Consider the following 140,783-nt stretch of genomic DNA (forward strand, 5'->3'; position numbering starts at 1 on the left):
AATTGTGAGTTTTGCTATCAATTTTTCCTATATTCAATTTTTAATATTGTTTATAAGGAAATTTTCTAAAACTTATAAATTATATTAATATTTACTTTATTTATCGTGTACTGCATCATCTAATTCTTTATAGTCATGATCTAGACGTTTTGAATATTATGAGTTGTTAATTAATTATTTTGTATTTATAGTGTTTCAGTATTGTACTGTGAGGTTATTGTCTTATTAGTTTTCTGAAGTATTATACTGACAAATGATAAAACTGATGGAGGTGTGAGAGAGTATATATAGTTGAATCCAATTCCTCCAATTCCATAAAATTTAATACTACATTTGTATAAGCCTTATATTTAAGCCAAGAAATGAGGCAAGTTGAAAAGGAATAGTATTATTCATTGAATCAGGAGAATAGTATTTCCCTTTAGATAACCATGTAGTAACATACCTAAATCTTGGCTTGTATATATGGTCAAATATCTAATACTCCATTCATTGTTACATATGTATATTGGATTTAATTACCAGAAAATATATGTCTTTTTAACATTTTTGTTCAACCACTGGTAGTGATGAATTGCTGCACACTAATTTGGCAATGCTAACATATGTAGTATATTCTCAATCTCGGCATAAGTGCTTTTTAAAAAAAATGATTATTGATTTGATTTTGGTAAGTCTTCATATGTGATAAGCATCTATTTTATATTCCATTTTCCATTAACATGCAACTGCTATTAGCCTTGCACTATACTCCGAATAAGAATAATAAACATAAGTAGTTTTCAAGAGACCTCTCTTTCAACTACTACCTCCCAATTTAATTTCATAATTGAGACACATCCATTTCGTTTGCATTCATAAAACTCTCTCTTCCATTGTTTGTGCCTTGAGTGACCGTTACCATATTCTCCATCACCAATTAATATTTTCATATATCTCAATAGAGCTCGGCCCGGCCCGGCCCGGCCCGAAATTTACCTTACGGCATACTACATCTTTAAGTCGGGACCACCAATATTTTTGGCCCAGCCCAAAACATTTACTAGGTCGGGTCACTTTTGACAGTTCTAATTGTCTAGTCTTTTTCTTGTCAAGATTACGCAACGCCATGCTTGATATGATTCAAATTGTTCACCCGGTGATTGTGAAAGACACTTAAATTAACTTGTAGGCAGCTCAAATTCTTGGAATTTTGGGATACAAATATCAAAAGAATTTGACTAGGAGTTGATGGTTGTGAGGTTTTGATTTGTGCCCACAATCCCACATTGGAAAATTGATAATGATATTGAGATTGAGAGCAATGTGGATGTGGGGAATGTAGCAATAAATCCCCACTCATTAAGATGCCTTTGGTCCATGAGTTTGTCCTTGGCCTTTTTGGTTAATCATGATTCTCCTTCACTCTTTGGGTGAAGTTTTTGGGTGAAACTTTATTTCATTTGTGTGCATATTTGCCTATATTTGCACAACCCATCATCTATTATCCACACCATGTTACTTGAATAAAAATAGGCATCTCATTATACCTTTATCCACTTGATACATCATGTATATGTGATTTACATGACATTGTTCTGAAATTAAGTAACATATCATATATATTCAACCGAACAACATTCGTAAGGTTCAATTTTATCTCATCGAACTTAATAGGGCATTGCATAAGGTAACACTAAAATAAGTAACATCACAAGATATAGGTATGATTTGGAAAAACATAATCCAAACTACTTAGGAAATGACACTACGCTTTTGCTCTTTTTTTTTGGTCAACTGAAGAACTGTGCAGCACTAAACCACTTTCAATGAAGTAGGTTTGCTTCCATCTTAAAAATCTCCCATTTATAGAAATCATGTGTTGATATCAAAAAGAAGTTGCGCCTTTTGCCTTCCTCTCCTACTATTCAATTTTTATATGTTGAATCTTTTGATTTAACACAGTGTTTCAAATTTTATTGAGTAATTTGAAAACACAAATATGAGGTGAGAATTAATTCAGCTAACAGTCTGAGATCATAATACCAATTTCTCATACCATAAATTTTTACATAACAATTATTTAAGACAACTTTATGTAACAACCTCCTACTAAAACATTAGTAATGAACTCCTTTAATTCAAGAAATTCTTTACTGAAGACTTATACTTAACGATCGATAGTAATACTTATTGTTGATGTATAAGTATGATATAGAGAAATACTACTATCGATGTCTACTAAAGAATCATGCGATTGAACAACAACCTTCTTGAATCTAGAAGTTTCATCTCATACCATATAATTGTGCGTTGAGCATATAGCGAACTATTCCATCGCTTTTTACTAAGGAATATTGTGTGTTCATCGTCATTCAAGGGGGATACACTCGTCACACTATGATCTATTTATCATACTAGTAATACTTATTATATGCGACAACACTTCACAGAAAGTAATCATATAAAGCTTGATGTTAAATCTGGTCTCCATGAAATAATGATAGATAAATTTTGCATGTATGTTCTTGAGTAATATCAACCTCAATTTGGAGTCTAGCAAAATGTATATATAGTATACAATTTTTATAATGGCAAGAGAGTGTCTCCCTAGATCGACAGAATTAAGCACCTAATGTTAAATAGGTTCTGCCAAAAAAATGTTACAGCCTCACCACAATCTGCATTTTTTTTGGGAGAACAAGGAAGACATCGAACAAAATCGTTTTGAGTTACTTTTATATGTAAAATTGCAATTTTACTTCTCTTTAAAGTAAAAATTCATAATTACCTCGTCGATTACTTATATTGATTCCACTCCTTCCAAATTTGTATCCATTTTCACCAGTCACACCACACAACCATTTTTCTTAGAACGATTAAAAGTGATCGAATATATTGTATCCTAAAAAATGATATAGACAGTGAAAAGATTTCTTTTAAATATGATATATATAGACGATAAAAAATATAGTAGTATTCTTTTTGGACAACACACGCACATCAGGAATTCATAAAATTTTTAAACTGAGAAGAAAACATATTGTACATTGGGTTGTGCTTTTTCATCGTACAAATCGAAAGAAAATATTTCTAAATCCGGTAAATTTATTCGCGATTGAGATATTCAAAATTTAGGTAGATTGCTTAAAAAACACTACCTCAATTCAATCGAGGAACATGCTAGTTCACTGCTACTGTCAGTGTGTGTATGTTATTTTCAAAAAAAAAATTGCTGTTTAAATTAAATAGAAACTCAATTTTATTATGATTAGAGAAATATACAAACTCGAAGACTTCACAAGAGAAGTGTGCGTCAAGTCAACGAAGGTCCAGAAAAAGTGTGGGCCCGACAACAATGTGAACGCGTTCGGTAGGCAGGACTCCTCACAACTGTAGGTGGGCCCATCTTTCAGCAAGTCAAATTAGTGGGACCACTTCCACATAGAGTGCCACAAAATCACCTTTTTTTTACACTTGGCGCTATCTTAAAATTAAAATAAAATGAAAACACAAATCAATAAATAATGAACACATTATTTTTGAAGGTCTTGTTAAAAATACTATTCAACCGAAGGGTCTCTATTAAAAATACTATTCAACCGTAGGGTCTCTAATAAGATAGAGATTATCTTCTTCTTTTTCTTTGATAAGATGGGGATTTTTAACTTGTATGGAATAAAAGGTTTCAAATAATAACCCTGTTATTTCTTCAATATTTTATTAATGTGAAAAATTTCTCAAATTTTGAAGGAAAACAGAAAATTAAATCTCAAAATCAAATTTCGCTTCTTCTTCCAAATTATATTGTCACTGCACTTGCAAGTGTTTCTTCTATTTCAATTAATGTGAGTAATGGAACTGTTTCAGTGAGAGTTATAATGATAGGAACTTTTATGTAATAAATTCAGTCCTTCAGAGCATTCACGAGTTCATTAATTATTGATGAATACTTCTCATTTCTTCCACCTATCTTTAATTTAATTACATAGAGCTGAGCTGAGCTGAACCTTCACTGTCCCCAGCATTTTCATTAAAACTGATATTCACAATTCAGTGTAAAAAAAATGTTTTACCATTAATAATATACTACTAAATTGGGCTCTCCTATATGTTTCTATGAAATTGTCATGTGTTGTGTACACTTCCATTTTGAGGAATTATGAACACAATTGGGATAGTATCACACTTAATAATTCTCTATTAAATTCATGAATTCAAAAATTTACATTTCAGTAGTGAAAGAGCTCGGAATTTAAGGAGGAAAGTAATTAATTTCGATTACATCGCATTCAGTCAAATACTAATTTGATGAGTGGAAAAAATCAGTTGAATTGAACCAAATTCCAAAGATAGAGATTCAAAAAGAGCAAAGCGATGAGCAATATGTGAGGTTCAAACCAGCCACGGTATGAACACATGCTCAACACACGAATTCAGACGTCAGTACTAACTCCGTCTGGTAATCACCGAAGATCTCCCCTTCCCAACTTAACGGCGTCAAAAAAACAAACAGTTTGCTTGTGGACAACACGGAGCGAAAATCCGACGTGGCAGCTCCCCATTGGGTCCCACGAAGATTCCACGGATACTGCTGATGTGGCTAACGTACGAAAGTGTGTCGGAATCAAGACAGCACGTGACACTCTCACGCTTCAAAAGTAGCAGACCTTCCGCCACTACCATTAATAGCTTATTACGCCACGTGTTGTTTACTCTTTTCTTAATTTAATTAGGGGCTATTATTAATTTATGAATGATCAACGAAGAAATTGACTAACACTTTATTTCTCACATCCACGAAAAAACAGTGACATGAAATAGACTATGGCATGTCGAGATCGCATGTATACGTACACGCACGTATGTGTGACATGTATAATTGAAAGAGTTGTTTTTCCAATCCTAAATTACTATGATTAATTTTGTTCAATTCTAAAATTGCTAACCAGTGATTTTCTTCTTTAATAGTGGGAGATTGGCATTTATTATAAGAATTTGCTTAGATTTCAATTAAAACTTTATTACTATAATTTGTGTTATATCATCAATGAGGATATCAGGGTACTAACCACTAACAGTGATTTTTTTCTTCACAAAATGGTAAATATATCTAATTTAATGTAGGCAAATAGCGTCTAAGTATAAAATACTAATCAATATTTGCGGCAAACTGACGGATTCCAAAAATAATTATAGCTTTGAATTGTCATAAAATACTAGATAGGTCGTGAGTTATCCTAAAATAGAATAATTCAAAATCCAAGTCACGGCTAGTTTTTCGATATAGCTTTGTTTACATATAAGAGTAATTCACAGTAATGAATTATGACTTCGTCATCTATGTATCAAAGTTCACAATCAAGTCACCGAAAAAAGACTCTGAATTTGCTCCAAAACTAAAATAGTAAGAACGACTAATTTTATCTTTAATATCTTAAAATAACTAGTATTTTAATTGTACTAAAGAATTCAAATAGAATTCAATAATCATTAAAATTATTCTGATTAATCTTCTTATCTCTACTTTTTTTTTAACCAGACACAACACGTGACAATATGTCTTCTTTCCTCGATTCCAAATTCCTTTACGATTCTGACAGCCTTGATTTTACCAGTAATAAGTAATAAAGCTATCGGCACCCCATTGATTTTCCACATCCAATCAATTGCATACTAAAAAAATCAGTGTAGAAATTTCAAATTAAGGATTCCATCACCAAAAACCATTTTTTTTAAAAAAATAAAAAATAAAAGGCCCAAAATCCTTTATATATGCAACGAGACACTGACAGAGCAGAGCTAACAACAATCATCACAAAGCAACAAAAAACCTCCAAAACCCCATCCCTCAATGGTGACCGATTCCGCCACGAAACCCTCCGGCGACGAGGCCGAGCGGTGCCCCGTGGAGGAGGTGGCGCTGGTGGTGCCGGAGACCGACGACCCGACCCTCCCCGTCATGACATTCCGCGCCTGGGTCCTCGGCATCTCCTCCTGCGTCCTCCTCATGTTCCTCAACACCTTCTTCATCTACCGCACTCAGCCCCTCTCCATCTCCGCCATCCTCATGCAGATCGCCGTCCTCCCCGTCGGCAAGTTCATGGCCGCCGCGCTCCCGGAAAAGGAGTACTCCCTCTTCGGCCGGTGGCGATTCAGCCTCAACCCGGGGCCCTTCAACATCAAGGAGCACGTCATCATCACTGTCATGGCCAATTGCGGCGTCTCCACCGGCGGCGGTGACGCCTACTCCATCGGCGCGATTACTGTCATGAAGGGCTATTACAAGCAGACGCTCAATTTCGTCTGCGCTCTCTTGATTGTGTTGACTACTCAGGTGAAAAAGTTGTTCAATTTCTGATTTGGGGCTAAAATTGAAGTCTTTAACCTAGAATTGCATTTCATTAACTGATTGCAGCTGGTGGGATATGGATGGGCTGGGATGTTGAGGAAGTACTTGGTTGATCCAGTTGAGATGTGGTGGCCTTCCAATGTTGCTCAAGTTTCCTTGTTTAGGTAAAACAAAATAAAAAAATGTTTCTTTATGTTCATTTCTTCATTTTACATCGTCCCATTTCTTGTTTTAGCATCTGGTTTTCATAAAAATACCACCTTTAAAGATTTTGTGAACCAAGGGTGTAGTCGAGTGGCAACCTTAAATCCTTGTCTCACCCTTCAAGGTGCCTACAAATCAGCACGTGGAATAGTCACTGGGTTCTCGCCGGTGGATACCTTAGTCTAACAACCATTTCTTGTGTTCTTCATTCTTCATCATTTCATTTCTTGTTTTAGCATCTGGTATTCTGGTTTTCATAAATTAGCACATTTAAAGGTAGAGATTTTGTTCGAGTTCCTTGAATTTGGATAGCATAAAAAGAAACTTTTCCTCTCTACTTGTTGGTTGTGGTTTGAAATTCCCATGGTGTAAGATGCTGAAAAAGAACAAGTAGAATAAAGATTGCTTTTCCACTAGTCCACTTTGGAAGACTGTGATCCATAAAAAGAGCTGAATAATTGGAGAATTTTTGTCCTTTTTCTCCATGTTGTGTGTCTTGTCTCCTAAGCGTGACTCTCGTGTACCTTTTGTGACAGGGCCCTTCACGAGAGAGAGTCTAAGTCGATGGGGATGACAAGGATGCGGTTTTTCCTCATCTGCATGGCGGGAAGCTTCATCTACTACTTGTTCCCCGGATACCTGTTTCAGATCCTGACCTTCTTCTCTTGGGTGTGTTGGGTGTGGCCTCGCAGCATCACTGCTCAGCAGATTGGCTCGGGTTACCATGGGCTTGGTGTGGGTGCATTCACCCTCGACTGGGCTGGGATTTCAGCCTACCATGGCAGCCCTTTGGTGACACCGTTTTCCTCTATCCTTAATGTCATGGTCGGGTTCATCATGTTCATATACATCATTGTCCCCGTGTGTTACTGGAAGTTCAACACCTTTGATGCGCGGAAATTCCCTATATTTTCAAACCAGCTGTTTACCTCCAGCGGGCATAAATATGATACTACTAAGATCTTGACACCACAATTTGATCTTAATATATCTGCCTATGAAAAGTATAGCAAGCTCTACCTTAGCCCTCTCTTTGCCCTCTCAATTGGCTCGGGATTTGCGAGATTCACAGCAACGCTCACCCATGTAGCGCTGTTTCATGGCAGGTTTGGCAGAAGAAGCTCATTGATGCATGAATTAACGTCGTTTTGTGATGATTTTATAACTCTGAGATGTTTGGGCAGTGATATCTGGAAGCAGAGTCGAGCTGCAGTGCAGAACGCTAAAGCGGACGTCCACACAAAGCTGATGAGGAGTTACAAGCAGGTGCCTCAATGGTGGTTCCTGGTTCTACTAGTGGGCAGCATTGTGTTGTCCCTATTAATGTCGTTTGTCTGGAAAGACGACGTGCAGCTACCCTGGTGGGGGTTGCTCTTCGCCTTCGCATTGGCTTGGATCGTCACGCTCCCAATTGGAGTCATTCAAGCCACTACTAATCAGGTAAAGAAAGGTTTAATCAAAACATTGTGAAATGCATCAACTAACTGTGTTTGATCAAATGAATGCAGCAACCAGGATATGACATAATCGCGCAGTTCATCATCGGCTACATCCTCCCGGGGAAACCCATTGCGAATCTGCTCTTCAAGATATACGGACGAATCAGCACGATCCATGCTCTCTCGTTTCTTGCGGATCTCAAGCTCGGCCACTACATGAAGATCCCACCACGGAGCATGTTCTTGGCTCAGCTCGTTGGAACACTAGTTTCCGGGACAGTGAACCTGGGAGTTGCGTGGTGGATGCTGGAAAACATCGAAAACATCTGCGACATCGAGTCATTGCACCCTGAGAGTCCCTGGACATGCCCCAAGTTCCGTGTCACCTTTGACGCGTCCGTGATATGGGGCCTGATCGGGCCGGAGAGGTTGTTCGGAGCAGGAGGGTTGTACCGGAACTTGGTGTGGTTGTTCCTGGTCGGAGCCGTGTTGCCGGTTCCTGTATGGCTGTTGAGCAAAATGTTCCCAAACAACAAGTGGATACCCCTCATCAACATTCCGGTCATTTCCTACGGTTTTGCCGGAATGCCTCCGGCCACGCCCACCAACATCGCCAGCTGGATCGCTACGGGCACCATATTCAACTACTTCGTGTTTAAATATAGAAGGACGTGGTGGCAACGATACAACTACGTTCTGTCGGCTGCACTGGATGCTGGGACGGCTTTCATGGGAGTCCTCCTGTTTTTCGCTCTGCAGAACGAGGGCAAGAATGTCAAGTGGTGGGGGTCGGAGCCCGATCACTGCCCACTCGCAACCTGCCCGACCGCACCCGGGATTATCATTCCGGGTTGCCCTGTTTTCCGCTGAAGTATATAGCAAGCTTGGTACAATTTTGAGTATCCAACAGATATAGTACTTAATTGTGTTGGGGTGTTGTAAATCACAAGAATGGTAGGGCAAATAAGGAAAACTGTTGCAAATCAAAGAATGTGAGTAAGCACCACTCACTTGTCAATGTGGATGATAATATCCTATTTCTTCCATTAATTTACAAATTGATGCTGGCTTTTTTAGGAAGCTGAATTGGGAAATATGATATTCAGTTATTTGAATTTGAGTTTTTCATTTCTCACTATAGGTATCCTTTTCAAATTTTCTTGTGAATTAGAATCATGACAGAGACTTTTCATCTCCCTCAAAGTGAGAATAAAAGTGAAGTTTGTAATCTGTGAAAAATCAAGAAACAACATTGAAATATTGGATCACATTTTTACTTTTTAGCAAACTCCACAGAAATATCAAGTAAAGAAAAGAAGAGAAGAAAATAAATGGACAGGAAGTGAGAAACAATAGCACAAGTAATTGCATGAAAACAGATTTTTTAAATATTCATTGTATGGCTATTTCTGAATCCAACATAAGCAATTTACCTGACATGTATCTCTGATTGTTATCAAATACATTGAGAAATCAAGGCTAAATTCATAGCACCATCTTTACCTCTGTATGGACTTGTAAAGCACCACCGTCACGTATTTGGAGAGGAAGCGGTTGGTAGAACCGAGTGCCACAACGGATGGGCGGTTCCTATCTCTGTGCATGTAAAGATGGTTTAGCACTACATGTTGCGGTCTTGAGTATGGAGGCGGGATCTCCATCTGGGGTGAAGGTGCATTCAGTAATGTCAAATTTAGATGTGGTGGAACCATTGGTGGCTCCTTCCCAAAATCCTCTTGACCGAGTAGAGTATTGTTGTAGCTGGAGTCAGGTGATTGAGGCGGTTCGAAACCAGAAATGCTATCGATATCTTCTGGAACATAATCCTGCAGCACATGTTAGTCTTGTCAATAAGCATTGCAGCATTCTAATCAATCGATGTCATATTTACAGATATCCGGGGTGAGGGTCTTGGGGCGGTCTTTCATTCTTCGATGTGTCTCAAGTTTTTATAGGCAGACAACAGTTTCTATGCATATATACAGCAACAACAAACCATAACTGACAGTCCAAATTAATAGTCATAATCAACAAGTTGTTCTATATCAAAACCCTCTCACAGTTGAAAAGCAGTTAGGAATTACATCATACATTCTTACTTTAAGAAACTAGATGTTAACCTGCATACCAATAGTCAATAGGAACGATCAAATGCATATCTGGTATATGGAATTTAGTTTCTCCAAAGAAGCATATGCCCAATTGCCCATCAAATATCAAATTTGAATCTTTTCGATATAACGTATTCCATAATCCAACCACCATCACATAAGTAGCTTGTGGGAAAAATCAATTACATCGGCAGTTAGAAAGTAAGGAAACTTGTCAATATGATCGACTGTAGAAGTAATAGAGTATATAATTTACTTTTACGCATGACAACGATGCGGTTTTACACATTCATCAATTACCAGGACAAAGATCAAATAGATGTCAATATCATTGTGCCCATGAACTTATAATTTATAACCATCGTGCATGACCCCAGAACTACTGTACTCAAGAACCACAAATAGTAGTACAAAACAATGCTCTGATTCCACATTCATCTAATCACATTGAAGAGAGTGACTACAGGAACTCAACATCTAGAAGATAGTCCTGAACTGAAAACGAAAGGGGCATGGAAATAAATATACCACTGGTATCACATGCTTTCAATGGTTGGGCTCCCTAGCTACTGAAAAGCCAAATGGAAAACCAAGTGGCAAGGACATCGACATTTGAAAACTATCAGCACCATAATTTCATCAAAAGTTGATGCTATGAAAAGAGACAATGATGGTTCAAGAAAATACATAAAATGTGGCTCATTTACAATTAAATTCAAACCTGTTAGTTTTAGTAATTTATTCATTAAATAATTGTTTTGCAAGTCAACACAAATCAATAATCTGTAGAAATTGAACTTAACAGTATGCATTATTTGGATATCACATGAATTTAAGATGAGTACTTAGACATAAAATCATGCTATGACTTGCAACATTCAAAACTCATGGATGAAAACAAAAAAAGTTGTTGGTGTCTTGGTACTTGCGACCAACCCTTCAGGAATCCAACATTCAACAGGAAACCAGAAACAAGAAATGCCAACAAATAACAGATGAGAAACAATTAGGTGTGCATTAATTACGTAGAATTTATTTTTAGTGGGTTCCTGTGTGAGGCTGATGCTCCATAACTAAAGATTCAGAGAAAGCATAGTTCTTGACACTCTCTTGACTTTTCCACGGGATATTATAGGTACATTAAATATAGCTGGTCTCCATGGACCAATTGCAATCATCAGTATCCTGCTTTAGTGAATATTGGCTTATTACACAAGTGGGCGAAAAGCTTTGATTGGTATATTTCATATAGTTCAGTGCTGAAAATCTTTGATAGGTAGTCTTAATACATCAGTATTACTTTTTCTTGAGCATACCTCATTTGTGCGTAGCAAAAACTTTCATTTGTAATTTTGTATCACTAAAAAACCTCATAGATAGAGTAAGAAATTGGTGTTCCTCCCAATTTCTAAGCACCCTTCTTAAATAAGACTACTTGGCAGGACAAATAGTGAAACCAATTATTATTAGTAGGGGGTGGTCAATATACTCAAAATGGAATATAAATGCTTGGCATTATTGACCATCCATTATTTCAAACGTTTTGGCCTTAATCCAAGTGGGACCTAACATTTCTATGGTATCCATAGACAAACCTCTCATAAGGATGTCAGTGTGAATTATGGAGTATATATTTCCTGAGATAAGAAACACGACCAACATGCAATACAAATACTTGCAGTAACCTTGTCAGAATATATGAGGAGAAAAACAAGGTATCAAGCTTCAGAAACCAAAAAAATAGCAAAGAAAGAGAAAACCATCCAAGAGTCTTAAGCATTTTAGCCTGCTCAAAGTAGAAAGTAACAACAAATCAGGTAGACTAACATCGAATCTGAGATACCATATCTACATACTCTAGCCTGAGTTTATGTACTTCATTGTTATTCTAAAAAAAAATACAGACGTGAAAGCAACATGTCAGATTTTAAAGGATTAAAAAATGTTACCTACAAATCTAAAACGTTATAAGCATTTCCTGAATGTTACCTGCAAATCTAAAACGTTATAAGCATTTCCTGAATCATCCTGCTCCCAGGGAAGATCGGGGGAATGCCTCCATTGTCCATCTACGAGGAACCTGTACTGGTAAACTCCTGAAGGAAGTACCTTCATGATGGTGAAGTCTTTCCCTGATCTCTGCAAGGGCTTCCTGTGGAAGATGATCTAAAATGTGCTCATGATCTATAATAACTAAACACGTGATGGATTCAGGAACTAAACAGTTAAGGAATAACCTTGACTTCCAGCCATCCCATGAACCCTCCACGGAGACTTCCTTGCCTCCATAGCCCCATGTGATCATAGTAGGAATGCCTTGCTCATTATACACATCCTCATAACCTGAGCTAGTCTGCATCCATGAAGGGCTAGGGATGTTCAACTCGTCCGGTCTTTGTAGAGGAACCACTGGCATCTGAATTGAAAACAAGGAAATTTTTCTCAATCCATAGCATAGGCTAACCCAAGGTGACCAGATACCGTAAGGTATTGCCCCATCATAGCTGCGTTATTACAAACTAATGACATCCCCCCACACAATGAATATGAAAATTTAAAGCAGAGTTTTCCTCATGTAAAAAAAAGACCCCAATATGAGAAACTTAAACTGGCAAAAGCTGCAATATCTATCTTTGTAAATTTCCAACCAGAAAATTTTACAAGATTAAGAAGAGGATAAGCAGTAATGCATTCAGAAAATAAGATATTTGTAGCAACAACTCTTTCATACCATGAAATTCAATGTGACAAACTGTACCCCTACTGAATTAACAAAAAATAAGGCAAATGACAAACATTATTTCAGCACACCAATTCATAGAAGCAAAATTCTTTATCACCATGTACAAACCAAGCATCAATGTCTTTGGATCTACTGTAGCTAGCTCAGAACGCAACAATCACCCACGCATATATCATACAATACAGCTTAGAACAATCCCAATAGCACCTGAATATAAAAATCCAATCTTTCCAGGATCTAATGAAATAAAGAAGAAATCCCCAAAGCCTAAAATGAAAAGAAGTGAAGAGACCTGAGGTCTGAACATAAGAGGCGACTGAGAAGTCCTAGGACTAGAAGGGGGGGAGTGGCCCCCCATGTATTCGGGGGGTTGCTGATCGGCCATGGCAACCTGAGCGGCGGCGGAGTCCTCGGCGACCGATTGGGTGTCGCTGCCGCCGTCCTCCCTCCCATTGGCATTCCCCATAATCAAAAGCCCTCGAAGTGGAGCTGCGGAATTGTGTTCAATGGAGAGTTGGGAGCATGGAAGAAGGGCGGTGGATTGGTGAATTGAGCAATTGGGGAGAGTGGAAGTGTAGAGTGGGTATAGAATTGAGGGAATTGATGTGTTGATTTGAGTTTGGAAGTATGGTGGTAATGGGGAATGGGCATGAGGGGTTTAATATGGGGAATAATGTGGTGTGTTTGCGTGTACTTAGTTGAGATGGTGTTGGTGGTGGGGATAACCAGCCAGGGCCTCTATATCTAGTCTAACCCCTGTGATTCAATCCCAAATCATCGGGCTATTATTGGATTTCAACTCATTAATTTTGTGTGTGTTCGTCTATTGTCTTCATGTCATGTCAAAAATTGTCCTACCATTTTATTACTATGGTACGATACGATACGATTTAGCATGACACAGCACGATGACGACCTGAACACTAAATTACATAATTGAAACCTGATCATACATGATTGAAACCTAATAATATTTTAACATGACTAATTTAAATCTAAATAATAAAACTAAAGTGTAATATTTTTTAAAATACTAAAAATAATTAAAATAATAATTTTATTTCTTAGGAGTAAACCCAAACTTACGAACCCAACCTAAGGGTTTTATTGGGTCGACACGATGAGGACCCAAACGCATTAACTTCGCACATGTTTGTGTTAGGTTTTTGTTTCGGTTCAAAATTTTCAGTCTTATCTTGGAGTTCTCTAACCTAAAATGACATAAATATGTGTTTTCATACTTTATCTTATCTATCTTCCCTATCAATTACTATGACAGTCTCATTAAATTAGTGTCCTTATTTTCATTTTGGTTCATCCCACAAAATTAAACTCTTTTTATACTCCCTCCGTCTCATAAAAATATGTGCACTTTTAATTTTCGTCCGTCCCACAAAAATATGTACATTCTATTTTTGGAAAGTTATATCAATTTAATAATAGAGATCTCACTATCCATTAACACTACTTTATCATACATTTCACCTCCTCTCTTTTATTTTACCAATTTTGTCTTAATTCTTGTGTTATACCCATTGTCCATATTTTTATGGGATGGAGGGAGTATTTGGTAAGCTTCTATTTCTATCTATCTCCTACTTTTTAAAATTTTGCATTAAAATTCACATCATCCTCAAAGTCCCTATTTTTAATGAGACAGAGGTAATAGGAGAGATGAGATCATTTTATGTAGGTCATTTCTTACGGAAAGATCATGTTAATCTAGCTTCTTTTTATTGTTACAAATTAATCAAATGTATCCGAAGAGACTTGTTCGAAGAGATGGGAAACACCAAGCTTGCGTTTATTATGGGTCTATCTCATCCACCGGCGGATCTAGGGGGCAGGAGAGGGCCGTCGCCACCTCCATATAACTAGCTTCCTCTTATCTGGACGTAAAATTAACATGTTCGTCACCTTCGTTTGCGAATCCTGGATCCGCCACATGGCCGTCTAAAACAATATCAATTATCGACATTGGGCTAAGTCTCGAGGCTCACAAAACCTGGTGGCTTCCGACTTCATTTTATTTCATGGGCCGAGTTTAAAACAAAAACTTATATGTATATTCAACGATATCACACGTCCAAATCACCCATTTCCAAATAAATCTGCCATAATTTCAATTTCTATATTCAAATGTAAAACTTGGCTAGTGAGGTCACGAAATAGGAGATCAAAAGTTTCAAATTGCAAATTGACTATCTTATTATAATTTCCTTTTTTTATTACTACAATTTATTGAGAATAGGACTTTATTCACAAGCCTATAGCAATAATAAGATGAAAGGATAGGTTGAGAATTTGTTTAAAATAGAGTAGATGGTGAGCTGTAATCAATTATGAGCCTAGGAAAAAAAGAACATACGGAGGTCATAATAAATATTGAGGAATAGAAACTTGATGTTGAAAAGGTTGTTATATGTCATTTTCATGATATAAAAACTACTTAAAAAATTGTATGAAATGAATAAATAATCATAGAAAATGGTAAATTGAAAGAGGAGGAAGTGTGGTAGTGGCCAACACCATAGCCAATTACGAAAAGGGCAAAAGTTGGGTCCTCGATTTCATGATGAGATGGGAATTGGTAATTACGCTAGTGTAAAATGTTGATGAATCAATAATGATCATTATTCCACTTTTTAACCTTTCTTTTGCTTCTTTTTTTGGGTCGAGTGATTGAGGTCGGGAGATTGTTAGTAAGGAAAATAGGTAAGTAAGGAAAATAGGTAAGCAAGGAAAAAAAAATAATTAGGGAATGAGTATTATGGCAAATCTTGCCAATTTTATGTAACCCTTGGCCTATTTAAAGGAGACATACCTATTGTAATTCTCTGAACAAGTTGAATGAATAATACTCATATCTTTCAACATGGTATCAGAGCAAAGGCTCATAACAAAATCATCATAGCCTAATACCTTTCCCGACCAAGAAGGCGGTTATTTTCAACCTGCAACATGTCAGACGATGAAGAGAAACCAAATATGGAGGAGACACGATTAAAGATGAGTAAGAATGTTACTCTAGCCGTTAAACTCAACGGGATGAATTATCCCCTATGGAAACGGCTGATGAGAGTAGCCATCGTGGGAAGACGAGCAAACAGGTATATCACCGGTACACCGCAGCCGCCGGAACCTGGAATGAAGGGGTACACAGAATGGGAGGAAGCCGATATGACAGTGTTCTCATGGATAATTGACAACGTCGAAACAGAAATTGTTGTCGACTTTGCACATCACCAAACCGCGCAAGCTCTGTGGGAGAGCCTACAAACTACATTCGAAAGTACTGCAGATCCATATCTGTTGTACGATCTAGATGAAAAGGCAGGCCGAATCGTGCAAGGGGAACATGGGCTAGAAACATATTTGCGACATCTTCACGGAATCTGGGTCGAAATTGACCGATGCCAACATCAACCTGTGGATTGCTGCGACAAGGGGATTAGCCAACTTCGAACGTATGTAGCAACAAGACGGCTGTTCAAATTCCTAACAGGCTTGAATGCAAGATATGACGGGATCCGAAAGGGGATATTCTCAAGGAAACCCCGTTGCCCTCAGCCGAGACCGCATACGGTCTGGTAAAACGAGAAGTTACGCGGTTGAAAATCATGCCGGCAGCAGACATCGATCTCCAGACCGGCGCAATCAACGATGGATCATCATCGGGCCAAGTCGGACACGGGTTCGCCGTCAGAAACCAGCCACCACCGCGACCAAAACAGCCACCACCACGAACTGCCGCGCAACAGCCCAATCGCCAAGGCGGTTTCAAACCCGACAAATCAAAATTTTGGTGCTCTCATTGCGGAAAACAAAGACATACTCGAGATACATGTTTCCTCCTCGTTGGATTTCCGGAATGGTGGGATGAAAATCAAAAGGCTAAAGCTCGATTAGCCATCGGAGTCGAAGATGGAGGCGGATTATTTCTGCAAGGAGCAGGGAATAGGGAGATGACTAACACCCGTGGGAGAGCAGGAGATACTGGTCCTCAACCGGGTGGAGGCGGCAGGCCCGGCGAGGCAGCCTTCGCGGAGAAGAAAGAAGGCGGGTCATATGGAGGTAACGGATTGGGGTTGAGAAACCCCGATCCCCAATTTGATTTTCAGAATAAACCCCAAAGCATGAGTAATTTAATTTCTGGTCCTTATAGTTCAGAATATATGCAATATGACCCGCAAAAATTACAGTTAGGACCCCAGAAAAACTATATTCCACGTTTGACCCCAAAATTGTCTGAAAGTTCCGTCTTAAGCCCAAATCGTTTTGCACCCTTGGAAAATATACCTATTGCATGCATTGCCCAAAGTAAAATTGACCCTAAGGAGAGTGAGTGGATTTTTTATTGTGGGGCAACTGATACTATGACCTACGATCTGAAAGATATTTGTGAATTTAATGGGGCAACTAAAAGCCAAATTCAAACTGCCGATGGAGAGTTGACCGCTGTGGGTGGGAGTGGAACCATTGAAATATCCCCAACCCTGAAGCTTACAAATTGCCTCTATGTGCCCAAATTATCTCATAAACTTATGTCTATCAGCCACGTGACGAAAGAATTAAACTGTACGTTACTAATGCATCCAAATTTCTGTGTATTACAGGATATCAGGACGAGGAGGATAATTGGGCGTGGCACTGAGCGTCAAGGTCTTTATTATGTGGATGAGATTACTCAACAAGGTGGCACCGCGATGCTTGCTCACGGATCTGCAAATCGGGAAGCTTGGTTGTGGCACCGCAGATTGGGGCATCCATTCTCGGGGTATTTAAAATTGCTTTTTCCAAAGTTTTCCCATTTTAAGGATATTACTTGCGAATCTTGTGTTTTGGCAAAAAACCACAGACAATCCTTTAGATCAAGTGATACTCGTGTTAAGACTATTTTTTCTCTAGTGCATGCCGATGTTTGGGGTCCAGCTCCTATTGTTGGTGATCATGGTTTTAAATATTTTCTCATTTTTGTGGATGACTGCACTAGATTGACTTGGGTATATTTTTTGAAGCATAAATCTGACGTTTTTGAAAAATTTACCCGTTTATTTACAATGATCCAGACACAATTCCAAACCACGATCAAAATTCTTAGATCCGATAATGGTAGGGAATTTGTTAACAAAGACATGACTGATTTTTTTAAAGAAAGGGGGTTAGTTCATCAAACTACTTAGTTCATCAAACTACTTGTCCTTACACTCCTGAACAAAATGGTGTAGCTGAACGAAAGAATAGGATAATCCTAGAGGTCACGAGAGCCCTGTTTTTTTACTCAAATGTTCCTAAATTTTTATGGCCCGAAGCTGTTGCCACTGCTGTCTACCTGATTAATCGTTTGCCTACAAAAATTTTGGGTATGAAAACTCCTTTGCAGACTCTCGCATCCCTAACTGATATTCCCATACCTCTCATACTTCCGCTCAAAATCTTTGGTTGTTCCGTTTATGTGCATGTACCGAAACACGAAAGAGGAAAATTTTCTGCATGTGCAATAAAATGTATTTTTTTTGGGTATGGGGTAAATCAGAAGGGCTATCGATGCTATCACCCGGGGTCTAGGAAGGTTATAACAACCATGAATTGTAATTTTCTAGAAAGTGAATACTTCTATCACACCCAACCTCGGGGTCAGGGGAGGAGTGCTGTTCAGGGGGAGTGTGATAAAATTGGACCCCTCAGTTTTCCGATGCCACATCCAAGTATCTCAAACGTGGAACCAACAAAACAAGCTAGTGTCACTGCCGAGTCAGTCACATCTACTGTAGAGCCTCCTCAACCGCCTACGCCTGAATCGAGTCCTCCTCCAGTGATATCCGAGGTAATTCCTGAAACTAGCTCAGATAACACAGTTATTACTCCTGACACTTTTGGTGTAGACGAGAATGAGAATGCAGCAATTGATGGTGATACCGGCCGCTATATACTCCCCAACAGAACTACTCGTGGGGTCCCGGCTAAGAGATACAGTCTTGAGAGGATTAGTAGAAGCCGATATTCTATGGCGAATCTGGCTAAAGCAAATCTAACAGAGATGGCTAGGTCGTTTGAAGCAGCACTTTACGAAGAAGAAGAAATCCCATATACGGACGATGAGGCTATGAAAATTGCTCAATGGCGAGAAGCAATGCTAGTAGAAATGCGGGCTCTGATGAAGAACAATACATGGGAAGTATGTCTTAAACCTGATGGAGTTCGAACTGTGGGATGCAGATGGGTCTTCACTATCAAACGGAGGCCAGATGGGTCGATTGAAAGGTATAAGGCGAGACTTGTGGCCAAAGGATACACTCAGACTTATGGAGTTGATTATGCTGAAACATTCTCACCGGTAGCAAAAATGAGTACTATTCGAGTGCTCTTCTCAATAGCGGCAGTCAGGGAATGGCCACTACATCAGTTCGACGTGACAAACGCATTCTTACATGGGGAACTGAAGAAGCCCATTTACATGGAGCCACCACCTGGATTTGTTGGAGATTTCGAAGGAGGAAAGATTTGCAAACTAAAACGAACACTATATGGGCTAAAGCAGTCACCTAGAGCTTGGTTTGGGAGATTCTCTGAGGCAATGAAGAAGTATGGGTATGAACAAAGCAACTCTGATCATACATTATTCTTGAAGAAAAGAGAAGGAAAGATTACATGCCTCATCATCTATGTAGATGACATGATTCTCACGGGAGATGATGAAGAGAAAATAAGCAAGCTAAGGAAGAATTTGTTTGCAGAGTTTGAAATGAAGGACTTGGGATTACTAAAGTACTTTCTGGGTATAGAAGTGCTAAGGTCAAAGAAAGGGATCTTCATCAGTCAGAGGAAATATGTACTTGAATTGTTAACCGAGACAGGACTACTGGACTGTAAGCCAGCAGATACTCCTATGGTTCAGAATCATGGTCTGTGGATAGTTGAAGGAGCTGAAGCCACTCACCGCACGAGATATCAACGTTTAGTTGGGAAATTGATATACCTATCCCACACTAGACCCGACATAGCTTATGCAGTTGGAGTAGTTAGTCAGTTTATGCATGCACCTCAAGTAGCTCACTGGGAAGCAACACTGAGGATTGTTCGATATCTGAAAGGGACAGCGAACCATGGGATTCTATTCGAGAATCATGGACATTTAGAGATTCATGGATTCACGGATGCTGATTGGGCAGGGAACCCAAATGACAGAAAATCAACTGCTGGATATTTTACCTTTGTGGGAGGAAATCTTGTCACGTGGAGAAGCAAAAAACAGAAAGTGGTAGCCTTGTCAAGTGCAGAAGCTGAATTTCGAGGGATTAAGAGTGGGTTGACTGAGATTCTGTGGCTGAGGAAATTGATGACTGAGTTGAACTTAAACTCACAGAAGTCATGTAAGTTGTTCTGTGATAATAAGGCGGCAATCAGTATATCTGAAAATCCAGTTCAGCATGATCGGACAAAACATGTCGAGGTGGATCGACATTTCATAAAGGACAATATAGAGGCCAAGACGGTATGACTTCCTTTTGTGAGATCTGAAGATCAGTTGGCGGATATACTCACGAAAGCTGTCGATGCAAGAAGCTTCCATGAGGTATTGGGCAAGTTAAGTATCGGTAATCCCATTACTTAACTTGAGGGGGAGTGTTAGAAAGGAAAATATGTAAGTAAGGAAAATAGGTAAGCAAGGAAAAAAATTAATTAGGGAATGAGTATTATGGCAAATCTTGCCAATTTTATGTAACCCTTGGCCTATTTAAAGGAGGCATACCTATTGTAATTCTCTGAACAAGTTGAATGAATAATACTCATATCTTTCAACAGAGATAAGTCACAATATGGATAATTACTTCTTTTTTTTATATACCAAAAGTTGTTTATAATTTGAAGCAATTTTTTGCCAATGGACAAAAAATCCAAACTACATGTAATTAACTTCCCCATCCCAACCCTTTAAATGAATTATCAGAGTTTTAATGATACGTGGAAATGCCTTAATATTGGGAGTTGCTACATTTTGATTGCATAATTTGGTGCATGTTATGGGCTCCGATTGGCAAAAGCTTGAGGCTTTTGGGGGCAAGAAGTGGAGAGTGATAGCTTGAATAGGTTATCTATAATTATGGGACTTTTGATGTTTATATTAATGGTAGACGATAGTTCAAGATTTAGAAATATTAGCCCAAAACTTAGAAATATAGCCCTAAAAGTTGGATTTCGAGGAGACGAAAGCCCATTCCTACAAAACACGACATTTTACGCACAATATTAAATATTCCGTACTTGATTTAACCATACAAAAATATTAAGTGAATTAGAATATTAATTCTAGGTCAATTTCATAAAAAATATAATTTCAATTCCATTATATCAAACACATCCTTATATTATTAACTTTAGGGTGTTATGGTGATAAAATTGTAAATTCCATATGATTTTGATTTAATCAATTGATTTAGGAGCTATAACAATCTGTCTTTGAATGTGTAATTTAAAAGATCACACATGGAATTGAAGTTACATTACTACCAATCAAGAAGCTAGTAGGTATATATATACACATTCTCAAAAAACATATACATCATCACTATGTATAATTAACAAACATCTCTCACTCTCCACACAAACCATCTCTCTCTTATGGTGATAGATATAGATATGGTGGTTGGGAGGCATAAAGTTGTAGTAGTTGTATTAGTATGTTTTTAGGTGCGGCTGAGATGTATGTCGTGGGTGGTGTAGGTGCGGATGCCTTGATCGACCGAGCTCAACGCTATGGGTTTGTTATGCTTCGCGGCGCAAGCTTTGGTGCACGGAGAACTCAACGGGATATATACCACTCTCACATGGCATACTTTTTCCAAGTTCGGGATCGCATGGAGGTGCGTAGGCAGATCTATCGCGAACCTTCCCGAAACATCTGTCCTTCCTTTCGCGGTCGACCCCTTCTTTGCCTTCCTGTTTGTACCACACACTACACTCACTTTTGCGCCTGCATATCGCATTTAAAGTGATTCGCTTTTTAGGAACATCCAACTTAAATTAAACTAACATGTTTTCAAATTGAAAATATCAAAACATCTTTGCTTTATTTCTATTCATTTTAATATTTAAAATAACACTTCAAAAAATTTTATGCTGAAAAAGAAACGTTTCGCTTCAATAGTGCTTCAATAGTGACAAAGGGAGTTATAATTAAAAATTTAAAAGCAAGGAGGATTGATTATGAAATTACAGCAAAGGGAGTTGGAGAAAACGCACTTTGTAGTGTATATGATCACCAAACCATGAAATTAGTTGCAGCTGCATAATTATATTATACTCCCTCAGTCCCAGAAAGATTGTCCCACTTTATTTTTTGCACTCGTTTTGCAAAAATAATAATAAATAGGTAAAGTTGAAAGAGAGTAAAATAAGAGAAAGAATAATGTAGGTAAGACTATTCTCTACATTATTCTCTCTTTTACTTTACTCTTTCTCTACTTTAACTATTTATTACTCCCTCCGTCCCACATAATTTGACCCATTTCACTTTTACCATTTTTGGTAGTGGACCTCACATTCCACTAACTCATTCCTACTCACATTTAATTATAAAACTAATATATAAAAGTGGGACCCACATTCCACTAACTTTTTCAACTAACTTTTCATTACATTTCTTAAAATCCGTTCCCGGTCAAAGTGTCCCAAATTATGTGGGACGGGGGAGTATTATTTTTGCAAAACGATTGTGAAAAAGGAAATGAGACAATCTTTCTGGGGCGGGGAGAGTATTATAATATATTATACTAGTATTATTTATATATCAACAAGCAAAACCTTTTTTCTTCAGTAGTGCTTAATTACAAATTATGTTTGCGCAATAAATAAACCTCTTTTCAAATTAATAAGTGCAATATTCAGATTTGAATGTATGTATTTCACATTACACTCGTTAAAAAAAAATAGTCATCTCGTATGTTTTTATATTTCTGAGTCATCCACCAAAATTACTTTGTATCTATTTCTAGTAAGTTTTTCTCTTAATGAGTAAAGTCGGTCAATTTCCACTAAAAACACTTTCTCTTTTATCTTATCAAATATGCATTAAAATCTGTATCATTAATAATCAAGACTATTTTTTATGAACGAGTATAGTATTAAAATTGAGCGAAGTTGATTACCTGAGACGGGATGGGGATTGATGGAAGGAATCAGGCTTGGCTCACCGGTGTTGCAGAGAATCGTGCCGGCGATAACGACAGTGGAGAGCTTCTCTTCTCCATAGCCAGCCCACTGCACCGAATCGTCCCTGCCCAACAAATCCGAACTCCCAAGTGTGGGAATGGCGAGGAAGAAGACGATGACGACCAAGAAAACCATATTCGGAATTAGTAATCGGAGAAAATAGGCAATGGAGTATTTACTATCGGAGTATAAACTTTGTTGCAAAGCAAGAAGAGGATGAAGCGATAATGAGGGGGAAGCAACCACACCACCACCTTTGGGTTTTATATGCATGCTTCACATCCCCTTTTCGTGGATTTCATATCACAATTCACCAAACTCATTTCCCCAACTTCTATTAATTAATCACTTACCAAAATATCATTGCATCTTTGTACCATAATTTTTTTTGTTTTAATGGATCATTTATACTTTTATTTTCAAGAAGTAATTCATGTTTCAATCATTGATTAACTTTCTAATAATGAGTCAAGAAATTGAAGTAATTTCAATCGCTTGAACACAAAATAGACGTAATTAAATCATTGATATTAATAGCTTTTAAATTTTGCTTATTCAAACGCAATCAAGGTGGAAGTTAATTTGGTTACTTCAAAAGAGGTGCACTAGTCAATCCAATATTGGTCTGAGGTAAAAAGGTGTTGTCAACTTAAATATATAAATTAGAATACTTTTTCCCCCTTTTGTAGTGGATTTGTGTTTGAGGAGTGAACAAGGTTTGGAAGTTAGAAAATGGAGGCCTAACTGTTTAGGGTAGGTAGCCTAATCTTACCTCATATGAATTACTTATAATAATATAGTCTCATTTTGAAGATTGGACTCATCCACGTCTCTGACCTTCGGTAAACTAGCAATACAAATTTAGTCAATTTGTCAAACCATCCCCAACTATATTTATTGATAAAATCCATACGAAATCTTGGCTAATTCTCTCATTCTAAATTTTAGTACTATATTTTTGTTATTAAAATAACATTAATCAATTGTATTGATGCGTCATGTTATAAGCCTACGGTGTTGGATGATAGAGTTAGTGAGCTACTCCTATTCCATTTGAGTGACTCTGTTTAGTTTTGTCTCCTTAATGATATGAACCCAACACACAATCACTGAGAAACAATTTTATGGAAAAGCACAGAATTTAAAATGTGTATATAAAATTGCACTAAGCTGGGTCAAATTTTGACAATTTCTAGGCATCTAAAAAGACAATATTGTATTTAAATTCTATAAAAAAACTCTATGTGGACTATTAGTAGTATATATATAGTATAGTATGTAGTGTAAAAAATTATAAACAGTCCACAAATATAAATAATATGTATAATAAAATAATCTAAAGCCCATTATACTAGCCAACCACTATAATTATGGGTTTGTTATTTGCTCCCCATATCCTAGTGTCTGTATTGATATTTGTTATCAATCAAAAACTTAAGTATATTGTTGCATCTCGCCATTTATATGGAGTAATTTTTACTAGTAATTGTATTAATAAAATTAGTTCATTATGTCTTTTTGGGATGTACCACGTTATAGTTTACTTTCTTTATGCGAATTATCATAAACACTTTTTTTACTAAAATTACTTCATTAATGTTTGTGAAAAGGGTACCCGGTAAAAGGAGTTGCATATAAATCACATTTTCTTAAGAACAATAAATATATTCTTAATATCTGTGAGAATTAGACATGAACTATATGTATACACAAGACGAAGAGAGAATATACTTTTATATATGCATAGTTGGTAGATTGTGATGCAATACCAACCATTTTTGCAATCATTTATGTCACATAGCTTGACATATGAGTTGTTGAGAAAAGATCACACGAAATCAGGAATCAGGAATCAGGAATGTAATATGTGTAGTTGATATGGAATCAAATCATACCATAGATAGAATGCAATTAAATGTTAATTAGGTTTACTATGTATAGATATAACCTAGCCTATATAAGGTCTCTAGTCTAGTACATTATTTGAATATAAGAGATTGAATATTTCTACCGATTTCTACATGGTATCAGAGCAGAAAAACGATCCTAGGCTCATAAAAGCTTCATCATAGCCCAAAAATACCAATTCTCGACCTTTTTTCAGCCAAAACCAAATCCAGAAATCGAACCCTACAGCAAAAAACATGTCAGATTCAGAGGAAGAAACCAAACCCAATCCAGATCAGACAAAGAGTTTGAGAAACAGTAAGAGTATCACAGTACCGTTCAAGCTGAACGGCAAAAACTACCCCTTATGGTCAAGACTGATCAAAGTGAAGATAGGAGGCCGGGGGGCCTATGCCTACATCAGAAACGAACCTCCGAGCCCCAGGAGCAAGGGCTTTGAGGAATGGGAGGAGAATGATCTCATAGTGTTCTCCTGGATCATGGATAACATTGACGACGACATCATCTCCGATTTTGCACACCACCAAACATCAAAGGCGTTGTGGGATAGCCTCGCCGTGACATACGAAAACAAGGCAGATAAGTATTTGATTTACGATCTAGAGGAAAAAGTAATTGCAATCAGACAGGGAAATCTGGATTTAGAGACATATTACCTGAGGATCCACGGGACAAAGGGATCAACCAATACAGAGCACATTCGAACGAGAAACGCTTGGTGAAGTTCTTAACATGGTTGAATCAGGAGTATGATTCAATCAGATGAGAAATCTTGAAGGAAGATCCTTACCCATCAGTGGAGGCTGCCTACGGGTGGGTGAAGACGGAGGCGGCTAGACGTCGAATCATGCCACCGACATCCGCCGTACCCACCGTAGATGCCAACGGCGACAAAGCCGATTCATCACCTGGGGGAATCGGACACGGACTAGCTGCACAGAGCAACCTCCCACCGTACCGGAACGGGCCACCGCAATGCCCCGCAGCCACCACAGCCACCGACCGACCAGGAAACAACCGCCCCGACACTTCGAAATTATGGTGTTCTCATTGTGGAAAACAAAAACACACATGGGAAACCTGCTTCAAACGATTGGGGTATCCGGAGTGGTGGGAGGAGCGACAGAAGGCAAGGGGTGCACCGGCTCAGGCGAAATTCACTGCGGGAATGAGGGACGGCGAGGGTCAGTCACGACCAGGCGATGTCGGAAATCAGAGGGAAATAGCAGGTGGCAGCGGTGTACGAGGTGCCGGAAACCTCACCGAGCGGACAGGATTTGGAAATGGCAAAAAACGGGCGACGACGCATCAACAAGGAGGTAACCAAACCCTAATAACTCCAGTATTTTATATTTTAAACCACATAAGTTTGATATATTAGAAAAGGGACCCCATTATGTGAAAAATCGCCCCCCTGATTTGCTGAAATATAAAAATGACCCCAAACATTGGCAGAAAATCCGAATGAACCTCAATACATGTAATTATGTGTCAGAAAACCCCTTTGCACCCTTACAAAAAATTTCCGCTGCATTCCATGTTGAAAATATGACTGATACGCATATGAGGGGGTGGATTTTTGATTGTGGGGGGACTGATACTATGACTCCGGAAAAGGATGATTTTGTTGATTTTAATGATGAAGTTACTAAGACATTTATTCGGACTCCTAGTGGCGAATTAATTACTGTTGAAGGCTCCGGGACTATTGAGATATCTCCTACACTTTGTCTTAGGAATTGTCTATGTGTCCCAACATTATCTCAACGACTGATGTCTATTAGTCATGTAACCAAGGAATTGAATTGTACTCTTCTGATTCATCCAGATTTCTGTATCTTGCAGGATATTCAGACGAGGAGGATTATTGGGCGTGGCACTGAGAAGCATGGACTCTACTACGTGGACGAGATAGCTCAAACTGGTAGTGCGATGCTGGCTCACGGATCCACGAAACAAGAGACTTGGCTCTCGCACCGAAGACTAGGACACCCCTCCACTGGTTATTTTAAACTTCTTTATCCGAACATTTCTATTCCTACTAACTTTGCTTGTGAAACTTGTGTTTTGGCCAAGAGCCACAGACAGTCGTTTAAACCTACAAATACTAGAATGAATTCCATGTTTTCTTTAGTACATTCTGATGTGTGGGGGCCTGCCCCAATTATTGGTGGAAATGGGTTTAGATATTTTGTGATATTTGTTGATGATTGTACTATGATGACATGGGTTTATTTTATGAAATATAAGTCTGAAGTATTCGATAGATTTGTCTCATTTCTCAAACTTATCCAAACACAGTTTCATACTACCATTCAAACCCTTAGGTCCGACCATGGGAGGAAATTTATTAACAGTGCCATGACCCAAGTCTGCAAAGACAAGAGAATAATCCACCATGAATTGCAATTTTTTAGAAACCGAATTCTTTTACCACCAATCCCACCTTAGTAGTCAGGGGGAGAGTGATCCAGGTAGTACAGTGGACTATCTAAGTTGAGTTATGCCAGTTCCAAACTCTTCGATTGAGGATCCACCAGAACCCGCTGTCACTACCGCCGAGCAGGTCTCACCACAAGAGTTAGCTCATCCACCTCATAATTCTCCTCTGACGATATCCGAGGTAATTCCTGAGCCCGATCCCAATTCTATATCGGTTTCCACTGACTCGGTTGACACAGAACCTCGAGAGGAGGACAATGTTGTTGATGGAGACACAGGACGGTATACACTTCCCTATCGGAGTACAAGGGGAGTACCACCAAAACGATATTCCCCAGAAAAGATTGGCAAGAAGAGTCGCTATGGAGTGGCAAACTTTGTGGAAGGAAATCTAACCAAAATGGCCCGAGCATTTGAGGCTGCATTGTATGAAGAGGAAGAGGTTCCATAGTCAGCCGAGGAAGCTATGAAAATTAAGCACTGGAGAGAAGCAATGTTTACTGAAATGAAGGCATTAATGAAGAATAATACGTGGGTGAAAGGAAAGCTACCCGAAGGAGTGAGGACTGTTAGGTGCAGATGGGTGTTTACTATTAAAAGAAGGCCAGATGGCAGATAGAAAGATACAAAGCCCGACTTGTGGCAAAGGGGTACACCCAGACGTACAACATAGACTATGATGAAACCTCTCCCCAGTGGCAAAGATCAACACCGTAAGAGTTCTGTTCTCGATTGCCGCAAATAAGGATTGGCCACTTCATCAGTTTGATGTGACCAATGTCTTCCTTCATGGAGAGTTGCCAAAGCTAGTATATATGGAACCTCCACCTGGGTTCACGGAAGAATTCCAAGATGGAGTGATCTGCTACCTAAAGAAGACATTGTATGGGCTGAAACAGTCTCCACGTGCATGGTTCGTAAGATTCACCGAAGTGATGAAGAAATATGAGTACAAACAAAGCATCTCCGACCACACTCTGTTCCTAAAGAAGAACGATGGTAAGATTACATGCCTCATTATATATGTCGATGATATGATCATTACAGGTGATGATACAGAGGAGATAGTCGAGCTAAAGAAAAACTTGTTTCAAGAATTTGAGATGAAAGACTTGGGCCTTTTGAAGTATTTTTTGGGAATAGAAGTCCTACGATCAAAGAAGGGGATATTTTTAAATCAGATGAAATATGTATTGGACTTGCTAGCCGAGATTGGGATACTAGACTGCAAGCCAGCAGACACTCCGATGATCCAGAATCATGGACTACAGATGAAGGAAGGAGCCAAACCAACAGATAGAGGGAGATATCAGAGACTAGTTGGGAAGCTGATCTATCTTTCCCACACAAGGCCGGACATCGCCTATGCTGTAGGAGTTGTGAGTCAGTTTATGCATGCTCCTCAAGAAGAACACTGGGAGGCAGTTTTGAGAATGGTTCGATACTTGAAGGGGACGACTGAGCACATGCTCATATTTGAGAAACACGGGCACATGGAGATACATGGATTCACTGATGCAGATTGGGCAGGGAATCCGAACGACAGAAAGTCAACCGCGGGATATTTTACCTTTGTTGGAGGTAACCTGGTTACATGGAGAAGCAAGAAGCAAAAAGTTGTGTCACTCTCCAGTGCATAGGCAGAGTTTCGAGGAATTAGAAGTGGGTTGACAGAGGTATTGTGGCTAAGGAAACTCATGAACGAATTGGACATGTGCCCAGTCCAACCGTGTAAACTCTTTTGTGACAACAAGGCGGCAATTAGCATTTCGGAGAATCCGGTGCAGCATGATCGAACCAAACATGTTGAAGTAGATAGGCACTTCATAAAGGAGAACATCGAAGCAAAAATAGTTGAGATGCCATACGTCAAGTCCGAAGATCAACTGGCTGATATCCTGACGAAGGTGGTGAACTCGAAATCATTTCAGGAAGTACTAGGCAAGTTGAGTATCGGAGATCCCGTTACTAAACTTGAGGGGAGTGTTGAGAAAAGATCACACGAAATCAGGAATGTAATATGTGTGATTGATATGGAATCAAATCATACCATAGATAAAATGCTATTAAATGTTAATTAGGTTTACCATGTATAGATATAACCTAGCCTATATAAGATCTCTAGTCTAGTACATTAATATAAGAGATTGAATATTTCTACCGATTTCTACATGAGTCACTTAGTATATAAGATTATTTAACTAATTTAGTAAAAATATTAGTATGGTTTTTACAGCTTAATAGGCCTATGAATGAATCAAGGATTGAATATTACAATTATGTACAATTATAATTTACACAAGGGTTCTTGTATTTTTGCCGTTTTCGTTAGAAGGTTGATAATCTAATGTGTCTACGGTCTGTCAATCAAATTTGCCAACGTGATAATATTAGTTAGTAGTAACTAGTAGTAACACATATTTGGGTGAGTTTCATACATAATCTCTTATTTTCTTTTCGTTTAAGGAATAATAATACAGATTTTCTGAAAAAAAAAACACTAAATTAAAAACATATACTCCTACCTTCCATATAGTCACAAATGAAATTATAATAAAATAATCATAATTTTATCTCCCTATCCCTCTTAACATTCAAATTGGCTTTTCCCTCCTTTACTTTTTTTTCTAATTTTTTTTTCTTTTCTTTAATTACTTTCTTTCAAGTATCAAGACAAGAAGAGATGTGGCCATCAACGACTGCAGCAACTGCTTCCTGCTAGTTTTGGTTTTTCTTCACATCTCAACTTTATTCACCTCAAACCCTTCTTCAAATTATACCCATCATGCCTTCATTATATTTTCTCATTGATTTATCATAATACTCCATATACATCAGCAAGTTTCTATTTTAATATACCTGATTTCATCAGATATATAGACCACAACAACACAAATTCATCAACTGAAAGTGCACCAATGAATATATTTACTATTTAGATTTTTATGGTGAATGTTGCACTCTATATTTAGATCTGATCAGATAACTTAGTTATAGAATTCAAGTAAAAGCAATTTTGCAGTTTCATAAAAGATGCAAGCCACATCTTTTTTTGTTTATAAACAAACTAGTAGTTGATGAATTCTTCTTTTATATATATATTGGATTTTTTTTGTATGGGTAAAAAAAGGGGAAAATTATTCACGGTTCATTCATAAGCATATTAATGAATTGAGTATTTATTTGGACAAATATGACAAAAATGGAAGTAAGGTGCATCATACATTTCAGACAAAATAGCAAAACTATACACACGAGAATGGTGAAGAGAAAGAGGGGAATTGTTGGTGGTGCAGATATAATAACTGAAAGTGTATTATAGCGAAGATAAGACACAATATTTCACCAAAACCCTATTCGTTTTCAGAGAAGAGCATTGAATTGGAACTCTAAAACAACACTGATGATGAATTAAAAAGCAAAGATAAAAGAGAGAGAGAGAGAGGAAGATGGAACTCGGTGGTAACAATGGAGGCTTCCACGGCTGGCTACCGCACCCTCCCAACAACTAGCTCCGGTGAGCTCTTCAATTAGGGTTTCTACTTTTCCCCCTTTTTCATTTTTTTGTTTTGTTTTGAGCAGGAGTGGTATTTTGCTAAGTCGAAATCTTACATTTTAAAAGCATTATCTATGTGTAGTCTACTCCCATGTAACCTTCACTAAATTAAATCCAAGCTTTCTTAATTTCTCAGAACCATACATTACAAAATAAGGATAAAACAGTAGTTGATCTTTAATGTGTGAAATCATCATTGAGGTGTGATGGTTTCTTGATTGATTTTCCGTTTAAGGAAATGATGAGAAATGTAACTGATTTTTTAGAACAATAGAAGCATTCTGTAAAAGGTGACAAATTACAGAAAACAAGTGGCGAACATGTACACGTGTCACTCATGCATTCACAGACTACTCTAACTCAAGAGGATTTCTTTATTCAGTACTCCACCATTTTAATCACTAGGCCGGCCCCATTTCACATTTTCAGATAATAGTAAATAAATCACTCATTTCTTGTTAATTCCCATTATTTTATTACTCTTTTTTGGGTGGTGGCATTGAAATTATTCTTGTTAATTCCCATTATTTTATTACTCTTTTTTGGGTGGTGGCATTGAAATTAAAGATTTTTTTAATCAACGCTTTGTTATGTTTCAAAGCTACTGATTGTGGTATTATATATGTACATGAAATGGAAATTGGAAAAAAATAAAAAATAGTTACGATTTGAAGGTGCATATATTTAGCTTTGTTGGCTTTTATTGCCATTCCCCGTCTTTTAAAAATAACAACTTTTGAGCAGCAGACACGAACATGCCCCCAACTAAGCAGCGTCCACGGCAGACGAGCCAGAATGCATAGTCCGGGAGCAGGACCGGTTCATGCCGATAGCGAACGTGATCCTGATCATGCGCAAGATCCTGCCTCCGCACGCCAAAATATCCGACGACGCCAAGGAGACCATCCAGGAGTGCGTGTCCGAGTACAATAGCTTCATCACCAGCGAGGCAACGCGCGGTGCCAGCGAGAGCAGCGCAAGACCATCACCGCCGAGGACGTGCTCTGGGCCATGAGCAAGCTCGGCTTCGACGACTACATCGAGCCCCTCACCGTCTACCTCCACCGCTACCGCGAGTTTGATGGCGGGGAGCGCGACTCCTTGCGAGGGGAACCGATCAAGCAGGCCTCCATGGGCTTGCACGGGTTCCCCCCACTCGCGTTCCACCACATTCCCCAGCACCATGCCTTCTTCGGAGTTGCTCCGGTGAATTTCTTCAAGGACTCGCCTAATGCTGGTCCATCCGCAGCCTGCATTGACCCATTCCCCCACCATAAGGAACAATTGTAGGCTTGCACTGCCAATTTTTCAAAAAATTGCTGCTGATTTTGTGCTTCTTTTCTGATTAATTTTGAAATTGATTACCTTCAATTGTGACTGCCTCTGCAATGCTATGCTAATAGAAATAATCAGTTCACCAAAATTTGGCACCAAAATTTTTTTATTCACTAAAAAAAAGGGCTAAGGATATTTTTTAGTGCTATTAAAGACGCTAATTTGTGTGTCTAATTATACCACCAAGGCTTCATAAAATGTTCTTAGTGTCCCAACTACAATTAAGGGACACAAATAGAAACGACCTAAAAGTCAAAAGATTAAAATAATTTTTCTTCAACTTAGAGATGCTTTCTTTTGCGTCATAAATTGTGATTATTTTTTAAAATTTCAAACGCTAGTTATTATGTTTCAATTTTGTGTCCTATTTTTAAAATTCACACACTACTCACACACATAATATATTAGGGGTGGATGTTGAAAAAATTGCTAGTCAGGACTATACTGTATGTATTACTCTCTCCGTCCACTATAGGAGTCACATTTGGTGTGAGTACGAGTTTTAAGAAATGTAATGAATAGTGAGTTAGAAAAGTTACTGTAATATGAGGTCCACTTTTTTTTGTGTATGGGTTTAAAAATAGAATGTGAGTAGAGTGAGTTAGTGAAATGTGAGACCTACTTACTATTTATGATAACAGTGAAATGTGACTCTTATTATGAGACAGATATGACAAAATATAAACATGACTCTTATTGTGAGACGGAGGGGGTAATATAATGTGATAGTACTTACTTATTAAGAAGAAATGAGAATGAAATAGAATGATCATTTTATGTGAAATGAATGACTATTTTTATGTGGAATAAAAATGGGATTCCTAAGAAAAAAATATACCAAGCAAAACTAAAATAGAAAAAATACTATTCCATTTCATCATACTAAGAAAGGCTTAAAATTTAGTTTATATAAATAAATATTTAGTGAGTTAATGAACTTTAATTAATATAGTTTTAAAAAGAGGTACATAGTTATTTCGATATTGCACAATAGTCCGATATGAGAGCACGCTGCAATTGTACTAAACTAGGAGACCCATGGATGCAAATTACCCAAAGCATAAATCTGGTGGGCAAAGCCCCGCTCCTGTTTTTTTACCTGTTTTTATTTCTAACAAAGCTCGAATCATATTTCAAAACAACAAGGAAAATCCAAATAGAAATTCAAAAAATCCCCAAATTCACTATACTCACAACACACATACACTCAGCGGCACGCACATTCAAACCTCGCTGAGCCTGGCGCCTTCTTTCATATGAGAATTCAACTTCAATTTTGAAGTTGGCTGAAATTCCATCAAATTCAGTTACAATGGCGCAGAAGCTGCAGCAGCAGCTCAAGGAGCTGGGATCGAAGCTGAAGGCGCCTCCGTCTTCCAAAGACGCTCTCATTAAACTCTTGAAGGTGAGCCTGCGCGTTTTGTTTGCATGCGAATTTTATTTTGAGAAATTGTTTGGCCTCTGTAAATTGAATTCTGTCGGTTGGAAGCTCCGTCTGTTGATGCATGCTTTTAGTCTGTGGAAGTTGAGCTGGAATTACAATTGGAGTTGGATTAGGGCTTGTTTTAGGTGCGGTTCGTGTTTGTTTATTTTTCTGACCAATTTGAATCCCGTGACTTATCGTGTTGAGATTGTAAGGTTTTCTGAGTTGTGATATAGAAAATATGGCTGAGATTGAGTTCAATTACAAGTGCATGTGTCTGCATTGCGGATTCCTTAGCTTTGCGATTGTTGGGTTGGGAGTCAATTAGGGTTCGTTTTAGGCTCTTGGATCTTTGTGAAGGCTCTCTGATTTTTTTTATGGATAAAGTTGTTGCCTTTAGGGTTGGGCACAGGTCCTTTCTGCTTTTCTTAGTGTATTAGTAGTAATTAATGTATAAGGAAACTTGTTCTGCCCGTAATTGCTTTTACGCTAAAGAAATTTTTTGAAGCAAAACTTCAACAGAAACAAAAATGTTGTCTAATTATATGGCAGGGATCATGCTTCTGCATTGTTGGTTGAAGCTTTCTTTCGAGGTTATCAATGAAAAATGCTATTTGAAGTTACCCAATGGAGTTTGGAGTAGCTATAGGAATGAGATTATGAAACTTTCCTGCTTACTTGATATGAGGTTACATGGATGCTTAAGTAGTTGGTTCATAGTAAATTGATCTCTCCCTCCTCTTGCAGCATGGCGTGACATGCCTAACTGAATTAGATCAGTCACCACCCAAAACAATGTTGGACTCCATGCAGTCTTTCTTGAAAGCTATTGTGAAGCCAGGGCTATTAAAACATCATGACCGAGAAGTAAATCTTTTCGTTGCTGCATGTATTTGTGAAATAACTCGAATCACCGCACCCGAGGCTCCTTATGAAGATGATGTTATGAAGGTGCGTTTGTCTTTTGAAGAAGAAATAGCGAATCAAGATGACATCTCAAGTTTGTGCTTGGTTTTTAAACATGAATATCTATGCTTAGATTCTGATAGTCACTATCTGATCTTTGACAGGACATTTTTCAGTTGACTGTGAGTACTTTTAGTGGCTTAAGTGATATAAATAGCCCATCATTTGGAAGGATACTTGTTATTCTTGAAACCCTGGCAAGATACAGATCATGTGTTGTTATGTTGGATCTTGAATGTGATGATCTCATAAGGGATATGTTCAGTACCTTTTTCACTGTTGCCAGGTATGGCTCTTTTAACTGCACCTAATTTCATCAATTGAGAACCAAGTTTATGCTTGTATTGATGCCAGCTATGTTTGCCACAACTTTTATACTAGAAAGTCAAAGTGCATTAAGCTGTTTAGCTTCTAAATGATTGTGTCAAATATTTTGCCACTCCTTTATTTGTCTAATTTTAGCTGTTTCCTAGATGTTCTAACTAAACCATTATTTTATATAGGATACATCTGGAAGTCCCTTCAAATGAATTTTGGTTACCCTCTTTGCTTTTCTTCTCCCTTTGGCAATTACTGTTAGTTGTTACTAATTTAAACTCTTCCAGTTTGGCATGCCAATTAGGGTCCTTTCAATTCCCTTTCCTTGAAAGGCAGAGAAGTGGTGGGAAAGGTGATGGTTTTGTGATTGCTAGAACATTTTAGATTATGAGTCTTATGACTCAGTTTGGTGACATTTTTTTTTTGTATATGGGTATGTTCCACAAATATTTATCTTGACTACCATTCTTAACCTTTCCCCATGGTGGCAAGTTTCTATTAATTTGTTTCAGTTTCAATATTTTTTGGGAGGGGAGGGGAGGGGAGGGGTGTTGTGGAGGGATTGAGTAGTTATGTAACTTGTGTTTTAACTTTTAATGAAGTCAAGGTGTCTATTCTATGCGAAGTTTGTTGAGATATGGTGAAAGGAGAACGAAATGCAAAGATACATCAATATGTTATTGTAGGTACCATGCATTATCTGTTGAACCTCCTTGTAAACCAAAATTATAGTATAAAATATTTTTGGAATTCCTATAATGTAAAAGAGTAAAGAAGCTAAGGTGATGCATCTAAATTCATGGCGTAACATCAAGATTGCTTTGGAATAAGTTTGTTCTATTATGTGCTTAAGATAGACTTGTGTAGCACTGATGTGAAATATCCGATCCTTGCTAACCCTGTTTCTACCTTTACTACTGCTTGCTTGCTCATTAAACTTAGAGAAACAAACTCTTTCAAACTTGTGAGGATGTTCGTCCTATAAGCTGGCAGTTGATGACTGATCTAGAAAGATAAATGCCTGTACTGGGGTAACTTGATGCTAACTGTACTGATGTCTTGAATTATATTTCACCTTCAGAGATGATCATCCTGAGAATGTGTTCACTTCAATGCAAACAATCATGGAGGTTCTCTTAGAAGAAAGTGAGGATGTACCTGAGAACCTGTTACTTACATTGTTGTCTGTTTTAGGAGGTGAAAATGAGGTGATGTCTCGTTCCTTGCTCCCCCATATCTGGATTTGATGACTTTTCAAATAGGAATGAACTTTGAAGTCTCTGTTTCCAGGATGTCACCATGGCTGCAAGGAGGCTAGCTATGAATGTGGTAGAACGCTGTGCTGAAAAACTGGAACCTGGCATAAAGCAGTTTTTTGTGTCCTCAATGTCAGGAGACAGCAGGTCCCTGAAACCTGAGATGAATTACAAGGGTGTACTCTATAATATCTATCGATCTGCTCCTCAAATCTTATCAGGAGTTGTTCCTTACCTTACTGGAGAGCTACTGGTAATCATACCCATGTGCTTTTAGATATTCATCTCTATATTTTACATCAGTTATAGCATACCTAACCATGCCTTCTCCATTGGGATGAAGATCTGAGGTCATATGCATCTAATTCACCTTCTTTATCTCCTTTTTTATCTGACAAGTTCTTCAAATGAAAGTGGTTTTGGTAATTCCAATATTGTGGTATTGGCTATGCTGATCTCATTGTCAGCGTTTAAAATCTTGACATAAACAGAGTGATCAATTGGAGGTTCGTTTGAAAGCTGTGGGGTTGGTTGGTGAACTCTTTTCTCTGCCCGAGTCTGCTATTTCTGGAGCTTTCCAGCCCGTCTTTTCAGAGTTTTTGAAAAGACTGACTGATAGAGTGGCAGAGGTCAGAATGTCTGTACTTGAACATGTCAAGAGCTGCCTTTTGGTGAATCCTTTTAGACCGGAAGCTCCTCAAATAATCTGTAAGAAATCCTACTCTTGTTTCTCCTATATTATGGACTCTAAGATATTTAATAGTACTAATTATTTTAATCGATTCTTCCAGCTGCTCTTTGTGATCGGTTATTGGACTATGAGGAAAGTGTCCGTAAAAAAGTTGTTTCAGTTGTTTGTGATGTGGTATGTCATACCATTACATCCATACCAGATGAAACTATTAAACTGGTATCTGAGCGCCTTAAAGACAAATCCGTATGTATACCTGTCTCATCGTTTTTCATCATTCATTCTTGCCATCTCCATGCTATTCCATAACAGTTTTTGTGGCTTCTAGCTTCTTGTCAAAAGGTATACAATGGAGAGGTTAGCTGACATATACAAAGCATCTTGCACGAAGAAGTCTAGTGGCATGACAGAGAATGGAGAATTTGATTGGATTGTGGGGAAGATATTGAGATGTTTCTATGATAAAGATTTCAGGTAAGTCATTGAAGTCCTATTTATGTGCTTTGCAAAAATATGACCAATAAATATGAGAATAAGTATAGTGATTAACGCTCTGTGAAGGCAGTTTATTTTGTTTGAAACTAACACCACCGCTAATAAGCTCATGAAGTGAATCTACAATTAATGTTAGTAGGGAGAAGTAGGAGCACTGACCACAACTGGTTTCTAGCTATGATATTTTAACATCCATGCTTTTTGTGTTCTAATATATTTGGCACTGTTATCTCTCTACACAGATCAGATACAATTGAGCCCATCCTATCTTTGAACTTGTTCCCAACCAATTTTCCTGTCAAAGATAAGGTGAAAAAGTGGGTTTCTATCTTCTCTGGGCTTGACAAAGTTGAGGTTAAGGCTCTTGAGAAGATACTTGAACAGAAACAAAGGTATGTGAAACATATAACACTATCCTCAATGAGACTTGGGGTTAGATTGGGGTGGGGGATGGTGGTGCATGCGTTTGGGTATACATCAACACTACTGATGCCTAAATACGTTTAAGATAGTCTCATTGAGAGAAAATATGCAGGCTACAGCAGGAGATGAATAAATACCTTTCCCTCAAACAGTTGTCTGAGGTAATAACAATTGGTTCTGCATTCTATCTCTCTGACTATCTAAAGAATCTTGGCAGTTCTTTTGATGAAATTATTGTTCCTTTGCCTATCTATATTTACAGGAAGGTGATAGGGTGGAGAGCCAAAAGAAAATATCATTTTGCTTCCGTGCTATGTCTCGTTATTTTACTAATCCAGCAGAAGCTGAGGAGAACTTTCAGAATCTTGACCAATTAAAGGATTCTGATATATGGAAACTTGTATCTCGACTTCTAGATCCAAACACTAGCTCAATTCATGCCAATAGCTCACGGGTGAGGCTTTAATCTCATGATGATACCATTCTGGTGTCTTTTCTTTTGTTATCTCCCTTTTTTTCTTGCAATAAATTAAACTTAAAAATGCCTCCGTAATCAAATGAGGGGTCCCCAATCTTTCTTGATATTGTACAGGATGATGTGCTGAAACTCCTTGGGGATGAGGATAGACTCTATGAGTTCCTGAGCACTCTTTCTTTGAAATGCTCTTATCTACTTTTTAATAAGGACCATGTCAAAGAAATTGTTCTTGAGGCTGGCCTACACAAATCTTCTGGAAACAACGACTTGATTTTATCCTGCATGACTATTCTTGTGGTATGACATCTACTATTTGTTCTGTTTATGTTCAGACAACTGCTGATGTAATGACATCTTGACTCTGTGGATGGCTGTTCAGTGTTTTCTTATGGAAACCAAGAAGCTTATATGCATTTTGAAACCTGAAATTGCTGAGATGTATTCATATCACAGAGTTTATGGCCTAAAAATGTCAGGAGATGTGGATATCTTTCGAGTACATATTTTGGTTTGGTTGAAATCAAATTCTTCAGATATGCAAACTCTTGTTTGAATTGTGAGGCAAATACAATTTGCAAAACTTCACAATTATTTGATTCTTCCATAAAGCACGTGGTACATGCTATATTGATCTCCTATGATGGTTTACCATGTATACTTGTAGATTAGAAGATGAAAATTAAGGGTGTGCTTGGCTATGTGAAAGGGGAACTGGAATGAGGGTTGGGTTTGATTATAAAGGAGAATTCGATTCCATTCCCCCCTCCCCCAAAGCTTAGAAGGATGGGGGATTCCTCTCATGTGGGGTATCAAAACACTCTTTTACGGATCATTTCTGATTTCCAAACCTGCACTTGCCATTCCTTTCCCATTCTCTTCCGACCAATTAGCCATGCGCCCTCTAGAGAGTACTACTATTGCACTAGCATTGCTTGTTCCATTGAAACAATTCAGGTTGATTATCATGTCAGATCTCTTTTGTCACTGCAGAATAGTTATGGTTAATGATTGCATGCTTGATCTTCTTAAAGGACTCCTTATATTTCAGGGGAGTTGGTACTTGACAACCTAAACATTTGTAAATCCTTTCTGATGGATGTTTACTACCTGTAGATTCTTGCTCGATTTTGTCCTCTGCTGCTACATGGAATTGAAGAGGACTTGGTACATTTTCTTGAGGACGACAACGAAATAATAAAGGAAGGTACTCTGCATATCCTTGCAAAGGCTGGGGGAACTATCCGAGAACAACTGGGTGTTTCATCAAGGTTAGACTATATAATATATGTTCTAAATTAATTTGATGCCGTTTTTTGTTTATCTTCTTTGGCTGAAACTTTCACTTTCCTTGTAGATCATTAGACCTTATACTTGAGCGTATATGCTTCGAGGGTAACCGAAGGCAGGCCAAGTATGCTGTTCATGCACTGGCGTCCATCACAAAAGATGATGGGCTTATGTCCCTTTCTGTTCTTTATAAGGTTTTATTTGCCTTCTTCTTCTTCTTCTTCTTCTTCTTCTTCTTCTTCTTCTTCTTCTTCTATTTGTCATCATATTGAATTCTCTATTACTTTTGTTTTATTTTCTCGGCTTTCTATGATGCTAAAAGCTCACGACTGTTCTCTCTCCCTATCTATCCCCTGGGTTCTAAATAACTAGAGGCTAGTTGATATGCTTGAAGAGAAGGCACACATGCCAGCTGTACTACAATCTCTTGGGTGTATTGCACAAGCTGCTATGCCAGTCTTTGAAACAAGAGAAAGTGAGATTGTAAAGTTCATCAGAGAAAACATACTGGAGATTGGACATGGACATGTATGACATATTATATTCATGAGAATTTGTGTTCCTTTCTCTTGGTTATTGCAGTTGTTATGCTATACACTTCACTTGCAGATATCAGAAGATAAAGCACCTGATTCTTGGGATGATAGAAGTGAACTTTGTTCCTTAAAGGTTTTTCTGCTACTCTGTTAGATCTTCTCTGAATAGTACGTGTATTGTGAACCTTTGGAGCTAAATGAGAATCAACTTGTACATGCAGATATATGGGGTCAAAGCTCTGGTCAAGAGCTATTTACCTGTCAAGGATGCCCACCTTCGTTCTGGAATTGATGACCTGATTGGTATCCTAAAAAACATTCTAACTTTTGGTGATATCTCTAGCAAGATTAGATCGAGGTATCTTGGCTGTTTATATCTCAAATTTTCTTTTAGGGTGTTGGAGTCATAGATGTCTTCTTCATTTGCCCGAGTAGTGCTAAATGTTTCTGGCATTGATGTCATTTCTCTCTTCGTGTTCCAGTTCAGTTGATAGGGCTCATTTAAAGCTTGCTGCAGCTAAAGCTGTTCTTCGATTATCAAATTACTGGGAGCACAAAATTCCAGTTGATGTGTTTTACCTTACACTGAGAACCTCAGAGGTAGATTGCATTTGGTTAGGAGTATGTAGATGTTTACAGAATAAATTTCCTAATTCTTAATACCTTAAATAGAGTATTATTTTTTTAATACCCTCCCACCCAAATGAATTTGTAGGATAAATTCCCTGAGGTAAAGAAACTACTGCTCGACAAGATTCATCAATATGTAAAGGACAAGGCTCTGGATCCTAAGTATGCTTGTGCATTCCTGCTTGACAATACAACTCAACAGGCAGATATTGAGGAGGTAAAGGCCACTCCAGTTTCTTAACTGACGATGGAATTTAATGCATGGACAGTACATAAATTAATTATATTTTGGAAACTATATTCTAATATTGGTGGCAGATAAGACAACTATCATAGTGTTGATCCTTATTTGAGAATCGATATAACTTAGTGAATGCAGTGTATTAATAATATAATAATTAGTTACACGGCTTTGGTGGGAAAGTGTTATTATTGTGATTTTTCAACATGATTAAATGCTCTTGAAATCAAACCAGATATCCCTGGAGTCTGAACCTTGAAACACATTAGCCCATACACAGTCCTAAACAGTTCTTCTGAAATACCCATTACAAATCCTAACTCACCTATCTTTTATTGTATCTTAACATATTGCTATTGATTAATCTACATCTTGGAAGTTTGACATATATATTGCATAATGTTAACTTTTGACAGAACAAATGCAATTTGAATGACATCATTCAGATGTGTCGACAAGGTAGGGGAAGGCAGGCTTCCTCTCAGACTGATACAGATTCTCCCCCACACAGTCCAGAATACTTCCTCCCATATGTGGTGCATTCTCTTGCTCATCATCCCTCATTTCCTAGTATTGACGAGTCCAGAGATGTCAAAACATTTGAAGAAATGTACAGGTATCTTAGACTGGCAATTATAATTGCTAAATTGAAGTTTAAAGAGCTTAAGTTAATAACATGCAGCTGTAACGTTATTGTAGAACATCCTAATTGTAATTTATTTTCTCTTAGCATGGCAGTAGTTCATAGCTCTATCACTTTAGGTTGTCTTGGTCTTGGACTCTTGGTAAAACAATATACTTCTATCATGGCTATGCAGTTGCTTCTATATTTCCTTAGGCAATCTCGTTTGTCTGAACTCTGAACTTACTACACCTTTTGAGTTTAGTTGGAGAGTATCCATGCAAATGGGTGCTATATTGCAATTTCAGCTCTCAACAACGTTGATACGGTCTTGTGGAGCTGAAATGTAATCTATTCAATTGGCTTTTAGGATTCTTGCAGCTTGCATAATCCCGATACGCCATTAAATAATATGATCCTGAAGAATCACCAAAGCAACCTGACTCAATAATTTAAATGGGTTATAATATGATCATTTGCATGATTCTGATGCACCTCTGGCCTTGGTGGCCATCGGAACTCAAAGCAAACAAGTGCTATGGAATATGAATCTCCAAGCTGAACTTTTTGGAATTATTATTTCCTCTAAACATTTTTGAAAATTAAAAAAGATTATTCTTGTGTAGGAGTGGCAATACTATAGTACGAAGGACACAAATATCATCCTTTGACCCAAACAAAAATAAAAACCAAAACATGTAATATGGTGACTTGTCCTAGAAAAGTTTTGGTTGTTACTCCCTTCACCCAAGGTAAATGAATTGTATACCTTTTTGGGATGTCCCAAGGTAAGTAACACATTTCCTCTTTTGGCAAAAATTAACCCTTTTAATCTCTCATACTTTATTTTCTCTCCTATTTTATTCGCTCCTCCCAAGGTAAGTAACACATTTCCTCTTTTGGCAAAAATTAAGCCTTTTAATCTCTCCTACTTTATTTTCCCTCCTCTCCTCACTTATTTACTTTATTCTCTATCATACTTTATTCTATCTCTACTTAACTCACTAAACATCGCTTCTTAATTCCCGTGCCCAAATTTCTAAGGAGGAATTTCAGTAACATCACATTTTGAATAAGTTGGTCTCATTAACATGTGATTGTCATCAAGTCTAAGCTTTATAAATTCTGCCATTTTTAAAAATTTCGATGTTATAAAATTTATCATCTAAGCCCAACAAAGAATGATTTTGCTACATTTATGGTCATTTTCCATGTATAGTTAAACTTTGTTTGTAGTCGTGATATCTCATTATCTCTTAAAAGATTGTTATTTAATGCCTCAGTGGACAGTTGGCAAGCTTTATGTTGTCTGTCTATATTTCGACTCCATTTAACTTACATACCAATAAGTCTATATTCTTGGTTATATGTAGATCACTTTTCACTTTTCACAAGCTGAAAAATAACTCCCATTACCTACATTCTACACATTTTAAAAAAATTATTCAGTGATTAAATTAGTGGTGAAATTTAAATATACATAATATAATATAATTCAGAAATATCTTAATGCATCTATAACTGAGTGTACTTGTAACTAGAATAGACGTGCGGCATTTAACTGTGCACCTTTTTTCATGTGTGCGCTCGAACATAAGAGGTCTTTTTTTGTTGCGTCGTGAGAACCATTACTTATCAACCTCCAGATTGCTTTTTGATGTCATCACATGCTCTATTACATGGTTTAATTTTCTTATTTTTCTTATTGTTTTGAGAATAAATTCTCTGTTTTCTTGGCTGACACTTAGCTCAAATGATTCATACAAACTTGGAAGATTGCATTTGTTGAGATAATTTTGTGATGGGAAAATGCCAAATGGGATTAAGAGCACATATGTTATCCATGTTATATTATATACTACTTGTTTGTTACATTGATTGGACCTGTAGATGGTTATCATAGAATTTTTATGTAGCGACTTCTTAAAGCACAACTACGTTAATGTTACGATTAATATGTGTGACATGTGGTTACTCCAGAAAGGTATGTCAAGTCAAAATGATTTATTACAGCATAACGAAGTTAATTTTCCTTACCTAGGAAAGAAGAGCATTTAAAGAAAATTGTTTTGCGTTTCGAGGTTGCATTTATTGCTAAGTTATAAAATTATTATTCCCGTAAAAGATTTCTGCTTTTGGCAAAAATGAACTGATTAGGTCCACATCTTTAGTACATCTGTCGTGCCTGGGACAATGCTTACAACTTATGAGAACGTTTGTACTGATTGTATGAAGTGACTGCAACATATTGGGTATACTTGTAAAGATACTGCTACTGTGTGGCATTTCTCGTTCTCCATTTAATATACGTGAATCTGCTTCAGGAAGTCTTATCTTTTCCTATCAATGCTGGTGCATGGAGATGGAGATGGAAAATCTGATGTTAGCATTAGCAAGGACAAGGAGACTCTTTCATTGCTTACTTCTATTTTTCTATGTATCAAGCGCTCCACAGATGCTTTTGATACGACTAAGTCCCAGGTTTGATATTTAAATACTACTAGATTTTTCTTTCATTTTCTAAAGTACTTTTTTTCTCTTGACTACAAAAAATATCTTTCCTCTAGGAAAAGATATACTATAACCTACTTTAGAATGCTTCGAGATTAATTTTTCCTAAGGTGGAATAATTCCAAATTATATATTACAGAATTCGTATGCTCTGTGCGACCTTGGTATTTCAATTGTGAAGCGGTTATCTCCAAATCATGAGGATCTTCATGACTCCAGTGTATCTGTGACCCTACCTGCTCGGCTTTACAAACAACATGCAAAGAAAGATGAAGATGCCTCGCCGGTATGTATGCCATCTTTTATATAAAAATATACATACTTACATAAGCCTTTGTATCTCTCTTGATAAGATGATAACTAATGAGAGAATGGAATTCTTGTCACTATATTTCTCCACATCTGATTGTAGTAAGAAGCAGTTAATGTTTAAGTGAAAACAATTTTTTATTGTTAAGTTTCTGTAAGGGATAGCGGGTGGTCATTTATATTCTATGCTATACACCAGCACCAGCCTTGGCTGGCTCTGATGAATGTCAAACCTAATGACTCGTGTTTTTTTTTTGTGCACAGAAGCTGTTTTCCCCTATTATGCTCATTTATGCTTGGCTAAATGCAGTTCTCTGGATATACTGCATGCTTTGATAATTTGTATCTCTCAACATTCTGTTGGTATTAAGCATTGCCCCAACATAATCCTTTAACACAGTCTATACCTAGATGGCTAAATCATTGGAAATCCAAATTTTTCTATCATTCAGTCATCTGCCATGACATTTTCTCTGTGTGCAGTTTTTTTATCTTTGCCTGCTGCATTTTACTTTTCCATGAAAATATCACTAAAAGCTTTGATGGTGCTCAAACATTGTTGAATTATTATTATTATTATTATTATTATTATTATTATTATTATTATTATTATTATTATTATTATTATTGTTATTATTATTATTATTTTGACTTTGCCTTCTGTGCCTTTATCTTTTTACTTTTTGGGGCAATTGAGTGGGTGACTGAGCTCTGGTCTTGTTGTTGACCCTGCAAGATTATTTTATCTCAAGGCCAAACATATCATCTAACATTTATGAGCTCTTTTTGCTCCAACCATTTATCTGATTGAATATGTTTCTTGTTTCTTATGAACTAGGTTGGTGAAGAGAAGACTTGGCTGGCAGAAGATGGTGTTTTGGCCCACTTTGAATCACTTAAATTGGAAACTAATGAAATTGTAAGTATTAAAACATGTGCTACTGGTATCATATATCTTAGTTTTGGCCTTGTGTGGTAATATAGTCATTTGGTTTCATTTGTCACTTTCAGGTTAATTCCGTACATGCAGAGGATGATATCGTAAAGGACAGTGAAACAGAGGGCAGTGAGATACCGTTAGGAAAGTTAATGAAACGGCTAAAAGCTAAAGCAGCAAAGGCAAGAAAAGAGGCAAAGAATCAGTCTGCACCAACTGGGATCTCCCAAGAAAACGATTTTGATATTTTGAAAATGGTGAAGGAAATAAATACTGATAACCTGGGAACATCTGGCAAGATTGGATCTAGTAACAATGATGAGCATGTTGGGAAAAAGAGGAGAAACATCCACCAGCTAGAGAAGAGGAAAACATTGTTGGATGAATCCAAGGATGTTCCTGTCCCAAAACGTAGGAGAACATCTTCTTCTCAAGCTCACAAATCTCTCCAGACAACTCCTGCAAAGGGTTCTAAAAGGTCTAGTAAAGTAAATCAGGAAGATACTACTGATGTTTCTGACAAAATGGATGAAGATCTTCAATCTTCTTCAGAAGATAACTCAGCACAAGAAAAAATGGCTGAATCTGACTTGTTACTTAGCCGTATGGGCAAGAAATCCAGTGCCGCCTCTAAGCAGAAAGCTAAACGACCTGGCAGAGATAATGCTGAGTCCCTTGATCACTCCCCTGATGCTAAGGTTTGCTTCTAAGTTATGTAATAAGTTGAAGGCCTACAGTTCATGATATGAATTTCATTCTGACTAACTAACAAACAAACTTACTCTTTTATGTGCAGAGGCCTAAGAAAGTCAAAGAAACTGAGGAGGCACCCTCATTCAGTTTTTCAAAGTCGGCGTCACTGAAGAAGAAGAAAAAGAAAAGTGTCTCTGGATTAGCCAAGGTCAGCGCATCAGTTGTGCAATTTATCTAATGAAAGGAGATTATGCATATACATGGTCTTAATGACTGTATATGGACACTAATGATGCCTTTTCCGTATTAAAACGCCAAAGAAGCATATTATCGTCATATGCATCCCAATTTTAGAAGTGATAAGTATAGTAAAGAAACAAACTACATGGGTGATTAATTTGGATCATTGAGCTGTGTTAGTGTTGAGACTAATCTGGTTCACTTTCTTGAATTCATTACATCCGAAATTGAGATGCTGATCTGTTCCATCGAGCTATGAGATGCAGTTTTTAATATTACTGGTTCCATTTTCTTCTATCATGAAAGTGAATGATCCGAAGTTTTTCTCTCCCTACACTTTCCAACATTGTTTCCACTTTGTTTCATTTTTAGTGCACAGCCAAGGACAGTGGAAGCCGCAGTAGCGACTTAATCGGTTCAAGAATAAAAGTTTGGTGGCCAATGGATAAGGAGTAAGTGTTGTTCAATTTGTGTGTTATAAAATATCTTAAGGTGTGTGGAGAAGCAACATTGCAGAATGGAGATGTAGGCATTAAATACTTCAAACCATTGCCCATTAAGCACACTTGATTTTCCTATGCAGCTCTCCTTTTGATCTGAATTAATATGATGCCTGATTTATACCTCTCTTCTCATATATGAGAACATGAGAATCTAGAAAATAGAAAAGAATAAAACAGAAAATTAATAAGGGGATGGACTATGAATTTATCCCTTTTTTTTGCATGATTACATCCACAATCATTTGACTTTCTTTAGCTATAGGTATCTTTTCCCCCTTCATTTGGATTATCAAAGACCTCAGTACTGTTGTTAATGATTTCTGCATACAGTCATCATCAGCTTATTTTTACGTTTTGTTTCAAGTGGCAGACTTTCATGGCAATACTGTTAAATTTTATGTAAATTGTGAGCGATTCATGGCATTAATACTTCTCTGGTATTACACAGATTTTACGAAGGTGTAATAAAGTCGTTTGATACCCATAAAAAGAAACATGTGGTAAGAGACATTTAATACTGTAGAATTAGTTGACTGTGTCTTCTTATAATTCTCTCATCCAGAGTTTATTTTCTTGCCCATTGTTATCAAATATATATCTTTTGATTGGACTCCCAGATAGTATATGATGATGGAGATGTGGAAGTTCTGCAATTAGATAGGGAGCGCTGGGAGCTAGTTGAGAATAATCACAAATCAAAGGTGAATTACAAATATCACTTTATTTTTCTCGTAGAAATGTTTCACTGGTTTAGCATTAGATCTGACAGTGTATATACTCCATTTGCAGCAGCTTGGCTCATCAAAGGGCTCTCGTCCCAAAGGAGGGTGAGTGCTTCCTTCAATAAACTAGGGCACACTATTGTTCATTTTAATCTACATATTCTCTGAAAAATAAATAATTTTATTCGTGCAAATTATATTGCATTTTGTGGATTCATTAGCAAATAAAGTGGATTAAAGATTTATTATAAATAATGATAGTATAAAGTATAAGTTGTATAAAGTGAATAATTTTATATGTTCAAGCTAACTCAAGAAATGAGCTTGCTCAATGGCTAACGAGCCAAATATTTCCATGCTCACGCCTAACTTGCTTAGCTTATGAGCTCCACTAAACAGGCTTGAAAGAGTTTTTACTGAGTTTAGATTTCAGTAGCTTGACTCATTTACAGCACTAGTTACGTCAAGTCAGAGTGCTGGTGTTTCTGTCTCCTATGGAATCTGTAATTATAGTTTTAATCCTACTATATGTCATTGTTTGTATTTTATTTATACACATTATTCAAGTAAATCCATATTTTGGAATATATAGTTTGCATACCCCCTCCGTCCCCTAAAAATAGAAACTTCCTATTTTAGGAATTTCTCTCTCTAATGAGGTGAGACCCATTTTCCACTAACACTTTTCTTTCTTTCTCTCTCTTACTTTACCAATTTTGCATTAAACCCGTGCCCTTTCAAATGTTCCTATTTTTAGGGGACGAAGGGATTATATATTTATCTAAAATCTAAAAATATACAAGTATAGATTTTATTAGTGACTATACCTGATCAATTAATAAAGAACAAAAAATTAATAAAATACGATATTAAGCTATAGTATTACATATTCTTTTGGTGCAAGTTTCGTGCAAATTTTGTGCAAGCCATTGGAGATGGAATTTTGTATTTGGCCAAAATTTTGGTGCAAATTTTGTGCATGCCATTGGAGTAAAGAATTATGGGTCGCCCAAATTCCGCAAGAGATTGATGGGAACATTCACCAGAACATAACATTCCTTTTTGTGCAAATTTTGTGTAATCCATTGGAGATGGAACTGTGGTTTGCCGAAACTTTGCAAAACTTGCACCAAAACAGGGAAAACTGTTGGTGTTTCTGATAGGAAATTGCTACACTTGGGGTCTGTACATTCATCCCAATTTTGGAGTGAGGTGCTGCTTAACTTTATCTCTTTGTGGCATTTTACCTTATGGACACAACAGGATTTTATGTTTGACTATTGCCTTTTTTGGTGTGTTATTTTAATAAATTTCCTGTCTCCATGTGTTTCATCTTTGCAGTTGAATGCGGCTATACTTAGGTCTCATTTCATTTAATTCACTGCAGGTTGTCTGGGCAGAGAAAGAAGTCGACTGGAGGCTCAGGACAAGATGAAAAGTGAGTTTTTAAGAATTGGATAGATGGTTGCTTTTTAAGTTGACAATTACATCTTTTGTATTAACTTACTTAATTATCTGCCTCACATGTGCGTATCTCCCATTATTTCTCTGACAATTTTTTTAACCGAGTTATTTTATTCTGATGTCCTCATTATTGGACCTGCAGATCATCTGGGCAGAAAAAGAAAATGGTGGGAGGTTCTGAACATGTTGAAAAGTTGGGCATGAAGTAAGTTGCTTTTCCTCTATAAACAGGCGCTGAGATGCTCATCTCTTTTCTTTGCAATTAGCTTATGTAAAACTGACTGGCAGATCTCCGCCGTCTCAAGTAAGAGGGAAGAGGACTCCACGAAAAAGTCCTAAAGAGGGTCGAAAAGGTCCAGTGAAGATTACTTTCACTGTGGAAAGGAGAGAAAAACCAGTGGTTGCAGAACCTCAGTCTTCGACAAAGTCCCCGGTTGATCAGTCAGACTCAGGTGATAGATCAATTATTAGTACTTCAATATATAACGGCTAACCGAGTTTATACTTTTCAATGACGGTATTCTTGGAGTTCTCTTCAAAGTTTTTAGTGTTTTTTTGTCATAACTATGATGTTTTACCCACCATACTTCGTCACACACAGTGGCGCATACATATTTGTTGTCAATATTGCGCATTAGGAGAGTTTTTGCACTCAACTTTTTCCGTTTGTATTCCGACAATCCAGAGAAGGAAAAAAATGAGAGGAGTCATAAGAGTGTGTCTGATGAGGAGCTGTCTGATAATGACAAGAAACATGAGGAGGATGCTGAATCAGAAGAGCACAAAGAGGGTGAAGACGACTCTGAAAACACTCATAGTGACCATGTTGGTGGCTCTCCACATGATGCTAGTGAACTGGAGGATGAGGCTGTTTCTGCTTCGGATGGGAAGCAATTAGACAATGACAAAGAAGAATCTGTAGGGGAGTCTGAGGAAGCAGATAACACGGACAGGGACAGCCAACCTGCAGCATCGGATAAGCCTGATAAGAACACTTCTGATTCTGGCTCTGCAGATGCTGAGCCGTCTGATGACGAGCTTCTGGTACTCCAAACTTCATCCATATGCACTTTTACTACTCATGCAAGGGTTTTAAGATTCGAGTAATCTGACTATGATTGGTGTTTCGAAATGCAGAGCACGTGGAGACAACGGGCAGGAAAGAAATAGGGAGACTACCGACATTTATGGTGGTGCTGCGCTTTGATGATTGTAATCCCGATAGCAAAATTAGCAGGACGAGATCTGTGGACCTGAATATGAATAAATTCGTGTAGGTTTAGCACCACAGTAGTGTAGCATAAACCATTGGTTCGTATAGTTGCCGATGCTATGGATTACAGTAATCGGCTGTAGTTCGTATTTTTGAGATTTGTGTGTACAGCTATTAGGTGTATTAACATCTACTAGTTCGTTTTTTGTAGCTCAGTAATCATGATTTGTATGTATGCTTCTAAACTGTATTTTGATTATTGCGTTCAAACGCTCATAGCTATGTTGTGCCTGACGGATTCTTAAATGCAGTCATCTTTTGTTAAGTATTTTTTTTCATTTAAAACATAGTACTATGCCATAAATCAACACATAATTTGTGAAGCACGCAATAATCTTGCTCTTGAAGATGAAATATTAAATAAAGAAGTTTCAAGTTTTCTTAATTGTTACATTCATGCACAAAACTTGTCTTTTGAAGATGTTCAAACAACTTTATTTTAGTAAATTAAGTACATTTTTTTATTTCATATCATTTCTTATTTTAATGAGACAAATATCACCACAAATAAGTGTTTTTGTGCATTATCGCATGAGTCACCACCCAATCGATTTTCGATTAGCACTAATTTGAAACTTTGGATTCACATTTATGAAATCAGAAATAATATCATTACATCAAATTCTAAAATTACATACGTATACAATAAATAATACCTCCGTCCCATAAAAATATGTGTGGATGAAATGACACGGAAATTAAAATAAAATTGGTAAAGTAAGAGAGATAAGGAGAATGATATAATTATAATAAGAGGGAAGAGAAGAATAATAGTTAAAGTAAAGTCAGTGCATATTGAGATCTACATTATTAAATTGATATAACTTTTTAAAACCTCACTTTCTTCAAAGAAAAATTAAGGTTTAGATTTTAGCTAAGAATGCTACCAAATGTCATATGGAGTATTTATTATACAAAAAAGAATAATTATGAGACTCTTCCAAAGCTCACTTTCTCCACGTAGGATAAGAGTAAAAGATATATTTTTTAAAGTTCACAATATCAAAACCTATAAAAAGATGATTATGTAGAACCCAAAACCAGATATAATTGTGGAAATGCAAGAACACTTTTTTTTGTACTCCACTATTATAGTCTTCAGTGTTGGCATAAATGTCATTAATAATAATATTATGTTATTTCATTTTATACATGATTAATCTTCTACGAAAATGTAGAGCCATATTAAGAACTAATAACTGCTGTATTTCTTAGTAAATACATTAATTTAATATTTATAAATTATAATATACTCCATATTAAGTTTTTTTTTTTACATTTTAATGGTATTTATGTAATCACTGTCAAAATTCTCTATATAAATCTCATTCATAACCCAGCACCGATCACAACTTCACTCTCGCAAAATGTCTGGCAATCTCTTGAAGTTGATATCTAAACACCATCCTATTGAAGATCCTCACCCGAATTCGGAAAATTCAACAGCAGAGAAACCTAAGAAGGTGCTGCAGCTGGATTTAGGTAACGGAAGTCAGGTTCTACAGATTCCGCGATTCATCTCATACCAACAATCCTGCAACTATTTCGAATTTCTCGATCAAAACATCCCTTGGACCCGACCTACCATCCGCGATTTTGCCCGCTCACATGTCCAGGTTCGATTGCTTCCCTCCTTATGACGAATCACGATTTAAGAAATTTCATATTACGAATGCTATATCGGTATTTTAGGGAATGTGGTTTAATTTTATCTGAATTTCGACAGCCGAGGGATACGTGCTATGTCGCAGTTGAAGGATTGTCGCAGCTAGTTTATAGCGGATATCATCCTCATGCTTGTTAATGTGATGAATTTCCACCACTCAAGGAAATTTTGGATATGGTGAGATTTTCTTCTTCTTCTTCTTCACACACTATACTGGGGTTTTTTCTTCTTTAGTTCTAGACTAAAGATATCATTCCCCGTTTGTACTGCATTTTTTTTTTGTTCCGGATTTGGGAGAGACGCATGACCCTCATGCGTCACCCATTAATGAAACGCATGACCGTGATGCGTCTATGGGTAAGACGCACGAGGGTCATGCGTTTTTCATTTTTATTTTATTTTATTTGAAAGACGCATGAGGGTCATGCGTCTTAGGGTAAAACGCATGACACTCATGCGTCTCTCTTGTAAGCATAAATTGGCTCCGTAGCTTAGTGGTATGATTTCTGTGTTGCCATTGCGGAGACCCGGGTTCGAATCCCAAAGCCCACGCTACAATTTTTTTGATTAATTCGAATCCCAAAGGCCACACTACAATTTTTTTGATTAATTTCTAGTTTATAATTATTTAAAAGTTAATTAAAAGGAGTATTTTATGCAATTTCTAGTACATAATTATTTAACATTTTTATGTTAATTAAAAGTTCCAATAATTTATTTGATAACCGTTTTGAATTGTAACTAATTATAATTTTTAAATAGTATTTTGTACTAGTAATTACAATTTTTTTGATTAATGTCTAGTACATAATTATTTAAAAGTTAATTAAAAGGAGTATTTTATGCAATTTCTAGTACATAATTATTTAACATATTTATGTTAATTAAAAGTTGATTAATTTCTAGTACATAATTATTTAAAAGTTAATTAAAATGAGTATTTTATGTCAATTTGTAGTACATAATTATTTAAGATATTTATGTTAATTAAAAGTTCCAATAATTTATTTAATAACTGTTTTGAATTGTTACTCATTACAATTTTTAAATAGTATTTCGTACTAGTAATAAAAAAAATTGCAATATGGCGCTGGGATTCGAACCCGGGTCTCCACAGAGACAAACATAATTCTTACCACTAAGCTACGGAGCCAATTTATGTTTACAAGAGAGACGCATGAGTGTCATGCGTTTTACCCTAAGACGCATGACCCTCATGCGTCTTTCAAATAAAATAAAAATAAAATGAAAAACGCATGACCCTCATGCGTCTTACCCATAGACGCATCACGGTCATGCGTTTCATTAATGGGTGACGCATGAGGGTCATGCGTCTCTCCCAAAGCCGGAATTAAAAAAAAACCTAGTACACTTAAGGAAGGTAAAAATCACTCTAGAACAAAAGAAGAATTATCCCCACTATACTGAGTAACGTTATTGGTGTTTTACTGAAAGAGAAATGCTTCAATGTTGCAAACCTAGGTTCATAAAGCTCTTCCTGGAAGCAGTTTCAATAGCTTATTGCTAAATAGGTACAAAGGAGGCAATGATTATGTTGGTTGGCATGCTGACGACGAGAAGCTTTATGGACCAACTCCTCAAATTGCTTCGGTTTCATTTGGATGTGAGTGTGATTTTCTCTTGAAGAGGAAACCAAGGTGCTTCAGGTGACCATCTCCTGGTTCACGCTTTTTTTTTGTTTTCCTCTGATTGACTGTAGGTTTAGAAGATGCATAAGTCATGTATAAGATTGTTTTGACATTTATGTTGCAGTTGCTGCTTACTACATGATTACTTGCTAGAAATGAAATGGTGTATTTCATGCTATAATCTTTCTTTACTGACAAAGTAGAAGCATTTAACTTAGCAACTTATGATCTATAATCTTGCTTTTCTCAACGTTTGGACTGACCATCAGGTTCTGAAAAGGACATCTAATTTTTCTTACAGATGTTGCTTGTCCAAAATTTTAAATGGAAAATGTCTGAGAAAAATTAGAAAGCAGACCATGATTAGCTTTACTTCAAGTGATATCAATTAAATAAGGGTAATGTTTGAAAGAAGGGGAATAAGTTTGAATGCGTTTACTTTAATTTAAACCAATCAACCCATAGTGAAGGAATTATAATTTATCTAGCTAATTTGACAACTAACAAGGTATTGCTGGCTGTATTTGTTTTAAGTTGACACTGATTTTATTTTCTCGCAGTTAAGTCCGCTGAAAGATGTGAGGGGGAACCCACTAGTAAGAGAGCAAAGAAGCTCAATAACAGTGACCAGCATGCTTTCACATTAAAGCATGGGTCTCTTCTCGTAATGAGTGGCTTCACGCAAAGGGAGTGGCTCCACTCAGTGCCCAAACGTGTGAAAGCAGATTCCACACGGATTAATCTCACCTTCAGACACATTGTATGACAGCATTGCATAGCTATCAGAGGTCTTTGGAGGACGCTAGTTGATCTTGTCATCTTGATCTGATGTGGAAATAATTGCTGTTTCAACTCCTTAATTTCCTGTTATGACTAGTAACTAACTTAACTCACCAGTCACCACTTTGCATATGCTGAGGAAGTTTTTTGGTTCAGTATCATGGCAAAATGTTTATCTGTTGGCCTCTTTTTGAGTTTTAGGGGAATCTTGGTTTTTTAAGCCCGGTGCCATGCTTTACGTTGCTATGGAATCTGATATGATGCTCATCAGGCACTTTGCTTATGAGTGATTTTTCTTTTTATGAGAATGTATGATGTATCCAAGACACAGAGGCCTAGGAAGTTGCATGCAGGAGCATGGATGGTGAAGAAACTACTGGTTGCTTTGCAGTGGAAGCCAGTGGCTTTTTACATGTGATGTTGGTGAGTGACTAGTGACTAGTGAGCCAGAGCTGCTTTCACCGTCAGATCAATGCTAAAAAATTCCCGTGGATCTGAATACACTATAAATTCATCAAGGGCCGATGTTTCTTTGTCAATAGAACATAGTGTTGCTGTTTGTCCTAGTATTTTTGTACTTATATTCTTTCTTGCATAGTATCATCGGATGTGATAGCACGCACTGTGTGTTTTTAATCCTTCGGTTGGGTTTATAGTTTATATTTGTTCTTGGTTAACTTGTATTGTTCTACAGGCATTTTTAATGAGGTAGAATCTTAAATTAGTTATGTATCCCATTCTCTCTCTCTCTCTCTCTCACACACACACACACACACACACAAAATTGAAAAATGATGGTGTTTCCGAGTTGGGGTGTTGGAGAAGATCTGTGATCATAACCGGAGAACCTAGGTGGGTACCGATAAGGATGAAGATGGTCCATTGCTCGACTCCACTTCCTAGACTGTTAGTAATAATTCCTCTTGTGTTTTTTCTTATATGGAGATTATCTTGCAGATAATGAACTAGTTTGTTATTTATGCGTGCAATGTCCTGTAGCGGATATCTGTTTAATTGAAATTGGTACCTTGCCTGCACATGCCGAATATGCTGAAAGAACAATTGATGTAAGATACAAAAGTTGACCCATGTGTACAACAAGAGAATGATTATGAGTGCTCTTATTATTGTTCAGCTAAAAATACTGATATGGATCACTGTTGAGACCATTTAACTGTAAATCAAATTTGGAAGCTTAACTAAAAAAAAGTGCTTCACTTGGTTGGCACATATTTTTCTCTTCATTTTTCTTGTGAATTACATTATACATTTATACAAGTTGCAGATCTATGATGATATCTGTCACAATATGGACATCCCGTGTTTGTCTTTTTGCATTTCTGTGCTGTTTATTTGATTCTCATGGTACTGGTGGTCCTTGTTTATTGTATTCTTTCTCTCGAAACATGAATGGTAATGCATTAATGTCGGCAAGTACATGCAATGACTAGATGTTTTGCTAGTTTCTTCACATGCTAGAAGTATATAATCTATCTTAACATATAAGCTAACGCAGCTAAGATAATTGATTGGCATGTGACAGAAGCGGGCATACAACCCTGATCCTTTCGAAGGAATAGGGCTTCAAACAAGGGTAAGTTGATTATTATCACTACCCCATTCAAAAGAATCTGTAATGCACAAGAATCCAAATCTATGGCTGGCTTCTTGATAATGATGCTTCTGGCAATAGAGATTGATGTAAGGAGATTGAACAGCGCAATTGTTGCTAAAATGATGAACATTGATGAAGCTGTGCCGAATTCCATCATCTCTTGCTCAAATCTTTTAGAAACATCATCGTCCACATTTTTCCCTGTGATTACAAAATTCAACTCTGCGAAGCCCAAGTACCTCATGATTATTTGACAGAACCCAAAAAGATAACTGGTAACTCTCTTGTACAGCCACATTCTCTGATCATTATACCATCCCTTTAGTGTGCCTCCACAGCTGAGAAACTCTCCCAGACTGTAAGTGTATTTTGCTACGAGAATATATGCATATGGTAGAATCCAGTTGCTTGAAAACTGTGGCAAAAATCAGTGCATTTTCTCGAAGGATAAAAAGTGATTGTTCTGAAAATATCTAAATGTTGATGCATACCTGTGGAAACAAATTGATTCCCTTCAGGAGACAAAAGGTTGGCACAGTTACATAGTATAACGTAGCCAAACAGTTTGCTCCCCACAGGTTGTAGCAGATATATGATATTTGAAGTTGTATTGGGATCTTTCCATGGCCATATATTAAAGAACAATATTTTGACAGGAATATCTGTAAGAAACCTTCTGACCATCGAGTTTGCTGAATTAGTGAACTTAACAGCGTCACAGGAGCTACTCCCAAGAAGCCTTTCCTCCCTGGGTTAAAGTAGACAGATCTCCATCCCTTGCATTGTATTGATAATCCAGTAACCACATCTTCAGAAGGACATCCATACTTCAACCCCATCTGTAAGTAACTATCTTTGTATCAGATTTGCTAGAGATTGTGGTCACGTCCTTAACGACTCCCGTGTATACTTTCATAAAATTTGGCTGTTCTTAGCCATATAATATACGAAAAAAAATTTACATGATATGTATGGTGTGTATGTGTGTGTGTGCACGTGCACAAAAAGATAGTGGGAGAGAACCTCCGTGCCCCAGGATGAGTTCTCTTCATAGCTACAGTTTGCTAACTTGGTTGTTTCCTCTAGTAGATTTTCTATTTCTGGTTCCTGTATCTCATTCACTAGTTTCCAGTTGATGTGAGACCCCTTCTCGTACTTCTTCCCAGTTAGAGCGTCTCTTTGGTGGAAACAGCAACTACCAATGTATAGTGGCCCTCCATGTGCATCCAAGGCTAGAAGCTCTACCTTCAGTTATCAGTAAACCATTATGGTAAGTTCTCCTTCTATCAATCTATACGAGTATGAATCTAAGTAACTTGCAGCGTTATTAACTCTTACTCCATTGGGCACTCTCAAATAACTTCCATAAAGATCATTCTTTGTTATGTTATCGAAATGCTGAGGAAACTGCACATAGGCAATGTCATGACCCTGTTTGTCATCCATGAAGAAGCATAATGCATCTCTCACAGATTGTGAGTTGTTTGAGTAATGATCGCAATCTAGATTGAGAATTATTGGGCCGTTGCTTATCCTAGATGACACCCTTATCTGCTTAATTCCGTGAGAGTATATCCATTAAACATGAACTTATGCTAGATAGGTAAAAAGAAGAATGCTATAAGCTCATCGTACTTACTAAGGCATTCATTGCTCCAGCTTTGAAGTTATGGGGGTACCCAGGTCTCTTCTCACGTGCCAAATATACAAGCATTGGCAAAGGTTTCCCCTCTATGTCCACTTCTTTGTTACCCCTCCCGTCAATTAGCACCTGAAACGCCACAAAATGAAATCACGCTTAGAGACGTTCTGCTTAACTAACTCTGTGGAATGCTTTTATATGCAGATGAACTCTTTGTACGTACTTGAAGAATGGTGTGGTGGTTGGTTCTGCTTGCGCCCGATTCCCATTCACGAAGTCCTTTGTGGTGCTTCCTCAAATGATCAGGAACTCTCCCCAGCTTCATTATGTCAGTAATTCCCTCCTCCATTTCGTTATACAACCTCTGTCGATAAGGAAAACAAAAAAAACAAGATGAATCTGAATCAGATTTCAAGCTGATGTCAAGAATTGGGAGCATTACATACCTTGACTTCCCTCCATTCTTTGGCAAAAGTAGGGTCATCACTGGGTACTTGTTTAACAGCAGAGAAGTAAGCTTTAGGGGCCCGCAGCTCGACATTAAAGCTCTTACAAAATGGCAGCCATACTCTGGAAAACTTTGAAGCTTCATAAAGAGCGTAGAACACCAAGTCAGAGCACCCGTCATCAGAAAGATACACGCTCAGCTTCTCGGGAGGGTAATCATACGCCATCACTGACAGCACAGTGTCAGCCACCATCAGTGGCGGCTCCAGTTGAGGGTCTGCTGTGCTTACAAATATGTCTATGCGTGGAAGGTCGTCCCCGTGTCTGCATGAAAAGCTTTTCTGTCAGTTTTTGGTTTGATGGTTTGGTTTGGTTTGGTTTGGTTTGGTTTGGTTTGGTTTTGTACCTGCGGGAGAGCCTGTCTTTGAAGGTGTAGCGGGAGACAGCTCGATAGCGAACAAATTGAGCGATGATCCAGTAGATGATGAACCAGAGCTCTGCCATGGAAATGCCAATCCACGCCCATCTTGTCAGTCCAGTTTGCTGTGGGAAGTGCATCACTCTGTAGATGAATATGAATGATATGGAGACCGCCATAGAAATCGCGTAAAACCAGTAAACTCCGCGCCATTTGCCCGCCTTGCTCTCAAACAGTGGCATGTAATCATTTTTCTCCATATCCCTTTTCTCTGTATTTCTCTACTAATTGTGCTTGGAAATATGGTTTGATAATTTGTCTCCATTCCAATGTATTTTTATAAAAATAAATCCATGAGGAATGTCGTTTTGTGGAAGAGGTGTGCGGACTTTTCTCTCCAGTGTTGTATTTGTCGTGACATCTTTGGTAGTTGCGTCTTAAAATTGCTTCTTTTTCCATATTATTGGAATCCTGAATTTGAGTTTATTTAAATGTGTGGTGCAGTTGAATTATTCTATTTCAAGTGACGAAACTGAGACGAATTTCGTAGGATGCTGTTGATCTTGCTCTGATGTGGAAATTATTGGCCTTTCAACTCCTTAACTAACTTATCTTTACCAATTTGCATATATTGAGGATGCTTTTTTGGCTCAAAATGTGGATCTGTTGGCCTCTTTTTGAGTATGATTTTATGTAGTTACGCAGCCATTTTTAATGATGCAGTCTCTTAAATTAGCTTCTCTCTTTTTCTCTCATACACACAATTGAAAGATTATGGTATTTTTTTGAGTTGGGGTGTTGGAGATGATCTAGAGATCAAATCCGGAGAAGCTGATACAATTACACTTTCAATTGAGTTAATATTGAAAATTTTCTCAAAATTCAGATTAAAGTACTACAAAATTGGTCTCATATATTTGTCCAAAAAATCTTTTTGGTCTTACACGTCAAGTTTGTTAGCTTTTGATTTCAAACATTATATTTCAGTCCATATTTATCCCATGCATTTGCATAAAAAACTTGCTTTGATTCTAGATAACGTGTTTTGATCCATATTTAAACTCATAAACCAAGTTAAAACTAGTTGACCATTAAGTTTTAATGAAATTGTTTAATATGAATCAAAACATAAATCAAAAGTAACAAACTTAACGTGTATGACCAATTTTGTTTCAGGCAAATGTACAAAATCAATTTTGAACTTTAGTCTATATATTGAAAAAATATATAAGTTCAAGCTAAATGAAAAAGATATATAGTAATGTTGAACTGAAAATGTAAAAGAATTAGCTAATTAATATCCCGCACTTGTATGTACTCCCTCCGTCCCGGACTACTCGCACATTTCCTTTTCGGCACGGAGATTAAGGAATGAGTGTATAGGAAAGTCAACCATTGCGGCTGTAGGTAATAATTTTTACTAAAAATGGAAAGAGTGCAAATAACTTGGGACGCCCAGAAAGAAAATAAGTACAAGTAGTCCGGGACACGGAGGGAGTATAAAACAGGTGATTGAGCAAACTACAAGTGAGCAATTTCTTGGTACGTTTTCACTTCAATTTAATTGCCCTTGTTTTCGGCTCGTTTCGAGGTATTGTATCTTCGTTTTTGGTGTAAATTTATTGCTGTTTTCATCTACTTGTAGCAAAACACAATATTGATCACCAATTTATTTAATCTGTAATCTTCCTTAACACTTTTGGTATTTGGGGTTTTTCTTTAGTTTTGTGTGCCTCGGGTTTTATGTATGTAAGATCTCTTTGGACTGAATTTGGCTTTCCTGAATGCAGATTATCAAATTTATTTTCTGTTATATTTTATTGGCCAAGCTCCTGCTAGACAGGCTGCATTAGGTGGTCTGCTCCACCGTAAATAAAGTATGCGCATCAGGGATGAAAGGTTGGTCGGCATTTGCATAGTGATAGTGTTGTGCTTACTTTCTGATGATTTTCATTTATTAATTTTTTGAATGCAGCTCCAATGCTTGCTGCTCAAACAATATAACTGGGTGAGAATGATGTAGTAGTTGCTGGTGGTATGGAAAGCATGTCCAATGCACCTAAGTGTATACCTATGGGAAGGTGAGGAGTGAGGAAGGACTATGGTTGTTGAAAATATGCTTTTTACAGGTCATTGTTGGAAAATGATTTCTGAAGGTTGAGCTTTTTAATAATAAAGTTCACTAATGAACACTTATTGGTCCCTTGCTATTGAAATTATGCGTTTTACAGGTCTTTTTTTGGAAAATTGTATGTTCCCTCATTCTAGTTTCTATATATGTCTGCCTCTTGAACTGAAAAAAAAACATTTTCGTAGACAATGTAGGAGTATTAATATGTTTTATTTTATTTTATTTTATTTTATTTTATTCATTTCATCAAGTTTTTGTTTCTCTTGTGTATGCTGTCAGTTTGATGCATCGAGGTTAAGAAAGCTCCGGGCAAGTTTCAAGAAGGATGGAGTTCTGTAACAACTGGAAATGCTTCTAGTATAAGGTTTGGGTACTCCATGCCTTCCTCTTCTTATGAGCATCTCGTCCTGTTTCGTTTTCTCCCTCACCACCCTAGAAAGACCAACAGCCACTTTATTTGGCTGGCCATCTATGGGGTAGAAAGACACGAACTGATACTATTAGAGTAAAGAGAAAAAAACACCAAGTACCCGAAATCAAGAGGAATTATATTAAAAACCATTAAGAAAGGTAACAAACTGTCAGAACAAGACTCTCCCAAGTGATATTCGCCCAAAAAATTGTCTTTCAATAAGAACAAGACCACTTTTGATCACTAGGACATCTGAAGCCCAGCGAAGATGCCTGCAGACCAAACTAACAACCAGGAAAGTAACTAATGCCAAAATAACAATAATTAAATAATAAGTTAATATCAAGTTTTCCGTTGTATATTACATGTATATGCATGTACCTACATAATACCCTAATTATGCTACTTTCTGTCTATAGATTAGGCACCACATATGGAGCTAGGCATTGAACATATATGCCATTTACTTGACAATATCGATGAGTGAGATCCGTGTTATTCTTGTGCTCTTTAACTTGGTTCATTCACTTGAGTGGTGTTGGTCCTTGTTTTTGTATTCTTTCTGAAAACATAAATGATATTACATAAATGACAGCAAGTACATGCAATGACTAGATGTTTGCTGTTTCTTCACATGGTAGAAGTTTATGTTCTCAATATCCTAACATATAAGCTAACACAGCTAAGATAATTGACTGGCATGTAACAGAAGTGGGCATACAGCCTTGATCCTTCCGAAGGAAGAGGGCTTCAAACAAGGGTAAGTTGATTATTATCACTACCCCATTCAAAATAATCTGTAATGCACAAGAATCCAAATCTGTGGCTGGCTTCTTGATAATGATGCTTCTGGCAATTGAGATTGATGTAAGGAGATTGAACAGTGCAATTGTTGCTAAAATGGTGAACATTGATGAGGCTTCGCCAAATTCCATTATCTCTTGCTCAAATCTTTTAATTACATCACCGTCCACATTCTTCCCAGTGATTGCAAAATCCAACTTTGCGAAGCCCAAGTACCTCATGATTGTTTGGCAGAATCCAAAAAGATAACTGGTAACTCTATTGTACAGCCACATTCTCTGATCATTATACCATCCCTTTAACGTGCCTCCACAGCGGAGAAACTCTCCCAGGCTGTAAGTGTATTTTGCTAGGAGTACATATGCATATGGTAGAATCCAGTTGCTTGATAACTGTGACAAAAATCAGTGCATTCTCAGAAGATCAAAAGTGATTGTTCTGAAAAAATTTAATGTTGATGCATACCTGTGGAAACAAATTGATTCCCTTAAGGAGACAAAAGGTCGGTATAGTTACATAGTATAACGTAGCCAAACAGTTTGCTCCCCACAGGTTGTAGCAGAGATATGATATTTGAAGTTGTATTGGGATCTTTCCATGGCCATATATTAAAGGGCAGTATTTTGACAGGAATATCTGAAAGTTGCCTTCGGACCATCTAGTGTGCTGAATTAATGTACTTAACAGTGTCACAGGAGCTACTCCCATGAATCCTTTCCTCCCTGGGTTAAAGTGGACTGATCTCCATCCCTTGCACTTTATGGACAATCCAGTTACCACATCTTCAACAGGACATCCATACTTTAACCCCATCTGTAAGTTAACTATATTTGTATCAGACTTGTTGGAGATTGTAGTCATGTCATTAATGACACCCTTAGTATATTTTTGCTGTTCTTAGCCATATTAAATAAGGAAGAAATTTACATGATATGTATGGTATGTATTTGTGTGCGTGTGGGCGCAATAGAGAGAGTGAGAGAGAGAACCTCCTTGCCCCAGGATGAGTTCTCTTCATAGCTACAGTTTGCAAACTTGGCTATTTCCTCTAGAAGATTTTCTCTTTCTGGTTCCTGTATCTCATTCACTTGTTTCCAGTTGATGAGAGACCCCTTCTTATACTTCTTCCCAGTGAGAGCGTTTCGTCTGTGGAAACAGCAACTGCCAATGTATAGTGGCCCTCCATGTGCATCCAAGGCTAGAAGCTCTACCTTCAGTTATCAGTAAACCATTATGGTAAGTTCTCCTTCTATCAATCTATACGAGTATGAATTTATGTAACTTGCAGCGTTATTAACTCTTACTTCATTGGGCACTCTCAAAGAACTTCCATAAAGATCATTCCTTGTGATGTTATCGAAACACTGAGAATACTGCACGTAGGCAATGTCATGACCCTGTTCGTCATCCATGAAGAAGCATAAGGCCTCTCTCACAGATTGTGAGTTGTTTGAGTTGTGATCGCAATCTAGATTGAGAATTATTGGGCCGTTGCTTATCGTAGATGACACCCTTATCTGCTTCAGTCCATGAGAGTTATAATTTACATCCATTGAACTTAAACATTTGTTAAATAGGTAGAAAGAAGTATGCCATACGCTCATTAGACTTACCAAGGCATTCATGGATCCTGCTTTGAAGTTATGCGGGTACCCTGGTCTCTTCTCACGTGCCAAATATACGAGCATTGGCAATGGTTTTCCCTCTATGTCCACTTCCTTGGTGCCTCTCCTGTCAATTAGCACCTGAAACGCCACAAAATGAAATCTCGTGCTTAGAGATGTTCTGCTTAACTAACTCTGAAATGTTTTTATATGCAGATAAACTCTTCGCACTTGAAGAATGGTGTGGTGGTTGCTTCTGCTTACGCCCAACTCCCATTCACGGAGTCCTTTGTGGTGCTTCCTCAAATGATCAGGAACTCTCCCCAGCTTCATGATGTCGGTTATTTGCGCCTCCATTTCGTTATACAACTTCTGTTGAGAAGGAAAACAAAAAAAGATGAATATAAATCAGATTTCAAGCTGATGTCAAGAATTGGGAGCATTACATACCTTGACTTCCCTCCATTCTTTGGCAAAAGTAGGGTCATCACTGGGTACTTGTTTAACAGCAGAGAAGTAAGCTTTAGGGGCCCGCAGCTCGACATTAAAGCTCTTACAAAATGGCAGCCATACTCTGGAAAACTTTGAAGCTTCATAAAGAGCGTAGAACACCATGTCAGAGCACCCGTCATCAGAAAGATACACGCTGAGCTTCTCAGGAGGGTAATCATACGCCATCACTGACAGCACAGTGTCGGCCACCATTAGTGGCGGCTCCAGTTGAGGGTCAGCTGTGCATACAAATATGTCTACACGTGGAAGGTCATCCTCATATCTGCATGAAAAGCTTTTCTGTCAGTTACTGACATCTGTGGTTTGGTTTGGTTTGGTTTGTACCTGCGGGAGAGCCTATCTTTGAAGGTGTAACGGGAGACAGCTCGATATCGAACAAATTGAGTGATGATCCAGTAGATGATGAACCAGAGTTCTGCCATGGAAATGCCAATCCATGTCCATCTTGTCAGTCCATGTTGATGTGGGAAGTGTATCACTCTGTGAATACATATCAATGATATGGAGACAGCCATAGAAATTGCGTAAAAGCAGTAAACACCGCGCCATTTGGCTGCCTTGCTCTCAAACAGAGGAATGTAATCATTTTTCTCCATTCCCCTTCTCAATCTCTCTCTGGTAATTGAGCTTGGAAAGTATGGATAGGAGTTGCAAGTTTCCTAATTTATCACTAAGTTTTTTCAAAAAAAGTTAAGTGAGTAATGTCATTTTGTGTAAAAGGCGTGATGAGTTTTCTCTCTCACTCTGAAGTGCGTGACAGGTTGGTATTTGTCGTGATATTTTTGGTATTTGTCGTGATATTTTTGGAAAGTTATGTTTGTGTATTGACCTTTGCGGCTAGTTGCGTATTCTTTAATTGCTAATTAATAGGTTTAGAGCATCTCCAGTAAGACTGGACGTCAAATAGCCCTCATATAGCCTTCACACTGCCACATCATCAGCATTACAATTCTCCTGCCACATCAGCTTGCCACATCAACTGGAGATCAAATAGCTCTCACATAGCCTTCACACTACCTATCCACATCACTAATAACAATTATATAATTTAATTTACACTCGTATCAACATACGGAATTTAATTTACGAGATAAATACGGAAAATTCGAATAATAATATTAAAACTTAAAAAGTATATTAATTTTAAAAAAAAAGTACAAAAATTAAAAAGTGCATTAATTTAAAAAAGTAAAACAAAATCACTCCTCGCCGCCGTCCTCGTCTCCGTCGTCGCCCAGCGCTTCTTCACCGTCGTCGCCGCCGCCTCCGTCGCCACCTACGCCGCGGCTATTCCCGCCGGTGTCCCTCCTCATCGCCTCCAATTCTTCACGCTGGCTCTGGAGCAATACACGAAGAAAATCCTTCACCTCGGGGTCCACCGCCGCTTGGAAGTCGGCTAAGGTCTTCACCATTTGAGCGCGCGTTTGTTGGCGCGCGAAGAATTTGAGCTCCTCGGTAGACCTGCCGAGGGGGGATGTCGAATGGACCCCCTGGGAACTCGGGGTGCCCCCCCTCGCAACCTGTTGCGCCCGCCTTTGGCCAACCGGGCGAGGTCGGCGACCGAACGAACGAGGAGTCGGGACCTCCTGGGCCGTCTCGGGGAGGTCTATCGAACCACCGCTGCTGCCGCTATAATCTCCGGTATAGTTCAGTTTCTGCCTCTTCGGCCAGCCAGCGTCGACGCCTGCCCGGAATTTCTCTGACTCGTTGAGCACAACGTAGCAGTTCCAGTAGGTGAACTCATAGTACTTCTTCTGCGGATCGGGGTAGGCTCTCTCCGCAATCCTCCTGCAGTCTTCCTCTGTTTGGCCACTGGTCTGCATGCGGAGGGCATTGGCGTACAAACCCGAAAATTGAGAGACGCCAGACCTGATTCGGTCCCAGCACTTCCGGACCTCCTCCCCGGTGCACGGTCTCCCTTCAGGGCAAAATGCCCTGTAGGCTGCGGCTACCTTGGCCCACAAGTTGACAATCCTCTGGTTGTTCGAAACGAGAGGATCGTCGCAGACACTCACCCACGTCTTGGCAACCGCAACGTTCTCCGCGTCCGTCCACTAACTCCGGCTGCGACGACTCGCCGACCTTCTTGGCCTTGCCCTTCTTCTTACCCCGCCCTACTCCCTGGCTTTGAATGAGAGTTTCCGGAACCTCGTTCATATCAAAACCCAAGTCCGCTAAGGAGAAGGTCTCCGTATACTGTGCATCCGTTGGGGTAGATGTGTGCGAAGAACCGGTGGAAAAATCAAAAGTCGGCCGATAGGCGTTGTCCCCCCCGTGCGTCCCCTGTGCCGGGGGAATCATCTGCTGCGCCGGTGGCTGCATCCCGGGTGCCCACCCCGACATCATCTGCATAGGGGGCTGCATGCCGGGTGCCCACCCCGGCATCATCTGCTGCCACGGGTACATGTTGTAGTACCCGGTCATCGGAGGCCAACCACCTCCCCCAGGAGCCGGGGAAGTATGAGACCCTACCCCGGGAGTCGGGGCCGTCTGAGACCCTACACCGAGAGGCGGGGGAGTCTGAGACCATCCCCCGGGAGTCACTAGAGTACCTTCGTAGTTGTTCTCCATTGCTCGTTATTGATCTTGAACAGAAAGTAAGGTAGAGAGAGTACTCGTTAAAACAAGTGGTGCGAATGAAAATGACGTTCAAAGCGCGTATATATAGTGTTTTCAAAAGAAAAAAAAATAAAAAATAAAATCTGACGCCAGTTTGACGCCGATCCGGGACCCACAATGGCGCCGTGAGGATCGGCGTCGGAACCGGCGTCATCGCGCGAATCGGCATGGCCACGCCGATTTCGCCGACGCCGGTTCCAATGGTTCGGCGTCAGAACCGGCGTCGGCGAAAAATCGACGTCGCGATTTTGACGCCGTTACTGGAGATGCTCTTAATAACACACTTCGTACTTCATTTATATGAAAGATTGGCCTATGACCGGATTCATGAATGTGAAATTGTGAATTATGATATTTTTAGTGGCAAAATTGTGACGAATTTTGTCATAATTCTGCTTTTTCTGATGTTTTAGTGATTATGGTGGATACAAATACGCTCTCTTTATTATTGGATGTGTATTAGAGTTGACAATTCATACAACACGATCACACAACCATCAAATTGATGGGTTTGAGTTAAGTTTTATAGGATTTGTTTTTCTGAAGACGATCACACAACCATCAAATTGATGGGTTTGAGTTAAGTTTTATAGGATTTGTTTTCTTTTCAGATTGACTTGTTAGAAATTCGATAATTTTGATTTGGATTCGGGTGGATTTGGGTTAAGTTCGAGACCCATTAAAATAATAATAATAATAATAATTTAATTCTTTTTTATTATATACTTAGTTTTATTCTTTAGGTTTTGTAAATCAAGTTTAAATCGTCCAAATCAAATTTAATCGTGTTATGTCTGGTTTAGCGTCATTGTCGTGTTATTATTGTATTGTGCCAACTCATATTATATCATATCGTTAGCGTTGAGTGTGGGTCGTGTTTGAGTTTGAAGCTACGCACGTTCAGGTTGACTTGTCTTATTAGGTTGGGTCAATATCATATAGACCCAATAATGATCCAACATGCACAATTTGCCAACTCTAATGTATTAACGTTCCGGACCAAGCTTAGTAGAACTCCCTATGTTCTATAAGAGTATGTATTTTTGGTTGGACACGGATTTTAATGCATAATTGGTAAGTAAGTGAGCGATAGAAAGAAAAATTAATTAAAGTATTGCTAGTGGAGAATGAGTTTCACCTCAATAAAGAGAAAAAAAGTTTCCAAAATTAGAAAATGCATACTCTTATGGGACTCTTAGGCCATCCGCAATGGCGCCTAGCGCACCGCCAAGCCGAGCGCCGGCGCTAGGCGGTCCATTGCAACCGCCCAGCGGATTTCGGAATTAAAAACCGTCGAGCGCTCGGCGGTTTCGCGGCGCTAGGCGGTGCGCTGGGCGATCCGCTCGGCGCTATTGCAGCGCCCGGATCGCCTAGCGCACCGCCGAGGGGAATTTTTTTTTCTGAAACACTATATATACGCGGTTTGCACGTCATTTTCATTCGCATCACTTATTTTAACGAGTACTCTCTCTATCTTAATTTCTGTACAAGATCAACACCGAGAAATGAGTAACGCCGGTTGTAGTAGTGGTGGTAGTGGTGGGGATGCTGAGGAGTACGATCGTATAATGAACGAAGCACTAGAGGCCTATACGAACCGTGAGATTGATCGATGGATGCAGAGGGTCTTGCAGCCGGCGGTACCTCGACCTCGCCCAGTGGTCCACCGCCGAGAAATGATTGATCGTGATCACGTAGCTGCACATCAGCGCCTATACGAAGACTACTTCGCACAGGAGCCGCGGTTCAACGCCAACCATTTCAGGCGCCGTTTTAGGATGAGCAGAGCCCTGTTTATACGTATTGTTAACGCTTTGGAGCATCGATATCTGTATTTCCGCTTCAGGCACGATGCGGCTGGCAGACCCGGCCACACACCTATTCAAAAGTGCACTGCGGCAATCCGGCAGTTGGCCTACGGCGGCGCGGCAGACATGTGGGACGAGTACCTCCACATCGGTGAGACGACTGCCCTTGAATGTATGAAGTATTTTTGTCTGGGCGTGATTGAAATATTCAGTGATCAGTACCTTCGAAGCCATACACCTGAAGACTGCCAGGATCTTTTACGGATGCACGGGGAACAACATGGGTTCCCGGGGATGTTAGACAGCATAGATTGTATGCATTGGGAGTGGAAGAACTGTCCCGCTTCCTGGAAGGGGTTCTACACGGCCGGCTACAAGGGAAAGAATCCCACGATGATCCTTGAGGCCGTAGCTGATTACCGACTGCGGATTTAGCATGCGTATTTTGGGATAGCCGGTTCGAACAACGACCTCAACGTCCTCAACTCGTCGCCACTTTTCAACGAGCAGTGCCAGGGTGTCGGTCCGGCCATCAGTTTTGTCGCCAACGGCAACCGGCATGATATGTGCTACTACTTGGCGGATGGGATATACCCTAGGTGGCCCGTCTTTGTGAAGACGATCCGATGTGCATCAGATGAGAGGAAGGCCTACTTTGCGGCACGGCAGGAGTCGGCGCGCAAGGACGTGGAGCGCGCAGTTGGTGTGCTCAAGTCTCGATGGGCGGCAGTTAGGGGTCCAACGCGTTTGTGGCATGTCGACTGCATTGCTGATATAATGTACGCCTGTATTATCATGCACAACATGATTGTCGAAGATGAAGGTGTACAACTGACTAGTTGGACCAACTACGATAATGAAGCCGGTCCAAGCCACGACGTGGCCGCCTCCAAGCACATGCCGACATGCACCAAACGGAGGCTCATATTCGACTCCAAAAGGATTTAATTGAAGAGTTATGGGCGCGGAGGACTGCACAACGTTAGTTTTTTTTAATATCTAATTTTTTTAATTAATGTACTTTTTTTTAATTAATGTACTTTTTTTAATTATGTAATTTTTTTTAATTAATGTACTTTTTAAATTTTAATAATATTATTGAATTTTCTCGTATCTGTGTCGTAAATTTAATTCCGTATTTTGTGTGATTGTTAATTATTTGTTTTATATAATTTTGAGTGATGTGGCTAAGCTATGACTAGGTTATGACTGGGCTATTTGTTTGTTTTGATGATGTGGCAGGAGGATTTTTAGTGTTGATGATGTGACAGGAGGAGTTTGTGGCTAGGCTATGGCTGGGCTATTGCCGGGCTATTCCTATTGTAGATGGCCTTATGGGACGGACTAAATAGGAAAAAAATACATAGTCTTGTGAGACGAATGAAGTAGTAAATAGTAGCTGACCTGGTCTAGATTGTGTAGAAAATGATTTATTTTCATGTGTTGTTTTATTTCTCGTATATTTTTAAAAAATTATTAATATATTAAATAAAAATAGTTATATTTAGTGGATTAAATATTCATACGTTATTTATTTTTTCATTTATAGTTTATATATTTATTCTTGGTTTTCGAGTTACATGAAAAATATTAAAGTACGTTATTTTTATTAAAATACATATGCACATTCAAGTTTATCGTATTCCAATTATTTTTTTAGAAAGTTCAAATATAAGGAGGAATGTAAAAAATATAAACTAATATAAATATTCAAGATAAACTTAATTAAAAGGATGAATAGCACAAAATTTTATCAATTTATGATCAATCCACAACTTTAAAAATGACCAAATATAGTAGTAATATTTTTTCAATCGACTTCTCTAATGGAATTGGCTATCAAGTATCACCCACATAGGTGAAAGAAAATGGTATTTTTTAGGGCTGACAATTTTTGATCCGACACGTTAATCCGACACGAATTCGCACGAAAATAATGGATTTGGGTCAAGCCTTATTGTGTTCGTGTTCTTATTGGATTGACCCGTTAAGAACCCGGAAAATTTGGGTTGGGTTGGGTTCGGGTTGGGTGCGGGTTGGATGCGGGTAACCCATTAAGAAATAATATTATTATTTTTATTATTTATAAAAAAAACAATACTACTTTACAAATTTCTTGTAAATCAAGATTAAATCGTGCAAAATGATTTTTTATCATATAAATCAAGTTTAAAATTAGGTTAAATCGTGTAATATCAGGTTTTAATCGTATAATATCGGGTTCGTATCGTGTCGTGTCAACCCATATTATATAGTGTCGTTAACGGGTTCGTGTCGGGTTCGGATCGTGTTCGGGTATGAGGGTAGCAGGTCGGGTTCGTGTTCGGATTGACAGTTTCCTTAACAGGTTGGATTCAGGTTAGACCTTATTGGATTGGGTCATTATCAGGTTGACCCGATAACGACCCAATCCGCACGATTTGTCATCCCTAGTATTTTTCGTGCTGGAGATGATCTGGAGATTATATCTCCAATTACAATTTCAAAATTTAGCTATATGACATAAATTAAATTGATAAACATATAAAAGCTGAAGCTAAAAAAAATATGGAAGTTGATTCCATGAACTGGAAGGTAAATATTTTAGCTGTAAACTAAAATAATCATAATACTATCACACACTTCAATGCACGAAATAGGTGTATTTATTTTTATTTATCATTTCCTAATTGAGCAAACTACAAGTAAGCAATTTTCAAGGCGCGCTCTCTCTCTCTCTCTTCGATTTCTGGTACGTCTTCACTTCAATTTAGTTTCCCTTTGATTTCGGCGGTATGAAATCGTTTCGAGCTGTTGTGATCAGTGTCTGACTCTCAATCGAATCTTGAGTTCTATCTTCTTTTTTGCTGTAAATTCTTGCTGTTTTCGTCTACTTTTAGCAAAAGATCACCAGTTTATTTAATCTGTTATCTTCCTTAAAAATTTGGTATTTAGGCCTTTTCTTTGCTTTTGTATATCTTAGTAGTACCTCTTGTTTTCGTTTTCTAATAAGTATGTTTCGACTTTTAGAACTGCGAGTGCTGGTGGAACGATTTCCTTATTAAGTTTGTATGCTAGAGTTTGATCTTTGGCATGATTTTTATTTTTAATTTTCATAATTCTACCTATTTCTTGCAGGTTTTAATGGCTTCTGTTGATGATGCTTCCATTATGCCTCAAGGTGATATTATTTTTCTCAACCATGATATTGTAGTTGCAGATAATTATTAAGCTCCTTTACGGCGTCTTGATATTATTCAATTTCGAAACACGAAAATGAGGCTTATGAATTGATCGCAGATGTTTGCATTGTCGGTGTTGCAAGAACTCCAATTGGCGGCTTCCTTGGTTCGCTTTCATCTTTGCCTGCTACGAAGCTTGGTTCTATAGCTATTGCATGTAAGATCACTTTGGCCTGAATTTGGATTTTCTGAATGCGGTTTTCAAAATTTCTTTTGTTGGCTCACTAAAATCCTGTTATATTTTTGTAGGTGCTCTTAAGAGGGCAGGTGTGGATCCATCTATGGTGCAGGAAGTATTCTTTGGGAATGTACTTAGTGCTAATTTAGGCCAAGCTCCTGCTAGACAGGCTGCATTAGGTGCAGGTATACCTAATTCTGTGGTCTGCACCACTGTAAATAAAGTGTGCGCATCAGGGATGAAAGCTACAATGCTCGCTGCTCAAACAATTAAACTGGGTGAGAATGATGTAGTAGTTGCTGGTGGTATGGAAAGCATGTCCAATGCACCCAAGTATATCCCTACAGGAAGGTGAGGACTATGGTTGTTGAATATATGCTTTTTACTGGTCATGTTAGGAAAATGATTCCGTAGGTCGAGCCTTTTGATATCAAATTCACTGAAGAACACATATTATTCCCTTGCTGTAGTATCTTGACACTACATATTCATGGTGTTGGTTTGAGTTTTATCCTTCTACTATTGTAATGCCATGCTTTCTTTAACAGGACAGGCTCACGGCTGGGGCATGATACTATTGTTGATGGCATGCTCAAAGATGGTCTTTGGGATGTCTACAATGATTTCGGAATGGGTGTTTGTGCAGAGCTGTGTGCTGATCAACACAATATAACAAGAGAACAACAGGTGATTGGGTGTTGTTACATTTTCTAGTTGTCTTCCGCTAGGAACCTTTTACTGGGCTGGATGGATATTTGTTTATCTGCATTATGAACATAATCGCTGTATGGTCTCAACTAATTGCAATTGTCTTCATACTCTTATTTCATGTATCTTTTTATATTGTCTTTGTTTCCTCTTTATATCATTCCCCACTAGCAGGAGATAACTCTTGTAGTTGAATTGGAATTAGTTTGTTCAATTAGGGAGAAATATTTTATTGGAATAATATGTAGTATTTCAAAACAAAGTAAATGTGTTGTTAGGTTATAAACAGCTTTTAAAAGGCCTGAACATTCAATTTTAGAAGCCTAATCATATCTCCTCAATTAATTTGTTTTGTTATCTTATTGGGCTGCAAGTTCTAAGAAAATCCTTATATTTTTGACATTCTATATGTGCTTGTAGATGTTATAACAAGAGGTTGGTTTTTTAATGCCAACCAAATGGCATTTCATTTTCCTATCGTAATGTTTATTAACTTCATGTGTCCTACTTTTCTCTATATTAATCGCTGCCTATTATTACTTTATAATTGTGAACGGTTCTATGATTATCCTAGTTTTGATGTTATTTAGTTTGGACTTTGATCCTAATCAGATTCCTTGTTATGCCCATTTGTTTCTTTCTAGGATTCTTATGCTATTCAAAGTTTTGAACGAGGTCTTGCTGCAGAATCTAGTGGTGCATTCTCATGGGAGATGGTTCCGGTTAGTCTTCACTTATTTTAACCGAAGTTAAGTGTCCTTTCCTTATTAAAAGGACTAAATTTATGTCGGTTCCAGGTTGAAATCTCTGGTGGCAGGGGGAAGCCGTCTACAATCATCAACAAAGATGAAGGGCTAAAAAAGGTGCATAACTACATTGTGAATGTTTAAGAGCTGATGAAAATAAGTGAATTTTTTTAGTAAGACTTGCCATGATTTCTTTGTGAATTTCATGATCTATTTAAAGACATATTTATGCCCAAAGACATGATTAGAAGCCAAATTATAATTTTTATGTTCCCTCATTCTTGTTTAAATTTAATTTTATTCCATGAATGTCTGCACAATGTTTTTTTATTATTTGTTTTATTAATTTCATAAAGCTTTTGTTTCTCTTGTATATGTCGTCAGTTTGATGCATCGAGGTTAAGAAAGCTCCGTGCAAGTTTCAAGAAGGATGGAGGTTCTGTAACAGCTGGCAATGCTTCTAGCATAAGGTTTGGGTACTCCATGCCTTCCTCTTCTTGTGAGCATCTCGTCCTGCTTCATTTTCTCCCTCACTATCCCAGAAAGAAAAACAACCACTTTATTTGGCATGCCATCTATGGGGTAGAAGAACATGAATAGATACTATTAGAGTAAAGAGAACTAAACACTAAGTACCCGAAATCAAAATGAATTATATTAAGAACCAATAAGAAAGATACAAAACTATCAGAACAAGAACTCTCCCAAGTGATAGTGGCCCACCAAATGGTCTTTCCATAAGAAGAAGATCACTTTTGATCTCTAGGACATCTGAACCCCGGTGAAGATGCCTGCAGACCAAACTAACAACAAGGCAAGTTACTAATGAGGAAATATCAATAACAACTGAAAAGGGATCAAGTTTCTGTTGTATATAACATGTGTGTGCATGTACCTACATAAAATCTTACTTTAATTATTCTACTTACTGGCAATATATTAGGTACCACATATGGTTTAGCTAGGCACTGCATATAGATGCCCTTTACTTGAGAATATAGATGAGGGGGATATCTTATGTGCATTTTTAATGATTTCCAGTTCTCATTAAGCATTCGGAAATGAGCATTACCTGATGTGGACATTGTCTTGTGCAGTGACGGGGCTGCTGCTTTGGTCCTAGTGAGTGGAGCAATGGCAGTTAAACTCGGATTGGACGTTATTGCTAGAATCAGAGGCTATGCTGATGCTGCCCAGGTACTCTGAATCCTTTTTCCTACATTTTATTGGGTTGAAAGGTGCTGATATTAAACGGTTTTGCAGGCACCTGAGTTGTTTACAACCGCTCCAGCCATTGCGATACCGAGAGCAATCTCAAAATCTGGGTTGAAAGCATCTGATATTGATTTTTATGAAATTAATGAAGCCTTCTCTGTAAGAGTCCATGTTCCATTTATATGAGATTAAAGAATCCTTCTCTCTAGCTAAGCTAGAATGTGTTGCAACTTCATTTTCACAGGTTGTCGCTCTTTCAAATCAGAGGTTGCTCAATATTGACCCTGTGAGTTTTTATCTAATCTCACCAAGTTAAACAGCTACACTGTATGCAATATATAACTCTTCTTCTCTTATCTTGTTTGTTTAATAAAAAATGTGCTCATTGTAGGAAAGATTAAACGTGCATGGAGGTGGTGTGTCGTTGGGACATCCAATAGGATGTAGTGGAGCCCGCATTCTGGTCACACTCTTAGGGGTATGCTTTCCGCCTTCTAAAACAATTTGGGATTGCCATGATTTTATCTACTCTTCGTCCTGTTGTCAAGTGCGGTGTTTAACTTCTTTTGCTTCTAACTGGTGATTTAGGTGTTGAGGCAACACAAAGGGAAGTTTGGGGTTGCTGGAATTTGCAATGGGGGAGGAGGTGCATCTGCTGTTGTTCTAGAGCTCATAAATAAGCGGTAAGGTTCATAAGTGATTCAAAATCATCTAGTACCTTTTCTTTTCGTGAATTATGTATAATAACCATTTGTTTGAAGTGAATGATATGTGTACTCATCTACTAATTTGTAAACATAATACATACAACAATAGGCTAATCTATTCCAGCAATGGAAATTAAGGTATGAAAAGCTAGAATCTATTACAAATTTACATTCTTTAGCACACGCCCTCAAGTTGGGCATGGCTAATAACGAAGATTTGGTGATTCTTAGGCATGACTAATATATCTATGATTGACTTTGCATTAGTTCTTTAAGAAATTATAAACACATAAAACATGTGTACGCTGCAGGCCTGCGTCACAGGTGGCACGCTCTCTGCTGTGATATGAATATAAGCTGTCAGCTGCTGCAAAGATAACATCTGCAGATGTTTCACCCAGACTTGGAGGAATGAGCAGTACCTCCTCAAATACTTCTATGAATAATGTTCTTATCCCCGTGTATTTGTAATGTGTTACAATGCTATCAATTTGCATCTATTTAAAAATATTCTATCTATTCCATTCTGCTCTTATCAAACCTATTGTAACTCCTTAAATTTCTTCTATATGATCGTATTAATAGTGATATTATTAGAATATCTATGCCTTATACATGCTTCATTCTCATCTATTATCTTTTAAATAATCTTTTATCAGCTTCTAAAGCTCCAGCATAGACATCTGCTTCTTCAGTAGTGCTGCAACCAGACTGAAAATGGCAAACCTGTTGGGCATTCCCCACTTTCAACCCATGTGCTTAACTGAAAGAATAGTCAGATGCATTAGTTTAGTACTTGTATCACTGTCGAGACCGTTTAATTGCAGATCAAATTTGGAAGGTTAACTGAAAGAAAGTACTTCACTTAGTTGGCAACTGTTTTTCTCTCCATTTTCTTGTGAACTGCATTTATACAAGTTGCAGATCTATGATGATATCTGTCACAAATATGAACATCCCTTGTTTATGTTTTTGCATTTCTGTACTGTTTATTTGATTCTCATGGTACTGTTGGTCCTGCATTTTTTGTATTCTTCTCGAAACATGAATGGTATTGCATAAATGTCAGCAAGTACGTGTATATAATCTCAATATCCTAACGTATAAGCTAACACAGCTAGGATAATTGACTGGCATGTAACAGAAGTGGGCATACAGCCTTGATCCTTCCGAAGGAAGAGGGCTTCAAACAAGGGTAAGTTGATTATAATCACTACCCCATTCAAAAGAATCTGTAATGCACAAGAATCCAAATCTATGGCTGGCTTCTTGATAATGATGCTTCTGGCTATTGAGATTGATGCAAGTAGATTGAACAGTGCAATTGTTGCTAAAATGATGAACATTGATGAAGCTGCGCCGAATTCCATTATCTCTTGCTCAAATCTTTTAGAAACATCATCGTCCTCATTCTTCCCAGTGATTGTAAAATCCAACTTTGCGAAGCCCAAGTACCTCATGATTGTTTGACAGAATCCAAAAAGATAGCTGGTAACTCTCTTGTACAGCCACATTCTCTGATCATTATACCATCCCTTTAGTGTGCCTCCACAGCTGAGAAACTCTCCCAGACTGTAAGTGTATTTTGCTACGAGAACATATGCATATGGTACAATCCAGTTGCTTGAAAACTGTGGCAAAAGTCAGTGCATTCTCAAAAGATAAAAAGTGATTGTTCTCAAAAAGAAAAAAACAAATGTTGATGCATTCCTGTGGAAACAAAATGATTCCCTTCAGAAGGCAAAAGGTCGGTACAGATACATAGTATAACGTAGCCAAACAGTTTGCTCCCCACAGGTTGTAGCAGATATATGATATTTGAAGTTGTATTGGGATCTTTCCATGGCCATATGTTAAAGGGCAGTATTTTGACAGGAATATCTGAAAGTGGCCTTCGGACCATCGAGTTTGCTGAATTAATGCACTTAACAGCGTCACAGGAGCTACTCCCAAGAAGCCTTACCTCCCTGGGTTAAAGTAGACGGATCTCCATCCGTTGCACTGTATTGATAATCCAGTAACCACATCTTCAACAGAACATCCATACTTCAACCCCATCTGTAAGTTAACTATATTTGTATCAAACTTGTTGAAGATTGTACCTTAATCACTCCCTGTGTATAGTTTCATAAATTTTTTCTGTTTGTAGCAATGGTGTGCATGTGTGTGCGTGCAAGAGAGAGAGAGAACCTCCTTGCCCCAGGGTGAGTTCTCTTCATAGCTACAATTTGCAAACTTGGCAGTTTCCTCTAGAAGATTTTCTCTTTCTGGTTCATATATCTCATCCACTTGTTTCCAGTTGATGTGAGACCCCTTCTCATACTTCTTCCCAGTGAGAGCGTCTCTTCTGTGGAAACAGCAACTTCCAATGTATAGTGGTCCTCCATGTGCATCCAAGGCTGGAAGCTCTAGCTTCAGTTACCAGTAAACGATTCTCGTATGTTATCCTTCTATCTATCTATACAAATATGAACTTGGTAGTTTTATTAACTCTTACGTCATGGGGAACTTTCAAAGAACTTGCATAAAGATCATTTTTTGTGATGTTAACGAACTTCTGAGGATACTGCACGTAGCCAATGTTATGGCCCTGTTGTTCATCCATGAAGAAGCATAATGCATCTCTCGCAGATTGAGGGTTGTTTGAGTAGTGATCGCAATCTAGATTGAGAATGATTGGGCCGTTGCTTATCCTAGATGAAACCCTTATCTGCTTAAGTCCATTAGAGTTATATCCATTGAACTTGAACATTTGTTAGATAGGTAAAAAAGAAGAATGCCATAACCTCATTGGACTTACTAAAGCATTCATGGCTCCTGCTTTGAAGTTGTGTGGGTTCCCAGGTCTCTTCTCACGTGCCAAATATACGAGCATTGGCAATGGTTTCCCCTCTATGTCCACGTCCTTGTTGCCTCTCCCGTCAATTATCACCTGAAACGCCACAAAATGAAATTACGCTTAGAGATGTTTGCTTAACTAACTCTGTTGAATGCTTTTATTGCAGATTAACTCTTCGTACTTGAAGAATGGTGTGGTGGTTGCTTCTGCTTGCGCCCAATTCCCATTCACGAACTCCTTTGTGGTGCTTCCTCAAATGATCAGGAACTCTCCCCAGCTTCATGATGTCAGTTATTCCCGCCTCCATTTCGTTATACAGCCTCTGTCGATAAGGAAAACAAAAAAAAACAAGATGAATCTGAATCGGATTTCAAGCTGATGTCAAGAATTGGGAGCATTACATACCTTGACTTCCCTCCATTCTTTCGCCAAAGAAGGGTCATCACTAGGCTTCTTTAACAGCAGAGAAGTAAGCATTAGAGCATCCCCAACGGTGGTGGAATGCTGCTCGTCCGTCCTTGCCGCTGGCAAGGACGCGCTCCGCCGCCGCTGTGCTCTTGCCGCTGGCACGGACGTGCTCTTAGCTAAGAGCACGGCCGTGCCAGCGGCAAGAGCACAAGGCGTCGACGTGGCATGCTCTGATTGGTCCGTTGATTTATCATTTTTTATTTTTTATTTTTAAAAAAAATCGAAAAAATCTGAAATTTTCAAAATTAATTAAAAAAATATTGTCTCACTTCCTAATAAAATATATCCATTTTTTCACACTTTTAATTTTTTCCATCATTTTTACCCCAAAATTCATACTTTCATCTATAAATACTCTCATTTCAAACACAAAAAATGACATTATACTAAACAACTCTCAATCTCAATTTTTAGGATTTTAATTATGTAATTTTTAATTTTTAGGAGTTTAATTATGTAATTTTTAATTTTTAGTATTTTAATTATGTAATTTTTAATTTTTAGGATTTTAATTATGTATTTTTTATTTTATTTGTAATTTGTATTATTTATTGTGGTTTTTTAATGAATTTTAATATATGGAAATGTTTTTGTTTAATTGAATATTAAATTGAATTGTGCTCGTCCTTGCGGAAGAGCACAGCTGTGGGTGTTGTGCTCTTGGCAGAGAACAGGCAGAAAAAGTGGGGCCGGGCCCACAACCGTGCCGCTGGCAAGAACACGGTTGTGGATGCTCTTAGGCCCCCGAAGCTCGACTTTGAAACTCCTACAAAATGGCAGCCAAACTCTGGAAAACTTTGAAGCTTCATAAAGAGTGTAGAACATTAAGTCAGAGCATCCGTCATCAGAAAGATACACGCTGAGCTTCTCGGGAGGGTAATCATAGGCCATCAGCGACAGCACAGTGTCGGCCACCATTAGTGGGGGCTCCAGTTGAGGGTCGGCTGTGCTTACAAATATGTCCACGCGTGGAAGGCCGTCCTCATATCTGCATGAAAAGCTTTTCTGTCAGTTGCTGATATCTGCGGTTTGGTTTGGTTTGGTTTCGCTTTGTACCTGCGGGAGAGCCTGTCTTTGAAGGTGTAACGGGGAGACAGCTCGATATCGAGGAAATTGAGTGATGATCCAGTAGATGATGAACCAGAGCTCTGCCATGGTTCATCATGAAAATGCCAATCCATGTCATCCATCTTCTCAGTGCATATTGTTGTGGGAAGTGCACCACTCTGTAGATGCATATCAATGCTATCGAGACGGCCATAGAAATCGCGTAAAACCAGTAAACACTGCGCCATTTGGCTGCCTTGCTCTCAAAGAGTGGATTGTAATCGTTTTTCTTCATATCCCTTGCCTCCCTATCTCTGGTAACCTGTGTTTGGAAAATATGGATAGGAGCTGTAAGTTTGCAACTTTATCACTACTGTATTTTCAAAAAAGTCAAGTTAGTAATGTCGTTATGTGAAAGAGGGGTGAGGAGTTTTATCTCTATCACTCTCAACTGATGGTTTTTGTCGTGATATTTATGGTATTTGTATGATATTTTTTGAACGTTGTAATTGTGTATTGACTCTTCTCACTAGTTTAAGATGTGCATTGCTCTTTATTGACTAATTAATTAATTAACACTCCCTCCGTATTTTAAAAATAGCAACTCTTTCCATTTTAATCCGTTCCTTAAAAATAGCAATTTTCAAACTTTCTATTTTAGGAAATCTTTACACCCTTTTACATCAATTTATTTACCACTTATACTCCATAATCCAATAGCATTAATTTTTCTCTCATTAAAACCTGTGCCGTTTTAAATATTTCTATTTATAAAAAACGGAGGGAGTACGTTTATTAACACGCTTTGAGCTTTATTTATTAGGAAGAATTGGCCTATGACCTAGTGGCAAAATTTGAAGAATTTTGTGATAATTTTTATTTTTCTTAGCGATTGTGGTGGATATTATTATATTCTAATTTTAGTATTTATCAAACTCTTATCACGATTAACAGCCGTGCCAAATTTTGTTACATCTATGATCTACCATTGGAGTTCTTTTGGTCCACTTCATAGTGTGCGGCACAGGTCCCGATAATTAGATATATATTTAATGATCAATTAACAAACTACCCAACTAATATTCATCAGGAAAATAATTTCGTGTGAATTTTAATGCTGATATAGTAAAACATAAACAGAAAAGAAATGAATAAATAGATTAGAATTTTGGATACGATATGATAATTTGACATGAATATAGCACAAAGTTGACGGATTTGTGTATATTGAGTTTGGGTTCTTAGATCGACCCAATAAAAACCTAAGGATATTGTGTTAGGTGGGAAATAAACCATTAAGAAATAATACTATTGTTTCTATTATTTTTTTAAAAATATCATACTTTAATTTTATTATTTGTATTTAAACTATGACAAAGTTTTAATCATGTTATATAATGTTTACTATGTTATTATATTTTATCGTGTAACATCAAATTTTAACCGTTTAATATCAGGTTCAGACTTTTGTCGTGTTGTGCCAATTTGAATTATATCACATTGTTAAAACTAGAGCTGTAAATATTTGATATCGGATTGACCTAATAACAACCCAACCCGATACAATTAGCCAACCTTATATGCAAGTTGAACGAATCTTTATATGACTTAGATGCAAGCCTTTGGATAATGCTACCTAATTTTTTTTATTATTGTTTGATTTTAGCTAATCAATCACCAATTTTCCTTCGAAAGTGACAACACTCACTTTTTTGTACCGTTATACTACATCCGTCCTACATTAAGTGTCACATTTTGTCATTTCAGTCCGTCCCACATAAAGAGTCATTTTACTTTTATCATAAACGGTAAGTAGACCCCACATTCCACCAACAAATTCTACTCACATTTTATTATAATATATAAGTGAGACTCACAGTGCACTAATTTATTTAACCCACTTTTCTTTACATTTCTTAAAATCCGCGCTCACACTAAATGTGACACTTAATGTGGGACGGAGGTAGTATATAACAATATAGGGTAGTAATAAAATACAAACTCTATATATTGTACAAACTCCAAACTTTTCAACACAGTATTAACACAACGTCAACACAGTCTAAAATTTCAAGATTTTGATGTCAATACAATGCCAACACAATGTCAACACGGTCCAAATCATAGTTAAGAGTTTGTACAATATATAGAGTTTGTATTTAATTACATCCGTAACAACATATAACTTATACTCCCTCCGTCCCATAAGAATATGCACTCTTTCCTTTTTAGTCCGCCCCACAAGAATATGTACTTTCTAATTTTGGAAAGTCTTTTCTGTCTATAAGGTGAGACTTATTCTCCACTGACAATACTTTGCTTACTTTTCTGTCTACCTCTCTCTTATTTTATTAATTTTATATCGAAACTCATGTCTAATCCAAAGTGTATATTCTTTGGGAATGGAGAGAGTATATATTAATGACATCTCGGTGACTAGTAGTAATTCTAGTGTCATTGCCAATTTCAAAGAGTATCTAGATGGACACTTCAAATATAAGGATCTTGATACATCTATCGGGTGCGTTAAGGTGGCATCAGTTTTAAAGTGACAACTTGACAACTACGTAGCATGCAATCTGCTACATAGACAAGCAACGCATATGGTTCCAAAACAATCTGTGATATGAAATCAGAGCACTATGGTGACACCATAATTAAAATGACAATCTAGGTAAGCAATCTGCTATACATATGCAAGCAATCTGTGATACATAGGCAAGCAACTCATCGGCATATGGTTCCAAGCAATCTAGAATACGAAATTAGAGATAATCAAACAATCTGCGATACATAAGCAAGCAAGTCTACCACGTGACAGTCTAAAATTAAATCTGTTCTTAAAAATAAGGGTCATCATTGGTGGTATGTTGTCATTTTAATACAATCCTACGTCTATATACTTTCTTCTATTTGAGATAACATGTAACAAGTCTGGAATTTTATCACTCAGCGCAAATGCGCCACAGACCTTGTCTTTGATGTTTGTTTCCTATGCTGCAAACATGTGATTTCAAAAATTATAATGTTATGGTGAACTATATTTTGAAAAGCATTACCACCTTTTGAACTAAAAATCACCATAAAATGCTTAATATGCATATATTCCACTATTATACTTGTGATTAGTAATTTAAAGTACTCCGCATTTAACATTTTAAAGTTATGCATGATTTTATGGTAATAAATACAAAAGCACAAAATGATGGGTGTAAAAAAAAGAAAGGAATGAGCAGAAGAAAGAGTGAAAAAATGGTGGCGTTTTCTTCGGATTTCCGCACAAGATAGATGGAACAATGAGCAATTTTCGGAACACAGAGATGTATGTATATATCTCCAAACATTTTCATCAAATCCACCATTTTTCCTCCTTCAATTCCTCTGCTTTTCTTCAGCGCCTCCAAAGCAGAGGAATACACGAAACACAGGAACAGACCATTCATTCATTCTGTAGGATGAGAGATTTGATGATAAAAACGCGCGAACTCGCGCTGGTGTCTCCTCTGCCCGGAAACTCCCCTCGGGCGGACATAGGGGAGATCGATACGAGGGCGCCCTTCCAGTCCGTCAGGGATGCCGTGTCTCTGTTCGGTGATGTCACCTCGCCTAGAGGCAAGACGGCTATTGCCAAAAAGAAGGCGGTGGCGGCGGAAGAGGTAAATTCCAATTTCAAATTGCGAAATATGTACCTCTAAAAATAGTTTCATTAGTGGACGACACGAGTTTTAATATGTAAAGTGAGAGAAAGATAGAGAAACTTAATTTGTAAAGTGAGAGAGAGATAGAGAAACTTTCCGTTTTTGGCATGTGACTAATTTTGGTGGACAGACTGAAATGGAAAGATGACACTATTTGTGAACGAAAAAATGCGATGTGAGTTCGCACGCGCTCTAATTCGCGCGGTGCAAATGCAGGGATTGCTCGAAGTAGAGGCTCAGCATGGCCTGATGGTGAAGGCGCGTCTAAGCTACATGCAACAGTTGCGAATCACTGAAGCCGCGAAGGCGCAAGCTCAGCGCGAGCTGCAGATGGCCGAGAAGACACTCGAGCAGCTCAACATTAAGCTCCAAACGCTCATGGATTCCAAGGAAGCATCCGTTGCAGCTACTGGAGCTGCCAAAGTCCGAGCAGTGGAGCTGGAGGAGGAGCGTGCGCAGCTGGACGTTCATAGGGAATCCGCCCTCGACAACGAGCGGGAGCTTTGCAAATCAACCGCAGCAGAACTCGCGGCGTGCGAGGATGAGCTCGCGAATTTGAGACGGGATTACGATGCCGTCGCGGCGGAGAGGCTCGCGCTGATCCAGAAAGCAGAAGAAGCCCAAGATGAGCTTCAGAAGAAGAGCCAGCTTATGAAGGAAGTCGAACAACTTCAGGAGGCGTTCGATCAGGTGAAGCAGGCCTCGCTCAAGGCCGAAGAGGAGTACACAAAGCTCATCGCGGAGAAGGAAGAGTTGTTGCACGGTCATAAACTAAACAAGGAGCGCATCGAGAAAGAGATGAAGCTCTTGGAAGAAGAACATGTGCCAACCGAAACTCTCCAGGCGAAGCTCGATGAGACGATGGAGGCGATCAGAGTTCTGCAAGAACAGCAGAACGACATACAGTCCAAGGCTCTACACACCATCCGGCAGATGACCACAGAGCTTGACAGCGCCAAAATGGCGTTGGAAGAAGCCGTGGCAGAGGAAAACTCGCTCCGAGCTTCTATTGATTCAACTACAAAGCAACTGGAGGATGTGAGGAGCGAGCAGAATCGGAAGCAGAAGGCGGTGTCAGAAGCAGAATCGACCACTGAGAAAATGCAGAGCGATCTAGAGAAGAGCGAGGCTGAGCTCGAGAAAGCCAAGGCAGGATGTGGTTTCATTATGCAATCTTGTGTGGAGAAGCTTCTAGAAGACGCCGAAATAGCTAGACACGAAGCAGAAAACAGTAAGAAGAGCGCTGAGTCACTACACGAAGAGGCTAAAGCAACAGTAGCTGTGACCCAGGAAGCGAGTGAAAAGCTCGAGACAGCGTTGAAGGAAGCTGAAGAAGCCAAGGGTGTAGAGAGGCTAGCAGAGGAACAAATCTATTGCTATCAGGGTCACGACGATGCAGAATCAAATAGTTCAGGATCGACTAGGAGGATCAAACTGACAGTCGAGGAGTACGACTCTGTTAACGAGAAGATCAACAAATCCACATGCAATGCCGATCAAGAAGTGGCCAATGCCATTGCCCAGATAGAGGCTATAAATGCAAGAGACAGAGAAAATTCAGAGAAACTGGAGGCATTGTTGAAGGAGAACGAGGCCTTACAGTCGGAAATCAAGGAGGCTCTCAAGGAAGCAGAAATGGCAGAGGCTGCCCGGAGGTTAGTTGAGACCGAACTCCAGAAATGGCGTCAAAACGAACACAGTGGAGCTGCAAAAGCCAAATAGTGATCAGTACATAGTTTTTTGGACATGAGGGTATATATTCAGGAAAGCAATAGCAAATCGCTTACTGGCTAGAGAAAATGGAGAATAACGAGACAACGAACATACCTCGTCAGCATTTCCATGAGGCAGCACCAGAAGCGTTAGCCACATCTAGATCAAAGATATATGCTTAACTACTTACTACCTCAAGAATCAAATTTTCCTCTCTATTTACTTAAATATGTATATTAATACAGTACCTGTGAAAGTAATATTAGAATAAGCCCTACTTTATATATTGCCTCCGCGCGTTTATACAAATGCATGCAACATATTGCGGACGGCTTACAGATGAAGTCGGCCGGCTGACATATGAAGCTCATGCATCAAGTTTTTATCTGTTCCCAAAACATGTAGTGATTTTTGATGCTACATAGCGAATACTAAATAGCTACGGATATAGTCAGAATACGAAGAAAAAGCATAGCACTTCCTATAATTGATTTTCAAGTCCCCCAGATATTTGGAGATCTCTCTAGACCCTCAGATTCTCTAATTCAGATTCCAGAATCTTGGCAATATCTCCCTCACTGGCATTTTCGGGTAAAGTAACATGCACAGAACCCTGTTTTACCGGCGCAACAGATGCACGTTCCAAGGATTGCTTCTTGATGTAATCATAAACTTGTTGGTGGAATGGATGGTCCAAGGTAAAGCAACTGTCAGCAATCTGGTCCAAATGTTTGGACGAGCCTGAACTTCTCTTACGGCAGAAATGGGGAAGGGAGGAATAATCCATTATCTGCACCAATACAACTTTACCGAACTTAATTCTTAACTTCCGATAGCCAACTAAGATTGGAGGACAACATAATAATCATACGATGGAAGATTTATGCCTTGAAAAATGGTCATATATTATTAGTGACACTGATGTAAAAAGAAAGAACATGACGAAGAAGCTACCTTCAACAACTCATCTTGTCCGCAACCAGACAATACATTGATTTTCCTTCTCGTTCTCTCATGCAGAAGTGGCTTCACAACCTAATAAAATTGAATAGACTATAAATATGGCTTTCAAGAAATTTATAGCGGTTCTACAAGCATGGAGAATCACATAGTAGGTGGTCGAAATTATGGGTCCAAATTTGGGACAAACCTTCCAACACGCGGAAAATATATATGGAGCATTCACAATGTAATAAGTTAATGTTTTCTCTGGATAGTTCAGATCGTCAATAGAAGAAATCGTTGTCATTAGCTGCACGAGGAAAAAACCTTCGTTATATTTAGTTAATCCAAATACTCAGAGAATTGCAATAGAATGAACTAGGGACATTTTACAACTGAGGCACCTTTATGTAGTTTAAAGCTGAGAGCTTCAACCCAGTCATATCGAGAACCTTGATGCATTTGCTAACATGCTTGCCATACTTTTTTGTTGCAGCTGGCTAAAAGAAACATGATTTCATGATAAGTTAGTCATCTGTGCTAGTAAAAGTAGAATTGAAGTTACTGTGAGCATGCTTACCAAAACGACACGATCCCTGTATTCATTCATCTGGATATGGGACTGTATATAATAATGAACCTAAAGATGGAAATCAATATGGTCAGAGATGAAAGAATGGAAGCTTTATTGATATTATATATAGATTAGATACACTCACAGATGCTCGGTCCAATGTGCTCATGCCCACTCCAACGGCATAGACAGGGAGGCCCTATGGAAAAGTACTGCCTTCTCAGTATGAGCATGGTATTTCTTAACCAACAATGTGTATTTGTAAATTTCTAGGTATATACTTGAACTTGTTCCTGAATACTCACCTCATTTGAGTAACCTGACAATCCTATAAGCTGGGTATCGCGTATATCTCTGTAAAGATCCACTGGAACAATGGGTTTCTGTAATAACACAAAATAGATGTTTTAGACTACGCATCAGAAAGTACTACACCTATGGAAGAATTCGTCATATATTATGGCAACTGAATCTTCCAAAGGTGGTTTGAAAAAAATTAGTTTTACAATAAACATGATTTTCAAGTAATCTACTTATTCTACATACTTAAAATTAAGGAAATGAATGCCAAAAACAATATAGGAAAATACAGATAGCAAATCACCAAAATGAACTCAGAATTATAGTGCAAAAGATTGAGTTAACAAGTCAAAATCAAAAGCTAAAATATCTCAAAGTGAGTCACATTCCATATGAACAGATCGATGGTAAGACATTAAGGTCGGTAAAGATCAAATAATCACATACAGCACAAGCATTGTAATACTTACCGCTAAGATTCCATCGATGTTGTTTTCCACTCTCCACTTCAAACAATCACATAACTGCAATATCAAGTGCCTCAGAGTTCAGTAAACACTAAACAGACTTGTGACAAACGTGACTTGTTTAGAAAAAGATTCAGTCTGACCATCTTGTAGGCCTTGCCAACATCTCCTTCTCTTGCCTTGAGAAAGCGTATCAAAGATTCATGAGGATATCCTTGATGGATATTCTGCGAAATGAATGAAATCAGATGGATAATGAACAAAAGGTAAAAGGAAAATTCCTTTAAACTTTCTCTCGTGCTTTCTTCCATCATCAAAAACGAAGAAAGAAACATTCTTCCACAGGGCCACACAAAGCATGAATGCCATACGTGCAATAAGATTGCAATTTTTAGATCATACTATCATATATGGTTACATAGTGAAGTTTCTTTCTTCCAAATAATCTCATAAAAGGACTATTACTTTCTCCGTAATAAAAATACCAAAAAATAAATAATAAATCAATGATGGTCAGCAACAGAAAAATAGCTCATTTTCGGAGAAAGTTGCATATTTCGAAGAAAGGTGAGAAAGTTGCATATTTCGGAGAAGTCAGTGCGGTGCCTATGCTCATCCTCAAGATGGTGAAAAAATAGTAGTCATTTTCGCAGCCAGATTTTTTCCATGCAATCAGGAAACATTGTGAAAGAGTTAATTCTCTTTCCTTTTGGGTTTGCATGCACAAAAGGAACAAAACCAATATATTGAATGACTGATTTAGTAATTCGATAGCCTAAGTTTTCATAATATGGTTTATTAGGTCTTGACTGGTCAAAGTGTCAATTTAAAGAATGTAAGCGCCAAATGGGAAATTCAGGCAGAGATAATCCACAAAATCACCTTACGTTGGGCGGGTTTCTCTAGTTGACCAGACTAGTTCAAACATGAAATTCTAGTTTGTTTTCATCTATTCAATCTACACACAAAATACTTAGATCTTAAGGACAAAAAGCAAAGTTTTGTAGAAGTCAAACTTCTGAATTCTGAAAAATATTTTTCTTATTTAACTTAGTAAAACCATTGAAAGGTTGGATTTTGGTCCAAGGGCCTCATAAAAGACCAACTCTTCAGTCTTCTCGGTCTTTTCTCCATAACATTCCAAGAGGAGAGGGAAGAAACTACATCAACTTGGAAATCAGAATAAGGAAAGCACTAAGAAACCACCAGGAACTCAATCAATCTTGAGCATACATATCATCAGCAAAATCGAAATCGAGTTGCATGATAAGCAACAGATCCAGTCACTAAATCCAAATTTGTTACAATGCTTTACAACTTACAACATATAAATGAAGCTGATTGGCATATACAATTGTCAAGAGCCACATATTGGCATCATGATTTCGCTGATAAACAAGTATATTCACAAGCAATCAGACACAAGAATCTCGAGTACAAACAAGTAAGGAAACAAGGAAACAAAACTAGTACTACTCCATTACCTTGAATGTTCTCTTCATTGGCTCATCAACTGCACAGATTTCAAAAAGAGCAATGACAAAAGAGAGAGAGCAAAAAATAAGAAATGGGCCATAAATCATAGATCAAGAAACAAAACAAGTAGAGAGATCAAGGCCAACTGACCTCCCTCCATCAACGCCTCAAACCGATTGATAGCCTCTTGTGGAACCACCGCCATTTCTGGGAAATCAACAAGAAACAAGAAAATTTAAACTAAATACAGCTGCAACGAGTTAATCAGCCAAATTCCAGCAAATTACCTCACTTCTGCAGAAGAGCAGAGGAAGAACTAGGGCAGCACACAGAGAGAGGGAGAGGGAGAGAGTCAAGTAAAGATTCCACTTTTATTTCAAGAGGGATAGAGGGATTGGTTGAGATTGGGAATCCTTCTTCCTCTTTGCCTTGATTAGCCTCTGCAGCTAATTTTCTTTGCTATTTAGCATCAGTAGATTGGAATTGTAGCATAATTGATTGAATGCAGACAAATGATGTTAGAACCAACACCACCAGCAGTAAATCGAAGTTTACTATTTTGAGATACATTGGACGCAATGCAAACTTTTCGGTTTGAGATAATGTAAACTATGAAATAAAATTAAACTCAAAAATTAAAGAGAAAATATAGGAGTATGTATTTGTGGGAGGAAATTAAGGTCATAGCCCTAGAGTCCGCCCTATACACCGCCACGTCAGCATTTTATCCTCCTGCCCTTCCACCTGCAGTGGGGCGCCCTAAGCATTTTCTTCTATTTGAATATTTAAATAACTACAAAAATTGGGAAAAACCTTCATTTCATTTACAAAATTAATACATTACAATACGGATTACAAAAAAATACGCAAACTCAGTGACGGCGGTTTCGGGCCCATACTTCTTCAATCATGTCGTTCATGAGCTGCGCATGGTCGTGTTGGTTGCGCATTGAGGCCTGTCTAGATATAACCTCATTAAAGCCCGTTGGTAATCCTCGAGCGGGGGGCGCGGTCGTCGTGCTGGAGGAGCTGGATGCAATTTCATCATCGGTCCAATCGGTGATGCTTCCACCTTCATGTTCGACTATCATGTTATGCATGGTTATGCACGCATACATGACATCGGCGAGGATTTCCTTGAACCAGAGATGCCCCAGCCATTTCACTATTGCCCACCGTGATTGGAGCACACCAAATGCCAGCTCCACATCCTTGCGCGTCGCTTTCTGCTTTTGCGCAAAGAAAACTCTCTTATCACCAATTGGACAGCTGATCGTCTTCAGAAAAACAGGCCACCATGGGTATATGTCATCGGCCAAGTAGTACCCCATGTGGTATTGGCGCCTGTTGGCAGTGAACTCGATGGTCAGGTCGTTGCCGTTGCATTGCTCGGTGAAGAGGGTGGATGAGTTGAGGACGTTGATCTCGTTGTTCGACCCGGCTACACCAAAGTAAGTATGCCAGATTCAGAGCCGATTGTCAGCGACGGCTTCGAGGATCATCGTCGGTTGGCTGCCCTTGTATCCACTAGTAAATTGGTCTCTCCACGCCGCCGGACAATTCTTCCACTCCCAGTGTATACAGTCGATGCTCCCTAGCATCCCAGGAAAGTCGTGCGCCGTCTCGTGCATTCTCATTAGGCCCTGGCAATCTACAGCCGTCAGCTTTCGCAAATATGTGTCGATGTAGGCCTCGACAACTCCCCTACAAAATTTCTTCAGGCACTCGCGGCCTGTTGTATCCCTGACGTGGAGGTACTCGTTGAACATGTCAGCGCTAGTGCCGTAGGCCAACTGCCGGAGTGCAACTGTGCACTTTTGCAACGGCGTAAGCCAAGGTCTGTCGATGCCATCTTCCCGATACTGGAAGTATTCAGCGCGTGACTGCAACGTCTGGACAATGCTGAGAAAAAGGTAACGAGACATTCTAAACCGACGGTGGAAAACAGTCGGACCTCACCGTGGTTGCTCGGCAAAATAGTCTGCAAATAGACGTTCGTGAGCTGCGGCGTGATCGCGTCGGACAGAGTTCCGACGTCGAATAGGCCTGGGGATCTGCTCAGCCGCCGCCTCCTTGCGTTGAATTATGGCTAAGCATTCCGCCATTGCGTCGTGCACGGCTGCATTTAAGGCTCGAGTCAAGGTCGGACTACCGTCCTCCGAGGAACTCCGGTCGTCGTCGTGGTTCATTTTGGCTTGTGAGATTTGGAGAGATGTGAGAGATGAGAGAACTGATGCGAGAAATGTTCGTATGAAAAATGGAATAACAATCGAGGTTTAAATAGACAAATTTCGAATTTAAAAAAAAAACGCGTTGTATCATCCGCGCCTCCCGCAGTGGGCAGACGATGCCCTATCGTCCGCGCTTCGTCCGCGGACTAAGCGTCGGGCGCGGACGACGTATCGTCCGTCGTCCGCGGAGCCACAGTGGCGGACGATAGCGTGCCCGATGCATCAGGCGCGCTATCGTCCACCCCATTGTGGATGGCCTAAAAACTCTTACCAACTTGCTTTTTTGAATTAGTTTATGCCGCCGACACAATCAAAAAATGTAATGAGATTGGGTAATTCATGGTCAAGATTTCGATTTTTTGAATAAAAATATTGTTTAGATATCCAAATTTACGGTGTGTTTACTTTACTCCAATCAGAGTCTGTGAAATTTTAATTAGAAACATTATGATGTTAATGAAGTGGATGCATTGGAGTGAGCATGAATATTGTTAATTAGGGCATACGTAGCACCGTATTTAAGTACGTGTGTATATCTAAAATCACTTAACACGTGTGTTGCTAAAAAAGAAGAGCACTTGGTACTTGCACACGTGCATGTATATGATCGCGTTGACGCATTTAATGGAAGTGGCCAATTGTCGAGTGTCACGTGGATGCTGGTCGATTTTTTTAATTTAATGCTAATTCTAATTCACGCTTAAAATTTTGTGGTTCTTATAATTCCTCTTCTACTTCTCTTTATATTTTTTTCTCTCAAATCATGTACTACATTTTATTTCAAATTATAGTCTTTTTCAATTATATAATAACTTTTTTTAATGAAATTATACTACTAATATTTTTGTGATTTGTTGATTAATTTAATGAGAAGTTATATATAACAATAATAAGAAATGAACAGTACTCCCCCCGTCCCGTGTTACTTGCACTTATTTCCTTTCTGGGCATCCCTAGTTATTTGCACTCTTTCAATTTTTAGTAAAACTTATCACCTACAGCCGTAATATTTGACTTTATCTATCACTCATTCCTTAATCTCCGTGCCGAAAAGGAAACGTTCAAGTAACGCGGGACGGAGGGAGTATAATATTAAAGAAGCTAGTGCTCAATGATTGTGGATGGTATTACAAGCAGAGCACGTGAATATATAATGCCGAAACAATGATTGCAAATAGTGTGAAAGAACACATAATTATATAACGCCGAAACAAAGATTATATAATGCCGAAACAATTGGTGTTCAAAATTTAAACCTCCTTAGCCTTAAACATGGTGTATGATGTGTTAGGCTTAAATGAGACAAATTTCACATGTCTTTCTTCTTCGAATTCAACTTTAGTTATTCATCTCCATAATTCTCACATAAATTCTTCTCCCTTCACCACTACCACATACTAATCAGACATGACTTTCGTTTGTTGACACAAATAGTTCAAAAATAGAGTGGTGATGACAGCCATACAAATTGGGAAATTTTAAATCAATTTATTTTACCATTTATTAGAATCATTTCCTTTTACCGTATAGCATCAAACGGCACTTTAATGTTTTAAACTTTATTATTATTATTATTATTATTATTATTATTATTATTATGTATTTACAGAATCTTACTCCTACTATGCATGAATATGATAGTTGTATAAATTAATAAATTATTACTAACAACTAACAACCTGGCGTGTTACATGCTTGATGATATCACGTGGCTTAAGATAGTATTTAATTAGTTATATAGCAAAAAACTTTTTTATAATCACTGTATGTAATTAATAATTAGCTTATTGCAATGTCAAAATTGGGCTAAGCGTTGACTTGATGACTTGACTTGCATTATAGATCCGGACTTATTCCTTGTTTGACAATGGACTCACCAGATTCCTTTTTTTTTGGAATGGAATCACTAAATTTTGTGAAATTTTACTCAATTTCATAAGTTTTGAAATTATTGAAATATTAAATTATAAAATTCATTTTTCCCAACCATTGTATTTAAGTCAACATCTTTAAAAACTTATTTTATTGAAACAAGCATCTTTTTGAGCATCAACAAGATAAAATTCATTTTTCCCAACTATTGTATTTAAGTTGTTTTGTAGGACTTTTTTGAGCATCAACAAGCTAAATTATTGATTTACTAGCTCTCCTAATTTGAAAATTAATAATAGTAGGACTTTGACCAGCTCGATGAGATAAAACATTTTCACACTATATGAGATTATCGACAACAATTATTAATTGTGACAATATAACCCAAAGCAGCTAAATAATGTCTTCAAATACAATCAACTTTTTTCATCAACAAGCAATACGTACAACACCTCCTAATGCTAATCCTAATCATAGGGAGTTCAAATTTAATTTGATTATTCATGGTACATTCATAGGCTACGTGTTTCAGTTCGAGATCACTAATTAATTGGAGATTACTAATGAAATGTAAAACGAGCCTAAATTGCAATAATATCCAATAACATTTCCAAGTGCTAATTGAAGTATTATCTCATTTAATTATAATGGTAACTAGAGTGATGTGTAAATAACTTCAACAATACTACAATATTGTGATGTGTAAATAACTTTCAACAATACTACAATACATGTAGGAGGTCGGAAATTACGGTGTGGGATACAGAAAGTATTAAATTTCGTGATTTTTTTTTGTTGATTTTTAAAATTACATGATAGATCAGAATTTGACAACATTTCATTATTATTTTTTGACAATTTACCCAATATAAAAATATGTGGCATTTTAATTGTTACGTGGAATTAAATAAAATAAAAAATTAATTATACTACACATAATTCATAATATAAAATTTACTATTTATTCGGAAATAAATTAAACTTTAATAACCAATTTGATATACAAGCAATAGTTTAATACTATTAATTTGTTTATGAAATTAATTCGAATTATCATTGTTATAAACATAAATTATGATCTTCTTAACTTGAAAAAAAACTAATTAGTTATAAATAACATGCATGTATTATGAATAGATAGATCGTACTATATCGAAAATGAAATGTATTACTTGACCTGCAGAGTGGGAGGATTCAAGACCAAGTGCATGACCAAGAATTCTCTGATGTCATGTCAAATACTACTAATATATTTACCTAATTAATAAACCTAAAATATACAACCACTTGACTCTTGTGGGATTGGTGTGTAATTGCGTAGAATTGCATGTATGTTAACAATCTCATTTACGAGTCTTTGAATAATATATGCGATTTTCATATTAATTTATGAATTAATAAATGAATTTTTATCTAATAAAATCTAAGTCCAAAATATGGTAGTAGTACTTACTATTATTCCTCTATTGTTGGATCTTTAAGGAGTTGTTGTAATTTCCTGCCGAGTGTGAAACTTTTTTAAAAAAATAAACTCTTATATAAGAAGGAAATTATAAATAAACTCCTGTAGAAAGAAGGAAATTATAACTGATGTTTTTTTATATATAAATAAACTCCTATATAAAAAAGGAATTATAAATAAACGCCTATAGAAATGAAGAAATTACAACTGAGGCACCTTATACATTAATGCCTAAGTTCATTGCCGCTAGGACAAAGACTCTGGACTATTCCGAGTGTGAAACTTAAAACACCTAATGTTATAGTAATTCTTTTCTCTAAAGCTTAAAAAAGCAATAATATTCATTTTCTTTGTATTGTTGATATGAATATGCATGTATATGTTTTCTTATCATGAAATTAATTGCAAAGTTTATATAGGAGAGCTACGATGTATTTTTAAACAATTTGAGTAGGGGTGGCAAACCGTGCGTGTCGGGTCGTTATCGTGTCGACACGATAACGACACGACACAATAACAACAAACACGAACACGACTCGCTACTCTCAGACACGAACACGACACGAACCCATTAACGACACGAACCACTTCAGGTCAACACGACACGATAACAACACGTACATGAGATGACACGATAACGACTCGATAACAACACGACCTGATAACGGTTAAACCTATTAAAAACATCCAATTGCTAATTACAAAATCTGATCTAAACATAAAAACATCAATAATTTCTTAGTAACAAAATCCAACAAAATCCAACAAGAATCCAACAAAATTCAACAAAAATGAAAATAATAAGAATTAATAATATTATAATATTATTTCTTAATGGATAACACGAACCCAACATGAACACGCGAAATTTTCGTGTCCTTAACGGGTCGACCCGATAAGGACACGAACCCAAATGAGCTCTGACCCAAACCCATTAATTTTGTGCCGTGTCGTGTCGTATCAAAAATTGCCGGCCCTAAATTTGAGAATACGTAGTTTGGTTCAAACGATGTGTTTTTTTTATCAAATTTGAGAATAGGTAGTTTGGTTCAAACGTTTACATTTTTGGGACGTTACACATATCTCATTGTTTGCAAGAGTATAAGACATCGAGCTAACTGTTTTCATCACATAAAATGGCTATTGAACTCAAAATCCGCAACCCTATATAAACTTTTACATGTAAGAAAAATGTTACTACATCTATCCCTCAATAATTAGTCCCAGTTTACTATTCTGGTCCGTCCCTTAAAGTTTGTCTCATTTCACTTTTATATCATTTTTTTGTAGTGAACCTCATATTCCACCAACTCATTCCTACTCACATTTTATTATAAAATTAATATATAAAAGTAGGACCCACATTACACTAACTTTTTCAACTCACTTTTCATTACATTTCTTAAAACTCGTGCCGGGTCAAAGTGGGACAATATTTGGGGGACGGAGGTAGTAACTCTTAATAAACTTTACGAGGGGGAAAAAGGCTTGGGACTTTCAATTATCTTTTTCCCGCAATAATATTATTTGGATCGGCAGCCTTTAGCAAGTACTCCCCCCGTTCCTGAAATTTTGTCATATTTTTTCATTTCCGTCCATCCCATAAAATTTGTCACATTTCACTTTTTACCATTTTTGATAATGGACCACACATTCAACTAACTTATTCTCACTACATTTATTATTACACTAATACTTTAAAAGTAGGACTCACATCACATCAACTTTTTCAACTCACTTTCCATTACAATTCTTAAAACTCATGTCCGGTCAAACTGTGACAATATTTAAGGGACGGAGGAAGTATAAATATTTTGGTTTTCGTTTCACACACTTATTGCCACCATTTAGAATGATTTATACTTGGAAGTGTTCTTTTTCGATTATTCATCCCTACAATGTTATTTGGATCGGTTGCCTTTAGCAAGTGTAGATATTTAGGTTTTCGTATCAGACACTCCATGCCATCACCTTCATCCATATTGTGTGCAGCTGGAGTGAGATTTCAGAATCATCCTCTTGAATGATAGGGACATCAGGGCAGAAGAAGAATTTGCGATAGGACATCTCCAAATCTTTCACTAATCCTACTCTCCTGTCATATTTTATAAAGCATATACCATAATTAGTGGAGTATGACGGAATATCTAATATTAACAATGCCATTCGGTGATAAGATATATATATATATATATATATATATATATATAGGGTTGTATTATATACCAAACTAGTTTTAAACACTAAACGCCAAACACATTATTATATAATACTCCCTCCGTTCCATAGTAATAGATGCATTTCATTTTGCGCACTCGTTTTGAAAAAATAATTATAAATAGTTAAAGTGGAGAAAAAGTAAAATAAGAGACAGAATATTGTAGATAAGACTCTTCTCTACATTATTCTTTCTCTTACTTTACTCTCTCTCTACTTTAACTATTTATTATCATTTTTTCAAAACGAGTGCAGAAAATGAAATGACTCTATTACTATGGAACGGAGGGAGTAATGCGGAGTTCATTACAACTTTATTTGTAGTTCATTATAGAGAATTCTAAGATTTAAAAACAATGACATTATCATGCATAATTTAGAAATCTGAAGTTCATTATATGTTTGTTATTAGTTCATTATAATGAACTCCATGTTATCATATAATGATGTTGTTCGGCGTTTAAGGTTTACTAGTGGTTCGATATTGATCACAATCCTATATATATATATATATATATATATATATATATATATATATAATAGGAAAATGATCAATACAAAACTTGATCTCAATACAAAATCCAGACCAAATCCTGACCATGAGATTTGACAATCCAATGGTCAATAATTAAACAAAAACACAGAGGGTCATTGTAAAGCAATTTTAGGTCATATTATAAACTTTAGGTTTGAGGTCATGTTAAGATCATTTCATGTCATCCTTACTATAATAACGTAAAAATAAGCTTACAATGACCTAAAAATGACTTTTGTATGCTTGGTTCTGCATTTTTGTATTAAGAATGGTTTTGCATGGATCAAAACCCTATAATATATATAGGGGAGCGTTATTCTCTTTTTCACATCTTAGATCCTTTTTCCTTCTTAATATTACGCGTTAGATCTAAGGCATCAACGGATCAGATTGATTCTATAAAACTGGTTCCGTGTTGCATTATAGAAGGTGGTTGTATGCATTACAGGGTTATTATTGACATTTGACGGAAAAGTAACTGCCACATTTTGGTATCTGCGAATAATGCACCACATGGTCACGAGTAATGCATATAATTGACTATATAATGCACAATATGTGAACTGCAATGCATACGAATAAGATGTACCATGTTATGATGTTTGGACACACGTTTCTTGTTTCCCCTAAGGGTTTAATAAGCTTAGGGGCTAGGGTATAGTACGTAGATACGTATGTAATCTTCACATGGTAACGAGTAATGGATATAATTGACTATATAATGCACAATTTGTGAACTGCAATGCATACGAACAAGATGTGTTATGTTATGATGTTTGACACACGTTTCTTGTTTCCCCTAAGGGTTTAATAAGCTTAGGGGCTAGGGTATAGTACGTACGCATTAATAACAAATTATAAAACGATACGAATAATTCACCAAATTGTCACGAGTAATGGATGTTATTAACTATATAATGCACAATATGTGAACTGCAATGCATACGAATAAGATGTACCATGTTATGATGTTTGACACACGTTTCTTGTTTCCCCTAAGGGTTTAATAAGCTTAGGGGCTAGGGTATAGTACGTAGACATTACTAACAAATTGTTGTTATTGGAATATACGTATGTGCATTATTTGGTTTAGGTAGTGCATTATGTAGCTGTTAATTGTCATTATCTCAGTATATTATGCATTATTAGAGGTATTGTGTATATGGGTTAATCAACGGATTGAAGATTACATACGTGCATTTAGTAATGTCTACGTACTATACCCTAGCCCCTAAGCTTATTAAACCCTTAGGGGAAACAAGAAACGTGTGTCAAACATCATAACATGGTACATCTTATTCGTATGCATTGCAGTTCACATATTGTGCATTATATAGTTAATAACATCCATTACTCGTGACAATTTGGTGAATTATTCGTATCGTTTTATAATTTGTTATTAATGCGTACGGACTATACCCTAGCCCCTAAGCTTATTAAACCCTTAGGGGAAACAAGAAACGTGTGTCAAACATCATAACACGGCACATCTTGTTCGTATGCATTGCAGTTCACAAATTGTGCATTATATAGTCAATTATATCCATTACTCGTTACCATGTGAAGATTACATACATGTCTACGTACTATACCCTAGCCCCTAAGCTTATTAAACCCTTAGGGGAAACAAGAAACGTGTGTCAAACATCATAACACATCACATCTTGTTCGTATGCATTGCAGTTCACATATTGTGCATTATATAGGCAATTATATGCATTACTCGTGACCATGTGGTGCATTATTCGTAGCGGTTTCCAACCATTATTAGATTACTATTGTACCCTCATAATGCACAACATAGGACAAATAATGCAACACGGGATTAATTACCCAATGTTGATCTTGATCGTCCATTTCTCTAATCTAATGGCTGATATTAAGAAGGAAAAAGGAGGAAATATAGGAAAATGAAATGAATACATCCCTCTATATATATATATATATATATATATATATAGGTTAGTGATCAAGATATAACTAATCTTAAGTGTATAACTAGAGAACAAATCTCAGCCACACATCTTAAATGAACAAATATTATTTATTTTAATAATACAAAATAGGCCAAGGGTATATTAGGCAATTACATTATGAAATTCAAATATGAAATTATGCGGTTTCAATTTCCAAATCTCGTTGGAAATTATAGTGATTATTGTCTTTTTGTTTCTCTTCCCCGTCGATCGCCGCCGCACAATCACCCTGAGCCTTGTTCACCTCCGCGTCATTCTCCGATATCTTCTTCTCCACCATCTTCTTCAGCTCCGCCGTCACTTCAGTTTACCCGATCTCGCCAATAGCTCCACGAACTCATCAAATTCTGTCTGCTCCGCCGCGCCGAAAAAATTCTCCAGCCACCGTTCCTCGCGCCGACGATGTAGCCGAATTTCTCATTTATTCTGCTGAATCGAACTGTAGGATTTCTCGACACTGCAGAATTCATGGCTGCTGCCATCTAATTATAGATGAAATCTGGAATTCAATACAAAAAATGTTAAGGAATTTATATAAATTGGGGGGTTTTGCTGACTTGTGTTTATTTTTTTCCAAGTTGGTGGGCGGAATGATAAATAATGTATTAAACTCGATTATGTCACTATAATTTGGTTTTACTAAAATTGGTCAACAAATGAACATTCCGAGAAGAAACATTTTGATAGATTTGTTAAAGTCTAGAAGGATTTCCTTGTAAATTAATTGTATTTAATATTCACACTGTGTTAGTCTTAATCAGTTGATTTAAATCTCGTGTGTAATGATTGTATTTATATAATGAAGCGATATATTGACCCTTAACAGTAATTAAAGGTAGTGTTTTTAATTCACTGTTGTTTACAAAACACATCACTCTGATTATGATTTTACTTCACTCTTGTTTACAAAACACATCACTCTTATTCTGATTTTACTTCACTCTTGTTTACAAAACACATCACTCTTATTCTGATTTTACGTCACTCTTGTTTACAAAACACATCACTCTTAGCATGATTTTACTTCACTCTAGTTTACAAAACACATCACTCTTAGCATGATTTTACTTCACCCTTGTTCACAAAACACATCACTCTTAGCATGATTTTACTTCACTCTTGTTCACAAAACACATCACTCTTAGCATGATTTTACTTCACTCTTGTTAACAAAACATGCTTTTTTAATCATCATCATCAGTTGATACTGCATGATCATTGAAAAACGATATACAATATACTATTTCTGTTGGATTTAAGGTAACAACAAAATGGTTGAAAAGAATGAAGAAATATACACTAGTGGTATAATCATAATACATGTTTTACAATAATAAAAATCATCCATCTTCTCCAGTAGCCTACTAAGAAAAGGTTCAAAATATATTAACAAAGATAGAGATAGAGATACAGATAGCTCTGCCTCTGCACAATAAATTGTTGTCAGTTCAACTCGTTCATCATTCTCTCGAAATCCCTAAACAACATTCCACGAGTCAAAACCGGCGCCGAATTGTACGAAACCGAAACTCCGCCTGCTGGAGGAGCGGAGGCGGAGGCAGCTAGGCGGCGGGGGGATAGTAGAATCCTTTCCCGTGAGGCTCTGAACGACGGATTTGAAGCTTCCTGAACAGAGAAGAGGAGAAGAATGATCGCGGTTCTTTTCAAATGAATTCAATTTGCCGACGTAACCTAATTTTGGCTATGCAATGACCATTATACCCATGCCTTGTTATTGTGGAGTAAATTTGTGATTGGGGGAACTAATTCCTCTTTAAATTAGAAAATTACATGTATTAATACTTGCCCTTGATTTTCTTGATCTTGTGGCTGTGATTTGTTCTCTAGTTATTTGGTTAAGGGGTGTTTGCCATAGATCACTACCCTATATGTATATATAAATATAAATATATATATATATATATAGGGTTGTGATCAAGATAGAACCATTCTTAAATGTAGAATCAATCTTAAATGTAGAACCAAGGCCAAATTTGGATTGAAAACATGATTAGTGGGGTGGTTATAACCGATGCATTGTGATTATGTATAAAATTTGATCTTGACCATCCTTTTTCCTCATCCAATGGATGAAATGTAGTTCTAGGTTATACACTTTAGATAGTTTTGTATATAAGACAACCCATATATATATATATATATATATATATATATATATAGGGTTTTGATCTATGCAAAACTGGATTTAAATACAGAAACGCAGAACAATATCATAATTAGGGCACTTTTAGGTCATAATTAGGTAATTTGTAGGTCATGCTAACAAAGCATGACCTAAAACGATCTTAGTATGACATTAAATCCAAATATTATAATATGACCTAAAATTGCTTAATTATGACCTTCCGTGTTTTTGGTTAATTATTGACCATTAGATCATATAATCCTAGGGCTGAGATTTGGTCTGCATTTCTGGATTTAAACACATACTTATTTTGATCATCTCCCTATATATATATATATATATATATATATATATATATATATATATATATATAGGGTCCCCTTATATGCACAACACAACCTTAGTGTAGAACTAGAGACTAAATATTGGCCAATAGATTTAAATTTAATGGCTAAGATTAAAGCTACTGCACGTTAATTCCGTATTTCATCCTATGAATTAATTAGTTCAGCCATGGGTAGCTTAGTCATTTTGTATATGAGTCAAATAGGGTAAAATTGTTTTTGGCGTAAATCAAGGGAGTATGAATCAGGGTAAAACAAAAACTCGCCCCATTCCCACTTCCCTCTCAACGCTTCAACCTCCCCCTCCCCCAATTCTCTTCTCCCCAACGCGGCATGGTAGTCCATTAGTTTGATTCATTCCTTCCGTCGTCATTCTCAACCCCCAGCTATCTGCCTAATTTCAACATGGTGGACACAAGACGCAGAAAATTGAACGGTAATTGTTGTCTTCATCGATTTTTACAGTCTACAAAAATCCTACAAAGTAATCTCTAACTTGTAGATGAGTGGATGTTGCATTCCAGAACATCAGCCGGTGCGGGTGAGTTCTATTCCTTAGTTAATTTAGTTTAGATTTTGTTTTTTCTAATTCTCGTTTTGCTTAAATAAGTTCAGGGCATGCAGTAATTTAGTTCATCCTTTATGTTTTTTGATTCTCGTTTTACTTAAGCCTAGTACCATTGTCTTCAATTGGAAAAAGTAAACGAGGACGCCTTCCTAAAACCAAACCGAGGTCCACCCCAATCCCGATAGAACCAAACCGTTCGGGTGAGCTATCCCAATTCTGGAAATTTAATTTTGTTCACATTTTTTCGTTTGATTAGTTGATTAAAGTTTTTGTTTTTTCATTCAGTCTTGGGTGAATTTATTAGATGAAGTATTTTCGACTGAATTTATCAAGTTATAAGATGAAGTATATTCAACATCGGCTGAAATATTTTTCGATTGTATGATACTCTGGATTCTCTTTGTGGTTTGTTGTAACTGAATTCTGTTTGTGGTTTGCTGTAACTTAACTTGTATGATTATTTCTGTAATACCCGAAAATTTGTGGAATTTTATTCTTTTAATTAAGGATGAAATTCTTTTCTATGTTTTTGTGTTTATTTGATTGTTGTGGATGTGGTATTTTTCTACCTAGGCAAATTAAATGTAATTAAATAATTAATTAAGCCATGTTTTTAAAAATCCTAATTAAAATTAAATCTCTCTCTCTCTCTCTCTCTCTCTCTCTCTCTCTCGGTTTCTCACCCCCTCCCCACTAATTTCTCAACCTCCCCCACTCCCTCTTAACCGATACATCTTTCCCTTTCCAATCTCTCCCCACATCGTTTTCTCTCCTTTCTCTCTTGCAATTGCTCTCAACACCGGTAAGCTCCCTCTCTCCTTCTCCCTCTCGGTTCTCATCTTTTTCATTCACTCCCTCTCATCATCGTCTTGAATTCCTCAAGGTGATACCCTCCTTCGTCGTGAATCGGAGTCGGAAAAGGAAGTAAAGCTTTTGCGTTTCGTTTGAACCATCCGGGGAAGGTAACCCCTAACCCTTGTTTAATTCGAAAACTCATGCATATAGGACGTTTTTGGATGGGTTAGATGTTGAGTAGAATTTGTGGCTATGTGCTTGTGTTGAACATGTTTTTGATAGTAACTGGCAGTGGGTTCCGACCCCTTTTTAACTAAGCAAACGATCTCCGTTGGGTACGAATTTTGAACTGTGTAAAGGTTAATGTGTCTTTTGTGTGGTGTGTAAATTTCAGCTTCATTGGATGTCGTATGTTTTTACTATGATTTTTACAAGTAAACTGCGCAGTTCTGCGTGTGGTGTGTTCTGGGTGATGTTTTCATGTGCAATGTGATGAATCGGCGAATTTTTGATGGTGATGAATGCTCGTAAAAATAAAGGAAGATCAACACACAGAGATTTACGTGGTTCGATTTACTGAGGTAAATCTACATCCACGGGAAGAAAAAAGGGCAGAGTTGTATTGCTTGATCTGTTTTCTACAGCTAACAATACAGACTTGCTATTTGCTATTTTCTCTCTAGAGATCTTAACAGAAGTTAACAGAAGGAGACTATCTATCTGACCTAGGTTCTATTTATACATTGAACCAAGATCGTGGCATGCAGCATTTATTAGGTTGTGGATGTCGTGGAGGTCGTGGCGACCTTGCATGGGTCCACTATCCTGCATGAGTTAATGACTGCTTGACACCACTAAATAGATCGTCGGTGTAGCGGAGGTGGAAATCTTGCATGAGTCCACTATTTCCTAGTTCGGTCGAATACTGAGACCGGACTGCTGAATTATTGCCGAGCAGCTTTTGCCGATCTGAGAGTAGAGCTTTATGCTGACCAGAGAGCAGAGTTTGATTGGTTGGCTTTTACCGAGCTGTAGGCTGGGGCCGAACTCTGTGGTTGTGCCGAACTGAACTCATGAGTCATGCCGGACTGATACTTTTTAGCCATGCCGAACTGATACTCTTTCTTGGGCTTTACTGCTGTTGGGCTTGTTTAGTATTTGCTTAGTACGTACTCCATCACTACCCCCCCCGAAAAGTGAAGTGAATCACTTCAGCATTCTGGATAAAGGTACGGGGTAAGTTGATGTTTGTCCTCGGTCTGATGAAGTGAACTCTTCTTTGACCGGACTTGGTTTGTGTCCTAATTTGGCGAGTTTTATCGCTCGGATCGAACTTTCCGTTGTCCTAATTTGGGGATCGGACTTTCCCTTGTCCTAATTCGGCGAGTTTTATCGCGTGGATCGGACTTTCCCTAGTCCTAATTCAGGCAAGTTTTATCGCGAGAATCAGACTTTTGTTGCAGTTCGTTTCAGACGAAGTGCTTGATTCTTAAGCTGAATTGTGGTCTTGTATCCTCTTTAGAAGCTTGGACTTCACAATCGTTGGCTTATTGCAGCTCGTTTCAGACGAACTGCTTGTTTAAGCTGAATTGTGGTCTTGTATCTTCTGTAGAAGCTTCGACTCACAATCGTGTGCTTGTATATGTTCTAAGAAGGGGATCAGCCTTCGAAGAACAAGATACCTCAGTAACATTTGTAAGAGACGACACACACAGAGACAGACAAAACACACAGACAAAACGCACAGAGACAAATAAAGACCAAGCAAACAAAATAAAGCACATTGAGCAAACAGGACTCAAGACTGACTGACCGGACTGTCTCTTACAAATGGAACTTTTTGAGGTTGGAAATGTGCCATGTTCGGGGTACCTGTTCTCCTGACATGTGAGCCAATTTGTAAGACCCTTTGCCGAGGACTTCTGACACCCGATACGGACCTTCCCATGTGGGTTCGAGCTTGCCCAGCTTTTCTGCTCGGCTTACTTCGTTGTTTCTCAGGACGAGATCTCCCACTTGAAATTGCAGCTTCTTCACCCTTTGGTTGTAATACCGGGCTACTTGCTCCTTGTACTTGGCTGCTTTTATGCATGCCAATTCTCTTCTTTCTTCGGCAAGATCTAGCTCGGCTCTCAGTCCGTCGTCATTCATTTCTGAGGAGAAATTTAGAGTTCGGGGACTGGGTACGCCGATCTCCACCGGAATCACGGCTTCAGTGCCGTATACCAGACTGTACGGAGTTTCACCGTTGGAGGTTGTGGGTGTAGTTCGGTAGGACCATAGGACTTGAGGGAGATTTTCTACCCATTGTCCTTTGGCTTGTTCTAACCGAGCTTTTAACCCTTTCACCAGGATACGATTTGTTACCTCCGTTTGTCCGTTTGCTTGTGGATGAGAGACCGAAGTGAACCGCTGTTGAATATTCAGCTCTTGGCACCAATTCTTGAACGTCTTGTCGGTGAACTGAGTCCCGTTATCCGAGATGAGGATGTGGGGTATGCCAAATCGGCATACTATGTTCTTCCAGACGAAATCCAATGCCTTCGAGCTCGTTATCGTAGCTAATGGTTCAGCTTCCACCCACTTCGTAAAGTAGTCCACGGCAACGATTAGGAATTTCATTTGCCGAGGAGCTTGAGGAAGTGGTCCCACTATGTCTATGCCCCATTGCATGAAAGGCCAAGGGCTCTGCATAGTGGATAGATCGGTTTGCGGCATCCTTGGGATATTTGCATGGATTTGGCACTTCGGGCAGGTCTTGACGAGCTGCACTGCTTCTTGTACCAAGGTTGGCCAATAATATCCCCATCTTAGAACTTTTTTAGCTAAAGCTCTAGCTCCGATGTGGCTGCCGCACGATCCTTCATGAACTTCTCTGAGGATGTAGTCCGTCTCTTCTGGTCCTACGCACCGCAATAACGGCTGGAGGTAAGACTTTCTAAAGAGGACTCCTTCATGAAGTTCGTACCGAAGTGCTCGGCACGTGATCTTCCGAGCTTCTCTCTTATCCTCGGGCAATTGTCCTTGATCCAGATACTGCAAGATCGGCGTCATCCAGTTCGGCGAGCTGGATACTGAATGTACCTCGGCTTCATCAATGCTTCGATGCATTAATTCTTCCGCCTTTGAGCTCGGATCTGAGGCCAACTTACTTAAGGTATCTGCTCGGCTATTTTCCGCTCTGGGAACGCGGATTATCCGAAAATAGGAGAAACTTCGGCTGATGCTTTGCGCTTTGTCCAAATACTTCTTCATTCTCTCGTCACGAGCTTCACTTGTACCCAACATGTGATTTACTATGACTTGTGAATCACAATGGACTTTGAGAGATTTGACGAGCAGACTTTGCGCTAACTGGAGTCCGGCCAGGAGGGCTTCGTACTCGGCTTCATTATTAGTAGTGGGGAATAGGAACCGAAGTGAGTAGGTTACCTCGTGTCCGTCGGGAGCGACGAGTAAAATACCAGCTCCACTTCCCATCTTGTTTGAAGCTCCATCTACGAATCCACTCCAGCAGTCTGGCGGCTCTACTTCGGATTCCAAGGGCTGTGCTAGTTCGGCATTGGCAGACTTTTTCTGTTCGGCAATGACAGGGATTGCTTGATCGAACTTGGCTTCTGTAAGAAAATCTGCCAAGGCTTGTCCCTTGATGGCTTTCCGAGGTAGGTACTCGATTGAGTGTTCTCCCAGCTCTATGGCCCATTTGGCGATTCTGCCTGATGCTTCTGGCTTGGTCAAAACTTGCCGAAGAGGCAGATCGGTTAAGACGCATACCGTGTGAGCATAGAAGTATGGCCGCAGTCTCCTTGCTGCATTTACTAATGCCAGAGCAATTTTTTCCAGAGGTTGATACCTTGTTTCTGGACCTCTTAATGCTCGGCTTGTAAAGTAGATGGGAAACTGCTTTAGGCCTTCTTCTCGTACAAGCACCGCGCTGATGGTTTGATCTGATGCCGCTAAGTATAAGAATATTACTTCGGCTTCGGTTGGAGCAGAGAGAATAGGAAGCTCGGCTAGATAACTTTTGAGCTCGTCAAAGGCCTTTTTCTGCTCGGCTCCCCACTCGAACTTGGGTGCCTTTTTCAACACCTTGAAGAACGGCAGTTGTTTTTCGGCTGCTTAGGAAAGGAATCGATTCAGTGCGGCTAGACATCCGGTTAGCCTTTGCACGTCATGTATGGACTTCGGCATTGCCATGTGCTGAACGACTTGAACTTTTGAGGGATTTGCCTTGAGTCCGTCCTTTGAAACCCAACAACCCAGAAACTTTCCCGAATCTACCAAAAAGGTACACTTTTGGGGATTAAGTTTGAGGTTGGCTTTCTTGAGCACGTTGAGAGTGGACTTGAGGTTGTGCTCGTACTCCGAAGTGCTTTTGCTTTTGACGACTATATCGTCAACATACACTTCGACCTCCTTTCCAATCAGGTGCCGAAAAAGCTTGTCTACCATCCTTTGATAAGTGGCTCCGGCATTCTTTAAACCGAATGGCATCTTTTTATAGGCGAAAATGCCGAAATCGGTAATGAAAGCTGTTTTCGGAGCGTCACTCTCATCCATCAACACTTGGTGATATCCTTTGTATAAATCAAGAAAACAGAAAATTTCGAAGCCGATCAAAGCTTCTACTTTTTATCTATATTCGGAAGGGGATAGCAATCTTTTGGACAGTGCTTGTTTAAATCGGTAAAATCTATGCACATCCGCCATCCTCCTCCTTTTTTCTTGATCATCACAGGATTGGCCACCCAAGAAGGATATTTCACCTCGAATAGTACATCCGCTTTTAGTAATTGGCGGACTTCGTCATGGATGACTTGGCTTCTTTCTGCCGCAAAGAGTCTTTGCTTCTGTTTTACTGGCCGGATTGAAGGATCAATATTTAACCGATGAGTGATTACCTCGGGGGGCACTCCGGTCATGTCCAACGGAGACCATGCAAAGACATCTTTGTACTCCTTGAGGAGCTGAATGGTCTTTTCCCGGAGTAGAGGCGTTCCTGCGAAGCCGACCTTGACCGTTCTGGATGGATCATCTTCGTATAACTGAACGGTCATTGAGTTCGGCTCTGAAGTGACTTCGGTCATCTCGCTTGCCTCTGACTCCGGTTGCTGTGATTGCTATGCTTGATGGTGCCGAACTGATTGCTCGGCACTTTTAAGCGCAATCTGCAGACATTCTTTTGCTCTCTTTTGATCACCTCGGATGACCGCTATCCCACCTTTAGTGGGGATCTTGATGGTGAGGTGATAAGTAGAGCAAACGGCCCGAACTGTGTTGAGCCAGTCTCTCCCCAGGATGATGTTGTACGGGGACCGAGCTTTCACCACAAAGAACTCGATCATCGTATTGGAGCTTGTAGGCGCTTTTCCCACCGTGATCGGAAGGCTGATAATACCTTCAGGGCGGGTGTCCTCCTGGGCGAAACTTTTCAGAGGAAGTGGCGCCGGACTGAGCCGAGCTGGATCCACTTCCATTTTATCGAAACATTCTTTAAAAAGAATGCTGACTGACGCTCCTGTATCCACAAATACTCTGTGGATCAGTTTGTTTGCCACTCCGGCGTGAATGACAATAGCGTCTTGGTGAGGAGAGATGGCTGGGACGGGATCGGCATCTGAAAATGTAATCACTTCGTCTTTCTTCAGCCTTTTATGTGTTGGCTCCTCTTGATTGGAACCTCTGCGTTCTGCTTTTAGGGACGACTTAGTCTTCCCGGCAGGGAGAGCATCAATAGTCTGGATTACTCCATCATATTGCGGCTCGTCGTCGTCTTCGGAATCCTCATGCTTTTTCGGATCCTGAGGATTGCAGTTCGCACCTCTCTGCCTTTTGTTCTTTTTCGGCTGCTTGCTTTGGTATTTTTTTAACGTTCCTGTTTTCACAAGAACATCAATACCTGCAGCCAAATCTCGGCACTCCTCGGTATCGTGACCGTGGGTTTGATGGAAGGAGCAATATTGATCCTGAGGTCGCCGTGCGGCTGATTTCGTCATCCGCTTTGGTCTTTCGAACATATCGGAATGTAGTTCGAAAATTTCCGCTCTTGACTTGTTCAGCGGTACGAGCTGAGCGGGCGGCTTCTCGGGATTGAGACGGGGTCCCAATCTGTCTTGCACCGGAGCCTTTTGAATTCTTTCAAATGGAGTCCGGCGAGGATGCACCCGATCGCTGTGATCGGGCTTCCTTCTGTCTTCTCGGGACGATGAGCTGTCTAACGACCGTTTGCGACGGTCTGCCTCATCGGCCCGGGAGTACTGGTCCGCAATGTCCCACATTTCCTGAGCTGTCTGCGGACCGCACTCAACGAGCTTCCTGTAGAGAGCTCCGGGCAGGATTCCATTTTGGAATGCCGAGATGATAAGCAGATCGTTGAGATCGTCTACTTGCAGGCATTCCTTGTGGAATCTTGTCATAAAGTCGCTGATTTTTTCGTCGCGACCTTGACGAATGGAAAGCAGCTGAGCCGAAGTGATCCGGGCTTCCGCTTTCTGAAAGAACCTCCGGTGGAAAGCATCCATTAGATCTCGGTAGGATCTAATGCTGCCTTGAGGAAGGCTGTCGAACCACCTTCTGGCGTTCCCAATGAGCAGCTCGGGGAACAGCTTGCACATATGGACCTCATTGAGACCCTGGTTCGCCATATTATATTGATAGCGTCCCAAGAAGTCATGAGGATCCTCTAGCCCGTCATAAGTCATTGACGGTGTCCGGTAGTTCCGCGGCAAAGGAGTTCGGGTGATGTCGTCTGAGAACGGAGTCTTTAATGCTCCGTACATGGCGAACCCGACATCTCTTCGGTACGGAGGAGATGAAGTTCTCCTGTGGTTCCGGTACCGAGGAGGAACAGGAACATGTCGGGGTTGAGGATTCTTTCTCCTGGAAGACACGTCACTACTGCGGTAGTGACTTTCATGTCTGGATGAGGAGGGAGAATCCGCCGTTGTCTTCTCCGGCTGTTGGCTCTTCTGCAGGAAGGTTAAGAACTCCTCCTGCTTCTCGGCCAAGAACAGCTTGACAGCTTCATTTAAATCGGGCTGCTGGGAAGACTCGGTGCGATGACTCCTGGAGTGGCTTGTTCCTCCTTCGTGAGAACCGGAGGTAGATGTCTCCCGAGGCCGTTTTTCAGACCTGCGAGCTGGACTAGCTTCCTCACGGTGATCACGAACGGTATTATGGGTGGTATGTGATCTGGTATGCATTTTTTTTTTTTTGGGTGGAAAAAGGGTCAAAAATTCGCTTTATCACAAATTTGGTTCTCTTTTTCCCACAGACGGCGCCAGTGATGAATCGGCGAATTTTTGATGGTGATGAATGCTCGTAAAAATAAAGGAAGATCAACACACAGAGATTTACGTGGTTCGATTTACTGAGGTAAATCTACATCCACGGGAAGAAAAAAGGGCAGAGTTGTATTGCTTGATCTGTTTTCTACAGCTAACAATACAGACTTGCTATTTGCTATTTTCTCTCTAGAGATCTTAACAGAAGTTAACAGAAGGAGACTATCTATCTGACCTAGGTTCTATTTATACATTGAACCAAGATCGTGGCATGCAGCATTTATTAGGTTGTGGATGTCGTGGAGGTCGTGGCGACCTTGCATGGGTCCACTATCCTGCATGAGTTAATGACTGCTTGACACCACTAAATAGATCGTCGGTGTAGCGGAGGTGGAAATCTTGCATGAGTCCACTATTTCCTAGTTCGGTCGAATACTGAGACCGGACTGCTGAATTATTGCCGAGCAGCTTTTGCCGATCTGAGAGTAGAGCTTTATGCTGACCAGAGAGCAGAGTTTGATTGGTTGGCTTTTACCGAGCTGTAGGCTGGGGCCGAACTCTGTGGTTGTGCCGAACTGAACTCATGAGTCATGCCGGACTGATACTTTTTAGCCATGCCGAACTGATACTCTTTCTTGGGCTTTACTGCTGTTGGGCTTGTTTAGTATTTGCTTAGTACGTACTCCATCACAATGGTTGGGTTTCTGAGTGTTATGTTTTTGTGATGAATGTGGGTGTGTTTGGCCAAGAGATGGCTCGGGAAAATCTGTGTTTGGCTCAAGGGTTTTGTGTGGGTTGGCCGAGAGATCTAGGGTCCGGCCTAGGGCAGGCTGGTGGGAAGTTTTGAAGGGATGATCCCAGGTGTTTGGGTGTGTTTTGGGACGTAGAATGCGTGGGGGGAATGTCGTATAGGGTTTGAGAATCGGAAGTTGAAGGAAAGTGAGTGTACACGGAACCAGCGGCCGAGGTGCCGAACAGATGGCCGAGGTGCCGAACAGACGGCCGAGGTGCCGAGCATAAGATGCCGAGGTGCCGAGCAGGCGGCCGAGACGGTCGGTCGAGGTGCCGAGCCGGACGGCCGAGATGGTCGGCCGAGGTGCCGAACAGGCGGCCGAGACGGTCGGCCGAGGTGCCGAGCCGGACGGCCGAGATGGTCGGCCGAGGTGCCGAGCTGTGCCGAGACAGGTGCCGAGGTGCCGAGCCGGACGGCCGAGATGGTCGGCCGAGGTGCCGAGCTGTGCCGAGACAGGTGCCGAGCTGTGCCGAGATAGGTGCCGAGCTATGCCGAGACAAGTGCCGAGCTGTGCCGAGACAGGTGCCGAGCTGTGCCGAGACAGGCGGCCGAGGTGCCGAGCCAGGCGGCCGAGACGGTCGGCCGAGGTGCCGAGCCAGGCGGCCGAGACACCGAGCCAGGCCGAGACGCCGATCCTTTTTCCGAGCTTTTTCCGAACCTTTTCCGAGCCAAGTGAGCCGTTGCACAGTAAGGGTATGCCAGGACTTGGAGTGCTGTGTTCGGGTGTCGTGTGCGCGTTTTGGGTACGCCGTTTGCGTGCGGGGTGTGTTTCGAACGTGTGACTTTGTGTGTTTGTTTTGTAATATGTTGTTAAGTGTATGTACGTGTAACGTGCTAGATGTTGAAGTCGTCCACGTAGGAATCATGCATTGTCGTTTAAACCTCGGTTACCCTGACTCTAATCATGATATTATTTATCTTTCAAAAAGGGTGATCTTTTTCGAGGAAAGTGTGGTTGAAGGGAACTGTTTTAAAAGCTAAGCAATCGAGGTGGGCTTTTCTACCCTACTTTTATGTGGGTTATCTTTAAATACGGACTTTGTTCCGGAAATGTTTATGGAGGTGAACTGTTTGTCTTGCCAATTATTTCGTTTTGAAACCTATCTGAAGTGGTTTACCACATATGTTTAATCGAATTCGGGTCTGTTGGGCTGCGAACCCTCAGGCTAGTGTACACGAGACTGGGTGCCATCTGAGAGCAAGTTGGCCGGTCTAGATGACCTGGGGTGTGGCCACGCCCCTTGTCATGGTTTGGATCAGATAGTGTATGATTGAGGGAATAAGGGTGGCAATATCGGAAAATGACTGCGCAGTCGAATTTATGAAATGTATTTTTGTGTACTTGGGTTATTTTCATTACACTCAAAACCCCAATGTTACACTGTTATGGCATGACAAACTATGTTTTTGGCGTGTGTCCACTGAGTGCAATAAGTACTCAGCCCTGCATGTTGTTTTCTTAATGTGCAGGTTGAGCGGCGATGGGGAGGACGGATGTTGAGCAGTTAAAGCCAAAGTGTGTTTTTATCTTTCGGATGGTGTCGTGTCGTCATACCCGGCATCATCTGTCTTTTGGGTCTTTTCCGCTGCTTGTAAACCGTCACGATGTTTTCATTTTCAAACTCTGAATACTTTAACTCAAGAATGTCGTCACAGTACTTTGTTTTGAATTGAATTTCCTTTTATTAAATGTTTTCGAGTCAAATATTCTTGTTACCCCCTTTCTTCCCCGCTTCTTTATCCCCCCCTAGTCGCGGTCCACCGTACTTCCTATCCTTAGGAAATGCGGGCGTGACAGAGTGGTATCAGAACCTAGGTTTTCTCTTTCTGCTCTGGACCCAAAAAAAAAAAAAAAATCTTTTTCTGACTGGGGTAAGTTTTCAAAAGTGTCATTGGCTCAACATCCGACTCATCGCACTCAACCAGAAATGAGGTAATGAAAATTTCGAAATTTTGAAAAGTATATGGAAGTGGAGGAAATTGTGATTTTGGTGTTGAAAATGATTTTTTATGTAAAGTTTAAGTAAATGTTGAGACATGTGGAAGGGTACAACGTGATGTGGAAAAGTTGGAAATTGTTTGAGTTATGAACTGTTGATGTATGATGAACTTATATGAAAGCATGTGGCTGATGTGTGATGATATGATGACGTGAATGTTGATGTGAGCTTTTATGTGAGTATGTGTTGGCCTTTTGAATGTTTGAACTTAGACGTGATAGAATTTCACTAGTGCTTCTTGGACCTATGATAGATAAGAGCTTTTGGCCTTTGAACACCAGCGGGTTTGGGTTAGAACAGCGATACGTGCATACACTCTCTCTCTCTCTCTTCTTCGGTTATGCACTCTGTTTTTATACGCGAGGCGGTTGTTTCTGTTTTTCTATAGATGGCGCGTATGTTCCGAGCCCCGCGACGGAGTGATCGCGATAGACTTAGGGCACAGAGGGTGCTCAGAGATTATAGAGTGTACCGGAAGAAGGATCATGTACCGTTGATCGAGTTCGTGGCACACTTCGACACCCTCTGGAGGGCAGCTCAGGAGTTCGGAGTGACAGAGCATGACGGCATTGAGAAGCTAATAGATTTGCTTCCCGATAGCTGGAAGGAGTGGGCCGAAAGAACGGCGAGGAGGTACACGTGGCATGAGCCCGCTACCGATGACATGGTGGGTGACATGGCTGGCTTTCGGAAAGCCGTGTATTGTGCACTGGTGGACTCTCGAGAGGAGCAGCCCCCACAGGAGGTGGAAGAGAGGGTCGTGTATCAGGACAAGTATGTGAGCATGTACGAGGGTGAACAAGGGTATGAGGATGCTTATGAGGAGGCTCTGCCAGGGAACTCCGAGGAGGACGACGACGAAGACCCGGAGGAAGGGCCTATGGATGAGGATGATAGAGTCGTAGTCTAGAATTAGAATAGTTCGTTGTCTTTTCAGTTTTGCTTTCTGTACGATCTACTCTTGGGAACAATGTTGGCCTTCTTTCTTTTAATGAGAATTTTGATTTTGATTTATATCCTATGTGTTGCATCTTATACTACATGAAGGTTTTATAAGAAAATTTTGAGAAAGTGGTAATTTTGGATGAGAATTGTAGTAACACTTTTTGGATATTGAATCAGAATGCCGCCAAGACGTGCACGCCAACCACGACAAGAACCCCACGTGGAGGCACCACCTCCACCACCTCCACCACCACCACCTCCACCCCCGCCTCAACAAGAAAGGTTCATAGTTACGTTCTCAAGGCAGAATCCCCCAAAATTTGACGGACAAGGAGACCCATCCAAAGCGGAAGAGTGGATACGCGGCCTCGAGCGTATCTTCAGGGTCATGGAGTGCACAGATAGGGAGCGCATTGCTGGTGCTACCTTTCAACTGTTAGGTGCTGCCGATTACTGGTGGGAGACTCGGCAGAGAACTATGGATCCTGCACGCCTGGAGGCGCTAACATGGGAGGAGTTTAAGGTGGAGATTGACAACAAGTATGTTCCAAAGACGTACAGACGGGCCAAGGTGGTAGAGTTCCACACACTAAGCCAAGGCCGAATGACTGTAACCGAGTATGACCGAGCCCTCGCGCAGATGGCACGATATGCGCCCGAGTTGATGGACACCGATGAGAAATGGGCGGTGAAGTTCCGGGCCGGGCTCAGAGATGAGATAAAGGCCGCATTGGCCTGTCGAGGAGAACTCTCCTACTCGGAGATCTTGACTTGTGCACTGGACGTGGAAGATGCACTCCCTAAGCCAAGAGTTGTGGCAACAACAAACGCGACACCTCTACAAGCTCAGCCGGGCCACCAAGAGAAGCGGAGGTGGGATGGTGACCAGGCTCAGTATGGTGGTAAGAGGCCACAACACATGAGGAACCCACCCTACAATGGCGGGAGACAGAATACTTTCCAACCGAGGGCAAACTTTCCGCCGAGGAACCCTCAATGTGGAAGGTGCTTCAAGTACCACGCCGGGGAGTGTCGAGACCCTAGGTGCTTCAACTGTGGTGGGAGTGGCCACTACATCCGAAATTGCCCAAACAAGCACATGGGAACGGGAACGAGACAGAACCAGCTAGGTTTCCGTCCACAATCCCAGGCACTACCTGCACCTCCACCGCAACAACGCCGCCAAGGATTACCATCGCAAGCAAGGGCCTACGCCTTGAAGGGGAAACAGCCGGCAAACGGGAAAGAAACCTTTGAGCAAGGAAACTTGGCAGGTATGGGCACACTTCTAAATATGCCTATAGTTGTCTTGTTTGATACGGGTGCGTCGCATTCCTTTATATCAACGTCTTGTGTGGATACTTTGGAATTACCTACTGTTAAGACCGAACCCACTATGAGTGTGACCTCACCGGTAGGCGGGGCTATAGATATATCCCGATCTTGTGCATGTGTGAACTTTGGAATAGGTGAACTCAGTTTAGTGGCTTATAATTTGCAAGTAATGACGATGGGTAGCGTAGACATAATCTTGGGTATGGATTGGTTAGCGGAGAACCACGTTACCCTTCATTGTAGAGAAAGGAAAATTTCGTTTGAAACCCCCGGAAAAGAGCCGATGAGGTTTCACGGAGTCCCAATGAGCCGACGCAAGTCCATTATCTCTGCGCTGCAAGCCACTACAATGATGAGGAAGGGATGTCCAGCGTACCTTGTTTATTTGAATGGGGAGGAGAAGAAAGACAGGAAGATAGAAGATGTGGCGATAGTGAGTGAATATCCCGACGTCTTCCCCGATGCGTTGCCAGGACCCCCACCCGACAGACAGGTAGAATTCACGATCGATCTGGAGCCCGGATCGGCACCAATATCCAAAGCACCTTATAGAATGGCGCCAAAAGAGTTGGAGGAGCTTAAGGTGCAACTGCAAGAGCTACTGGAATTGGGATTCATTAGACCTAGCGTGTCACCATGGGGAGCACCAGTGTTGTTCGTAAAGAAGAAGGATGGAACGATGAGGATGTGCATCGACTACTGGGAGCTAAACAAACTAACGCTGAAGAACAAGTATCCACTACCAAGGATAGACGACTTGTTTGACCAACTTCGAGGGGCAGGAGTCTTCTCTAAGATGGATTTGAGGTCTGGGTACCATCAGCTGAGGGTTCGGCGAGAAGATGTACCCAAGACAGCTTTTCGAACAAGATATGGTCATTATGAGTTCGTTGTAATGCCTTTTGGACTGACGAACGCCCCGGCAGTGTTCATGGACCTTATGAACCGCGTGTTCCATCCATTTCTGGATCGGTTTGTCCTGGTTTTCATCGATGACGTGCTTGTTTACTCAAAGAACGAGGAGGAGCACAAAGAGCACTTGAGAACCGTCCTAGCAACTCTAAGGGACGAGAAACTATATGCCAAGTTCAGTAAATGCGAGTTTTGGCTCAAGGAAGTAAATTTTCTTGGACATGTAGTAACTTCAGATGGAATTCGTGTAGATCCGGCCAAGGTAGAAGCGGTGCAGGAGTGGAAGTCACCTTCTACACAAAACGAAATCCGAAGCTTTTTAGGACTGGCGGGCTATTATCGAAGATTCATCGAGGGATTCTCGAAGATAGCAAGGCCAATGACGCAACAACTGAAAAAGGGAGTCAAGATGATTTGGACGCCAGAATGTGAGGCGAGCTTTCAGTTGTTGAAGGAGAAATTGACCACCGCACCAATCCTAGCTGTGCCGGAGCCAGAGACTGACTATGCGGTATATACGGATGCGTCGAAGGTGGGACTGGGATGTGTGCTTATGCAGAAGGGGAAAGTGATTGCATATGCATCGAGACAATTGAAGCCCCATGAACTGAACTATCCGACGCATGACTTGGAACTGGCAGCTGTGGTACATGCTTTGAAGATCTGGAGACATCATCTTTATGGAGTCCGTTGTGAGATATACACGGACCATAAGAGTCTAAAGTACTTCTTTGAGCAAAAGGAGTTGAACATGCGCCAACGTAGGTGGCTCGAGTTGGTGAAGGACTACGATTGTGGTATAAATTACCATCCGGGAAAAGCAAACGTAGTGGCCGATGCTCTTAGTAGGAAGTCTCAATCTCAGCTGGCCACCTTTCTTACTATCGAGGAGAGTTTAATCCAAGAGTTCAGTAAGATGCGGTTGGAAGTAGTGAGAATGCCCGAGACTGTGGAAGGGATAGTAGCCACGTTGGTGATGGAACCCGACTTAAGAGCCAGAATTGTGGAAGCTCAACGGCGAGATACGTTACTAGAAAAGTTTCGCTCAGAAGTGAGGACGGGTGAACCCGGAAGTTTCCGTGAGGCAGCGGATAACGGTCTCACCTACAAGGGAAGGTTGTGTGCGCCTAAGGATGAAGGCCTGAGGATGGAAATTATGAGAGAAGCACATGAAACCCCATACGCTGCTCATCCAGGGAGCACCAAAATGTATCAAGATTTGAAAAGACAGTTTTGGTGGAACGGTATGAAAAAGCATGTTGCGGTATTTGTGGAGAGATGCCTAGCATGTCAACAAGTAAAGGCGCTACACCAACGGCCCTATGGGAAATTGCAACCCCTCGAGATTCCGGAATGGAAGTGGGAACATATTGCAATGGACTTTGTGGTAGGACTGCCAAAATCCCAGCGAGGGAACACGGTGATTTGGGTGATTATAGATCGCCTCACCAAATCTGCCCATTTTGTGCCGGTTCGTGCCACTTATGGATCCGATCAGTTGGCTAAGGTATATGTACGGGAAATTATACGCTTGCATGGAGTTCCAGCGACAATCACATCTGATCGTGATGCTAAATTCACTTCTAGATTTTGGACAAGCCTGCAGCGCGAGTTGGGGACTAAGTTGAATTTCAGTACAGCGTTCCACCCGCAAACCGACGGGCAGTCGGAGAGAACGATACAAGCATTGGAGGACATGCTACGAGCCGTGGTGCTAGATCGAGGCGTAGGTTGGGAAGAAGTGTTGCCCTTGGTAGAGTTCGCTTACAATAATAGTTACCAGGCGACTATCAAGATGGCTCCATATGAGGCCTTGTATGGAAAGAAGTGTAGATCGCCACTTTATTGGGATGAAGTGGGTGAGAGAAGAATTCTCGGACCAGACTCTGTAGAAGAGATGATAGAGATTGTCCGACAAATCCGTGGGAGGATCAAGGAGGCACAGGATCGACAGAAATCTTATGCGGATGTTCGAAGGACCGATTTACAATTCGAGGTCGGAGAAAAGGTCTTTCTGAAAGTTTCCCCTTCTAAGGGAATAACTCGTTTTGGAGTGAAGGGAAAGCTGAGACCCCGATTATTGGTCCATACGAGATTTTGGATAGAGTCGGCGTGGTAGCATACAGATTGGCCCTACCACCAAGCTTCGGAAATGTGCACAACGTTTTCCATGTGTCACAATTGAGGAAGTATGTGTATGACCCCACACACATCGTTCACCAAGAAGAAATGATGGTCCTAAATCCCGATCTAAGCTATGAGGAGAAGCCCGAGGCCATTGTGGATCGAAGAGTGCAAGAATTGAGGAATAAGTCAGTTGTTTCGGTGAAGGTACGGTGGAGGAATCATGGAGTCGAGGAGGCAACATGGGAATCAGAAGATAAGATGAGAGAGAAGTTTCCAGAACTGTTTGAGTAATCTAACAAATTTCGGGACGAAATTTTTGTTAAGGTGGGAGGAATGTAATACCCGAAAATTTGTGGAATTTTATTCTTTTAATTAAGGATGAAATTCTTTTCTATGTTTTTGTGTTTATTTGATTGTTGTGGATGTGGTATTTTTCTACCTAGGCAAATTAAATGTAATTAAATAATTAATTAAGCCATGTTTTTAAAAATCCTAATTAAAATTAAATCTCTCTCTCTCTCTCTCTCTCTCTCTCTCTCTCTCGGTTTCTCACCCCCTCCCCACTAATTTCTCAACCTCCCCCACTCCCTCTTAACCGATACATCTTTCCCTTTCCAATCTCTCCCCACATCGTTTTCTCTCCTTTCTCTCTTGCAATTGCTCTCAACACCGGTAAGCTCCCTCTCTCCTTCTCCCTCTCGGTTCTCATCTTTTTCATTCACTCCCTCTCATCATCGTCTTGAATTCCTCAAGGTGATACCCTCCTTCGTCGTGAATCGGAGTCGGAAAAGGAAGTAAAGCTTTTGCGTTTCGTTTGAACCATCCGGGGAAGGTAACCCCTAACCCTTGTTTAATTCGAAAACTCATGCATATAGGACGTTTTTGGATGGGTTAGATGTTGAGTAGGATTTGTGGCTATGTGCTTGTGTTGAACATGTTTTTGATAGTAACTGGCAGTGGGTTCCGACCCCTTTTTAACTAAGCAAACGATCTCCGTTGGGTACGAATTTTGAACTGTGTAAAGGTTAATGTGTCTTTTGTGTGGTGTGTAAATTTCAGCTTCATTGGATGTCGTATGTTTTTACTATGATTTTTACAAGTAAACTGCGCAGTTCTGCGTGTGGTGTGTTCTGGGTGATGTTTTCATGTGCAATGGTTGGGTTTCTGAGTGTTATGTTTTTGTGATGAATGTGGGTGTGTTTGGCCAAGAGATGGCTCGGGAAAATCTGTGTTTGGCTCAAGGGTTTTGTGTGGGTTGGCCGAGAGATCTAGGGTCCGGCCTAGGGCAGGCTGGTGGGAAGTTTTGAAGGGATGATCCCAGGTGTTTGGGTGTGTTTTGGGACGTAGAATGCGTGGGGGGAATGTCGTATAGGGTTTGAGAATCGGAAGTTGAAGGAAAGTGAGTGTACACGGAACCAGCGGCCGAGGTGCCGAACAGATGGCCGAGGTGCCGAACAGACGGCCGAGGTGCCGAGCATAAGATGCCGAGGTGCCGAGCAGGCGGCCGAGACGGTCGGTCGAGGTGCCGAGCCGGACGGCCGAGATGGTCGGCCGAGGTGCCGAACAGGCGGCCGAGACGGTCGGCCGAGGTGCCGAGCCGGACGGCCGAGATGGTCGGCCGAGGTGCCGAGCTGTGCCGAGACAGGTGCCGAGGGTGCCGAGCCGGACGGCCGAGATGGTCGGCCGAGGTGCCGAGCTGTGCCGAGACAGGTGCCGAGCTGTGCCGAGATAGGTGCCGAGCTATGCCGAGACAAGTGCCGAGCTGTGCCGAGACAGGTGCCGAGCTGTGCCGAGACAGGCGGCCGAGGTGCCGAGCCAGGCGGCGAGACGGTCGGCCGAGGTGCCGAGCCAGGCGGCCGAGACGGTCGGCCGAGGGTGCCGAGCCAGGCGGCCGAGATGGTCGGCCGAGGTGCCGAGCCAGGCGGCCGAGACGGTCGGCCGATGGTGCCGAGCCAGGCGGCCGAGACACCGAGCCAGGCCGAGACGCCGATCCTTTTTCCGAGCTTTTTCCGAACCTTTTCCGAGCCAAGTGAGCCGTTGCACAGTAAGGGTATGCCAGGACTTGGAGTGCTGTGTTCGGGTGTCGTGTGCGCGTTTTGGGTACGCCGTTTGCGTGCGGGGGTGTGTTTCGAACGTGTGACTTTGTGTGTTTGTTTTGTAATATGTTGTTAAGTGTATGTACGTGTAACGTGCTAGATGTTGAAGTCGTCCACGTAGGAATCATGCATTGTCGTTTAAACCTCGGTTACCCTGACTCTAATCATGATATTATTTATCTTTCAAAAAGGGTGATCTTTTTCGAGGAAAGTGTGGTTGAAGGGAACTGTTTTAAAAGCTAAGCAATCGAGGTGGGCTTTTCTACCCTACTTTTATGTGGGTTATCTTTAAATACGGACTTTGTTCCGGAAATGTTTATGGAGGTGAACTGTTTGTCTTGCCAATTATTTCGTTTTGAAACCTATCTGAAGTGGTTTACCACATATGTTTAATCGAATTCGGGTCTGTTGGGCTGCGAACCCTCAGGCTAGTGTACACGAGACTGGGTGCCATCTGAGAGCAAGTTGGCCGGTCTAGATGACCTGGGGTGTGGCCACGCCCCTTGTCATGGTTTGGATCAGATAGTGTATGATTGAGGGAATAAGGGTGGCAATATCGGAAAATGACTGCGCAGTCGAATTTATGAAATGTATTTTTGTGTACTTGGGTTATTTTCATTACACTCAAAACCCCAATGTTACACTGTTATGGCATGACAAACTATGTTTTTGGCGTGTGTCCACTGAGTGCAATAAGTACTCAGCCCTGCATGTTGTTTTCTTAATGTGCAGGTTGAGCGGCGATGGGGAGGACGGATGTTGAGCAGTTAAAGCCAAAGTGTGTTTTTATCTTTCGGATGGTGTCGTGTCGTCATACCCGGCATCATCTGTCTTTTGGGTCTTTTCCGCTGCTTGTAAACCGTCACGATGTTTTCATTTTCAAACTCTGAATACTTTAACTCAAGAATGTCGTCACAGTACTTTGTTTTGAATTGAATTTCCTTTTATTAAATGTTTTCGAGTCAAATATTCTTGTTACCCCCTTTCTTCCCCGCTTCTTTATCCCCCCCCTAGTCGCGGTCCACCGTACTTCCTATCCTTAGGAAATGCGGGCGTGACAATTTCAACCATAAAAAAGTTTATTACATACTCTTATTTTCATTCAAGAGTCAAAGATGCTTGTGTTGTATCTGAATTTGTGAACAGATAAAATTGTGAACAGATATGCAGTCATATATGCTTATGTGTTATCTGTTGTTATGTTGTATTTATTGTATATGAATTTGGTCAGGGTTATATCTAGTGTATATATAAAAATTTTGTGAATGAAGTGTGCGCATTATAAGACGAATTGTTTCTAATCTCTTAGTTATATCTGGTGTATATATATAAAATTTTTGTGAATGAAGTGTGCGCATTATAAGATGAATTGTTTCTAATCTCTTATCAAACGATTCTCACCATGGTGGACACAAGGCGGGCCAAATTGAACGGTATTTGTTTATTTTAACTATATACGATGAATTTATTACAGTGTAAGATGAAGAGATTTCACATTAAGATGAAGAAATTATATCATAAGATAAAGTTATCTGTTTTAGGATTGTTCAAATTTGTTCATTTTAACCGAAATGTTTCCGTTTCTCGGGTGGATTTATTTCATTATAAGATGAAGAAAAGTGATTACAAGATGAATTGATTCCATACTTTAATTTCTAATTTCTATTCATGCTTTAGTGTATTTTTGGTGGCGAGTTCTGATTTTTTTTTTGTTCGTTTAAATTATAAAGATGGTTATGTAGTTGGAATTTGGTCTTTGGTGAAGTGTAGATGTATTTTGGTAATGATATAATTGAACACAGGTAAAACAACAACTGCTTGTGCAAAACTTGGGGGTGGGCAATCCAGTAGGCATGACCCAAGAGTGCCACCCGTGTTTGAGGAAACGACTAGAAAGAAAAATTGAGTGTTGTCTTTGGATCACATTCTACGATAATTCAATTGATGTCTATAATATTTTTTTTACAGTTTTGGTTCAGATTTTTGGATTTCAAGAAAGCTATTCAAGAGATGAGTGATTACGGTATAAGATGAAATGACTATGGTATAATATGAAGTTACTACTTTATTGGATGCAGTGATTTGATTCATATTTGGTTTGTTTCAAATTTGATTATTTTTTGGAAAGGTACAATTTAGAATATGAAGTTATTATATTATAAGATGAAGTAATATGAGTATAAGATGAAATTGTTACATTTTAAAATGTAATTCTTTCTTTCAACTTTGAGTCATTTCAATTTTTGATTCATTTTTCGGGGAGTTCATATTTGATTCAACTTAACTGGTGTGTTTTCAAGGCTCAGTTGACATTACAACATTATAAGATGAAGTGGTTACAATATTTGATGAAGTTATAACCTTATAAGATGTAGTGATTTGTTTCATATTTGGTTCATTTGAAATTGGGTTCATTTTTTTGGATGAAGTTATAACATTATATGATGAAGTTATAAAAGTATAAGATGCAGGTATAATATTATATAAAAAATAGCTTCGGAATAACAATGCGAAAAACTTCATTATATAGTGTAATTCAAAAACGCATTAAATTAATTGGAAAAGATGAATGGCATCAATCTTTATAAAAGTGTTAATTCATTGTCATTCCAGAGAATATAAAAGTAATAGTATAACATTGAAACAGAATATATAAAAACTTCATCATGTATGTAAAACGATGCATCACACTGAAAATGTAGTTCAACAACTTTAAAATTAAAGAAGTTCAAAAACTGGAAAATTACATCTAAAATTGATTTAAGATCAAAATTGACTCGCGACTCACGATCACAATTGAGTCAAACAACGAGCCTATCATACATGGCATTAGGGATCTTGAACTACTTTTTTTTCTGCTTCTCCTTTAACCTTTTGCGATTCCTTGCATCATGACCAAACATTATGGAAAATCAGTCGTTGCTTGTAAGATGCTTAAAACTACTATAATAATAATAAAAAAGATAATCGTATCACTGCTCCTATAAAACGGTTGATCGCAAAATATAACAAGTTCATTACTAAAACAAAACAATTCATCCCAAATGATAATCAGTTCATTACTCGAACAAAACACATAATCAGTAATCATTCGACATTCATAACAATCAAACACATAAATTACTAGATACATAAACTGTTACAATTCGACATTCAAAAATCAAACAAAATCATTGAATTTATTGAATACATTAATCACTAAAATAAGTAGTTGAATACATTAATCATTCGATAAATCTGCCATAGAACTAACTAGGATCGCTTGATTCTTCATAATTTATTGTAACTCATCAAATATTGTTCCTGAGACTCTTGATTAATCTCGGTTGAAGCATGTCCATTAGCTGCTTCATGTGTAAAATCAGTCGTCGGAGAAAGATCAATCGAGGTGCATTGACGTATTAGTAAAATCATCTCTACGCGTTTGGGGTGCTTGAATGTTCCATTGCAGCAAACCAAGATATTTAGTTATGAAGATTAAAAAATGGGTCTGCCCTGGTTCTAGCGATGGAATGGAAATGCAGATTTAATTGAGAACAAGAGATTGCAGTTTCATCGTATACAAATCTCTACTATATTTACGTGACTTGAATTAAGGAAGAAATGATAACTGCCAAAGTTGGAATGACAAAACAATCCCCCAGCTCTGATTTTCGAATTAAATTAATGGAAATATGTAATATTTGATATTAAATGCTTGAATTAATTATGACCACAAGATTATAAAAATATGTGGACAAGATTCAGTCTCTAGTTCGGTCATTAAAAATAGTTCGACATCGAATACAATCCTATATATATATATATATATATATATATATATATATATAGTCGATCAAATTAGTCATTCTTATAATAATATCTCAATTCAATTAGTCGCTCTTTAGCATAATGAATATTATGAATAATTTTTACCTCGATGACAATTTTTTCGGAATCTTCGAATTGTTCCATAAAATGCATTAGAGAGACACCACAATCATGCCTGTAACACATAAATATAAATCATTAATGTGAAAGAAAAAAAATTTATTTGACAAAAACTATGGTATGAAACACACTCATTCTATCTGTATGGATAAGTCTCTTTAATTCAATTTCTCAATGGTCATGATCAGTCTTCCACAATAACACATTTTTCCAATGCCACCCATACCAACTATATAAATAACACACATCCATCTTCTTTCTTGCATTCTGCTATTTGAAAACACTAATCACAAATTAGGTATACAAGAGTCCACATTCACCAAGTCGATGATAGAAGATAGAAAACAGATGGGAACGATACAATTACAAACTCACTTAGATGCAATTTATAAGAGGCATTTGTAATTTAATACAGTAGTAGCTATTGATTTAGTATATGAACGTATTTGACATTAATTTAAATAGGTTACAAGTGTATTGAATAAGACATGCATCTAATTACTCAGAAGTAGTATCTGGCACCCTACATCATCAAAGGCGAAGTCCAGAGTATTAAACATAATACGAAAACATTTATATTATCAGTAGCGGGGATAGCTCAGTTGGGAGAGCGTCAGACTGAAGATCTGAAGGTCACGTGTTCGATCCACGTTCACCGCATTATTATTTCCTTCAACAGTTGGAATTCTGTTTTTTACCCACAAAAATACACACTTTGAGGCCCAGCCCATATATGAAAATTTCACAATCTTGGCTTAAATCTTAATCATAAGCTCAATTATTCAAGCCCTTTGAGAGATTATAACATTTTATCTAACAAATTTTGAACCTTCTAAAACCTCTAAATAAGCAATGTGCAGTTGTATGGTTGAAGAAAGAGCAACACACAAAGACAGAGATGGATAAACATTAAAGACTAAACAGATGATGAAAACACCATTTATAATTTGGTCCTACATTTCCTTGAATCCAACAACCTTCTTTCCCTACCACAAATTATACATATCACTTCAATTCTGTAGCTATCCACCCTCAAACAATCCACCTCCACACACTCATTTCTCACACCTTTGCCACTAGAAGAAATCAAACTCAAGATACTTGTCACTTTTCTGATCACCACCAGGAGCAGCAGCAGCAGCAGCCACCGGTGCTGCTGTGGGGACAGGCAGCCGCTCGTAGTCGACAGGCATCGGGATCTCCGGTGGGGTGGCGCAACGTATCAGCGCCCAGTTCACCCCTTCAAAGAATGGATGCTGCTTTATCTCCGTGGCGCCTCGTTTGTAGGCCAGCCTGTGCTGAGGCTCCTTCACGAGTAATCCTCTTATCAAGTCCCGGGCGGCGAAGCTGACAACGGGCGATTCCGGGAAGCGGAGAGGCTGCCCTACGACGTTGAATAGTGTGGCTCGGTTGCCGGATCCCTTGAAGGGAGTTTTGCCGAATAAGAGCTCGTATAGGAAGATGCCGAACGTCCACCAGTCCACTGCGCTTCCGTGGCCTTCGCCTTTGATGATCTCGGGTGCCAGATACTCGTGTGTCCCAACGAAAGACATTGACCGGGCGTTGCTTGGCTCGGCCATCAGCTCGGGCAAGGGGCTCACTTGGTTGCCGATCTCGTTTTTGTTCTTGTCCTTCTTGGATTTGCTGGAGAAGAGACGCGGTGAAAAGCATGACGTTGGGACGACGCACGATGGCGTAATGCAGGATGGTTCGATGCACGCTGGCTGGGCACAGTAACCAGGGGTTTTGCGCTGGGGGTCGGTGGTGTCAAGAGATGAGGTCTTCACCAGAGTCGGGCTGACAGCACAACGAAGTGAGAGATCGAAGTCTGAGAGCATGATATGGCCGTCGTCCCTGACCAGGACGTTTTCTGGCTTGAGATCGCGATAAACGATCCCAAGCATGTGCAAATACTCCAACGAAAGCAGCACTTCTGCAACATAAAACCTGCACAAAGAAAAATGAGAATAATTTAGGAGCTCAAACCTTTTCAGTTGTTGATATCTCCTCATTTTACCAATCAAATATGGCATAAAAATGAAATCTTTAAAATTCATGCAGTCAGTTAATGGCATAGTAACTTCATTTGATCACAAGATATATAAGGCTACTTAATTAATTGACAGAAGCAACCAAATATGTGAGGATTACTTAACAAACTCAGTATTTTACTCTGCAATGTTGTGTTTAAGCCACTTTCGATTATGGTGGATATAAACAGATCCATGCGTGCACAATTGAAAGGTTCGAAGATGACAACATGATGCAACTAAATCAAGAAAAGCTCGTAAAGATAAGATCTATTACACTAAATAGTTCTTGATGGAAGAAGAAGAAAGAGCATCTGAAGAAATGGATACGGAGAAGGTAAACAATAATGGTAATAAAGATAGAGATAGAGAAATATTATCTACCGAAAGTTTGCTCCGAGAAACATGGGAGGGAGACTACAAAACTGTATAAAGACTCGAGGATGCATTGGAAATTTGGAACAATAGTCTTAGGTAAGAAAAGTAACAAAACTTAATCTTTTAAGTGAGGTTCAACCAACAGAGAGATTCGACGGTCTATGCATTACCGAGACATTGGAAACTGATGAATATCGAAAGTATATATGTAAGTGTCTGGTTTTAGCAAATTAACACTGCAGAGAATACTCCAAGAAGAAGTTGGGAGTAGCTCAAAATTAGTTCTATGACAATAATAAGCATGATATGACTGTCAGATATGCTGAAAATGTAGAGCCAAATTCCATTCTAGTTTAGCTAAAAGAGTTCATATGGTTAGAAAATATCTTACTTGACTGCTTGTTCGGAGAAATATTTTCCTTGCTGTCTCTGTCTAAGGGTGTGTAGGTCTCCTCCAGGGCAGAATTCCATGACCAAACATGAAAATTTATCGGTTTCAAAATGGATGTACAGAGTCGGAAGGAAGGGATGGTCGAGGGACTGGAGTATCTCTCTTTCAGTCTGAGCACGGAGAAGCTTCTTACGGCCAGCTAAAGATGCTTTGTCCATAACTTTCATTGCGAAATAACATTTAGTTCCGGTCAACTCAGCTAGATAAACACTCCCGATATCTCCACAACCTAATCTTTTCAGCAGCCTGAAATGGCTCAATCCGATTACACCATCTCTGGATCGAAGTGCTTGGATGGCTTCCCATCGTATGTCGTTTGCTTTATGGGGTTTGTTGATACCGCTACTAAAGCTGCTACAGGTACTCTCATCACTCACATCACTGCCAGTGCTTCCACGGCACACGCTGCTCTTCCCACTCTCGAGCTCTACTCTATCGTTCACTTTGGCACTTCCACTAGTTTTTGCTGGTGCATCACTAATCTTTGCAGAAACGGAGCTGTTCTTCGCACTGCATGGATTGGATATTTTCTTTTCTTGATCCTCAGAAGTTTCGATGGAGATTTCATTAACTTGCTCTGATCCGGTAGAAGAAGCTTTGGAATCTGAGTTACCAGGTGACACATTCGACGAATCCTCAAGATTAATTTGAGATAGTTTGAACTCAACATCTTCTCTAGGCTCCCCAGCAGTATCCATACCAGATTCTTCAGCCTTCTCTGGTTTACTCAGCTTCGGCTTGTTAGTCTTTAGGGGCAAAGATTTGAGATCATGCGCCGTGACTGCATAATGAGCGCCGACAGCTTTTTGTTGCAATCCCAAGTGAGCTCTAGAGCCAGTCTTCGAAGCCATCACTGAAACAATAAGCTACTCTTTTAAGACTTAGATACAACAAAAACACTGCATAACTGCTACAATCGCTATAATGCCCACGATAACACCCCAAGCACTTTATCTCCAACTCTGTGGAACAACAACCCTGTCAATTGAAATCACCAACAAGTAAATCTCTTGACATAACTAAAGAAGGAAGTTTGTTAAGACAATAAAAAATTACTAACAAGCATAGCCGTCAAGTGTTGTGCAAGATCTAAACATCAAACATCAGAATATCATAGCATCAAACAGAGATGAACAAATTCAGATACCAGAAATACTCCAGCAGCTACCTTTGTTGTAGCCAAGTTATCTAGTACAAGCCAGAAAGATTAAGCCCACAAACTCAAAAAGCTCAAAAAGCAAAACTGGAAAAGGAGTCTATGAAGCATCAATAGAAGGAGAGAGTGAAAAAGGAATTCCAAAAGGAAGCTAGGGAGAGTGATGGCACAATTTGAGAATTACTAGTCAATCACAGAACACACCGCAAAATTACTTTTTTTCCCAAAAAAAAAGAGGCTTTAACAGAAGCAAAAAAAAAATCCAAGCCCACTTCCAGTAAACCTGAAAAGACGAAACCTAGAAAACAAAATTCACATAGGGAATCAAGGACCACCAGAAAGAAACGAAAAAATGGCAGTGAATCAAGTCAAATGCAACAGTTTCTATGATGGCATGCGATTATTCAAAATTCAACAAACACAATTAATCAAGAAACACTGAAATTCACACACCCACATAAAAATCAGATCTTGATCACACACCCACCACAGATCTTAATTCACACCCCCACATAAAAATCAAACCTTGAAAGCTGAAAACACAAGGATGAAGAAAAATCACCTAAACTCGCAATGATCAGAGATTATTCCTCTGGGCTTAGTTAAAAAATCAGCAGTATACAGAGACAGAAAACGGCTCCATACACGGCCTCGTTCCGTTGTGTTTGGCGGAATGTGGGCTGTGTCGCAAGTGGAGGAGAGAGAGATTCAATGAAAATTGGATGCTCAAAGACTCCACCTTTTATTAGGAGAAGAGAATCATCACTGTGAGTGGACAGTCAAAGCTATTGAAAATCACTACTTAGTTTCTTTACTAAAACGGTTAAACCCCATTTTTTTTATGGTTTCTCTTCTTTTTATCTTTTTGGAAAGTGTGTATAGCTTAAAACTATTTTCCTTTTCATTTTATTTTTTGTCGCTTTCTCTATAATAATACTCCAAAAACTAAAGTGGGACATGTAACTATTGGGCGAAATCAATCCCATCTGAGCTGTCACATGTAAATATGTAGTAATCGATTATTGAAATTATCATTACATAATTATTGAGTTTGTGAACTTTTCAATTTTATCTTAGCTTTTTTCTTAGTAGTATATGGGAATGGGATGGAGCTAAAAACACATAGGGCATGAGCAAATTCTTAAAATTAAGGTCTTTGTTAATGATTCTAGAAATAAATAACTAGCAGTAGTACTATTTTTCTTACATAAACTAAGAAATGGAGTATATTATCTTACATAAACTAAGAAATGGAGTATATTATAAAATCCGAAGAGAAGACACAAAATTATAATAGAAGAAGTGGAGAGATGAGAGAAAGGGAAGGGCATCACAATTCACTTCAATGTAGAAAAAAGAAGTTAATCAAAATAAAATTAAAACGGTGCTTAATCTATAATGCATTTCAATAACCGTAGTGAATTTTACTGTCATTGAATAAAAGCGTCTAATGTTATGTTATTAATTGTAGTTAAAACTTAAAAAGAAAGAAGAACGCATAACATGGACTAATATACACACGTAAATAATGTTTTATATCCCTAATTTTGAGCCTATTTAAAATGTGTACCATTTTTTGTTTATTTTATTTTTTCTCCAAATGTCCCAGATTTTTAGCATTTTTCCACTGTACAAAATTTGATAGTGGACATTTTATAGAATGCACTAAAATACTTTAAAGTTGGAAACATAAAATATTATTATGAATGAAAATTGCAATGAAATAAAAATTAATCCATATTTACAACAGAAAATGGCACAGAGTAGAAAAAGGTGTTTTAAGTTTCAAACGTTCAAAGTAGTCTGTTTTTTTCCTTTTTACTTGGAAAGGAAAATTAAGCAGTGATATCCAGATCTTAATTGCCATATTTTACTTGTTTTCTTTTCTTTCCAGGAAATCTTGTTCAAATACATAGGGATGGAACATTCAAAATCTGACTCACACCCTATGTAAATTAAATATAAAAAAATGTCTAATGATATCAACAATTACCAATGGAGTCAAATTGGTCAATTATGATTGTTTTAACGTATGGATAATAGTGTGCACAATTTTATCTCAAGTCAAATTATATGAAAAAGAAAATTGAAAACAGCCAAAACCAAACAGGTCCCTAATGTGACAGTGATTGACTTAGTATTATTATCCATATTATTCAACCCAATGGACCATCCTTGACAACGAAATCATGATGATGCATCATGCATGAGAGTGAGATGAGCCCTCCTTACCCGACTTTTTTCTCGCTAGATAGACGTCCTCCCGTCACCACAAATCTATTTGCACTTTACAGTGTGTGGTGATCGAAACACGTCTATCTAGCAATTTAATATTATTATCATACAGAATTTCGCACGCAGTATATAAAATGAGTTGTTTCTTTCCTAATAATCATACGGATTGCTTTTGTTGAATTGTTTTTCATATTATAAATATATTATGGTGTATTTATCATGAACGTATGGATATGAATGGGCTGAGTCCATTATTGGGGTAGGGAGAGAGAGGTTTGTGTTTGTTGTCGTTGTAGTGTTAGGCAAACAGGTCCCAATATCCAGAATGACATTACTATCTTCGGACAAGGCACCAAATTTGAACTTCCCCATCTCCTTTTACACGTGTGTGTGCGTGTGAGTCTATACATACACACTGACATACATATATACATACACATAGGTAGTGTTAGGATGATAAGTAGTTTTATTTGATAACTCGTCATTTCAGTATATTAAAAATGTCAACATAATTAAATGAGTATGTCAGCTATTTCCTTATGTTCACTTTTGTATTTTTACATACTACTAAATTAACGAGTTTATCTTAAATTAGTTATCATTTGATTAAACTCTCGTACATATACATATGCATAGCTTATGTAAAATTTTGATTTGGGATTATTTAAGAATTCATTCTGCTCCCCAAGACTATCTTCTGCAAAAATAAATGAAACAACTTAGATACCTAAATTATAAATAAAAAGGGAAAGAATTTATTACCTGTGTTTGGAAAAGTATTTTTTCTTTATCCATATAATTTGCTGGAACACCTGCAAGAATCTCATTGTTGTTGGCCCACAAACACAACCGGTTCATTTCATCTGTGTTTTTTATTCTTTCAATTTTCCACCTTTCCCTTCATGTCTGCACATGGTTAGGAAGATTGTGATGAAGATATGAATGAAAGCAATTTTTGTTGTTTCAATTGCTCGTGTATTTTTATTGGCTAGTCAACCAAAATCTTGTGATTCTGATAGGAATCTGCATATGATAATAGTAGAATTTAACAAAAATAAAACAATTCTGATTTTTTTTTTCTGATTTTTATGTATGAAAAGATTATAATGCAAATAATATTATTGATGATAATCTAGTCTTCAACTCGCATAATTATTCAATTTTGGAATTAGATATACTACTTAAAATATTTTTTTCTCAGTTCAACTTGGTTTATTTAATATGATGGAAAAACCAAGATTTTGTAGAGTAGGTAATGCTGGTATATGCATAGCTTAATGACTACTTATATTTGTGATTGGAAGTTGATGGTTTGGCGAATTTTTGATGGTGATGAATGCAGGAAAATGCAGATCACGACACAGAGATTTACGTGGTTCGATTTACTGAGGTAAATCTACGTCCACGGGAAGAAAAGAGGACAGAGTTGTATTGCTTGATCTGTTTTCTACAGCTTACAATACAGACTTGCTATTTGATATTTGATCTCTAGAGAACTTAACCCTTCCTTATCTGATCTGAGTTCTATTTATACATTGAACTAAGATCGTGGCTTGCATCACCACTAATGATGGTTGTGAATGTCGTGGAGGTCATGGAGATCCTGCATGGGTCCACTATCCTGCATGAGATCCTGCATGAGTCCACTATCTCTGTGCTTGGTCCACTATCCTGCATGTGATCCTGCATGAGTTGACTATCTTCCAGTTCGGTCGAATACTGAGACCGAACTGCTGAACTATTGCCGAGTAGCTTTTGCCGATCTGAGAGTGGAGCTTGATTGGTCGGCTTTTACCGAGCTGTGGGCTGGGGCCGAACTCTTTGGTAATGCCGAACTGATACTCTTCCTTGGGCTTTGGGCTGATGGGCCGTCACTGCTATTGGGCTTGTTTAGTCCGTACCCCATCACTACCCCCCCCGAAAAGCGAAGTGAATCACTTCGGCGAAGCGAGTCACTTCGGCATTTTGATAAAGGTACGGGGGAGGCTGACGTCAGGGGACGTGCCTTGCGCGTGACTGCATTAAATGCGACAGTAAAATCCGGCCGTTGAATCCTGAAAATGTGGGATTCGAAACGGTGCGATGATTTTGAAATCTTCTCCGAATCTGATAAATACGTCCTTTCTTCATCAGTTGAACACTTTTGCTATTGCTTCTTCTGCAATCTCTCTCTTTTGCGTAAAAATTTCCTTCCGCTTTCGAGAATTTCTTCAGAATTTCTTCAGACTTTCAAAGAGTAAGAACCATGTCTTCTTCTTCTTCGTCTGAGTCAGGTAGCGGTAGGAAAGGGGATAAGGGGTCTTCTAGCCGGAAGGAATCCGGGGAGAAGACCGTAGAGTATTTTCACAGCATCTTGAGTAAGGATACTGTGATATCCTTACACGAAAAATATTTTTTTCCTGGGGGGAAGGTTGCGATTCCCGACGACCTTCATAGGGCTGACTCGCCGCCGGAGGGTTACGCCACCGTTTATGAAGCCGGCTTGGAATGCGGGCTTCGTTTCCCTCTTCCCCCTGCCTTTGTAGAGCTGCTAGATTTTTTTCAACTCCCTTTAGGTCAGGTGACTCCGAACTCTTGGAGGCACTTATCGGCCTTTGCTGCCGAACTGCGTAGGCTAGACAAGGATCTGTCTCTGAGGGCAATCCTTAATTTTTTCCAGTTTAAGAGAAAAGGATCTTGGTTTTACTTGATCCCTTTACAGCCTTTTAGGGCCTTCTGCAAAACCAAGTGGCCAAAGTGGCAACATCGCTTCTTTTTTTATAATAGGACAGCGGCTCCGGGCTTTCCTTGGAGAGGGCCGAAGTCCGTGATTCCTCATCCTCGGTTAGAACCGTTGGACGAGCTCGAGGGCGAGCTCAATAAGATTCCTATGATTAGGAAGCAGTACCTAGAGTCTGAGCTCGTCAAGGGCGACTTCGTGTTCGACTCCTCGTCTTCGGATGAAGAGACCGAGGGTGAGGAATTCTTTTTTGTGCCTTACTGCTTTTGTGGCGAAAACTAACTTTGCTTTCTTGCTTTTTGGCAGTGTACATGCTGAATAAGATTAGCCGCAAATCCTCCGAGCTTAAGGAGCCGGAGAAAGAGAAGGCTACCAGCTCGGCGCCTGATGCCGAGAAGAATCCGAAGAGGCAAAAGACCTCTTCGGATCCAAAGAAGCCGGAGTCGACTTCGGCAAGTAGGAAGGGGAAGACCCAGAAGCCCCCGAGAGCGCCAGAGAAAGACGTGGTCTTGGCGCCTCCTTCGGAACATATCTGTGAGCCCTTTTTATGGCCCACGGACTTCGCCGAGGTGAATTCTCTTCATGATTTTCTGGCCTTGCTTTTTTCCTGTATTTTTTGTGGCCCCTCTGTTGACTTTTTGCTTTTTCCATTTTCAGAGGAACGATATGCTCTCCAAGCTCGTCGCCGTTGAACTCTCCAAAGCGTCCAACGACTATGCTGAGATGCAGAGGAAGTTGGCGGCTGCTTGTCACCGGGCCGAGCAGGCTGAGGCAAACTTTGAGAAAGCCAGAGCTGCTAGGATTTCGGCCCAGGATGAAGCTCAGTTTGCCAAAAACCAGCTCGTCATCCAGCGAGAGCAGACGAAACGGAGGGATGCTGCCGCCGTGGTTGCCCAAGGAGAGGCTCTCCGTGCTTTCGCGGAGAAACTCTTTCTGAGCAACCAATTTTCAGCCTTTGTCGGTGATCTGCTGAAACTAATGACCGATAAAGCCGAGCAGGGTCCCGAAGTCATCCTGCCGCTGTACGGCCGAGAGATAGCAGCTCGGCTTCAGAGTCTGCCGGTGCTTGAGGAGCTTGCTTCGTCCTCGGTCCTGCTTTCTGCAGACCAAGTTCGTAGTTGCCGAGCTGACCGCGATGAGAACATGGAGGCTATCTTTGCCTCCATAGGGTCAGTTTCACCCGCTCCAATTTTCCATGGAGAGGGTGATACCGAGCAGCATGAGCGGCAGACCGGCGATGAGCAGGCCGAGCAGGAGGCGCAGCAGATCGGCTACGGTGGCGCCGAGCAGGCTGGGGAGAGCAGGGAGGCCGAGGCTGAAGCTGAAGCAGACAAGGAGAAGGAAGCTGAACCTCACCGAGAAGGCGGAGACGAAGCTGGCGGAGTATGATTTCGTCTCCCTTCTCTTAGTTTAGTTTCTTCCTTCTTGTAAAACGGCCTTGAAGCCCTTGTGTAGAAAAAAATTTTTCTTATGAATGAAAAAATTCTTCTTTCTGCTCTTGTGTCTTCGTATAGCCTTTCGTACTCTCTTTTACTCCTGTTGTGGTTTACTACCTGCTCAGTAATCTGAAATGCCGAACTGACATAGCTGCTCTATATTCTGAACTCTTAAGGAGCTGGAGGTACTTCACTGGAAGCGGCTGTACTCTTCGGCTTTAGATGAAGCTGAGAAAAGAGTCATAGCTGACCAGGTGAAGAATGACGAACTCTTGGCTCGTTCAGTGAAGCTGGAGGCCGACAATAAGGACTTAGAGTCCGAAAAGAAAGATCTGGAGGCCGAGCTGAATACCGCCGTCGCTGAGAGGACTGCGTATGAGGATTTCATCTGCAGGCGCGGGGGAATGACCATCTCTGAAGTTCAGGAACGAGTTGACGAACTGTGGGAGGAATATCATGTACTCCGGAGGAACAATGCGCTGGAGAGTTCGGTTTGCCAACAAGTCGTGAATTCATTGCGGCGCTATGCTTCTCGGTACGACATCATTCTTTCCCGGCGTCCTTCAATCGAGAGATTCCTTAGGCATTTTCCGCCAACAGATGCTCGCACTCCAGCTCAAACCCCTGATTCACTTGCTCAAAACCCTACTCCAAGTCAGCAACGAACTCAGGAACAGCCGGAAACGTCAAGACGAGAACGGACTCAGGAGCAACCGGAAACGTCAAGACAAGGACGGACTGAAGTTCGTAGAGGAGCTGTGATTATGGGTGAGCAAGATCAACAAATGCTTCGTGAAGAGACTCTTCGCCGCCGAGGTGCTAGAGCTTCCCGGGCTCAGGGAAGAGGCGGTAGGTCGATTAGAGCATCTCGTCGACCTGCTTATTCTTCAGCTGCCGAGAACGCCCGAACTCGGCTTCACGAGGATTTTGTGAATAGATGGCTCAACTTTAGCAACCAGGGACAGTAGAATAGTCCTTTGTAATGGCGTAACGCCTTCTCGTAGGGCAGCAGAATTGTATGCCGAACAAGTTTTAATAAATGAAATCTTCATTTCGCTTCTATCACTGCGTATTTACAGCTCAGCGAAAAAATTTCATCGTGCTCGTCCTCGGTCTTATGAAGTAAACTTCTTTGACCGGACTCGTCCTCGGTCTTATGAAGTAAGCTTCTTTGACCGGACTCGTCTTTGGTCTTATGAAGTAAACTTCTTTGACCGGACTTAGTCCTCGGTCTTATGAAATAAACTTCTTTGACCGGACTCGTCTTTGGTCTTATGAAGTAAACTTCTTTGACCGGACTAAGCTTGTGTCCTAATTTGGCGAGTTTTATCGCTCGGATCGGACTTTCCCTTGTCCTAATTTGGCGAGTTTTATCGCGTGGATCGGACTTTCCCTTTGTTGCAGTTCGTTTCAGACGAACTGCTTGTTTCTTAAGCCGAATTGTGGTCTTGTATCCTCCTTAGAAGCTTGGACTCACAATCGTTGGCTTATTGTTGCAGTTCGTTTCAGACGAACTGCTTGTTTTTTAAGCTGAATTGTGGTCTTGTATCCTCCTTAGAAGCTTGGACTCACAATCGTTGGCTTATATATGTTCTAAAAAGGGGATCAGCCTTTGAAGAACAAGATACCTCAGTAACATTTGTAAGAGACGACACGCACATAGACAGACAAAACACACCTAGACAAGCAAGACGCACATAAACGAACGAGACGCACATAGACAAACAAAAAGCACATAGACAAAGTAAAAAAACAAAGAAAACACATACCTCTAGGACCGAACTAGACACAAGACGGACTGACCGGACTGTCTCTTACAAATGGAACTTCTTGAGGTTGGAAATGTGCCATGTTCGGGGTACTTGTTCTCCTGACATGTGAGTCAATTTGTAAGACCCTTTGCCGAGGACTTCTGACACCCGATATGGACCTTCCCATGTGCGTTCGAGCTTGCCCAGCTTTTCTGCTCGGCTTACTTCGTTGTTTCTCAAGACAAGATCTCCCACTTGAAATTGCAGCTTTTTCACCCTTTGGTTATAATACCGGGCTACTTGCTCCTTGTACTTGGCTGTTTTTATGCAGGCCAATTCTCCCACTTGAAATTGCAGCTTTTTCACCCTTTGGTTATAATACCGGGCTACTTGCTCCTTGTACTTGGCTGTTTTTATGCAGGCCAATTCTCTTCTTTCTTCGGCCAGATCTAGTTCGGCTCTCAGTCCGTCATCATTCATTTCTGAGGAGAAATTTAGAGTTCGGGGACTGGGTACGCCGATCTCAACCGGAATCACGGCTTCAGCGCCGTACACCAGACTGTACGGAGTTTCACCGTTGGAAGCTTTGGGTGTAGTTCGGTAGGACCATAGGACTTGAGGGAGATTTTCTACCCATTGTCCTTTGGCTTGTTCTAACCGAGCTTTCAACCCTTTCACCAAGATACGGTTTGTTACCTCCGTTTGTCCGTTTGCTTGTGGGTGGGAGACCGAAGTGAACCGCTGTTGAATATTCAGCTCTTGGCACCAATTCTTGAATGTCTTGTCGGTGAACTGAGTCCCGTTATCCGAAATGAGGATGTGGGGTAAGCCAAATCGGCACACTATGTTCTTCCAGACGAAATCCAATGCCTTCGAGCTCGTTATCGTAGCTAATGGTTCAGCTTCTACCCACTTTGTAAAGTAATCCACGGCAACGATAAGGAATTTCATTTGCCGAGGAGCTTGTGGTAGTGGTCCCACTATGTCTATGCCCCATTGCATAAAAGGCCAAGGGCTTTGCATAGCATATAGATCGGTCTGCGGCATCTTTGGGATATTTGCATGGATTTGGCACTTCATGCATGTCTTGACGAGCTGCACTGCGTCTTGTACCAAAGTTGGCCAATAATACCCCCATCTCAGAACTTTTTTAGCTAAAGCTCTAGCTCCGATGTGGCTACCGCAAGATCCTTCATGAACTTCTCTAAGGATGTAGTCCGTCTCTTCTGGCCCTACACATCGCAATAACGGCTGAAGGTAGGACTTTCTGTATAGGACTCCTTCATGAAGTTCGTACCGAAGGGCTCGGCATGTGATTTTCCGAGCTTCTCTCTTATCCTCGGGCAGTTGTCCTTGATCTAGATACTGTAAGATCGGCGTCATCCAGTTCGGCGAGCTGGCTACTGAAAGTACCTCAGCTTCATCAATGCTTCTGTGCATCAATTCCTCCACCTTTGAACTTGGATATGAGGCTAACTTACTTAAAATATCTGCTCGGCTGTTTTCCGCTCTGGGAATGCGGATTATCCGAAAATAAGAGAAACTTCGGCTAATGCTTTGCGCTTTGTCCCAATATTTCCTCATCCTCTCATCACGGGCTTCACTTGTACCCAACATGTGATTCACTACGACTTGTGAATCACAATGGATTTTGAGAGACTTGATAAATAGACTTTGCGCTAGCTTGAGTCCGGCAAGGAGAGCTTCGTATTCGGCCTCATTATTAGTAGTTGGGAATAAGAACCGAAGTGAGTAAGTTATCTCGTGTCCGTCGGGAGCGATAAGTAAAATACCAGCTCCACTTCCCGTTTTATTCGAAGCTCCATCTACGAATCCGCTCCAGCAGTCCGGTGGCTCTACTTCGGATTCCAGGGGCTGTGCTAGTTCGGCATTGGTAGAATTTTTCTGTTCGGCAATGACAGGGATTGCTTGATCGAACTTTGCTTCTGCAAGAAAATCTGCCAAGGCTTGTCCCTTGATGGCTTTCCGAGGTAGGTATTCGATTGAGTGTTCTCCCAACTCTATGGCCCATTTGGCGATTCTGCCTGATGCTTCTGGCTTGGTCAAAACTTGCCGAAGTGGAAGATCGGTTAAGACGCATACCTTGTGAGCATAGAAATATGGCCGCAGTCTCCTTGCTGCATTTACTAATGCCAGAGCAATTTTTTCCAGAGGTTGATACCTTGTTTCTGGACCTCTTAATGCTCGGCTTGTAAAGTAGATGGGAAGCTGCTTTAGGCCTTCTTCTCGTACAAGCACCGCGCTAATGGTCTGATCCGATGCCGCTAAGTATAAGAATATCACTTCAGCATCTGTTGGAGCAGAGAGAATAGGAAGCTCGGCTAAATAACTTTTGAGCTCGTCAAAAGCCTTTTTCTGCTCGACTCCCCACTCAAACTTTGGTGCCTTCTTTAACACTTTGAAGAATGGCATTTGCTTTTCGGCTGCTTGGGAAAGGAATCTATTCAGTGCGGCTAGACATCCAGTTAGCCTTTGCACATCATGTATGGACTTCGGCATTGCCATGTTCTGAACAACTTGAACTTTTAGCGGATTTGCCTTGAGTCCTTCCTTTGAAACCCAACAACCTAGAAACTTTCCCGAATCTACCAAAAAGGTACATTTTTGGGGATTGAGTTTGAGGTTGGCTTTTCGGAGCACGTCGAGAGTGGACTTGAGATTGTCTTCGTACTCCGAAGTGCTTCTGCTTTTAACGACTATGTCGTCAACATACACTTCAACCTCCTTTCCGATCAAATGCCGAAAAAGCTTATCTACCATCCTTTGATATGTGGCTCCGGCATTCTTTAAACCGAACGGCATCTTTTTATAAGCAAAGATGCCGAAGTCAGTAATGAAAGCCGTTTTTGGAGCATCATTCTCATCCATTAAGACTTGGTGGTAGCCTTTGTATAAATCAAGAAAACAGAAAATTTCGAAGCCGATCAAAGCTTCTACTTTTTTGTCTATGTTCGGAAGGGGATAGCAATCTTTAGGACAGTGCTTGTTTAGATCGGTAAAATCTATGCACATCCGCCATCCTCCTTCTTTTTTCTTGATCATCACAGGATTGGCCACCCAAGAGGGATATTTCACCTCGAATAATACATCCGCTTTCAGTAATTGGCGGACTTCGTCATGGATGACTTGATTTCTTTCTGCCGCAAAGAGTCTTTGCTTCTGTTTTATAGGCCGGACTGATGGATCAATATTTAACCGATGAGTGATTACCTCAGAGGGCACTCCGGTCATGTCCAACGGAGACCATGCAAAGACATCTTTGTACTCCTTGAGGAGCTGGATGGTCTTTTCCCGGAGTAGAGGCGTTCCCGCGAAACCGATCTTGACCGTTCTGGATGGATCATCTTCGTATAACTGAACGGTCATTGAGTTCGGCTCTGGTGTGACTTCGGTCATTTCGCTTGCCTCTGACTCCGGCTGTTGTGATTGCTATGCTTGATGATGCCGATCTGATTGCTCGGCACTTTTAAGCGCAATCTGCAGACACTCTTTTGCTCTCTTTTGATCACCTCGGATGACCGCTATCCCCCCTTTAGTGGGGAGCTTGATGGTGAGATGATAAGTAGAGCAAACGGCCCGAACTGCGTTGAGCCAGTCTCTTCCCAGGATGATGTTGTACGGAGACCGAGCTTTTACCACAAAGAACTCGATCATCGTACTGGAGCTTGTAGGCGCTTTTCCCACCGTGATCGGAAGGCTGATAATACCTTCAGGGCGGGTGTCCTCCTGGGCGAAACTTTTCAGAGGAAGTGGTGCCGGACTAAGCCGAGCTGGATCCACTTCTAGTTTATCGAAACATTCTTTAAAAAGAATGCTGACTGACGCTCCTGTATCCACAAACACTCTGTGGATCAGTTTGTTTGCCACTCCGGCTTGGATGACAATAGCGTCTTGATGAGGAGAGATGGCCGGGACGGGATCTGCATCTGAAAATGTAATCACTTCGTCCTGCTTCAGCCTTTTATGCGTTGGCTCCTCTCGATTGAAGCCTCTGCGCTCTGACTTCAGGGACGATTTAGTCTTCCCGGCAGGGAGAGCATCAATAGTCAGGATTACTCCATCATATTGCTGCTCGTCATCGTCTTCGGGATCCTGTTGCCTTTTCGGATCCTGAGGAGCGCAGTTCGCACCTCTCTGCTTTTTGTTCTTTTTCGGCTGCTTGCTTTGGTATTTTTTTAATGTCCCTGCTTTCACAAGAGCATCAATACCTGCAGCCAAATGTCGGCACTCCTCGGTATCGTGACCGTGGTCTTGATGGAAGGAGCAATATTGATCCTGAGGTCGACGCGCGGCCGATTTCGTCATCCGCTTTGGTTTTTCGAACATATCGGAA

At 39.4% G+C, this 140,783-nt stretch overlaps 11 protein-coding genes, 1 long non-coding RNA gene, 1 other non-coding gene and 3 pseudogenes across 22 annotated transcripts; 8 read left to right on the forward strand and 8 right to left on the reverse strand.

Moving 5' to 3' along the window:
* The first annotated feature begins 5,770 nt into the window (after positions 1-5,770).
* On the forward strand, positions 5,771-9,089 carry LOC121776088 (oligopeptide transporter 3-like). The gene is made up of 5 exons (XM_042173217.1): positions 5,771-6,316; positions 6,398-6,495; positions 7,072-7,641; positions 7,720-7,975; positions 8,044-9,089. The coding sequence occupies exons 1-5, from the start codon at positions 5,834-5,836 to the stop codon at positions 8,842-8,844; spliced, it is 2,208 nt and encodes a 735-aa protein (XP_042029151.1). The 5' UTR covers positions 5,771-5,833; the 3' UTR covers positions 8,845-9,089.
* Positions 9,090-9,339: 250 nt separating this feature from the next.
* Positions 9,340-13,541, reverse strand: LOC121776089 (SNF1-related protein kinase regulatory subunit beta-2-like). Its single transcript, XM_042173218.1, has 4 exons — positions 13,121-13,541; positions 12,323-12,501; positions 12,075-12,237; positions 9,340-9,800 (listed from the first exon to the last, which is right to left on the reverse strand). The coding sequence occupies exons 1-4, from the start codon at positions 13,292-13,294 to the stop codon at positions 9,474-9,476; spliced, it is 843 nt and encodes a 280-aa protein (XP_042029152.1). The 5' UTR covers positions 13,295-13,541; the 3' UTR covers positions 9,340-9,473.
* Positions 13,542-21,264: 7,723 nt separating this feature from the next.
* LOC121776283 lies at positions 21,265-23,301 on the reverse strand. The gene is made up of 2 exons (XM_042173451.1): positions 22,977-23,301; positions 21,265-21,802 (listed from the first exon to the last, which is right to left on the reverse strand). The coding sequence occupies exons 1-2, from the start codon at positions 23,173-23,175 to the stop codon at positions 21,516-21,518; spliced, it is 486 nt and encodes a 161-aa protein (XP_042029385.1). The 5' UTR covers positions 23,176-23,301; the 3' UTR covers positions 21,265-21,515.
* Positions 23,302-29,102: 5,801 nt separating this feature from the next.
* Positions 29,103-32,236, forward strand: LOC121776617 (annotated as a pseudogene).
* A 1,146-nt stretch (positions 32,237-33,382) lies between these two features.
* On the forward strand, positions 33,383-50,564 carry LOC121776539 (sister chromatid cohesion protein PDS5 homolog B-like). Of its 3 annotated transcripts, none has more exons than XM_042173709.1 (34): positions 33,385-33,686; positions 34,452-34,655; positions 34,775-34,956; positions 36,070-36,196; positions 36,279-36,497; positions 36,736-36,952; positions 37,036-37,181; positions 37,264-37,409; positions 37,673-37,822; positions 37,966-38,014; positions 38,116-38,307; positions 38,446-38,628; positions 39,445-39,599; positions 39,686-39,812; positions 39,991-40,146; positions 40,228-40,287; positions 40,376-40,512; positions 40,637-40,754; positions 40,870-41,001; positions 41,442-41,641; positions 43,972-44,128; positions 44,298-44,444; positions 45,306-45,386; positions 45,479-46,102; positions 46,201-46,305; positions 46,710-46,789; positions 47,289-47,340; positions 47,458-47,541; positions 47,630-47,667; positions 48,950-49,000; positions 49,169-49,231; positions 49,315-49,478; positions 49,712-50,070; positions 50,164-50,564. In XM_042173709.1, the coding sequence occupies exons 1-34, from the start codon at positions 33,594-33,596 to the stop codon at positions 50,194-50,196; spliced, it is 5,031 nt and encodes a 1,676-aa protein (XP_042029643.1). In that variant the 5' UTR covers positions 33,385-33,593; the 3' UTR covers positions 50,197-50,564. The 3 variants fall into 3 exon arrangements, 2 of the variants coding, with proteins under 2 accessions (XP_042029643.1, XP_042029644.1); XM_042173710.1 differs by having other exon boundaries at positions 47,633-47,667; XR_006045320.1 differs by lacking the exons at positions 47,630-47,667; positions 48,950-49,000; positions 49,169-49,231; ... (1 more) ...; positions 49,712-50,070; positions 50,164-50,564 and having other exon boundaries at positions 33,383-33,686; positions 46,717-46,789.
* A 1,083-nt stretch (positions 50,565-51,647) lies between these two features.
* Positions 51,648-55,131, forward strand: LOC121777405 (annotated as a pseudogene).
* Positions 55,132-55,793: 662 nt separating this feature from the next.
* On the reverse strand, positions 55,794-58,933 carry LOC121777404 (cellulose synthase-like protein E1). 5 transcript variants are annotated; one of them, XM_042174659.1, is made up of 8 exons: positions 58,505-58,933; positions 58,098-58,422; positions 57,875-58,015; positions 57,649-57,780; positions 57,342-57,416; positions 57,033-57,254; positions 56,501-56,848; positions 55,794-56,424 (listed from the first exon to the last, which is right to left on the reverse strand). In XM_042174659.1, exons 1-8 carry the CDS (start codon positions 58,774-58,776, stop codon positions 55,885-55,887), a joined length of 2,055 nt encoding a protein of 684 aa, XP_042030593.1. In that variant the 5' UTR covers positions 58,777-58,933; the 3' UTR covers positions 55,794-55,884. The 5 variants fall into 5 exon arrangements, with proteins under 5 accessions (XP_042030593.1, XP_042030591.1, XP_042030594.1 ...); XM_042174657.1 differs by having other exon boundaries at positions 57,342-57,560; XM_042174660.1 differs by having other exon boundaries at positions 57,348-57,416; positions 58,505-58,932.
* A 1,119-nt stretch (positions 58,934-60,052) lies between these two features.
* Positions 60,053-61,904, forward strand: LOC121776324. Its single transcript, XR_006045274.1, has 5 exons — positions 60,053-60,107; positions 60,307-60,415; positions 60,492-60,597; positions 60,927-61,011; positions 61,769-61,904. It is a non-coding gene; the product is annotated as an uncharacterized LOC121776324 (long non-coding RNA).
* LOC121776321 (cellulose synthase-like protein E6) lies at positions 61,588-64,780 on the reverse strand. Of its 2 annotated transcripts, none has more exons than XM_042173497.1 (8): positions 64,305-64,780; positions 63,918-64,242; positions 63,699-63,839; positions 63,477-63,608; positions 63,168-63,383; positions 62,853-63,074; positions 62,329-62,676; positions 61,588-62,255 (listed from the first exon to the last, which is right to left on the reverse strand). In XM_042173497.1, the coding sequence occupies exons 1-8, from the start codon at positions 64,574-64,576 to the stop codon at positions 61,713-61,715; spliced, it is 2,199 nt and encodes a 732-aa protein (XP_042029431.1). In that variant the 5' UTR covers positions 64,577-64,780; the 3' UTR covers positions 61,588-61,712. The 2 variants fall into 2 exon arrangements, with proteins under 2 accessions (XP_042029431.1, XP_042029432.1); XM_042173498.1 differs by having other exon boundaries at positions 63,168-63,380; positions 64,305-64,777.
* A 6,238-nt stretch (positions 64,781-71,018) lies between these two features.
* On the forward strand, positions 71,019-75,706 carry LOC121776322 (acetyl-CoA acetyltransferase, cytosolic 1-like). The gene is made up of 14 exons (XM_042173499.1): positions 71,019-71,138; positions 71,525-71,567; positions 71,687-71,785; positions 71,878-72,157; positions 72,355-72,493; positions 73,159-73,236; positions 73,312-73,377; positions 73,645-73,730; positions 74,358-74,457; positions 74,524-74,634; positions 74,720-74,761; positions 74,867-74,953; positions 75,064-75,158; positions 75,494-75,706. Exons 1-14 carry the CDS (start codon positions 71,034-71,036, stop codon positions 75,525-75,527), a joined length of 1,365 nt encoding a protein of 454 aa, XP_042029433.1. The 5' UTR covers positions 71,019-71,033; the 3' UTR covers positions 75,528-75,706.
* Positions 75,707-76,683: 977 nt separating this feature from the next.
* On the reverse strand, positions 76,684-78,436 carry LOC121776323 (cellulose synthase-like protein E6). Its single transcript, XM_042173500.1, has 4 exons — positions 78,203-78,436; positions 77,983-78,114; positions 77,680-77,892; positions 76,684-77,594 (listed from the first exon to the last, which is right to left on the reverse strand). Exons 1-4 carry the CDS (start codon positions 78,326-78,328, stop codon positions 77,286-77,288), a joined length of 780 nt encoding a protein of 259 aa, XP_042029434.1. The 5' UTR covers positions 78,329-78,436; the 3' UTR covers positions 76,684-77,285.
* LOC121776618 lies at positions 78,403-79,929 on the reverse strand (annotated as a pseudogene).
* Positions 79,930-81,773: 1,844 nt separating this feature from the next.
* On the forward strand, positions 81,774-85,035 carry LOC121777740 (WEB family protein At1g12150-like). Its single transcript, XM_042175087.1, has 2 exons — positions 81,774-83,192; positions 83,451-85,035. Exons 1-2 carry the CDS (start codon positions 82,833-82,835, stop codon positions 84,954-84,956), a joined length of 1,866 nt encoding a protein of 621 aa, XP_042031021.1. The 5' UTR covers positions 81,774-82,832; the 3' UTR covers positions 84,957-85,035.
* A 174-nt stretch (positions 85,036-85,209) lies between these two features.
* LOC121777741 (phosphatidylinositol/phosphatidylcholine transfer protein SFH2-like) lies at positions 85,210-89,289 on the reverse strand. The gene is made up of 12 exons (XM_042175088.1): positions 88,994-89,289; positions 88,857-88,913; positions 88,715-88,743; positions 87,374-87,457; positions 87,234-87,287; positions 86,769-86,846; positions 86,609-86,662; positions 86,470-86,529; positions 86,294-86,389; positions 86,098-86,199; positions 85,902-85,982; positions 85,210-85,737 (listed from the first exon to the last, which is right to left on the reverse strand). The coding sequence occupies exons 2-12, from the start codon at positions 88,909-88,911 to the stop codon at positions 85,471-85,473; spliced, it is 960 nt and encodes a 319-aa protein (XP_042031022.1). The 5' UTR covers positions 88,912-88,913; positions 88,994-89,289; the 3' UTR covers positions 85,210-85,470.
* A 35,571-nt stretch (positions 89,290-124,860) lies between these two features.
* On the forward strand, positions 124,861-124,933 carry TRNAF-GAA. Its single transcript has one exon. It is a non-coding gene; the product is annotated as a tRNA-Phe (tRNA).
* A 239-nt stretch (positions 124,934-125,172) lies between these two features.
* On the reverse strand, positions 125,173-129,045 carry LOC121777282 (serine/threonine-protein kinase D6PKL1-like). 3 transcript variants are annotated; one of them, XM_042174477.1, is made up of 3 exons: positions 128,851-129,045; positions 127,073-127,985; positions 125,173-126,220 (listed from the first exon to the last, which is right to left on the reverse strand). In XM_042174477.1, the coding sequence occupies exons 2-3, from the start codon at positions 127,981-127,983 to the stop codon at positions 125,350-125,352; spliced, it is 1,782 nt and encodes a 593-aa protein (XP_042030411.1). In that variant the 5' UTR covers positions 127,984-127,985; positions 128,851-129,045; the 3' UTR covers positions 125,173-125,349. The 3 variants fall into 3 exon arrangements, with proteins under 3 accessions (XP_042030411.1, XP_042030409.1, XP_042030410.1); XM_042174475.1 differs by having other exon boundaries at positions 127,073-128,110; positions 128,851-129,044; XM_042174476.1 differs by lacking the exon at positions 128,851-129,045 and adding an exon at positions 128,280-128,739 and having other exon boundaries at positions 127,073-128,110.
* Positions 129,046-140,783: the final 11,738 nt, after the last annotated feature.

This window comes from Salvia splendens, chromosome 18 (genome assembly GCF_004379255.2).
Source record: "Salvia splendens isolate huo1 chromosome 18, SspV2, whole genome shotgun sequence".
Classification (NCBI taxonomy): domain Eukaryota; kingdom Viridiplantae; phylum Streptophyta; class Magnoliopsida; order Lamiales; family Lamiaceae; genus Salvia; species Salvia splendens.

What these genes read in the sequence shown, in the direction of transcription:
- LOC121777404 (XM_042174657.1), bottom strand. Translation starts at nt 58,776, where the DNA reads ATGGAGAAAAATGATTACATGCCACTGTTTGAGAGCAAGGCGGGCAAA. An exon ending in CTGGAGCAATGAATGCCTTA is followed by an intron (nt 57,561 to 57,648) that starts GTAAGTACGATG and finishes GGAATTAAGCAG; the next exon opens with ATAAGGGTGTCATCTAGGAT. An exon ending in GAGTGCCCAATGGAGTAAGA is followed by an intron (nt 57,255 to 57,341) that starts GTTAATAACGCT and finishes TGATAACTGAAG; the next exon opens with GTAGAGCTTCTAGCCTTGGA.
- LOC121777282 (XM_042174477.1), bottom strand. Translation starts at nt 127,983, where the DNA reads ATGGCTTCGAAGACTGGCTCTAGAGCTCACTTGGGATTGCAACAAAAA. An exon ending in TTCTCCGAACAAGCAGTCAA is followed by an intron (nt 126,221 to 127,072) that starts GTAAGATATTTT and finishes TTCTTTGTGCAG; the next exon opens with GTTTTATGTTGCAGAAGTGC.
- LOC121777741 (XM_042175088.1), bottom strand. Translation starts at nt 88,911, where the DNA reads ATGGCGGTGGTTCCACAAGAGGCTATCAATCGGTTTGAGGCGTTGATG. An exon ending in TTGGCAAGGCCTACAAGATG is followed by an intron (nt 87,288 to 87,373) that starts GTCAGACTGAAT and finishes TTGATATTGCAG; the next exon opens with TTATGTGATTGTTTGAAGTG. An exon ending in TGTCAGGTTACTCAAATGAG is followed by an intron (nt 86,663 to 86,768) that starts GTGAGTATTCAG and finishes ACTTTTCCATAG; the next exon opens with GGCCTCCCTGTCTATGCCGT.
- LOC121776283 (XM_042173451.1), bottom strand. Translation starts at nt 23,175, where the DNA reads ATGGTTTTCTTGGTCGTCATCGTCTTCTTCCTCGCCATTCCCACACTT. An exon ending in CAATCCCCATCCCGTCTCAG is followed by an intron (nt 21,803 to 22,976) that starts GTAATCAACTTC and finishes TGCGATATGCAG; the next exon opens with GCGCAAAAGTGAGTGTAGTG.
- LOC121777740 (XM_042175087.1), top strand. Translation starts at nt 82,833, where the DNA reads ATGAGCAATTTTCGGAACACAGAGATGTATGTATATATCTCCAAACAT. An exon ending in AGGCGGTGGCGGCGGAAGAG is followed by an intron (nt 83,193 to 83,450) that starts GTAAATTCCAAT and finishes GTGCAAATGCAG; the next exon opens with GGATTGCTCGAAGTAGAGGC.
- LOC121776321 (XM_042173497.1), bottom strand. Translation starts at nt 64,576, where the DNA reads ATGGAGAAAAATGATTACATTCCTCTGTTTGAGAGCAAGGCAGCCAAA. An exon ending in CTTTGAGAGTGCCCAATGAA is followed by an intron (nt 63,075 to 63,167) that starts GTAAGAGTTAAT and finishes TGATAACTGAAG; the next exon opens with GTAGAGCTTCTAGCCTTGGA. An exon ending in GAATCAATTTGTTTCCACAG is followed by an intron (nt 62,256 to 62,328) that starts GTATGCATCAAC and finishes TTTTTGTCACAG; the next exon opens with TTATCAAGCAACTGGATTCT.
- LOC121776089 (XM_042173218.1), bottom strand. Translation starts at nt 13,294, where the DNA reads ATGGGGAATGCCAATGGGAGGGAGGACGGCGGCAGCGACACCCAATCG. An exon ending in CTCTTATGTTCAGACCTCAG is followed by an intron (nt 12,502 to 13,120) that starts GTCTCTTCACTT and finishes TTTTCAATTCAG; the next exon opens with ATGCCAGTGGTTCCTCTACA. An exon ending in ATAACGTTTTAGATTTGCAG is followed by an intron (nt 9,801 to 12,074) that starts GTAACATTCAGG and finishes CATGTGCTGCAG; the next exon opens with GATTATGTTCCAGAAGATAT.
- LOC121776088 (XM_042173217.1), top strand. Translation starts at nt 5,834, where the DNA reads ATGGTGACCGATTCCGCCACGAAACCCTCCGGCGACGAGGCCGAGCGG. An exon ending in TGATTGTGTTGACTACTCAG is followed by an intron (nt 6,317 to 6,397) that starts GTGAAAAAGTTG and finishes AACTGATTGCAG; the next exon opens with CTGGTGGGATATGGATGGGC. An exon ending in TTCAAGCCACTACTAATCAG is followed by an intron (nt 7,976 to 8,043) that starts GTAAAGAAAGGT and finishes AAATGAATGCAG; the next exon opens with CAACCAGGATATGACATAAT.
- LOC121776323 (XM_042173500.1), bottom strand. Translation starts at nt 78,328, where the DNA reads ATGGAGGCGGGAATAACTGACATCATGAAGCTGGGGAGAGTTCCTGAT. An exon ending in ACCACCACACCATTCTTCAA is followed by an intron (nt 78,115 to 78,202) that starts GTACGAAGAGTT and finishes GTGGCGTTTCAG; the next exon opens with GTGATAATTGACGGGAGAGG. An exon ending in CTTTGAAAGTTCCCCATGAC is followed by an intron (nt 77,595 to 77,679) that starts GTAAGAGTTAAT and finishes TGGTAACTGAAG; the next exon opens with CTAGAGCTTCCAGCCTTGGA.
- LOC121776539 (XM_042173709.1), top strand. Translation starts at nt 33,594, where the DNA reads ATGGCGCAGAAGCTGCAGCAGCAGCTCAAGGAGCTGGGATCGAAGCTG. An exon ending in CTCTCATTAAACTCTTGAAG is followed by an intron (nt 33,687 to 34,451) that starts GTGAGCCTGCGC and finishes CTCCTCTTGCAG; the next exon opens with CATGGCGTGACATGCCTAAC. An exon ending in CAACTGGGTGTTTCATCAAG is followed by an intron (nt 39,600 to 39,685) that starts GTTAGACTATAT and finishes CTTTCCTTGTAG; the next exon opens with ATCATTAGACCTTATACTTG.
- LOC121776322 (XM_042173499.1), top strand. Translation starts at nt 71,034, where the DNA reads ATGCACGAAATAGGTGTATTTATTTTTATTTATCATTTCCTAATTGAG. An exon ending in AAGTATATCCCTACAGGAAG is followed by an intron (nt 72,158 to 72,354) that starts GTGAGGACTATG and finishes TTTCTTTAACAG; the next exon opens with GACAGGCTCACGGCTGGGGC. An exon ending in GGTTGCTCAATATTGACCCT is followed by an intron (nt 74,762 to 74,866) that starts GTGAGTTTTTAT and finishes TGCTCATTGTAG; the next exon opens with GAAAGATTAAACGTGCATGG.